The sequence below is a fragment of the Taudactylus pleione genome, unplaced genomic scaffold (genome assembly GCF_031769625.1).
Source record: "Taudactylus pleione unplaced genomic scaffold, aTauple2 ptg000559l, whole genome shotgun sequence".
NCBI lineage: Eukaryota > Metazoa > Chordata > Amphibia > Anura > Myobatrachidae > Taudactylus > Taudactylus pleione.
In genome coordinates this window covers 2,936,405-3,080,583 of record NW_028284961.1, presented here as the reverse complement: position 1 = coordinate 3,080,583, position 144,179 = coordinate 2,936,405, and the positions used below count along the sequence as shown (strand labels likewise).

General features: G+C 44.9%; 2 protein-coding genes across 2 annotated transcripts; one reads left to right on the top strand and one right to left on the bottom strand.

Moving 5' to 3' along the window:
- Positions 1 to 60,275: 60,275 nt before the first annotated feature.
- LOC148481852 (zinc finger MYM-type protein 1-like) lies at positions 60,276 to 61,713 on the bottom strand. Its single transcript, XM_088452928.1, has 2 exons — positions 60,987 to 61,713; positions 60,276 to 60,406 (listed from the first exon to the last, which is right to left on the bottom strand). Exons 1-2 carry the CDS (start codon positions 61,711 to 61,713, stop codon positions 60,276 to 60,278), a joined length of 858 nt encoding a protein of 285 aa, XP_088309054.1.
- Positions 61,714 to 78,949: 17,236 nt separating this feature from the next.
- Positions 78,950 to 142,361, top strand: LOC148481851 (uncharacterized). The gene is made up of 4 exons (XM_088452927.1): positions 78,950 to 79,268; positions 91,181 to 91,304; positions 111,837 to 111,910; positions 141,937 to 142,361. Exons 1-4 carry the CDS (start codon positions 78,950 to 78,952, stop codon positions 142,359 to 142,361), a joined length of 942 nt encoding a protein of 313 aa, XP_088309053.1.
- The last annotated feature ends 1,818 nt before the right edge of the window (positions 142,362 to 144,179 follow it).

The following is a 144,179-nucleotide window of genomic DNA, read 5'->3' as shown; positions in this document are numbered from 1 at the left end:
TTGTGCCATCAACTTGATTCCAGATGCCAAGTTACCCAAAGGCCGGTTGTATTCCCTTTCTATACCGGAGGACAAAGCTATGAGAGAGTACATTGAGGATGCCTTGGCTAAAGGATTCATCCGTCCCTCAAAATCACCATTGGGAGCTGGTTTTTTCTTCGTAGGTAAGAAGGATGGATCTCTTTGTCCCTGTATTGACTACAGAGGACTCAACAACATTACGGTAAAACATTCATATCCGTTACCTCTCATTCCGGTACTGTTTGATCAACTGCGTCAGGGTAATATCTTCTCCAAGATTGACCTCCGAGGGGCATACAACCTGATTCAAATCAAGAGTGGACGAGTGGAAAACGGCTTGTATTTTTGGCCTAGGACATTTTGGGGTGCTGGGTTTTATCCGTGTAATGTTTTTTTTGGCCACAAGCTTTTAAGTTTTGGTTTGCTTGTTTTGTGTTTTTTTTTTAATGTTGCTTCATTATTGATTTATTAATCCCCAAACTTTTGTCACCCACAGAGGAACAGAGGCGTCGGGCAGAAATCTGTCAGTGTGTGGCACGTATGCGGGAGCAAGTCACCGGGCTTCAGCAGGGCCTTGACCATCTGGCGGTCCTCCTTAGGAATTAGTTTAAAAAAAAAAAAAATTCTAATTGTTTACAAATAAATCAGTTTTAATTCACGCTCTGTCTCATGCGTTTTTAGTAAATCCAAGATTCTTTACACTGACATAAGTAGACTCTTCAAGCAAGGATTGCCAAAGAATCTCACTACAGATTGTGTGTTGTATTTTGAAGGCAAACAGGCACAAGAAACCCCTCCCAGTACCAATGTCATTTTCCTTTTTTGGGGTGGACAACATGATAGTTTACAACATTTTACAGGTTCCTATTTGGTGGCCAATCTGCTTAGGACAATCTTACGAAGGCAACTGATTGTACAGGATTCCTTGGTGTGTTGGTTAGTACCCCGAAAACATATTACATTTTAGCTCCACTTGCTTCATTACTGAGTTACCCCTTAGGTAAAATTAACGTTTGGGAGTTTGTTTACACTTGCTTCTAACGTGTCCAAAAAGGAAACAAATTACACTCTCCAAATATTTATTAACAACAGAAATCAAAAAACAAAGTGGTCACTCACAAACAAAACACACAGTGATAATCAGAAATACACCACATACCAAAAACAGGAAACAAACACACAACAAATCAAGAACTGGTTGACGAAGGTCCATGCCCACATGATTTCAAAAATATGGCGATGCAATATGGGTGTCATAATATATTCCAGAAGTATCCACATAAAGGTTTTTGAAGGGTAGCAGGAAGTAGTCATCATGGGAGTGGCAAAGATTATGCAAACAAACAGAAGATGGTGCAAGAATTAATATAAAAAAAGATGAATACTAAAAAACCGTAACACATTGGGTATACACACTGTTGTTTGGTCAATAATTACCTAAAATATCGGGCCACCACATCATCGCGTATGGCCCCCCCACATACTGACCTCCGACCAACCTCGGGGGGGCCATCCTCAGGTAAGGCATCCTCTGGCTGCATTGGAACACCACTCCTTATGGCGATGTTGTGAAAGATCCCACACAGGACCACAATTTTCGAAACCATATCCGGCAAATACATGAGCTCGCCACCAGAGCGGTGGAGGCATCTGAATCGGCCTTTTAAAAGGCCGATACAGCGCTCCACCACTTGCCTGATGGCTGTAAGTGCGGTATTAAACTCACTTTGTGGGCCTGGTGTGGGAGCCAAATAAGGAGTTAGCAGCCAGGGCATGCAAGGGTATCCACTGTCTCCTGTGAAAAAGAATAGACAACATCAGGATCACTGTGTATCAAGCTTAACATTGTTATGTACTAAAGGTCTCCACTTACCCAGAAGCCACGCATCACCAGCTTGGAGGTTGTTTAATTTGTGCCATATCCCTGATTGCCGGATGACGAAGGAGTCATGTGCACTTCCTGGTAATTTTGCATTCAGGGACAGGATCTGGAGGGAGGCATCACATACCACCATTACATTCAGGGAGTGATAGTGTTTACGGTTGCGAAATATTGCCTCCAGCCGTGCTGGAGGCTGAAGTGGTATGTGAGTACCATCCACAACCCCTATGATGTGTGTGAAGCCAGCTATTTGGTAAAAATTGGTCTTGGCCACACTAAGGGCACCCATATCCAAAGGCATTTTAATAAAATGATGGAGGTGCTTGAAAAGTGCCTCCATCACTGCCCTCAGGATCCTGGAAAAGGAGGATTGTGAGATGCCCGCCACTATTCCCACCGTTGTTTGAAACGATCCTGATGCACAGAAATGTAACACCGCCATAAATTGCGTAAGTGGTGGTATTGCTGTTGGACTGTCAATTTGCCGCTCAAGATCACTCTCTATTAATGAGAGAGTGTCTATGATGATTTTGGGAGGAAGACAGTAGCGTCTTAAAACCTCATCATCGGGCATTCCAAAAAGGGTGACACGTGTTCGAAATATCTGGGGCCTTGCACGCCTACGATGCCTACGCCTGGGACGAGATTGAGGTTGGTCGGCTTCCGGGAGCATGGCCAGAACAATCCGCCCAAGATCAACCTGAAATGGCAAGATTTGAATGTAAGGCTTTGGACCCACCCCAAAAGAAAATTAAGAACAACTTAGCTTGATGATACCATCCATTGCTGCTTACATGCCGGGGTATTGTCATGATACGTCCAAACTGAAAATAATCCCAATATTAATTTGTAAAAGTTTAGTCTGTGCATTTATGTTTCTAAATTTTGTGCTAGACAAAACATAAAATAGGCGAAACACACATTTGGGCAAAGAGCAAAACGACATTGCACACAGTACATCAAAATGGGGTGAAATGAAAGCCAAAAATGCTAAAGGGCAACCACAAACAATTTTACAGGATTAATAAGCATTTAAAAATGCGCTAATTAGTTCGCCAATACAAGTTAAAAAACAAACAGAGAAAAATGCGCTAATTAGTTCGCAAATACAAGTTAATAAACAAACAGAGAAAAATGCGCTAATTAGTTCTCAAATACAAGTCACTATACAAACAGAGAAAAATGCGCTAATTAGTTCGCAAATACAAGTTAATAAACAAACAGAGAAAAATGCGCTAATTAGTTCGCAAATACAAGTTAAAAAATGGACTTACCAAGAGCAAATATATAAGATTCCCAATCAAAAGGTCTTTGGGTCCGAAATAAAAAAAACCTTAAAAGTGATGAAATTATGGATCAAAAAATTAAAAACAAGAAGAAACAAAATGAGACACCAATTGAACCAAAGTTAGACTTCACAAAACTTACCAAATCAAGAAACGAGGCCAAAAAAAATTTACAAAAAAAGCGAACGGAAAATAAAAACGCAAATCTAGCAAACAAAATAAACTCCAAACGCCAACTCCTTAATCCGCAAACAAGAAACTCCAACCAAGGTAACCTCCAACAATCCAAAAACGCCACCTCGACTCGAGACACACCAAGCCATAAATAGTGTTTCGTTTCCCGCACAAATTAAGGAGGGATCATAGGAACGCACAATCAATGATGCGGCCACAAAATAAATACGTCACGCATGTATAAATACGTCACGAAAACACATTTAAATTCTTGTGTATTTCTTGTTTGGACCTCAGACATGGCTACAGATTAGGGAAAAATGGACAAGAGTCAGGCGGTAAGTCTTTCATGCATTTTGTCTCAATGATTAATTTGAAACATAAGATTGGGCAAGTTGTGAATTTGAGAAATCTGCATATTTACACAAATAGGTGAGGAGGATGACATGGAAGAGGCTGCTGGGCCCAGTATTCCGGCCAAAGCTGGCAAAAAGAAAAGGCAGCCACATTTCACAAGAAAGGAGATGGAGGTTTTGATTCAGAAGTGTGTGGACATCCTGCCACAGGCAGACAGGAATATGAGTACAAGCCAGAAGTGGAGAATGTGGGAAGAGGTAGCCGTTGCTGTCAATAGGGTGGGTGATTATGTCCGTCTAGCCCGGGATGTTAAACGGCGGTAAGTAAACACTTGCCCCCCCTAAAAACAAACCCCATTTTAAACAAAGGGATAATGGTTCCCATTTTATCCCACAGATGGGGCGACTTCAAATATCGCCTAAAGCAAAAACTCGTGGACAGGGCTATGCATGCAAGGGGGACAGGTGGGGGTCCCACCCCTGTGTCATTGGAGTTGACGGATTTAGAAGAGCTGGCACATGGGTGTGTGCAGCCTGTGGAGGTGTTTGGCGTGTCCAACATGTTGTCCCAGGTAAATCTTGTGATGTCACCAACTCTGAAATGTTAGTGGGCCAATATGTAGATTCTAATGTGAGTCTTTTCTCATTTTTCCTAACAGAGACACAGGCGGATGAGTCTGCTCCAGAGGGGAGCCTTGGCCGCCGAATTTTTGCTGGCTCTGCAGGGGAGGAACCAGTACATCCGGCTGAGGACCCTGCAGAAGCCAGGCCAGGGCAATCCCCCTCGCAGGCAGTGGCCCTCCTCACAGAACTCAATTTCAAATCGGATTTCCATACAGAGATTCTGCAGAGGATGGACGCCAGTCTGCTATGGGTGGCTGAGGCCCTGGAGCAAAATGCTGCGGCCAATGTGACCATTGGTCAGGCCCTGGCGGAAAATACCAGGGCCAACATCCGCATCGCCAATGCCCTGGAGCAGGTCGTTCGCCAGCACATGGTGGAGCCGACCTCCCTTCCTGCCGGAACATCAGGATCCTCCACCTCTGGCACAACATCAGCCAATCCTCCAAATGTGCCTAGCCCTGTGCCTAGTCCAGAGGCCACAACATCTGCCTCTGGACAGGCAAGCCCGATGACATCCCGGACCCGGTCTGGTGCCCTCCCTACCCCAGCCAAACGGGTGAAAAAACGGTGACAGCAATGGCGACTTTTCCCACACTCCTTCTGTGCTTGGCTCATATTCCTTTCTGGTCAAAACTTCCCTCTCCTTTCTTGTGAATTGTTTTTAATTTTGTGTTCTACATTTCATAAATCTTTTATGTTGGCCCAATTATTGTAACTTTGGGAATGAACCCTGCAAAAAAACTTTGCCACAAATTGTTTTTTTTTTTTTTTTTTTGTTTGAGCAATAAAAAAAATGTAAAAAATTTACATTGTATTCTCACATTATTGTCAAAATGGATTACATTTAATCCTGGGCCTAAAGGCACAAACTGGCACAAACCACATTTTACATGCCCCCCCAAAAAAGGGCTCTTTAAGGAACGTTTCAAATTTAACATAACAATGCAAATTCAACAGGCCAAAAGAAAAAGGTAAAAACCAAAAAAACATGATGACATTATTGTTACAATAGGCCCTAACCAACAAATTGAGCCCAAAAGAAACTACCACAAATGTACGTAAATTGATTGTGTAATCATCACATTAGCAGCTATGATTTCCACCTGCGTACGCTTTTGTGCTAACACAAAAAACTGCTTTCAAAACACATACCAAGCCGGTTTTCAATCCACCACTAATTGCTGTTCAGACCACCCGCGATTAATCGCAGCAACATCGTGGAGTGCCGGGATGGAGGAGAAGGCCATCGCCAATGTGGTCGAGTAATCCAGACCCTAAGTTGTGCGAGCATTTTGAAGGGAAAGAGGATCATCCAGTGATGTATGAGTCGGTCCGTACACATTTTACGCTCGCATCTGCTAATGTATGTACGCCCCAAAAATGCCTCACCACGCCTGCGTTTTTCCATCTCCACCCCCGTCAACACCCAAAAACGCCCTGTTTTGTCAATCACATTTGACATGTCACTTCCTGTACGCTATTTGACGAACGAGACCAAAACAACTTGCAATCTGCCGTACGCACATGCGCAGTGTTACACCGACGCGGGCGCGGTTAGTCAACATCGGAACGCAACGAGCGTACTGCTGTTTGCGTACGGCTCTGAATGAGGGCCTTAGTCTCTTCCTCAAAGCCCGATCGTGTCATACACACAGAGGAATCTGAGCAGGTTTTCCTTAATCTTAAGGATAGTCTGACAAAAGCACCTGCATTGGGAATATTAATTACGAAAAACCTTTTGATTTGTATTGTACGGAAGCTGATGGTTGTGCAGCATGTGTCCTCACACAAAAACATGGTGATGCCAGTAGGCCCATAGCATACTACAGTGCACAATTGGACACTGAGGCAAGATCACTCCCAACATGTTTAAGAAGTGTAGCAGCAACTGCTCTATTGGTCAGTAAGAGTGAGGCCATGATATGAATGTTTATACTTCCCATGCTGTATCTGCTTTGCTGAACTCTGCCCAAACCAGACATGTCTCCTTAGCTAGATTCACAAAATGGGAACTAGCCTTACTAGCACCTGCAAACATCACCATCAAAAGGTGCAGTATGTTAAATTCAGCTACATATTTATCATTTGTGCCTCAGGATGCACAAAGGGTGGAGAGAACTGAGTCGCTGGCGGAAGGTGAGTTCTGCAGGTATATTGATGCACATGATTGTATGGAATATCTGAATCAGACCTTTACTGCAAGACCTGACATACGGGATACACCTTTAGAAAATCTAGATGTGACATTTTACATGGATGGGAGTTGTCATAGACAAACTGACACTGGAGAGTTATGTACAGGTTATGCTGTGGTAAATGACGAGGATGTTATAGAAGCTGAACCTTTAGGCCCACCACACTCGGCCCAAGTGGCGGAACTGGTGGCACTAAAGAGAGCGTGTGAGTTAGCAGAAGGTAAATCCGCTAATATCTACACTGACTCTAGGTATGCCTTTGGGGTAGTACACGATTTTGGCGCTCTATGGCATCTGAGAAAGTTTATGACAGCAGCAGGCACACCAATCGCACATTCCAGACATATAAAAGGACTATTGACAGCAATCCAATTGCCTAAGACAGTGGTGGTAATTAAGTGTAAAGCCCATACATGTGAGGATGATCCAGTGTCACTGGACAACAACAGGGCAGACGAAGCTGCAAAATGGACAGCAGGGTTAAAAATGAATTATACCAACTGAACAAATGAAGACTTTTCAAATGATTGACATGCTGAAATTAATTGAGTTGCAAAATTTGTGTTCTATCCAAGAAAAGGCAGTCTGGAGGTCCAAGGGATGTGGGCAAGAGTCTTCTGGACTCTGGAGATATGGACAAGGTAAGCCAGTGGCTCCCAAGGCATACTACCCAAGCCTGGCTGAGGCAGCGCACGGTCTGACTCATTTGGGAAAGCAAGGTATGTGCAAATTGGTGAGAGCATACTGTTGTGCCCAAGGTTTTTCTTCTCAAGCGGAAAAGAGAGCAATGTCCTGTCTGACCTGCTTGAGGAAAAACATTGGGAAAATGATCCCTACCAAACCATCCCACATTCCTCCGACTTATGGACCTTTCCAGGTAATACAAATTGATTACATCCAATTACCATCCTGCAGGAAACTCATGTATGTATTAGTGTGCACTGATGTGTTTTCTGATTGGGTTGAGGCATACCCAGCTGCCACTAATACTGCTGCGTTTACTGCCAAGAAAATTGTTCGGGAGTTTGTATGCAGATACGGTATCCCTAAAATTATTGAGAGTGATAAGGGTACTCATTTCACAGGCGATGTGTAAATTGATGGGTATTAACAGTAAACTTGACACCCCCTACTGACCACAAGCCAGTGCCAAGGTGGAGAGGATGAACGGGACTATTCAAAACAAATTAAGTAAAATCATGGTGGAAACTGGACTAGGTTGGCCAGAAGCACTACCACTTGTCCTTCATAGTATCAGGACAACTCCTAGATCCCCTCTCAATCTGTCCCCCTTTGAAATACTGTTTGGTAAACAACCTCATTTGATTATAAGTCTGCAGGAGGATTTGAAAGGTAACAATGAGGTAACTGTAAGGTATCTTATAACAATGAGTAAACAGTTAATGCAGCAACAGAAGAAACTGAAATTGTTGTCACATGAGATGCCTGAAACAAACTGTCATGATGTTGAACCTGGAGAATTTGTTATGATCAGAAATTTCTTGCATTCAGGTTGTCTAACAGATCGGTGGGAAGGTCCATATCAGGTGTTGCTGACAAGTACAACTTCATTGGAGGTGGCGGAGAGAGATACCTTGGTCCATTCCACTCACTGTAAGAAGGTCAACTAACTGGTAGAGAAACAAGGCGGAATTGAGGCAGATAATGTAGACGTGTCAATTGTGAGTTTGTTCCGGGAAGGTTAAAGGTTACAGTGAGATACCTGAACTAAAAGAAATTTGTAGATCCTTGTTTTCAGCAATGGATTGGCCTGCTGTGGTTATCTTTGTGTTTTCTCCCAGAGTCCTCATTATCTTGGGTTGTTTCGGGATCTCTGGTTTCTGTGATGGGGGACCGAGGACAGAGAGGGGAGCTGATGGTGATACCAATGAAATGGAGTGCTAAACATACAAGGGTGGTATCTGACCAAACACAGTACAGTAATTGTTAAGAGATCTGCTATTCAGGATACTCGGAGACAGTGTGAAGGTCTATCATCTGAGGATTACTGTATGTGTGAGTTCTGTGGGTCTGTAGTCAATGAGAGATGCATCCAACAGTGCCTACCCAAGTATAACCAGTATTGGGGTGGATATCCTTTAGAGGATTATCATACCATGGTGGGCAACATTCTAAACCAAACCGACTGTTGTGTGCACTCTAACATGCCCCAAGCACAACATAATGTAGGGTTAGTGCTGTTCCCATTGAATGTCTCTGAAATTTTAGAATCGCAAATAGGGCATGCACTGGATGGAAAATTCCTTAAGTCCAACCCACCTCAATTTAAACTACACCAGTACCAAGTAGATAAATCACTTTTATGTTTAAACATCACCAACTCCAATGACCCAGGAAGTTGGAAGGTGACTGGGAATAACCAGATGATGACCTTCTCACAAAGAACTGATCATGAGCCTATGAATTATGAACTGTTATGCACAATTAGGTCAGGTGGAAGACATTTTCGGTATAATTATACACTAAGTAATATCAAAGAAATGATTGGTAGGGTACCAGAAGGATATTGTGCCAAGATATTACAACGAAAAACATGTACGTGTCAAATGGGAGAACCGGAAGTAGGATCACTTGCAAGGGAAATTTGTGGGTTACTGATGTTTACTATTCCTTATTTTCTCCCCAATGATGTGTATTTTATATGTGGTAGAAAAGCATATAAGTGGCTCTCTCCGAGTTCAGAAGGTTTGTGTTAGCTGGGAAGAGTAGTCCCAGAGGTTATGACCCTTACACATGGTGAAATGCTTGGTATTCATAAAAACACACCATCACCATATCTTCACACACAGTATGAACACAGAGACAAAACAAATATGATACCTGGTGACGTGCATAAAATCACACAGTTAATTAGTGAGACAACTGGCTTACAAGTTTTGGTAGCATTGGATCCCACCAGAATCGCTCGGGGTACATTCAATTTTAGATATATCCAAGACCTTGCTAATTTAATAGATAATGTCACCGAGATGTATGATGACACATTTAGATATACAAGTAGTGAGATGCAAGCTTACAAGAAAGAACTGGTGCAACATAGACTAGTGTTAAATTATTTAACAGCTGTCACTGGAGGGCTTTGCGTAACTTTGGCCACCCAATTTGGAGAAAAGTGTTGCACTTACATTACAAATGATACAAGTGACCCCAAGGAGGTGATAGACCAGAAGATGGATGAAATTCTGCAGCTGAAATGGGAATTTCGGAAGAACCATAATGCTTCAGTGGCTGAAGTAGAAGAGAAGGTAGAGGAATGGGTTTCATGGTTGAACCCAGTGAAATGGTTTTCAAGCCTAGGAGGGTGGGTCCAGAAAATGATTGTGAGTATAGGTAAACTCCTGATCCTTATACTGGTTGTCATCATAGTTATTGGCTTATGTGTCAGGTGTGTTCCTACTGTGTTGAAATGTGGAAAATGTAAAAATAAGGTAAATCGAAGGAATGAGATTATGATGGTGGTTAGAAGTAGCAATATGAATACTGAGGTAAATGTAGGACTGCATTACAACCCTGAACTAGAAGGTACCATCATATGATGTATAAGATTTAGACATGCATGAAATGTGTTATTAAAATGTTATTTTATAATATCTTAAATAATGTAAGTCCCTATTCCCCTTCAAGACTTCCTTTATAGGATTGGTGCATCCCCACATCATTCCCATTATCTTCCAGATCCACAGTGTGCGTATAAGGGTAGTTTTATGTCCCCTCCCAGAGACACATTATTGATGGTTTAAGAACCACCTTGTGCCATCCCATAAATATAACATTAAATAATATCCCATAATGTAAGCCTAAATGAATTTTAAAATCATAGTATGATAGCATGTTGTTTGATATCAAAGGGTGGACTGTCGCAGCTGGATAATTGGCAGGATCGGTTTAAAATTAAATCTGCACAACACCATTTTGCGAATGGCAATGAGATGCCATTTTGCGATTGGCCGCCCAGCGCCATTTTAGTGAATCTTGCCCATTATAAGTACATACTGCGATGCTATTATTTAGCATCGTGCGATTCCCACGCAATAGAAAGAAGTTAAAAGTCCTCACCATATAAATACAGACAGTCACTAAAACATATAAAATGATCAACCCTGCAAAACACGTACCATAATGTACTCCACAAACACGTAGTCGCACAGCGCAACTAGCATCTTTTCCCAATTCCCCAACACTGACACACTGCACACTTACGTAAAAGGTTCCCTAATATTAAAGTGTAATATTCAAGCTTAATCAGTATTATTAATGTTGTGAAAAAAATTTAATTTGATATCTAATGTTTAGTACATGGTAAGCAGACCGTGTTTGGTGTTGTACTGATCCACTGTGTCTTTGCAGATTTCTGGTACCATCGGTAAAAAGATCGCAACATGTGTCTGCAAACTATGGACTATAGAGAGTTAAACATTAAAATATACTCTGTAATCTAGCCATCTTAGATTTATTCTGCAGCTGGAAAAAGGACACAAAGAGCTGTCGGAGGCTGGATTGTGTCCATATGAATTGACCTATGAACTATACTGTAACAGAAGAAGCAGGAAGAAGAACCAATGGAATCATGCCAAACTATTCTATTGTATTGCCTCTCTCTGTAAGAGTATATATATGTGGGCTCTCTAAACCAGGATGCTCTGCTGTTTGACAGAGGTTTCTACTTGATGCCGGTTATCTGGGTCCAGAGTGCATGCGTATGTAACAACTGTACCTTGGGTCTGTATGATTTATTTGTGCTAATTGTATTTAGATCACAGCATGTAACCATCTGTTTTTATATTGAATAATAACTTTTTGTGCTTTGGAACCACATTCAAAGTCTGAAAGCATTTATTTCTTGTGCAACTCATAATGCTAAATAGCGACAATTTAGAAGGTATAGACAGGCAGGAATCGATGGTTAGAAGGTATAGACAGGCAGGTCCGATTGTCTCCTCTCCACTCTGCCTCCTCCCCAGGCTGTAAAATTAAACCTTAACATCACACTTCACAGCCTGGGGAGGGGACAGTGTGGGGAGGAGACAATCAGGCTGGCTGCTTGGGCTGCCCTGTAACTTACCCCATGACCACAGACCCACGCGTCTGAGCGCTCTTCCTCCAAGGTGCTGGCGTGCGGGCCGATGCGGCATCTGACTGACATAGCTGTTCTCAGAAAGCCTCTTCTCACGATAGAGGTGGACCGTGCAGGGATAGCAACAGAAATCTTGGGGCCCATTACACAGAAGCCTTTGGGGCCCCCCTCTCAACCCTTGATCCGCACAACCTACTCAGAGATTGAATATATATATATATATATATATTACACACACACACACACACACATATATATATACACATACATGCATTATCATTCATATATATATATATATATATATATATTATATACACTGTATAATTATACATTATATATATATATATATATATATATATATATATATATATATATACACACATACACACACACACATTCAGACATTTATACATATATACACACACACATATATATATCAAAAGAAAACCAGAGCTACAGGTAAATATAAAAGTAAGATAAGGGGCACTTTGTCAATGTCAATCATAAATAATATAAAGAATACTGTCTGTCAAGGGTGTCACTTATCTCCATAAGCATCTGCTGGGACAGACAGTGGCTTGAAGTAGTGTGCTGGAATGTCTGTGTGCTCGGCTGCAGACGACTCCACTTCCTACTGGCCTCACTGCTCCTCAGTAGATGGACCAGGCATCGCAGTGGCAGGGCAGTGCGGTAAGGAGGGCTGGCGCAGCATCATTATGACGCAATACGCGCTAGTGCCGTGGTCACACTCAGTAAGTAGGGATAACGTGGCCACGGCCCGTGGGGTTGCGTTGGAGGGCTGGGAGGACGCGGGGCCCGGCACGGGTGTACTCCCCTATCTTCGGACCTGGGGCCGCAGCAGCTGACAGCTCAAGGTGTAACAGGCACGGGCTGCCTGTGATGCTAAAAAAGTGGTCTGATCTTGGAAGCTAAGCATGGTTGGGCCTGGTTAGTACTGGGATGTGAGACCCCCTGAAAATATTAGGTGTTGTAGTCATGCCCTTCAAAACCACCATCTGAAGACATGGTGCCATTCAAGTAAGAAGAATTAAGTATATCATTATGGAAAACATAGTAAAAATTAAAATAGAAATTTGTGAACTTTTTAATTTTTGTTCTGGAATCGGGTTATACTCAGGGGTGTTTGAAGAGTGGAGGGGGCCCGTGTGCAGCCTCTTTTGGGCCCCCTCCTCTCTATCGGCGGAACTAGTCACTGTAGATTCTGGCTTCATGCCAGAATCTACTGCGCATGTGCAGGTCTCTGTGGAAATGGTGCCCGCGCCTACTTTCCAAGGGTCCTCTATTCTGCACATGCGCAGATCAATGGGAAAATGTCCGCCACCATTTTCCCAGTGAGTGTTTGCTGATCTGCAGCACCGATCCGGCGCTGTTTATCAGCACTTAGGGAATCAGAGAGGTAAGTATAATTTCCTATGGGTACAGGGTGTGGGCCCCCCTAGACCCAGGGGCCCATGTGCACCGCATGCCTTGCACCCATTATAACCATTGCACCCTTGCACGCCTATGGTTATACTGCTATCAAACTCTGATATATACCGCATGTTCCTACTATATTATTATGCCCTTCTAAGAGACTTAATATTGAAATAAGAGATCCAGACATAGAATGCCTGTCTCACTGACACTTTAGTGTTAATATGTCATATGAATTTGTTTCTACTATATTAATTCTGTATTTGAATACTACAGTTTGTATGTTAAGTGGACATTGGTCTAGATTGTATAATTTTATATCAATATTGTACTGAACAGAAGATACATTTCTTATATCCGATTGAAATGGCCTATCCTCAGAGAGTTGTACGATCCTTTCACTCACGATGTAATTTATTTAGTTCCAGAATAGACAATAGAGGGCGCGCTAGAAGAACTGCAAGCCCATAGGGAGAAGCTACATGTGAACCGGGAAGAAATGACGTTGTAATCCTATCCACGCTGAGAGCAGAGGTAGACTACAGTGGAAAGTCCTGGCTTCTCACCAGTGACGCATTTGGGCGGATGTGTCGTCCCCACCGTGAACGTACATGACACTCAGAGCCAAGTGGAGGGAAGAGCATCCTAGTTCCTGAGGCAGGAAATGACATGACCAAACACCAGTGCAGGCAGAAGTATCGCTGTGACATTTGGCACCGGGAGTATGGGCGGAAGTGCCGCTGGACATCTCATGGCCGAAGTGACTCCAACTACATACAGTACAAAAATAAAGCAGTGATTAGCGTTATGTATGTTTTTATTTATCTACGTATTTACTGACTATTTAACGGATATCATTAGTACAACGTGACTTACCTGTTATGTTGATTGAAATTTGACCATGCAGGAAACGGGAAAGGTAAGTGAACTGTGATTGGAACTGTGATTGATCCTTAATGAGTCCCTATGTGGGTATAAAAGGATGGACACCCCGCTGGAGCATTATCCCCTTGATTAAGTCCCTGCTGGATGAAACGCATCCTGTTTCTTTTCACATGAACTATAGAATTCCTATGCTGATCTCAGATAAAATGACTTTTATTATCTATTGTCCACTTTTGTTGTTTTTAAACTGTGTATTTATGTATTTTTCGTGATCTGTGTGATATGGTTGCTTTATGAATTATCCTTCTTTGTCTAGAAGAACTTAGGGTACTTCATCTCTGATTTAGAAATAAAATGTATATGTTTTTATATAATTCATAACACATGCACTTTGTTCTAACACTAAGGGGTAAATTTACTAAGATGGGAGTTCTATTAAGAAGTGATGTTGCCCATAGCAACCAATCAGATTTTAGTTCTCATTTATCTAACACCTTCTAGAAGATAATATCTGGAATCTGATTGGTTGCTATGGGCAACATCACTTCTTAATAGATCTCCCATCTTAGTAAATTTACCCCTAAAATTCTATATATATGAATTTCTCTTGAAATTATACTCAGCTATTGAATGTATAGTTTTTAGATTGTGGGTTTAATTTATGGCACATTAGCACTTTTTCAGGTTGAAACTAACGCTACAAGAGTTATGACATTCGCATCTTGTATCCTCACATTGTAATTAATTTTTTTTATGTAATTTATAGCAAGTGCACCTTGTTTTAATACCAGATTATACTAATCCATTTGGAGAGATTATCTAAATACATAGTGTTACACTGACACTGATTGTTTAGTTGTTGGCATTTTGCACATCAGTACTATTACACAGTATTATGAGTCGCTCTACGGTCAATTACATATTTTATCATATACATACATATATATATATATTTATTTAAACACATTGGATCCAGCACCCGATTTTTTGATACATGTATGAGTGTGCAGATTTGAAACATTACATACATGTCATATATATATATAAAAGTGTCCAGAAAGAAGTGCAGTCACCAGTCTAAATAATGTCTACTTTAAATGCAATAAGATCAAACACAGTCAGCCATCAATGTTTCGATCCTGACTGTGTTTGATCTTATTGCATTATATATATATATATATATATGTTAGGGGTGAGCGGGTTTGGATTTCTGAAATCCAAACCCCCCCAAGCCCCCCCGATCTGAGGCCAATCCGAGTCAGGCTCAACTTTTCCCGCCTGACTCGGATCTGAAATCAAGGCAAAACGTCATCATCCCGCCTTCCGGGTCTCGCGGGTTTTGGATCCTATATAAGGTACCCGCATCAGCACCATTTTCTCACTCGGCTGTGGACAGTGAAGAGGGAGGGTGGGAGTTAGGGCTGGCTGGGCTGTGTAGTGTAGTGTAGTGTATTGTAGTGCAGTGTAGTGTTGTGCTATGCTGTGCTGCTGTTGTCCATAGGGGCTGTGTCCACTCCTCCAAAGTTCATAGGGGCTGGCTGGACTGTGTTGTGCAGTCAGTTGTCCATAGGGACAGTGTCCACTCCAAAGTCATGTGCAGTGTCCCAGTCCTAAAGGGGTGCTGTAGTGTTGTCCAGGGGGTGCTCTATCCATCAGGGGTGCTCCCCCCAAGTGCAAAAAAAATAAATATTTTTTCTGTGTTTGTGAATTGTGTGCACTGTGGCTGCACGTGCATCAACAAAGGAGCAGCACCAAGCGTGCGCCTGTGTCCCATTAGTAAAGGGCTGGCTGGCTTGTCCATTAAAGGGTGCAGTAACCCCCGAAGTACACTCCAAACAAAAAAAAAAATATTTTCTGTGTTTGTGAATTGTGTTAACTGTGGCTGTACGTGCATCAACAAAGAAGCAGCGGCAAGCGTGCGCCTGTGTCCCATTAATAAAGGGCCGGCTGGCTTGTCCGTTAAAGGGTGTATGAGTGTGCAGATTTGAAACATTACATACATATATATATATAAAAGTGTCCAGAAAGAAGTGCAGTCACCAGTCTAAATAATGTCTACTTTAAATGCAATAAGATCAAACACAGTCAGCCATCAATGTTTCGAAATGTTTCCAAAGTTCATAGGGGCTGGCTGGACTGTGTTGTGCAGTCAGTTGTCCATAGGGACTGTGTCCACTCCAAAGTCATGTGCAGTGTCCCAGTCCTAAAGGGGTGCTGTAGTGTTGTCCAGGGGGTGCTCTATCCATCAGGGGTGCTCCCCCCAAGTGCAAAAAAAATAAATATTTTTTCTGTGTTTGTGAATTGTGTGCACTGTGGCTGCACGTGCATCAACAAAGGAGCATCACCAAGCGTGCGCCTGTGTCCCATTAGTAAAGGGCCGGCTGGCTTGTCCATTAAAGGGTGCAGTAACCCCCAAAGTACACTCCAAACCAAAAAAAAAATATTTTCTGTGTTTGTGAATTGTGTGCACTGTGGCTGCACGTGCATCAACAAAGAAGCAGCGGCAAGCGTGCGCCTGTGTCCCATTAATAAAGGGCCGGCTGGCTTGTCCGTTAAAGGGTGCTGTAACCCCCAAAGTACAATCCAAACAAAAAAAAATTTTTTCTGTGTTTGTGAATTGTGTGCACTGTGGCTGCACGTGCAACAACAAAGGAGCAGCGCCAAGCGTGCACCTGTGTCCCATAAGTAAAAGGCCAGCTGGCTTGTCCATTAAAGGGTGCTGTAACCCCCAAAGTACACTCCAAACAAAATAAAAAAATATTTTCTGTGTTCGTGAATTGTGTGCACTGTGGCTGCACGTGCATCAACAAAGGAGCAGCGCCAAGCGTGCGCCTGTGTCCCATTAGTAAAGAGCCGGCTGGCTTGTCCTTTAAAGGGTGCAGTAAACCCCAAAGTACAATCCAAACATAAAAAATATATATTTTCTGTGTTTGTGAATTGTGTGCACTGTGGGCTGCACGTGCAACAACAAAGGAGCAGCGCCAAGCGTGCACCTGTGTCCCATAAGTAAAAGGCCGGCTGGCTTGTCCATTAAAGGGTGCTGTAACCCCCAAAGTACACTCCAAACAAAATAAAAAAATATTTTCTGTGTTTGTGAATTGTGTGCACTGTGGCTGCACGTGCATCAACAAAGGAGCAGCGCCAAGCGTGCGCCTGTGTCCCATTAGTAAAATGGCTGGCTGGCTTGTCCATTAAAGGGTGCAGTAAACCCCTAAGGGCACTCCAAACAAAATAAAAAAATATTTTCTATGTTTGTGAATTGTGTGCACTGTGGCTGCACGTGCATCAACAAAGGAGCAGTGCCAAGCGTGCGCCTGTGTCCCATAAGTAAAGGGCCAGCTGGCTTGTCCGTTACAGGGTGCTGTAACCCCCAAAGTACACTCCAAACAAAATAAAAAAATATTTTCTGTGTTTGTGAATTGTGTGCACTGTGGCTGCACGTGCATCAACAAAGGAGCAGCGCCAAGCGTGCGCCTGTGTCCCATAAGTAAAGAGCCGGCTGGCTTGTCCATTAAAGGGTGCAGTAACCCCAAAAGTACAATCCAAACATAAAAAATATATATTTTCTGTGTTTGTGAATTGTGTGCACTGTGGGCTGCACGTGCAACAACAAAGGAGCAGCGCCAAGCGTGCACCTGTGTCCCATAAGTAAAAGGCCAGCTGGCTTGTCCATTAAAGGGTGCTGTAACCCCCAAAGTACACTCCAAACAAAATAAAAAAATATTTTCTGTGTTTGTGAATTGTGTGCACTGTGGCTGCACGTGCATCAACAAAGGAGCAGCGCCAAGCGTGCGCCTGTGTCCCATTAGTGAAATGGCTGGCTGGCTTGTCCGTTAAAGGGTGCAGTAACCCCCTAAGGGCACTCCAAACAAAATATAAAAATATTTTCTGTGTTTGTGAATTGTGTGCACTGTGGCTGCACGTGCATCAACAAAGGAGCAGTGCCAAGCGTGCGCCTGTGTCCCATAAGTAAAGAGCTAGCTGGCTTGTCCATTAAAGGGTGCAGTAACCCCCAAAGTACAATCCAAACAAAAAAAATATATATTTTCTGTGTTTGTGAATTGTGTGCACTGTGGCTGCACGTGCATCAACAAAGGAGCAGTGCCAAGCGTGCGCCTGTGTCCCATAAGTAAAGGGCCGGCTGGCTTGTCCATTACAGGGTGCTGTAACCCCCAAAGTACACTCCAAACAAAATAAAAAAATATTTTCTGTGTTTGTGAATTGTGTGCACTGTGGCTGCACGTGCATCAACAAAGGAGCAGCGCCAAGCGTGCGCCTGTGTCCCATAAGTAAAGAGCTAGCTGGCTTGTCCATTAAAGGGTGCAGTAACCCCCAAAGTACAATCCAAACAAAAAAAATATATATTTTCTGTGTTTGTGAATTGTGTGCACTGTGGGCTGCACGTGCAACAACAAAGGAGCAGCGCCAAGCGTGCACCTGTGTCCCATAAGTAAAAGGCCAGCTGGCTTGTCCATTAAAGGGTGCTGTAACCCCCAAAGTACACTCCAAACAAAATAAAAAAATATTTTCTATGTTTGTGAATTGTGTGCACTGTGGCTGCACGTGCATCAACAAAGGAGCAGTGCCAAGCGTGCGCCTGTGTCCCATAAGTAAAGGGCCGGCTGGCTTGTCCATTACAGGGTGCTGTAACCCCCAAAGTACACTCCAAACAAAATAAAAAAATATTTTCTGTGTTTGTGAATTGTGTGCACTGTGGCTGCACGTGCATCAACAAAGGAGCAGCGCCAAGCGTGCGCCTGTGTCCCATAAGTAAAGAGCTAGCTGGCTTGTCCATTAAAGGGTGCAGTAACCCCCAAAGTACAATCCAAACAAAAAAAATATATATTTTCTGTGTTTGTGAATTGTGTGCACTGTGGCTGCACGTGCATCAACAAAAGAGCAGTGCCAAGCGTGCGCCTGTGTCCCATAAGTAAAGGGCCGGCTGGCTTGTCCGTTACAGGGTGCTGTAACCCCCAAAGTACACTCCAAACAAAATAAAAAAATATTTTCTGTGTTTGTGAATGGTGTGCACTGTGGCTGCACGTGCATCAACAAAGGAGCAGCGCCAAGCGTGCGCCTGTGTGCCATTAGTAAAATGGCTGGCTGGCTTGTCCGTTAAAGGGTGCAGTAACCCCCTAAGGGCACTCCAAACAAAATAAAAAAATATTTTCTGTGTTTGTGAATTGTGTGCACTGTGGCTGCACGTGCATCAACAAAGGAGCAGTGCCAAGCGTGCGCCTGTGTCCCATAAGTAAAGGGCCGGCTGGCTTGTCCGTTACAGGGTGCTGTAACCCCCAAAGTACACTCCAAACAAAATAAAAAAATATTTTCTGTGTTTGTGAATTGTGTGCACTGTGGCTGCACGTGCATCAACAAAGGAGCAGCGCCAAGCGTGCGCCTGTGTCCCTTAAGTAAAGGGCCAGCTGGCTCATTTCTTAAAGGGTGGTGTAACCCACAAAGTGCACTAGTCTCCAACAAAAATATAAAATTATTGTCTGTGTTTGTGTGCACCTTAGCCGCACGTATATATCAATATAACATAAATGGAGGACCAAACTTTCTCCAATAAAAATAAAATAGGGAAAGATCAAGAACCACTTCCTCCTAGTGCTGTTGCTGCTGCTGGGAGTTGTTCATCATCCCAGAGAGGAAGTAGGAACACCACTATTTTTACTAAACAATTGACCCTTCAACAGTCCTTAGCGAGGAGGATGAAGTATGACAGCAGTCATCCTGAAGCAAAACATATAACTGAGGCCTTGACTGCTATGTTGGTGTTAGACGTGCATTCGGTGTCCACCATTAGTGCAGTGGGATTTAGACAATTGATGGAGGTAGTGTGTCCCCGGTTCCAAATCCCGTCTAGATTCCACTTTACTAGGCAGGCGATACCGAGACTGTACAGAAACGTCAGAAAAAGTTTCCTCAGTGTCCTGAAAAATGTGGTTGTACCCAATGTCCACTTAACCACGGACATGTGGACAAGTGGAACAGGGCAGACTAAGGACTATATGACTGTGACAGCCCACTGGGTAGATGTATCACCTTATGAAGCAACAACAGCAGCGTCACCAGTAGCAGCATCTCAGAAACGCCAGCTTGTTCCAAGGCAGGCTACGCTGTGTATCACCGGTTTCAGTAAGAGGAACACCGCCGACAACCTCTTAGAGAAACTGAGGGAAATCATCGCCCAGTGGCTTACCCCACGTAGACTCTCCTGGGGATTTGTGATATCTGACAATGCCACCAATATTGTGCGGGCATTACATCTGGGCAAATTCCAGCACGTCCCATGTTTTGCTCACACAATAAACTTGGTGGTGCAGAATTTTCTGTAAAGCGACAGGGGCGTGCAGGAGATGCTTTGGGTGGCCCGAAAAATTTCTGGCCACTTTTGCCATTCAGCGACTGCGTACGCCTGTGTCATAAGTAAAGGGCCAGCTGGCATGTCCGTTAAAGGGTGCTGTAACCCCCAAAGTGCACTCCAAACAAAATAAAAAAATCTATCTCTCTGATGGGTTTGTTTTGATTTTTCAGCCTAATGATGGCTTGCTTCACTGATAGTGACAGCTCTTTGGATCTCATATTGAGAGTCCACAGCAACTGATTCCAAACTCAAATGTCACACCTAGAAACAACACCAGACCTTTTACCTGCTTACTTGATAATGAAATAATGAGGGAATAGCCCACACCTGTCCATGAAATAGATTTTGAGTTGATAGTCCCAATACCTTTGGCCCCTTAAAAAGTGGGAGGCACATATAGAAACCGATGTAATTCCTACACCGTTCACCTGATTTGGATGTAATTACCCTCAAATTAAATATGAAAGTCTGCAGGTAAAGCACATCTTGTTTGTTTCATTTCAAAGCCATTGTGGTGGTGAATAGAGGCCAAAATATATAAATTCTGTCAATGTCCCAATATTTATGCACCTGTATATATATATATATATATATGCAGGGGTGCCAAGAGGGAGGGAGCGGGTACAGATTAAGCAGGCCCAGGGCATGGCAGGGGGCCCGGGCCGCTGGAACCACACTGCAAATTTTTTTTTTCAACATTTTTTTTTATTAGCCACTTCTCAGCCATCGCTGGCAGCGGGCGGCGCGGGTGGGGTGGGGGGATGTTGATCGGGTCTCTGTCACTGCATGATCGTACACTGTCTGTGTGTCAATTGTACACAGACAGTGTGTCACTACTTAAAGCCGCGCCGCTGCGGAGCACTTGTGAGATGATGATGTCATCATCTCGCGAGGCTTTCATCACCAGAAGGCAGCATCGGGGGTGGGACCTGAGGGATCGCCAACAGAAGAGGTGACCGTAGGTGTGGTGCAGGCATTCATGTTGTTTGTGTGGCGCAGGCACCACTCAGCAGACAAGGGTGACTGATGAGACTGGCTGCGCTGAAGGTAAGAGCCTGAGCGTGCCACTGGCTTTCTCTGCTGTGCTGTGTGTGAGTCTCAGAGTCACTATATGTGACTGTCCATCAAGTGTATGTATATATGTATCTATATATATTAGGGGTGTGCACCGGCCACTTTTCGTGTTTTGTGTTTTGGTTTTGGATCTGGATCTTTCTTCGTGTTTTGGATCTGGATTGGTTTTGCCAAAACCACCCTTCCGTGTTTTGGGTTCTGGGTTTTGTGTTTTGGATCTGTATTTTTTTTTAAAAAAGCATAAAAACAGCTAAAATCACAGAATTTGTTGGTTTCTCTGCTCCTATGCTATTATTAACCTCAATAACCTTAATTTCCACTCATTTCCAGTCTATTCTGAACACCTCACACCTCACAATAGTGTTTTCATGTCCAAAAGGTTGCACCGAGGTAGCTGGATGACTATGCTAAGCGACACGAGTGGGCGGCACAAACACGTGACCCATCTAGGAGTGACACTGCAGTGGCAGACAGGATGGCAGTTAGAAAAACTAGGCCCCAAACTGTACATAATGCAAAGAAAAAAAAGAAGTGCAAGATGGAATTGTCCTTGGGCCCTCCCACCCACCCTTATGTTGTATAAACAGGACATGCACACTTTAACAAATCAATCATTTCAGCGCCAGGGTCTGCCACACAACTGTGGCTGAAATGATTGGTTCGTTTGGGCCCCCACAAAACAAGCTGGCAATTAATGTGTCCCTGCACAAACTGGCTCTACGGAGGCAAGATGTCATCCTCATCCTCCTCATCCACCGATTCCTCACCCTCTTCAGTGTGTACATCCTCATCCTCACAAAGTATTAACTCGTCCCCACTTGAATCCACCACCACAGGTCCCTCTGTACCTTCTGGAGGCTGGTCTGCCTGGAAGAGCTGATAATTCATTTTGATGAACATCATCTTCTCCACATTCTGTGGAAGCAACCTCCTACGCCTTTCGCTGACAAGGTTCCCGGCTGCACTAAACACTCTTTCGGAGTACACACTGGAGGGGGGGCAACTCAGGTAAAATAGAGCCAGCTTGTACAGGGGCCTCCAAATTGCCTCTTTTTCCTGCCAGTACAGGTATGGACTGTCTGACATGCCTACTTGGATGCTGTCACCGATGTAATCCTCCACCATTCTGTCAATGGTGACAGTATCAAATGCAGTGACAGTAGACATGTCAGAAATTGTTGCCAGGTCCTTCAGTCCAGACCAGATGTCCAAACTTGGTCCTGCCTGCCCTGCATCACCGCCAGCGGGTTGCTTAGGATACCTAAGTTTTTTCCTGGCAGCCCCAGTTGCGGGAGAAAATGAAGAAGGAGCCGTTGACGTGTCACGTTCCGCTTCAGCTGACAGTGTGTTCACCAGCAGGTCTTTGCACCTCTGCAGGCTTGTGTCGGCCGGAAAGAGAGACACCACATAGGCTTTAAACCTAGGATCAAGCACGGTGGCCAAAATGTAGTGGTCTGATTTCAACAGATTGACCACCCTGGAATCCTGGCAAAGCGAATGAAGGGCTTCATCCACAAGTCCCACATGCCGAGCGGAATCGCTCCGTCTTAGCTCCTCCTTCACTTTCTCCAGCTGCTTCTGCAAAAGCCTGATGAGGGGAATGACCTGACTCAAGCTGGCTGTGTCTGAACTGACTTCATGTGTGGCAAGTTCGAAGGGCTGGAGAACCTTGCACAACACGGAAATCATTCTCCACTGCGCTTGAGTCAGGTGCATACCCCCTCCTTTGCCTATGTCATAGGTGGATGTATAGGCTTGTATGGCCTTTTGCTGCTCCTCCATCCTCTGAAGCATATAGAGGGTTGAGTTCCACCGCGTCACAACCTCTTGCTTCAGGTGATGGCGGGGCAGGTTCAAGAGTGTTTGCTGGCGCTCCAGTCTTCGGCACGCAGTCGCTGAATGGCGAAAGTGGCCAGAAATTTTTCGGGCCACCCAAAGCGTCTCCTGCACGCCCCTGTCGCTTTTCAGAAAATTCTGCACCACCAAGTTTATTGTGTGAGCAAAACATGGGACGTGCTGGAATTTGCCCAGATGTAATGCCCGCACAATATTGGTGGCGTTGTCAGATATCACAAATCCCCAGGAGAGTCTAAGTGGGGTAAGCCACTGGGCGATGATTTCCCTCAGTTTCTCTAAGAGGTTGTCGGCGGTGTGCCTCTTACTGAAACCGGTGATACACAGCGTAGCCTGCCTTGTAACGAGCTGGCGTTTCTGAGATGCTGCTACTGGTGACGCTGCTGCTGTTGCTGCGTAAGGTGATACATCTACCCAGTGGGCTGTCACAGTCATATAGTCCTTAGTCTGCCCTGTTCCACTTGTCCACATGTCCGTGGTTAAGTGGACATTGTGTACAACGGCATTTTTCAGGACACTGAGGACACTTTTTCTGACGTTTCTGTACAGTCTCGGTATCGCCTGCCTAGTGAAGTGGAATCTAGACGGGATTTGGAACCGGGGACACACTACCTCCATCAATTGTCTAAATCCCACTGCACTAATGGCGGATACCGGACGCACGTCTAACACCAACATAGCAGTCAAGGCCTCAGTTATACGTTTTGCTTCAGGATGACTGCTGTCGTACTTCATCCTCCTCGCTAAGGACTGTTGGAGGGTCAATTGTTTAGTAAAAGTAGTGGTGTTCCTACTTCCTCTCTGGGATGATGAACGACTCCCAGCAGCAGCAATAGCAGCAGCGGCAGCAGTAGGCGTAGCAATGCAGGATCCTCCAGAGGAATCCCGGATAGGAGAGTCAGTCATGCCAGTGAGATGGCCTGCAGGACTACTTCCGATCCTGACTAAGGAGGAAATTGACGAGGAAGGGAGTTGACGGTGTGGTTTGCAGGCGCTTGGATACAACAGGACAACGGGATTTAGGTGTCCCTGGACTGCTTACGGTCTTAGCCAAAGTTTCTGAACTTGACAGTAACTTTTTATGAACGCGCTGCAGGTGCCGTATAAGGGAGGATGTTCCTAGGTGGTTGACATCCCTACCCCTACTTATTTCACCTTTACATATGGTACATATGGCAAGACAGTTGTTGTCCGGATTTGGATAGAAATATTGCCAGACCAAAGAGGTGGAATGTTTGGTCTTCTGCCCAGGCATGACCGTGATGGGCTTTTTCATCCCACGGACAACAACTGTCTCCCCCGGAGCCTGATTTAAACAAACCACATCACCATCAGAATCCTCCTCGCCAACTTCCTCCTCAGCGCCAGCTACACCAGTATCCTCATCCTGTTGTACTTCAACAGTGACATCTTCAATTTGCATATCAGCAAGTGGACTGTGGGTGCTCCTTTCAGCACTTGCAGGGGGCGTGCAAATGGTGGAAAGAGCCACCTCTTCACGTCCAGTGCTGGGAAGGTCAGGCATCGCAACCACCACCACACTTGGACTCTCCTTGGGGATTTGTGATATCTTCTTAGAAAGCACAGTTCTTCGCTGTGCTTTTGCCAGCTTAACTCTTTTGATTTTTTTAGTGGGAGGAGGGCTTCCATCGTCATGTGAAGCTGAACCACTAGTCATGAACATACTAGGGATCGACCTTAGCCGTTCCTTGCCACTCCGTGTCGTAAATGGCATATTGGCAAGTTTACGTTTCTCTTCAGCTGATTTAAATGTCTTTTTCAAGGTCATTTTCCTGAACTTTGCCATTTGGGATTGTATGTGCCCTCTACTATGACATTGGGCATCGGCCTTGGCAGACGACGTTGATGGCATGTTATCGTCTATGTCATGACTAGTGGCAGCAGCTTCAGCACTAGGAGGAAGTGGTTCTTGATCTTTCTCTATTTTATTTTTATCGGAGAAAGTTTGGTCCTCCATTTATGTTATATCGATTTGATATATACGTGCGGCTAAACACAGAAAATAATTTTTTTTTTGGTTTGGACTGGAGTGTACTTTGTGGGTTACAGCACCCTTTAACGGTCAAGCCAGCCGGCCCTTTACTTATGACACAGGCGCACTCTTGGCACTACTTTGTTGATGCACGTGCGGCTACTGCGCACACAATTCACAAACACAGAAAATAATTTTTTTTTGGTTTGGACTGGAGTGTACTTTCAGGGGTTACAGCACCCTTAACGGTCAAGCCAGCCGGCCCTTTACTTATGACACAGGCGCACGCTTGGCACTACTTTGTTGATGCACGTGCGGCTACTGCGCACACAATTCACAAACACAGAAAATTATTTTTTTTTTGGTTTGGACTGGAGTGTACTTTGGGGGTTACAGCACCCTTTAACGGTCAAGCCAGCCGGCCCTTTACTTATGACACAGGCGCACGCTTGGCACTACTTTGTTGATGCACGTGCGGCTACTGCGCACACAATTCACAAACACAGAAAATAATTTTTTTTTTGGTTTGGACTGGAGTGTACTTTGGGGGTTACAGCACCCTTTAACGGTCAAGCCAGCCGGCCCTTTACTTATGACAGAGGCGCACGCTTGGCACTACTTTGTTGATGCACGTGTGGCTACTGCGCACACAATTCACAAACACAGAAAATAATTTTTTTTTTGGTTTGGACTTGAGTGTACTTTGGGGGTTACAGCACCCTTTAACGGTCAAGCCAGCCGGCCCTTTACTTATGACACAGGCGCACGCTTGGCACTACTTTGTTGATGCACGTGCGGCTACTGCGCACACAATTCACAAACACAGAAAATAATTTTTTTTTGGTTTGGACTGGAGTGTACTTTCGGGGGTTACAGCACCCTTTAATGGTCAAGCCAGCCGGCCCTTTACTTATGACACAGGCGCACGCTTGGCACTACTTTGTTGATGCACGTGCGGCTACTGCGCACACAATTCACAAACGCAGAAAATAATTTTTTTTTTGGTTTGGACTGGAGTGTACTTTGGGGGTTACAGCACCCTTTAACGGTCAAGCCAGCCGGCCCTTTACTTATGACACAGGCGCACGCTTGGCACTACTTTGTTGATGCACGTGCGGCTACTGCGCACACAATTCACAAACACAGAAAATAATTTTTTTTTTGGTTTGGACTGGAGTGTACTTTCGGGGGTTACAGCACCCTTAACGGTCAAGCCAGCCGGCCCTTTACTTATGACACAGGTGCACGCTTGGCACTACTTTGTTGATGCACGTGCGGCTACTGCGCACACAATTCACAAACACAGAAAATAATTTTTTTTTTGGTTTGGACTGGAGTGTACTTTCAGGGGTTACAGCACCCTTAACGGTCAAGCCAGCCGGCCCTTTACTTATGACACAGGCGCACGCTTGGCACTACTTTGTTGATGCACGTGCGGCTACTGCGCACACAATTCACAAACACAGAAAATATTTTTTTTTTGGTTTGGACTGGAGTGTACTTTCGGGGGTTACAGCACCCTTAACGGTCAAGCCAGCCGGCCCTTTACTTATGACACAGGCGCACGCTTGGCACTACTTTGTTGATGCACGTGCGGCTACTGCACACACAATTCACAAACACAGAAAATAATTTTTTTTTGGTTTGGACTGGAGTGTACTTTCGGGGGTTACAGCACCCTTTAACGGTCAAGCCAGCCGGCCCTTTACTTATGACACAGGCGCACGCTTGGCACTACTTTGTTGATGCACGTGCGGCTACTGCGCACACAATTCACAAACACAGAAAATATATTATTTTTTTAGCACTTGGGGGGAGCGCCCCTGATGGACAGAGCACCCCCTGGACAACACTACAGCTCTCCTTTAGGACTGGGACACTGCACAGGACTTTGGAGTGGACACAGCCCCTATGGAGAACTGACTGCACAACACAGTCCAGCCAGCCCCTATGGACTTTGAAGTAGTGGACACAGCCCCTATTAACAACAGCAGCACAGCACAACACAGCCAGCCCCTATGGACTTTGAAGTAGTGGACAACAGCAGCACTACACTACACTACACTACACAGCCCTAACTCCCACCCTCCCTCTTCACTGTCCACAGCCGAGTGAGAAAATGGCGCCGACGCGGGTACCTTATATAGGATCCAAAACCCGCGAGACTCGGAAGGCGGGATGATGACGTTTTGCCTCGATTTCAGATCCGAGTCAGGCGGGAAAAGTCGAGCCTGACTCGGATCGGACTCGGATCGGGGGGGCTCGGGGGGGTTCGGATTTTAGAAATCCGAACCCGCTCACCCCTAATATATATATATATATATATATATATATATATATATATAAAAAAAAACAAAAGCAGGAGCACTCGGAGGCAAATAAATCACACTGACAGGGTCATAGACCCGTTAGAGTGTCTTCAACATTTCAAACTGGTAAGATTTTCATCAGGAATATATATATATATATATATATATATATAGAGAGAGAGAGAGAGAGAGAGAGAGAGAGAGAGAGAGGAGATAGTATCCTAGGCACCTGGAGCTTCCTGATAAATATAACGGAGGTTAGGAATAGAGCCGACGGCACATAAACTTCTAGTCAGGGATAGAGGGGTTAATAAAGTTAAAAATGTTTGTTGACAGTAGTAGGCAGATGTGATAGGACGTTAGGTTAGGGGCGGGGTGAGTGAGAGGGTGTAGTGAATCTACTGTGGAAAATCTGCCTCTTTGAATTGATCTGCGACCAGGAAAGTACAGTTCCTTCTTAGCAGATCTGTTTGTTGGGATAATCGTTTGTACTCATCCCTACTTTCTCTTTCCCTACTTTATATCTTTCCCTACTCTCTTCTCACTTTCCCTATATCTACACTCTTTTTTCTTAGCTAACTTTTCTTTCTCTTTCTTTGCTCTACCTATCTTGCTAACCTGCATTAGCACTATGAGCCGCCCCCAGCGCGCGCGCTCGGTACCCGCCCGTCTGTCAGACGGTGTCGGGCCCGGTGCTCTTTATTCCCCGCAGGTCCTGCCCTCCCGGCGTTTGGGAGGGTCAGGTACAGCGGGCCCCTTATTAGGCAACGCTGCGGTCCCATGCACGCGGCCGCGGCGGTCCCGTGAGGCGCCACAGTTGCTGCCTCCGCCTGCCACTGGTTCCCCGCTGGTCGCCAGTACTAGTGCGACTGGGGACCAGGGCAGGCGGGGATCGGGGGTGGCTGGGCATAATACAGCGCCCGCGCGAGTAGCGGGCGCGCACTCCGGCCGTTCCCGCGGCCAGCAGCGCTCAGTTACACCGCCCGTCCCTTCTCCCCCAATTGCCGCTCAGAGTGAGCCGGCTGAAGTCCGGGGGGAAGGGCGGCGGAAGCGGCCACATAAGCGTGCAGGCCGGATGCCTGTCATGGCGCCGGCTTGCACGCAGGCCAATATTTCTTCAGGTGGGGGGCGGAGACGAAGGGGGCGGAGCCAACGCCTGCATAGTGAAACGCAGGTTAATCCGCCCCCTCTTCTGCTGCCCTCTGTTTATAATGATGCAGACATGGGGTTCCCCATGTCTGCAGTAGCCAGCTCCTCCAGGCCTGCGGGGGTGGCAGCTGCTCCGGCGTCTGCTATGCCCGCAGGGCCTGCGGCACCAGGGAGCGCTCCGTTGCTGGATGCTGGTGCCATAGCCGGACTGCTGGTGTCTGTGGTGGGTGCACTGACACCGCTTTTGACCCAGCAGCCCGAAAACGCTGACACTGGAGGCCCTTCTGCGTCGGCGGTGTCCGCCGTGCAGACGCAGCTTGGCCCTCTGGTGCAGCAATTAGGCAGGATTTGCGGTCTTTCCCTCGCTCCCATGCCCGCAGCTCCTTCCGTTTCTTTCTCTCCCTCTGCCATCTCCCTTCCACAGCCCAATCAGGCTACGGACACAGACAATGCGCACGATGCCGCCTCAGTCTCTTCTTTTACAGACGACAGTCTGGAGGAGTTAACAGTGGTCGCAGCCCCGACCAGAAGCGCGACGGCGGAAGTCGGAGCTAACGCAGGCGCTGGAGTTACCAATGCCCTTGCCAGTGCTTCTGGTGAGTGTGACAGTACATCTGACTGCGGGTCTACTTCCATTTCCTCCTCCTCTTCAAGCGATAGTTCGCGGAAGGCTAGGCGTAAAAGGGCAAGGAGGTCTCGCAGACGTCGCTCACGTCGTCACAGGCATTCTAGCGAACGGTCCTCTGGCAGTAGTACCAGTGTAGATCGCGGAGCGGGTCCGGAGGATGTTGTACACTGTGCTAATACAGCTGTCACTCGAGGTATGCGTACCAGGGTTAAGCAGCGGATCAAAAAAGGGTGCTACGTAGATATGTTCACCCTTACAGCTACGGCGAAGAAAGCTGCTGGGACCGCAAAGGCAAAAGGGGGTATTGGTCTGGAGGCCTTTAAGTCTTACACGAATTGGTTATCTGGGTTCTGCGTGTTCTCAACTTGCTATCTCAAAACCAGGCCTTCCGAGTACCTTAATGTGATAAGATATTTACACCTGATACATGGCCTATTCAAGGCCTCACGCAGTACGGCGTGGCGCCAATACGACGAAGAGTTTCGTCGAAAGCAAGATCGGGTTAAGGTCATGGAATTGGGTTGTAAAGAAGTGTGGATGGAGGTGACTCAGCCTACACACGTCCTTGTTGATCAGTCCCCTGGGCGGCCAGTTCAACCCTCGTCCCCCTCGGCACCAAGGACAGTCAATGGATGGCAAAACAAGCGGAAGTGTTACGCATACAACAATGGGAATTGTACCCTTGGTAACAGGTGTCGCTTTCGACACCAGTGCCTCCGCTGCGGCGCGGCACACCCCAGTAAGGACTGCTCCCGCGGTCCAGGAGGAGCTCAGGCCTCCTCTGCAGCACCCTCTGCCAAACGGTCGGGGGCTGGGACTTCGAAGTAAAGCGTCGACTCCCATTCGTCTGGATGCCATGGCAAAATGGTTAGACTGGTATCCTGTGCAGGACAACGCCGCCTTTTTGCGTAAGGGTTTTGCAGAGGGATTTTCGCTTCCAATAATACGGCCTGTCGGTTCCGGGTCCCCTAGGAATTTACGCTCGGCCTGCGATTTACCTCACGTGCTAAAGGATAAGGTTATGAAGGAGGTTGGGCTGGGTCGCATGATTGGACCTTTCCCGCAGCCTCCGATACCCGATCTGGTCCTTTCCCCGGTGGGTGTTGTCCCCAAGAAGGCCCCCGGGAGTTACCGTTTAATTCAGCAGCTGTCACATCCGTCAGGCACGTCGGTTAACGACGCCATAGATGTTGAGGTCTGCCGCGTACAGTACCAGTCATTCAAATCTGCGTTAGCATTGGTTCGCGCAGCGGGTCCGGGTTCTTTCATGGCGAAAGTGGACATTGAGTCCGCCTTCAGATTGTTGCCCCTGCATCCTGAATCATTTCGCTTCATGGGGTTTCGGTTGACGGATGGCTATTACCTGGACAAATGTCTTCCGATGGGCTGTTGTATTTCCTGCGCGTTCTTCGAGCGTTTCAGTTCCTTTCTCCATTGGTGTGTCGCGGTGGGGTCTGGGGAGACGAGCATAGCCCATTACTTGGATGACTTCTTGTGCGTAGGTCCAGCTGGTTCGCGTCGCTGCAATCGTCTCCTTTTTTCATTGCAAGCACTCTTCTCGGAATTTGGAGTACCTATCGCGCACAATAAAACTGAGGGCCCAGTCACTAAGCTGGTTTTCTTGGGTATTGAAATTGATACCTTGGAGGGTCTTTGCCGGCTGCCGCCGGACAAGATTCGTCATTTGCAGGATACTATACTCCTAGCGTTGGCAGGAGGAAAGGTAACTCTTCGTCAAGGTCAATCCCTGCTCGGGCTGTTTAACTTCGCGTGTCGAGTTATCCCGATGGGGAAGATTTTCTGTCGGAAGCTACAGAGGGCTTTGGTAGGGATGCGTCACCCGCACCATTTTCTGCGACTGTCGTCTGAACTAAAGCTGGACCTGGCGGTTTGGGACGCATTTTTGGTCGATTTTAATGGAGTGCGTGTCTGGCCTGCGGATCCTCAGCCTAATGCTTGCCTGCAGCTCTTCACGGATGCTGCTGGATCATCAGGTTTCGGATCCTTTTTGGGAGGAGATTGGTGTTTTTCAGTTTGGCCGGCTGAATGGGTACAGGCAGGATTGACCAAGAACTTGCTCCTACTGGAGCTGTTTCCCATAGTGGTGGCATTAGAGCTATGGTGTCAGCGGTTGCGCGACCGTTCCATAGTTTTTTGGTGCGATAACCTGGGGGTAGTACATGCGATCAATAACCAAAGATCGTCATCGCTGCTAGTGTTGCGGCTGCTTGCTTGGCTGGTTCTGCGCGCTTTGCAGTTTAACATATTGTTCACAGCTCGTCATGTGCCGGGTACTGATAATTCCATTGCTGATGCGCTCTCCAGACAGGATTGGCGAAGGTTCCGCGAATTGGCCCCGTACGCGGCATTAAAAGGTGAACTTTGTCCATTTCATTGTTGGCAGATCATCAAACCAGAATGGAAGATCTCGCACGCCGGTCCGTGGCCCCACGGACGTTGACGGCCTACCAGACATCTTGGCAACAGTGGGAGAAGTTTTTGCAAGGACGGAGTTCGTCAGGTAACTCTCGTGATACTAATATGGTTGCTTTTGTTTGTTTCTTGTTCGATTCCGGCAGGTCGCGGGCTTATGTTGCCCAGAGGCTTGCTGGGATTTCGTTCTTTTTGCGCCTAGCGGGCGGAGGGACATAACTAGGGGGTTTTTTTTAATACAAAGGGCCCTTAGGGGTTGGTCTCGCGCCAGGCCTGCCACGGATGACCAGCGTCGTCCTATTGGTCCTGATTTGTTAGCGCGTCTAGGTGAAAGTTTGACGGGCATTTGTTCTTCGCAATTCGAGGTTCTGTTATTCCGCCTCGCTTTTGCGATGGCCTTTCATGGCTTTTCGCATCAGCGAACTGGTAGCGTCTTCACGCCGCGCTCAGCCCCCTCTGCTTCGTTGTCACATTTTGCTGCATGATACGCTGTTGTGCCGTGTTCGGCGTTCCAAGACCGATCAGTTGGGTAGAGGTCGCTGGGTTTTCCTGAAGTCCTGTCCTGATGACGGGATTTGTCCGGTTCACTTGGCCTCCCAATATACTCTTTGCAGGCCAATGCGGCCGGGGGCTTGGCTTATGCACGAGGACGGAAGTCCTTTGACTAAATTCCAATTTAGATCGGTCTTCCATCGCTGCATACGGCACCTTGGGCTTTCCCCTTCGGATTACGGCACCCATTCTTTTAGAATAGGTGCCGCCACTTTTGCGGCCTCCTCGGGTCTTTCTTCACAGGAGATCCAGGCTCTCGGAAGATGGAAGTCCAATGCCTACAGAAATTATGTTCGTCTGGAATCATAAATTGTTATACTTTATTCGTTTGGACTTGAGTGCCTTGGCCAACTCGCTGCCTTTCCGGTGGGGGTCCCGAGAGATTTTGCCCTGTTTTTTGCCCTGCTCTGGACATTGATCGTTTAGCTTAATATAATATTAATGTGAACGAATGAAATATAGAAAAGATCCAGCAGGTTTTTTGTAGGTTTTCACCTCGGGTCAAGTCTTCCTCCCCCCCTCCCATCCTCCCACTCCACCTTTGTGATTTACATGCTGCATATATGCTTATCTATTTTATTTCTGTATATTTGCAGGTGTCCAGTACGCTAGGCCCATTTGGCTCATTGGTCACTCTTTTATTTTTTTTGGGCTGAGCAGTCACGCTTTGCTGTAGATGCCTCCGTGTTCCCATGTTGGGAGAGTGTTAGGTGGTTGGGGCAGAGGGGCATGCTTTGGGAAGCTTTGTTGCGCAACTTGCACAGGTCAGTGGCTGAATTTGGTTCCCCTTTAGTGTTAATTATACATCTCGGGGGCAATGATTTGGGCCAGCAAACTTCCTTAGAGTTGCGCCATGCGATTGTTCGTGACTTGAGAAAGGTGGTTCGGTTATTGCCTAACTGCCTTTTGGTGTGGTCCCCTATCATCGCCAGGCTTTCATGGCGATATTGCTATAATAGTGTGGCTTGGGACAGGCAAATGGGTGGCTAGGCACGTGCTGGAAGTGGGAGGGTTGGTGGTGCACCATCCTTTAATTCGGATTCAGGATGCCCACCTTTTCCGCAGGGATGGAGTTCATCTTACTGAGGAGGGTAATTTTTTGTTTCTAGAAGATATTTTTGCAGTTTTTAAGGGTTTGGTTTGTTAGCATGGTGGCGGGCTGCTTCTCTCCTGAGAGCCGCTGTGGCGGGAAAGACCGGCAATATTGAAGTGTCCATCTTGCAGCAGTAATAGCGGTGCGCACCCCTTCAATGCACTGATAGGCTGATTTCACCCTATTGGGGTCAGCGGCACCTCTCGACCGAGCAGGATGTATGGTGCATTGGCATGGGTGTTGGGGCCGCATCACTTGCTCTGAAAGGGATAGTTGGCCCTTGCAAGTTTTAAGATCACCCTACCCTTGTCTGGGATAGTTGGCCCTCACAAGTTGTGATCTACTTCCGGCCTAAGACAAGTGGACGCTGGTTAGTTGCCGTTCTTTCTCCTGCCACCATGTCTACCTTGTAACCAAATAAAGCTGACCAATTAATTTAAAGGCATAACTTGGTCTCCTGTGTTTATTTTAGTTAAGTTTAGTTTAAGTTTATGGGTCACATCTATCATCTGACGATAGAAAGTTTAATATAACGGAGGTTAGGAATAGAGCCGACGGCACATAAACTTCTAGTCAGGGATAGAGGGGTTAATAAAGTTAAAAATGTTTGTTGACAGTAGTAGGCAGATGTGATAGGACGTTAGGTTAGGGGCGGGGTGAGTGAGAGGGTGTAGTGAATCTACTGTGGAAAATCTGCCTCTTTGAATTGATCTCCCACCCTCCCTACCCTCTTGTGTCTTGTGTCGGCTTTATTTCATTAGCAGGGAAAGACCGGCAATATTGAAGTGTCCATCTTGCAGCAGTAATAGCGGTGCGCACCCCTTCAATGCACTGATAGGCTGATTTCACCCTATTGGGGTCAGCGGCACCTCTCGACCGAGCAGGATGTATGGTGCATTGGCATGGGTGTTGGGGCCGCATCACTTGCTCTGAAAGGGATAGTTGGCCCTTGCAAGTTTTAAGATCACCCTACCCTTGTCTGGGATAGTTGGCCCTCACAAGTTGTGATCTACTTCCGGCCTAAGACAAGTGGACGCTGGTTAGTTGCCGTTCTTTCTCCTGCCACCATGTCTACCTTGTAACCAAATAAAGCTGACCAATTAATTTAAAGGCATAACTTGGTCTCCTGTGTTTATTTTAGTTAAGTTTAGTTTAAGTTTATGGGTCACATCTATCATCTGACGATAGAAAGTTTATTGAATTAGTGAGCAAAAATGTCCGTCAACATAGTTCAATACACTTCTCCATAAATAAGAGATGACAGCTCCCTCCTCAAAGTGCTGGTATGGGCGAAACCGCAAAGTGAATCTGGAATGTGGGGGAGAGGAAAAAGCGCCTAATAGTGTAGTATATTAAATAAAATATGGGTAGGCATACAACAGGTAATCCTTTGCGCATGCATACCAGATACTTTCTTTGACAGGTTTTTTCGTGAATATATTCCTGGTTCGTCCATTCTGGACTTCTTCAAAGGGAACATAAGCTTATAACTCCTGTTCCCTTTGAAGAAGTCCAGAACAGACAAAACGCTTCAGGACCTCCTCCACTTACCAATATATGGACTCAAACAGACTATCTTATTGAGAGACTGCACTATTATGCACTTTATGTGCTTTTTTTTACCAAGCTAAGTCTTATTCCTTTTTAATAAGTTTTTTATGTTGTATTTATGCATAATGTATTTTTTGCTTTTCTTGATAGTCTTGTATTTCCTATTTTTTGTCCCATTATCCCCCCCTTTTTTTCCACATTTCCATATTTAATAAATTAGTTTTAACATCATATCAATTTTTCAGCTTTTTACCATTATTTATTGCCAATAGAGGACCAAATATCAATTTCACCTACCCAATATCAATATATTTTATATTTATTATGTAATTTTTATTTTCATTTATTTATGACATTTTTTTTGCACACCGGGACACCACACACTGGAACCAGGAATATATTCACGAAAAAAACTGTCAAAGAAAGTATCTGGTATGCATGCACAAAGGATTACCTGTTGAATGTCTACCCATATTTTATTTAATATACTACACTATTAGGCGCTTTTTCCTCTCCCCCACATTCCATATATGTATATATATATATATATATATATATATATATATATATATATATATATATACACACAGTATATATATATATATAATTTACACATATAATGCAGATATATACTTATATAAATATATATATATATATACATATATATATATATATATCTATATCTAGAATATATCATATTTATATAATATGTATTAATCTAAATGTGTGTAAAATATGTGTATTATATATATTGCGCACACACATATATATATATATATATATATATATATACTGTGTATATATATATATATATATATATATTTATATATATATATATATATATAGACCATGCAGGTGGCACTCCCATGAAATAAACAAGGTCCTGGTGCCCTCCGTGGAAACATCGCAGCAGGTCTCCCACATATAGTACAGAGCAGCGGCACTCAGTAACAAATGAGACAAACAGCAGGATATGCTTCAAAGCACATCTTGCTGTTTGTTTCATTTTTTACCGAGTGTCGCCAGTCAGTACTATATAAACAAGGTCCGGTGCATGCTGCTGAAATAGTTGAATAAAGTGGGATAGCGACACAGATTAGTAATGCTGGTCCTCATAAAGGAGCAGCATTACTAATCTGTGCCGCTATCCCACTGAAATATATATTGTAATGTTGCAATGAGTCTTTATTTCTAATCTGGAGCGCCGCCATCCTACTTTCATTATATATATATACTGTATACATATATATATATATATATATATATATATATACAAAATAATGGGGTCTTGGGAGATGTGCTCTGCAACCACTGGATGAGATTCAATTCAGCACAAAGTTAAATAGTCTCGAGGGAGCTATTCAATGAGCATCCTAAGTCAGAGAATGCCGTTTCTCGCAACTTAACCTGGGTGTTTAGTCACAAGAACTGATATTCTCCAACTAAAGTGCTATTCACAAGGCTGTTACCACCGCGCTAAGTCAGCAAACAGTTGTGTGGCCAGCCCTTTTGTTGGATATCTCCTAACATCCCCAGGGGGGGTGCAAGACGAAATCTTTTAGTCGGAAAAAACATTGCGCTGAATTGAATAGCTCCGGGAGCTCCCTCTCGGGGCTATTAATCATCACTTTGAATTGAATCATGGCCAATGACAGCTGAGATGCACTGTAGACAATATAGCATCCAGCTGCTATGCACTGCGGGCAAATAAATCCTGTCCTGTCTCCCTCTCCACTAGCCAGTGAAAATGTTGTGTGCTCATATGGCTGCCAGAGAATCATCTCACTGTAGGATCAGCCACTACAAAACTGCAGCCAGAGACTGCTGATCCGAGAAAGAGGAGAAACAAAGAGTAAGCCCCCCCAATTCTAGCTGCATTCTTCCAGCAGCCTCCTATTTTTTCCCATGCTGGGTCAGTGGCTGTCTCTTTGTGTAGTGTGCTGCTGCTGCTGCCGCCTGTGTATGTGTGTCCAAGTACACACATGAAATATATATTTATACTGCAGAATATATGTGCACTTTTTAAATAACTGGTAGCGTTCCCGATAGGCTGTTTTAGCGGGGCACGGTACCCTGCTCTACTTCTGGGCGGCAAAAAGCAACCTGCCATCCTTCAGGAGCCTGCAGGTGCCATCTTAACCCACAGGTCACAGTGTCCCACAGGTAGGGAAGTGTGCAGTGACCCGGTCACCGCCGGTGAATAGATGCGCGCGGCATATATTCTCCCTGTCAGCAGCGCTTGGGGGTTGCCCGGCGTGTCCGTAAGTGCCGGACATGCCCCCAATATTGACGAAAAGGGTGACACATCTTACAGACATGCCCCCTTTTCAATGGCCACACACCCCATTTTCAGGTGCGCGTGCGCACCTTCGGAATGCACGGCAGTGCCTTCTCTAGCTCTGGTGCCCTGCCTGCCACCAGAGCTAGAGTGAACACTAAACTGGTAGTAATAATATATTGCACCACTGCAATGATTATTAACAGTCTGTATCGCAACGGATATTCTCATTTTGAGTGAAAATGTCCCCGCTATGTATTAAGTGTGTATATATATATATATATATATATATATATATCTGGCCTCCCTGACTCCTTCCCTTCTCCACTACAATCTGTTTGTCACAAACCGTGCATCTTCCCATACATCTGTGCCATCGCAGCCTGCTAAGCCGGCCTGCTCTCCAAGTGATTTCCCATGTGGGGCCTCTGCCTGAGGATCATCTGCAGCATCCCCGCTGTTGCCCATGTCTCTCTGCTGCAGATCCATGCACGCACAGCATGCTAGCGTGCAAGTCCTCCGGATCATGGGCACGGCCATCTTGGATCAGGTCAGGTGGTGTTTGCGCATCCTGTCAGCAGCAGTCTTTGCTAGCTTCAGCCAATCTGCTTCAGCCTGACAGTATAAAGGGCCTTCCGGTGACACAGGCTAGTTGCCAGTGCAACAACGTCCATTGCCGCAGCATGACCTATGTTCCTGTGCTCCATGTGTGAACCTTTGATTCCAGCATTTCTTCAATTCCAAGTTCCAAGTTCTCAGTTCTTTTCATCATACTCCAGTCCAGAGTCATACTCCAAATTCTCAAGTTCATTTCATCATACTCCAGCCTGGAGTCATACTCCAAATTCTCAAGTTCATTCCATCATACTCAAGTCTGGAGTCATACTCCAAGTTCTCAATTTCCTTTTACAATACTCCAGTCTAGAGTCCAACTACAAGTTCTCAAGTTCTTTCTACAATACTCCAGTCCCACGTCTATTCTACTCTTCAAGTTCAACTACTCCAAGTCAACAGTTCCTGCCTACAGTCCGTCTCCCAAGTCCAGAGACTGTTCAGAGACTTTTGATTTACAATTTAATTCAGTGTCTTCTAGTTGTGTTATCTCTGCACAAGAGGACTATATTTAAACACCTCATATCATAGTCTCCTCTTTACCTGTATGAGCAGAAACTATATTAAACCATCCAGTTTCCAACTACCCACTGGTTCAAGTGTCTCTGTCTTACAACCCAGCTCGGGTATACAACTTCATGTTCCTCAGTCCATGACAATTTGCACTGGCCAAATGGATCCATCTGGTACTCAGAGCCCTGGACCTGGTTCTACCCAGGACTTGTTGAATCGTCTGGGAAGACAGGAGTCTGCTCAGGTGCAGTTGATGCAATACATCCAAGATATCTCTACTGGTCTAGACAATGTCCAAGCTCTTCTCTCTGGAACTACTAGGGCGGACCTCCAGTCCAGCAATCCTCCTTCAGCAACCACTCCTTCAGTAGTGTCTCCACCAGTATCCCATCTTCAGCTTCCTCCTACTAACAGGTTCGATAGAAATCCAATATTTTGCCGAGGTTTTCTGAACCAATGCGATATTCACTTTGAATTACAGGCAGCAAGCTTTCCCACTTCCAGAACTCAAATAGCATATATAATATTGCTATTAACTGGTCAAGCCCTGGACTGGGTTTCCCCTCTCTGGGAGAAGGCTGACCCAGTTCTCTCCAAATACACTGAGTTCGTATAACCTTTCGAAAAATCTTCGATGAACCTCGTAGAATGACCTCAGCCTCCAATGATGTGTTATGTCTTTTTCAAGGCAGCAAGACTGTCAATCAATACGTGATTCTATTCTGCACTCTAGCCTTTGAACTAAGCTGGAATGAAGATGCCTTAACAGCAGCCTTTTGGAATGGATTATCTGAGAGCAGTAAAGAACAAGTGAAACACTGCTCACTGGAGATACAACTGTGAGGTGGGATGTGCTGCTGAATGAGGGGGGTGTCTATCCTCCCTCAGTAATAGGTAAACACAAAACACAATGTATCCAGCGCACTAACCCTCCCGGTGAATGAATGAGAATCAGGTGTATGTAAAGGATAAAAAATAGATACTTTATTGTGTAGGACACTTCTAAATCGCATGCATGAAAATATGGAGCTTGACTATTGGCCTCCCCCTGAGTGGGTAAGGGGTGTATGGCCCGTGGCTGGGCTTACTGACTACAAGGAAAACGGTAGGTGGGTGTGGATGGGACTGTCTTGGGTGGACAATGCGGCGTCCTGCTATTGTCTAAGTCAAATAAAGTCACTTGGTGGCTCGATGGATCGGTGCTCGGGTGGTCTTCAGTGCAGGTGGGAGACCACTGGGGCCGTGGAGCTTGGCGTCTGGACCAGTAGGTCAGATCTAGATCCGGACTCAGGCGTCCTCTGGTGAGAGAGGAAACGCTGGAGTCACAGTGTGTAGCCTGTCACTGCCATCTGTGGGGAGGAGAAGGCCGGTCCCGACCAAGCCGACCCCTCCACTTCAAACGCCTTACCTCTCACTTCCGCCTGGTGTGGCTGGATCCCTCCTGAACCTGTCCTCTTTGTCCGCAGTTCCTGCTGAATGTTCTCTGGCTGTATGGCTGGCGTCTCCGTCCTCGTGCTGTTACCTCTGCATCAGGTGGTGTTGACATGTGACTGGTTCCGTCTGAGGCAGGCTGGTGGGAGATTAGCGCTGCGATGTATCCACTCAGGGGTGGAATACAAAGTTCAATGGGTGTAAGGATGAATAGGATCTGGATAGGATTGTGTGCTCCAATGCGTTTCTACCCCTTGGGGTCTTCCTCTTGGAGATGAGTATGTTTGTATGTCACTCCTGCAGAGTTAAATAGGCTGGTGTTTGTGATAGGTGGCTGCAAATGAGCCTGATTGGCTGGTGTGCCTGTCAATCTGTAATTAAAAGGAAGTAGTCATAATCGAGACCAACTATAATTGTAAACATGTAGTAAATTAATGTATCTGGTTCGAGCTCTGTTGTAACAGTTTTTGGAACATAATGCCGCTTGGTATATATATATATATATATATATATATGCACATGTGAAGATAATAAGTAGTCCACTTATTATTGGGTTTGTGTATCTATGTATAATTGGATCTAGTCCAAAATCGGCTAGATTGTTTGGCAGAGATCATGTTGGGATTATATGATATGGAATATACATATCTGTTGTTATCAGATAGATATCTATGTCATTCTAGTCACAAATGATGGATTTGACTGCATTGTCAATGTTTAATCCCTGCGGAATCAGCTTGTCCAAGGTTATTATTAGTTTTAATTCTTCTTTATTTATCTGTGCGATGTAGTTCCCCCCTCTCCAATTGGGTTTGACCAATTTGAGGGCACAGAATGTAATTTTGGCAGGGTCAGACTGGTGCAATTGTTTGTAGTGTATGGAAATGGGATGATCTTCGTTCCCTTTCCTTATGTTACGGATGTGCTCCCCTACTCTTTGTTTAAACGGGCAAATGGTCCTGCCTATATATTGTTTCCTGCAAGGACACTGCAATATATATACCACTCCCTTTGTATGGCAAGTATTATGGTCTGTGATCTTCCATTCTAGTTGATTCGAGGTAGATGTTATAGATGTAATGGGTTGGGTGGTTTTGACCCCGGTGGTGGTGCAGGCTAGACATTGGCCACAATGGAAGAACCCCCCTTTAGGTCTGTTTGTTGTGGTAGTCCATATGTTAGTCAGAGTAGTTTGTTTGTGATCCATGGCGGCTATGTGATTTTTAATTAGCTTGGTGCTAATGTCAGGTGCTTTTCTGAATACAACCTTGGGAGCATCTGGTAGCGAGGTTGCCAAGGCATTGTCCTGTAGTAGTATAGGTCAGTGTTTCATGATTATGTTTTTGATTTGTCTGGCTTGGCTGTTGTAGTTAGTGACAAAGTAGATGTCCTTAGACTCCTTTGTTGTGCTGGTCTTGTCTCTATACTGTAATAGTGGTTCCCTATCTGTAACATAGAATTTGTGGTATGCTGCTTCGATTTTCTGTGGTGGATATTGTTTCTCAAGAAGTTGATTTTTCAAGAGGTTGCCTTGTGTGATGTAGTCGCTATGTCTGGTGCAATTACGTCGGATTCTCTGGAATTGGCTTATCGGAATGCTGTCCAACCAGTGTTGGTGATGTCCACTGGAGGCCAGAATAAAACTATTGACATCAACCGTCTTGTGGTATGTGTTGGTGTGGATGCGGTTGTCTGATATGAAAATGTTCAGATCCAGAAATTCTACCTGTGTCTTGCTAAATTTGGTAGTAAAGTCTAAATTGAAATTGTTGATGTTCATATATTCTGCAAATTTGATAAGTGATTGTTTATCCCCTCTCCAGATGAAAAAAATGTCATCTATATAGCGCGACAAGAGGACGAGGTTTGCATCGAGATTGGCCCATATGCGCAGATCTTCCCAATGGCTCATAACCAGATTCGCATAACTCGGTGCAAACCTCGTCCCCATCGCAGTACCAGCATACCACAAATTCAATGTTACAGATAGGGAACCACTATTACAGTATAGGGACAAGACCAGCACAACAAAGGAGTCTAAGGACATCTACTTTGTCACTAACTACAACAGCCAAGCCAGACAAATCAAAAACATAATCATGAAACACTGGCCTATACTACTACAGGACGATGCCTTGGCAGCCTCGCTACCAGATGCTCCCAAGGTTGTATTCAGAAAAGCACCTGACATTAGCACCAAGCTAATTAAAAATCACATAGCCCCCATGGATCACAAACAAACTACTCTGACTAACATATGGACTACCACAACAAACAGACCTAAAGGGGGGTTCTACCATTGTGGCCAATGTCTAGCCTGCACCACCACCGGGGTCAAAACCACCCAACCCATTACGTCTATAACATCTACCTCGAATTAACTAGAATGGAAGATCACAGACCATAATACTTGCCATACAAAGGGAGTGGTATATATATTGCAGTGTCCTTGCAGGAAACAATATATAGGCAGGACTATTCGCCCGTTTAAACAAAGAGTAGGGGAGCACATCCGTAACATAAGGAAAGTGAACAAAGATCATCCCATTTCCATACACTACAAACAATTTCACCAGTCTGACCCTGCCAAAATTACATTCTGTGCCCTCAAATTTGTCAAACCCAATTGGAGAGGGGGGAACTACATCGCACAGATAAATAAAGAAGAATTAAAACTAATAATAACCTTGGACACGCTGACTCCGCAGGGATTAAACATTGACAATGCAGGAAAAATCCATCATTTGTGACTAGAATAACATAGATATCTATCTGATAACAACAGATATGTATATTCCTTATCATATAATCCCAACATGATCTCTGCCAAACAACCTAGCCGATTTTGGACTAGATCCAATTATATATAGATACACAAACCCAATAATAAGTGGACTACTTATTATCTTAACATGTGCATATATATATATATATATATATACCAAGCGGCATTATGTTCCAAAAACTGTTACAACAGAGCTCGAACCAGATACATTAATTTACTACATGTTTACAATTATAGTTGGTCTCGATTATGACAACTTCCTTTTAATTACAGATTGACAGGCACACCAGCCAATCAGGCTCATTTGCAGCCACCTATCACAAACAGAGGCGGAGACCTACCAGCCTATTTAACTCCGCAGGAGTGACATACAAACCTACTCATCCCCCAGAGGAAGACCCCAAAGGGTAGAAACGCGTTGGAGCACACAATCCTATCCAGATCCTATTCATCCCTACACTCATTGAACTTGTTATTCCACCCCTGAGTGGTTACATCGCAGCGCTAATCTCCCACCAGCCTGCCTCAGATGGAACCAGTCATGTGTCAACAACACCTGATGCGGAGGTAACAGCACGAGGACGGAGACACCAGCCATACAGCCAGAGAACATTCAGCAGGAACTGCGGACAAAGAGTACTGGTTCGGGAGGGATCCAGCCACACCAGGCGGCAAGTGAGAGGTAAGGCGTTTGAAGTGGAGGGGTCGGCTTGGTCGGGACCGGCCTTCTCCTCCCCACAGACGGCAGTGACAGGCTACACACTGTTACCCCGGCATTTCCTCTCTCACCAGAGGACGCCTGAGTCCGGATCTAGCTCTGACCTACTGGTCCAGACGCCTAGCTCCACAGCCCCAGTGGTCCCCCACCTGCACTGAAGACCACCCGGGCACCAATCCATCGAGCCACCCAGTGACTTTATTTGACTTAGACAATAGCGGGATGCCGCATTGTCCACCCAAGACAGTCCCATCCACACCCACCTACCGTTTTCCTTGTGGTCAGTAAGCCCAGCCACGGGCCATACACCCCTTACCCACTCAGGGGGAGGCCAATAGTCAAGCTCCATATTTTCATGCATGCGATTTAGAATTTTCCTACACAATAAAGTATCTATTTTTTATCCTTTACATACACCTGATTCTCATTCATTCACCGGGAGGGTTAGTGCGCTGGATACATTGTGTTTTGTGTTTATCTGAGACAATCAAAAATGATCTAGCTTCCTGTGAGTTGCCCTTGTTGTTGGACGGTCTGATTTCTCTGTGCAATAAAGTCGACCTGCGACATAGAGAGTGAATTAAAGAGAGTAGTCAGTTCGACCGAGCCAAGGGTCATTCTGTTCCCCGAGTTATTTCTTCTTCTCCTGATGAGCCTATGCAAATGAATCGCTCTCGGTTGTCTACTGAAGAACGTCAGAGAAGACATCTTGAGAACCTCTGTCTGTATTGTGCTTCTCCGCAGCATTATCTCAAGTCTTGTCCTACCCATCCATTAAACGCCCCCTCCTAAACTATGATAGAGGGGTTAGGTTAGGAGTTTCCATGGAATCACATAAGAAAACTGATCCTACCCTCATTGCCTTGTTAGAGGTGAACTAAGTCTATCTAAGTGTTCCTGCTCTGCTCAACTCAGGAGCTGCCGGGAATTTCCTCATTTCGGACTTCATTCACAGACATCACATACCCACCGAGTGGCTGCGACATCCAGTATCCTTAATGGCCATAGATGGTAGTCGAATTGTCGGTGGGGAGATTTATGCATTGCACCCAACCTCTGAAGCTCAAAGTAGTGGCGCTCTGTGTAGAAAGTTTGTCTTACCTTGTGATTCCTAAAGCCTCTCATGAATTAATCTTGGGCCTCCCATGGCTTCAAAGACATAATCCCCATATCGATTGTGCTTCATTGCAGATTATCTCCTGGAGTCCATTTTGTTTCCGTAATTGTCTCCCTCAAGTAGTCCCTATACGAAACTCTCAAGTGAAACCCTTAGAAGGTCTCCCTGAAGCTTACCAGGACTTTTGTGATGTGTTTAGTAATCAGGGAGCCGACACTCTTCCTCCTCATCATGAATGGGACTGTCCCATCGATTTAGTTCCAGGGAAAACTCCACCTCATGGACAAATCTACCCACTTTCATTGCCCAAGACCAATCCATGTCAGAGTATATGAAAGAAAACTTGTAGAAAGGGTTTATTCGTCCTTCCAGCTCGCCTGCTGGTGTGGGGTTCTTTTTTGTAAAAAAAAAAGACGGTGGACTTCGCCCCTGCATCAACTACCACGGACTTAATGATATCACCATCAAGAATTGATATCCACTCCCGCTCATAACTGAGCTCTTTGACAGAGTGAAAGGTGCCTCCATTTACCAAGCTCGATCTAAGGGGAGCATATAACTTGATCTGCATATGTGAAATAGATGAATGGAAGACTGCCTTTAACACCAGAGACAGGCACTATGAATATCTGGTTATGCCCTTCAGCCTCAGCAATGCCCCGGAGGTCTTCCGGTTTTTTGTTAACAAGATTTTCAGAGATCTCCTGTACAAGTAAGTCGTAGTCTACTTAGATGACATTTTAATATTCTCACAAGATCTCCAGTCACATCACTCCCAAGTCAAGGAAGTGCTGCTCCGGTTAAGAAGAAATTTGCTTTTCTGCAAGCTAGAGAAAAGTACGTTTGAGACCCGACCATTCTATTCCTTGGATACATCATCTCCAGAACTGGACTTCAAATGGATCCACAGAATCTACAGGCCATTCTTGACTGGTCACTGCCCACCATTTCTACCTGCAGAGAGGAATTATTCCATCAGAGACCAAGAACTTCTGGTGATTGAGCTGGCTCTAAAGGAATGGCGTTATCTATTGGAAGGGGCCCAGTACCCTATTTCAGTCTTCACTGATCATAAAAATTTGCTCTATTTGCAAACAGCTCACTGCTTGAATTCCAGACAGGCCAGATGGGTGCTGTTTTTCTCTCGCTTTGATTTTAATCTTTCCTATTGTCCTGGTCCTCAGAATACTAAGGCTGTCACCTTATCTCGCTCTTTGAACATTGAACAAGAACAAGTGTGGGAACTCTCTCCTCCAATCTTAGGGCCTAATTCAGACCCACTCGCGAGCAAAGGATGCTCGCAAGCGGGTCGATGGTGCCATAATCCGCATGCGCACGACGGAGGGAGCTCCGTCGTGCGCATGCGTGAGACCCACATAGCGACAGCCAAGCTGTCACTCCAGGTCTCGCACCAAAGGGGGTGTGCTGTCAATGGTGACTGACAGCACGCCCCCTTTGGTGGGCGTGCCGGGGACGTGGCTGCCAGATGGAGGTGTTCCCATGGGAATGCCTACCATCTGAGTCTGGCCCCACTGACATCAGTAGTGATATCAGTGGGAGTGATTTTTGCTCTGATAGAGCCAAAATCACTCCAGGGTTTGCGGCAGCGAGACCCTACCGCAGGGTCTCATCACAAGTCCGATGGTCGTGATGGTCTTGACCATAGCGACCATCATCATGGATGCTCACTATAGCTGTGGGTGGTAACCCACAGCTATGCGAGCATCCATGAGGCCGCTCCATTTTTAGGTAGGAGGGCTCTGGTCAGAGCATCCGGCTCTGAATCAGGCCCTCTGATCCTACGTCATTTGCTTCCACTAAGCTAACTCTTGACCCTCCTTGGGGAAAGACCTTCGTGGCATCAGATCATCGTAAGAAGTTACTGCATTGGGCTCATGCTTCATGATTTTCTGGACATACTGGGGTTAAGAAGACTGTCAAGTTTATCCAGTGGCCCTATTGGTGGCCTACTCTGAAGGACAATATTCAAGACTTTGTTGCTTCCTGCATCAAATGTGTCCAACACAAAATTTCTAGACGTACATCCCCTGGTTTGCTGCATCCATTGGCTGTTCCTCAACAGCCCTGGTCCCACTTGTCTATGGACTTCATCACGGAATTACTTCCATCTCAGGGTCACAATACTATTTGAGTGATCATTGACAGGTTCTCTAAAATGGCTCACTTCGTGCCCCTAACAGGTTGCCATCAGCATCCCAGCTTGCACAACTCTTCATTAAAGAGATTTTCCATTTACACAGCCACCCCACAAAATTATCTCTGACAGAGGAGTTCAATTTGTGGCTAAGTTCTGGAGTTCCTTATGTTCAGCCCTTCAGGTGAAACTCAAATATTCCACGGCCTACCACCCTCAGACTAATGGGCAAACGGAGAGGGTGAACCAAGATCTCGAACAGTTCCTTCGCTTATTCATCTTATCTTCTCAAGATGATTGGTTGGAATTTCTGCCCTGGGCTGAGTTTGCCCATAATGACCATTATCACTCTTCCAGTGAGAATACCCCTTTCTATACTGTGTACAGTTGACATCCTCGATTGCCTGGGTTCCCATTGTTACCAGCTATTGATGTACCCGCTGTAAAAGATACTCTCCAACATCTCACAGCTATATGGGGAAAGGTGCATTCTTCACTGCTAAAGGCTTCTGTACGCTACAAGAAATTTGCAGATCGTAAGAGATGAGCCGCTCCAAAGTTCCAATATGGGGACAGGGTATGGTTATACACTCGGAACCTCAGACTTCAGATTCCGTCCATAAAATTTGCTCCACGATTTATTGGCCCGTTTCCAGTGGAAAGAATTATCAATTCGGTGGCTGTCAAATTGAAACTACCTTCTGTGTTATGAATTCCAAACTCTTTTCAAGTGTCACTTTTAAAGCCATTGATCTTGAATAAATTCCAAAAACTTCTTCCCAAGACACCGAGTGTCTGTACTCAACGTGGAAATGAATTTGAAATTCAAAGGATTCTGGATTCCTGCTGCCGTTACGGACGAATCCAATATCTCATCAATTGGAAGGGCTATGGAGCTCATTCAGAGTAGGTCGTGAGTGCTGAGCGCTCCTAACTGACTCGATGTTGCCCCACAGCGCATACGCACGATGGAACAGGCTCCGTCATGTGCATGCACGAGACCCGGCTAATGATGGACACTCCGTTGTTAGGGGTATCGTAGCAGATGGGGCGAGCTATCGATATTGACTGACAGCTCGCCCCGTTTTCTGGGCAGCCGGGGGCGTGCCCGGCCAAACGGAAGTGGTCCAGTGGGAACACTTGCCGTTTGGGGGCAGTCCCATTGACATCATTGCTGATGTCAGTTGGGAACTTCCTGCTCAAACAGAGCAGGAAGCTCCCTGGGGCTTACGAGTGCCTAGACCCTACCCTAGGGTCTTGTCGTAAGCCCCGATGATCGCGATGGTCTTGACTATCGCGCCTATCACCCATGTCGGTCGTTAGAGCTGTGGGTGGTAACCCACAGATTAATGATTGACAAGGAGGCGGCCGTTCAGGATGCAAGCAGCCACCCTGATTCAGAGCGACCACTTGCATCTAACAACCGCCTCTGAATGAGGCCCTATGTTCCAGAAGAGAGGACTTGGATTTTCACCACAGATGTTAATGCTCCTCATCTCGTTAATATCTTCCATTCCAAATTTCCTATTAAGCCCAGGAAGTGTCAGGAGCACACTTTTAAAAAGGGGTTACTGTCGCAAACCATGCTAGAGACCTCTGTCTCAGACCCCTGCATCTTCCCATACATCTGTACCATCGCTGCCTGCTGAGCTTCTGGCCTGCTCTCCCAGTGATTTCTCGTGTGGGCCCTCTGCCTGAGGATCATGTGCTGCATTCTCTCTGCTGCAGATCCATGTGCGCACAGTGTGCTAGCGTGCAAGTCCTCCGGATCATGGGCGCAGCCATGTTGGATCAGGTCAGGTGGTGTTCATGCATCCAGTCAGCAGCAGTCTTCACTAGCTTCAGCCAATCCACTTCAGTCTGACAGTATAAAGGGCCTTCTGGTGACACAGGCTAGTTGCCAGTGCAACAACGTCCATTGCCGCAGCATGACCTATGTTCCTGTGCTCCGTGTGTGAACCTTTGCTTCCAGCAATTCTTCAATTCAAAGTTCCAAGTTCTCAGTTCATTTCATCATGCTCCAGCCCGGAGTCATACTCCAAATTCTCAAATTCATTCCATCATACTCCAGTCCGGAGTCATACTCCAAGTTCTCAAATTCTTTTTACAATACTCCAGTCCGGAGTCCATACTCCAAGTTCTCAAGTTCTTTCTTCAATACTCCAGTCTGGAGTCCAACTCCAAGTTCTCAAATTCCTTTTACAATACTCCAGTCCGGAGTCCAAACTCCAAGTTCTCAAGTTCTTTCTACAATACTCCAGTCCCATGTCTATTCTACTTTTCAAGTTCAACTACTCCAAGTCTACAGTTCCTGCCTACAGTCCATCTCCCAAGTCCAGAAACTGTTCAGAGACTTTTGACTTACAATTTAATTCAGTATCTTCTAGTTGCGTTATCTCTGCACAAGAGGACTATATTTAAACACCTCATATCATAGTCTCCTCTTTACCTGTATGAGCAGAAACTACATTAAACCATCCAGTTTCCAATTACCCATTGGTTCAGGTGTCTCTGTCTTACAACCCAGCTCGGGTACACAACTTCTAGATCCTCAATCTGTGACACTTTTCTCAATGCTGCTACTTTGCTCATCATCTTTCAGAGAGTCATTCATTTTTCATTTTAAAGAAGCAGCCATAAAGGTAGTAGGATACTGTCATGACCAGAGTTTCTCGACATGGTGGTTGCCGGGTGTTACATGTGAGGATGCTGTGGCGGGGGGCATCTGGTGGTGGTGCTGGTGCCTGGTGGGGAGCATTGGCTGTGTGTGGTGCTGTTTGGGCATATTGTCACTCTATGCTGGGCAGGCCTGGAAGTGCTTCTGTTCTACTCTGGCATGGGTGCTGCCATCTTGCTTTCAGCCATGTGACCTAGTCGGCCTATCCTGGCGTGTCACATGATCACTCTCTGGCCAGTCACAGTTTAGCACTGGGTATTTAGGGGAGCTCAGAGCTCCTTTGCATTGCCAGTGCAACATGTTTCTGAGCTTGTCCGCCTGCCTGTTGGATTTCATTTTAGCCTGCTTACCTGACCTGTTCCTTACCCTTCTGGAATCCCCTGCCTCCTCCTATTGCCTCTCCCTTGCCTGAGTACCTGCGTCAGCTGTTACCTTGCACCCTGCCTCCACTTGCAAATCTCCTGGACATTATTCACTTCAGCCTGCCATTCACGTCCATCTGCAATTCACTTCAGCCTCACATGATCTGGAATACTGGACTACCTTCTGTTTCACTACCTGGACTTTTTCCCATTGCATCACTACAGTTCCCAAGTGTACTTAGTGCTAAACCCGGACTTTCTATTTTCCCACATTCATGTCTGTTAAGCCACTCATTAAAAACTCCACATTTATTTGTAAATCAGCTTCAGTGTCTGCTCCTTTTAACACATCGGGACCACAACAAAACCAGAACCTCACAGTTTGCACTGGTCTAATGGACTCATCCACTGTACAGGAAACTGGAGCGGATTTATTCCGTTGCATCACAGGCCGTTTGGAAAACCTGGAAGTTATGCAGCACCAAATGGCTCAGTTCCTGCAAGATATGACTAAGCGACAGGATGACTTACAAACCTCTCTACCTATCCCTAATGTAACAGTATTTACTCCTGCTCCTGTGTCTGAAAATATGGGGTACAGGGTATCCCCCAGGTTACACCTTCCTATGCCAAGTAAATTTGATGGTAACCCCAGGTTGTGTTGGGTCTTCCTGAATCAGTGTGATATACATTTCACCTTACAGCCTGATAAATTTCCCACTTTAAGAACTAAAGTGGCCTACATTATGTCACTGTTGTCTGGCTCAGCCTTGGATTGGGCTTCCCCACTCGTGGAGCGTTCAGATTCTGGATAACTATACCAACTTTGTGTCATCATTCAGGAGGATTTTTGATGAGCCTGGGTGTACCGTATCGGCCTCATCTAGTATCATGTCACTGAAACAAGGAACCCGTCCTGTCAGCCAGTATGCTGTACAGTTTCAGATTTTAGCATCAGAGCTCAAGTGGAATACGGAAGCCCTCACCGCAGCTTTTTGGCATGGGCTTTCCGATCAACTGAAGGATGATCTAGTCACCCGTGAGCTACCCACTAATCTGGATGATATGATCTCTCTCTGTAATAAGATCGATCTATGCTTCAGAGAACGTTAAGCTGAAAAGCATAGAACTGATCGGCAAAGGTAATTTACTCCTCCCTATACTACACGTCCATCTCCTCCTTCTACAGATGAAGAGCATATGCAGGTGAATCACACCCATCTCTCCAAAGAGGAACGCCAGTGAAGAATATTAAAAAACCTCTGCCTATACTGTGGAGATGCGGGTCACCTGGTGGCCTCCTGTTCCCATAAATTGGGAAATGCCCATTCCTAACTGACCCTGGGGACATCAAGTTAGGAGTAATGAGTCCGTCCCCAACCTGTAAAGATTTTGTGTTAAACCTAGCCTTAGATTTCAAGTTGAAGCCTGTCTTTGTTGCTGCTTTGTTAGATTCAGGAGCAGCCAGAAATTTCATGACTTCCAGTCTAGTTGACAAACTACGGATTCCTTGTTTTTCTCTCAAGCATTCGATTTCCTTGACCACTGTAGATGGGCGCCCCCTGACTAATGGATGTGTTACCAAAGAAACTCTGCCAGTACTGGTTTGTATTGGAGCATTACATTCTGAGTCTCTGAAATTCCTGGTGATTCCTGAAGCCTCTCAATACATCATTTTAGGGCTACCCTGGTTACACCAGCACAATCCCATGATAGATTGATGCTCAATGCAGGTCCTTTCATGGGGGGCTGACTATCAAAAATCCTGTATTCCCAAGATACGACCTGTAAGGAAAATAGTCTCATTAACACCACCAGCAATTCCCAAAGAGTATCACATGTTTACTGATGTTTTCTCTGAACAGCAGGCAAATATCTTACCTACTCACAGAGAATGGGATTCTCCAATATATTTATTTCCCAACAAGATGCCTCCTCATGGTCGTACCTATCCTCTGTCCTTGCCTGAGACCAAAGCTATGTAGGAATACATCCAGGAGAATTTGGAGAAGGGGTTCATCCATCCTTCCACCTCTCCTGCCGTAGCTGGGTTCCTTTTGTTGCTAAGAAGGATGGAGGCCTAAGACCATGTATAGACTATCGGGGTCTTAATGATATAATGGTCAAGAATCGGTACCCACTTCCTTTAATCACAGAGTTATTCGACAGAGTCAAAGGCTCTGTCATATTTTCAAAACTAGATTTCCGAGGGGCTTATAATCTCATTCGTATCCGCGCAGGCAACGAATGGAAAACCGCTTTTAATACCAGGGATGGTCATTTCGAATACCTTGTGAGGCCCTTCAGATTATGTAATGCCCAGCTGTCTTTCAGGGATTTGTAAATGACATTTTTTGAGATTTACTATATATCTCAGTAGTTCTCTATTTGGACGATATATTGATTTTCTCGTCTTCTCCTGAAGAACATCATAGACATTTGAGGGAAATGTTATCTCGATTAAGAAAGAATCATTTTTACTGCAAACTGGAAAATTGTGTCTTCAGTGTACCCAGTGTGCCATTCCTTGGCTATGTCATCTCTGGTTCCAGTCTAGAAATGGACCCCAAGAAGGTACAGACAATCCTGGATTGGTCCTGACCTCAAACTCTGAAGGCCATTCAGAGATTGCTTGAGTTTGCCAACTATTAGAGACATTTTATCAAGGGATTCTCCTCTTTGTTGGCTCCCATCATGGCCTGACTCATAAAGGCGCTAACCCTGCTCTAAGGTCCCCTGAGGCAGAGACAGCTAGTTGAAGCAAGTGTTTATTACAGACCCAGTTCTAAGACAACCAGATCTGGATAGACCCTTCTTGTTGGAGGTCAATGCATCATCAGAGGCAGTGGGTGCCATCCTATCCCAGCGCTACGAGGATAACCAAGTCCACCCTTGTGGTATCTTCTCCAAAAAATTTTCTACTGCAGAGAAAAACTACACCATAGGGAAACAGGAGCTCTTGGCAGTAAAGTTGGCAATAAAAGAATGGAGATACCAGTTAGAAGGGGCTAAGTTTCCCTTTACTGTCTTCACCGACCATAGGAACCTTCTTTTCCTCAAGAATATCCAGTGTGTAAGCCCTCGCTTGGCTCGGTGGGCAATATTTATTGCCCGCTTCCAGTTTATTCCGTTCAGGAGCTCTCAATCAAAAAGCAGATGCTTTAATAAGGTCTCTCTCCTGCAATAATAACTCTGAAATTCTGAGCAGTAACCTCGTGCTGGAATCAAGGGTGTTTGCCACCATACAAATGCAACCACCTACTGGGAAAACTTTAGTGGCCCCAGAGTTAAGGAAGCAGCTTCTCACCTTGGCTCACTCCTCATGCTTTTATGGCCATTATGGTACCCAGAAGACTCTGGAGCTCTTAAAGAGAGCCTATTTGTGGCCATCGATGAAAGCTGAGGTCCTGGAATTCCTCTCATCATGTACCTCATGTGCCCAGCACAAATCCTCACTTCAAGCCCCAGCTGGTGAGTTGTTACCCCTGCCTATCCCATCGTGTCTGTGGACACATCTCTCCATGGACTTTGTGACTGATTTGCCAAGTTCCCTGGGCTATACTACAATCTGGGTCATGGTAGACCGATTTTCGAAGATGGTCCATTATGTTCCCCTAAAGAAACTTCCTACTGCTTCACATTTGGCTCATCTGTTCATCCAGCATATATTCCGTCTCCACGGACTTCCTACAGAAATAGTCTCTGATCGTGGAGCTCAATTCGTGGCAAGGTTTTGGAGGGCTCTGTGTTCCATTCTGCAAGTAAAACTAAACTTCTCTACATCTTACCATCCACAAAGTAATGGATCCACAGTGAGGGTTAATCAGGACCTTGAAACCTTCCTAAGGATCTTCATGTCATCCTCTCAAGACAACTGGTCTGAATTATTGCCTTGGGCCAAATTTGCACATAATGCTTCATATCATTCCTCCACAAACCAAACCCCGTTCCAGATTGTGTATGATCTCAATCCCCGAGTTCCCGAGTTCCAAAGCCTTCCTGCCTTTGATGTTCCAGCTGTGGACGATACTGTACAAAGGTTTGAGTCAAATTAGGCTCAGGTACGTACTGATTTGGAGAAGGTGTCCTCTCGCTACAAACGTCAGGCAGATAAGAAATGGAGAAAGGTGCCCTGTATGCAAGTTGGAGATCAGGGTTGGTTGTCTACCCGGAACCAACAGCTCAGAGTACCCTCAATGAAGTTTGCTCCACATTTTATGGCATATCGCCTTCAGCTACCTTCATATTTGAAAGTCCCAAATTCCTTCCACATTTCACTACTCAAAGCTCTGATCCTGAACAAGTTCTGTAAGGTTCTTCCTGTTCCTCCTCATGGTCAGACAGTAAGAGGCGTGGAATTTGAAGTCTCCCAGGTCCTGGATTCCCGTATCCGCAGGGGTCATAACAGTATCACCTGGATTGGAGGGGTTATGGCCTGGAAGAACGCTGCTGGACCAATGCCCGAGACATCCATGCTCCCGCACTCATCAGGAAATTTCATACTGCCTATCCTGAAAAGCCTGTTAAGTGTCTTGAGGCCACCCATAAAGGAGGGGGTACTGCCACGACCAGGGTTTCTCGGCATGGTGGTCACCAGGTGTTACCTGTGAGGATGCTGTGGCGGGGGGTGTCTGGTGGTGGTGCTGGTGCCTGATGGGGAGCATTGGCTGTGCGTGGTCCTGTTTGGGCATATTGTCACTCTGTGCTGGGTAGGCCTGGCTGTGCTTCCATTCCACTCTGGCATGGGCACCGCCATCTTGCTTTCAGCCATGTGATCTAGTCGGCCAATCCTGGCATGTCACATGCTCACTCACTGAACAGTCACGGCTTAGCACTGGGTATTTAGGTGAGTTCAGAGCTCCTTTGCATTGCCAGTGCAACGTGTTTCTCAGCGCTAGCTGAGAGAGAATTCCTGAGCTTGTCCATCTGCCTGTTGGATCTTGTCTTAGCCTGCTTACCTGACCTGCTCCATACCCTGCTGGAATCCCCTGCCTCCTCCTATTGCCTCTCCCTTGCCTGAGTACCTGTGTTAGCTGTTACCCTGCACCCTGCCTCTACTTGCAAATATTCTGGACATTATTCACTTCAGCCTGCCATTCACTTCAGTCTGCAATTCACCTCAGTCTGCCATTCACTTCAACTGCTATTCACCTCAGTCTGCAATTCACTTCAGCCTCACGAGATCTGGAATACTGGACTACCTTCTGTTTCACAACCTGGACTTTTTCCCATTGCATCACTACAATTCCCAAGTGCACTTAGTGCTAAACCCGGACTTTCTGTTTTGCCACATTCATGTCTGTTAAGCCACTCATTAAAAACTCCACGTTTATTTGTAAATCAGCTTCAGTGTCTGCTCCTTTTACCTCCCCGGGTCCACAACAAAACCAGAACCTCACAGATACAATGCCATTCAAGACGTCAATTTCCCAGAATTGCCACGGCACCAGAAGATGTCATATTTCCTTGGAAAATACTAAAATAATACCAGGAAGATGCAAAAGACAAAAGATTTATCAGAACAGAGGGCCAGATTCAGCAAGGAATGCAAACATCGACTGGCGGTGCATGCGAATTTGATGCTGCATTCCTTCCTGAATTAGGCCCAGAGTGTGCAAGTTCCAATCAGGGACCCAATGAAAGCTTTGAAAAGTCAGGTCGGAGAACTAACAGTGGGCATGGAGGAGATGCATCATCTGTCATGACAGAAAAGTCAAGATGGTGAACTGAAAGGAGATGGGCCTCATATAATTAGTGGGAGTCAAAGAAGATTGATGGATCAATTCGATTCACAGGGCTGACCTATTTGTAGACAGTGCAATAGGAGTAGACATATAGAATGAGATTGCAACTATATGAAGCCTTTAAACTTCAATGTCCTGAGGATGGAGATGAACTCTCAGGGAGAACATCAAGAGTATGACCCACCTTTGAAGAATGGCTGCCCTGCTATGGCAGACAATTCCACATAGGTGAAGATAAGCTGACTCCCCTCCCTATGAATGTCAATAGGAATTGACTGACCCTCCAGAAGGATGTCAATTGAATAGCAGGTGAAAAAATGATAAGCACCTGTTAGTTCTGTGTCACTGTGGGGAGTCAGCTTATCTTTAAGAAATAAGCTCTCCGTATGTTCTTTGCTTATTGCTTATAACATATGAACCCCTGGAGCAGTCTCCATTTTTACACCTGCTATTCAATTGACATCTTTCTGGAGGGTCAGTCAATTCCTATTGACATTCATAGGGATCATTCAGCACGGAATATTTGAGTTTGTTTATGAATAAATACATTTTATACTAGCCTTTTGCATTATATTTTTTTCCATAATAAGATACAAACAATCAGGTTGAGTATTTGAGCACATTTTTCTCTTTATAATCAATTTATATTTAAGAAGGTGGACCCCTTTACTTATTCAAGTGCTGCCATACACCAACCTATTCAGATTATCAGAGCGCAGCAGATCTTATCTAAAATCAGCATGTAAGATACTTGAATGTTTGCTCTAATGATTCACAAACTTTATCTCATGGCTTTGAAGGCTATTTGCCAGTTCAATAAGGCATATATATATATATATATATTGGATTTTCTTGTGCATCTGCTTTTAGGGACTTGAAAATATGATGAGCAACTTCCACATGCTCCACCAGCACATATTGAAGTTCACTCTCAACAGAGGTCTTTATTTTCAAATTCTGTTTAGCAGGACTCAAGCTTTATCATGTGAGACCACTCCACTTCCCCACAGACAAATTCAGCAGCCTTGCAAATTCCATCCTTGTCACATACACGAGTATTACTCTTCACAAGACAGTCAGTATTAACTTTCTATAAGGTTCTGCTTTTCCTCAGTCAAATGGTTAGATTGAATTGCACGCTTGGTAGCCATCAACATCTCTATAGACTTCTGTACATCCTGCACCTTTGCTTACGTCAGTTCTTTATCATCAACCTCAGACACAGTTTTTGCAATCAGGATCTGTGCTCCTTTGGGAGCACTTCACTTCCTCAGCTATCACTGTAAGCTGAAAGACACTGCAAGGTACTGCCCCCCTTTGCAAGACAGTTTTTCAGAAAATTTCCCAACTTTGATACTTCTGTTCCATTTTGGACACTGTGACATTTAATAAGGACATCTTCATTGTCAAATTGCTGCTAACAAACATCATCATTCTGGAACATCTTGCTGAGTTCCCACAATTTACTGTTTGTCTGCTGTCCACTACGCAAGACACTTGGCACCGGTAGCATATCACTCTTCATGCCAGTCTTTTCAGGATCAACCTACAATAATTGCTGCTTGATTTGACACATTCTTTTAATTCTTCCACTTTCTGCTAAAGCACCAAACACTTTTGATGCAATTCAACAAGGTCTTGCTCTAATACTTCATGCTTTGCAAGCAGCACATCATTCTCATACTTGTAAGACATTTGAATACTTAAGCCTCCTCAAAGCATTCAGACACAGCTGCCAAGTTGAGGTCTCTCTCTTTAAGAGTCTCAAATCTCTCATCTTGCTCTTGTTTAAGTGACATTTTCAAAGAGGACAATTCACTGAGCAACTTTTCTTCAACTTGCTTATGTACAAACATTTCTTCAGCTAACACTTATTTGTACATAATAATGTCAGTCTATTATGCATACAGTAACATTGTTCATATGGTCAAACTCTTCCATGCTGACATAATCTGGTAGACCAAGCCTTTTCTCTGAGCTTGCTTCTGTTTCCCCATATTTATCTCCACTCAGCATAAACAGGAAAAGATTTTGTTTTCAATATATCACACTTTGCCTTCAAAAGTATTTTTAATACTGCTAACTATTTTTCTTCATATGACACTATAATTACCAGCATGTATCAAGTACTGTCTCTTTAACAGCCTATCAAAAGGAATCTCTGCTCTCAGTACCACACATTTGCCCATATTCAATTTGGAGTGAAAATCCGGAATCGGTGAAAAAGTTTCGCCTATGACGTCATTCCGCCAGGCGGAAAAGTATCGCCATATTCAATTTGAAAGACTTTCCGCCTAGGTGGAAAGTCAATGCGATGTAATAGGCAGAAAAGTGTCGCCTATGAATAGCAGACGGAAAAAAATGCAGAATTGGGGTTTTGGGGTGTAACATTGCGGGAACCCCCGTGCAGCCTTCAGACAGTCCCTCAAAGGTAAACTGTGTCAAAAAATAAATAAAACACACTTAAGAATACCCCAAAAAAATCACTTTCATTTTGGGGGAAAAAAAAAAAATGTTGGCGGACAAAGTTAAAAACTAATGAACTACACACTAGGGAGGTCCCCAAGTATACCCCATGTGTTTTTTCATTGCAGGTGCTTGCGGCAGGTGGATTTTTGATGACATTTTAAACTTAACCTTAGCAGCTTTAAAATATGCTCGCCCCCATTTTCAAGTACCCCAAATTTGCTGGGATAAGTAATTTTCTGCAAAAGAAAACCCAGAATACTATTCTTCACCACTTATCCAAAACCGCTATTTAGCAGCTATTGAGCCTGTTTAAAAACACCAAATACCTTCAGCAAGCCAAATCGGTGATAACCATAGCTAACCCCCATGTCAGAGCATCTTTTGGGGAGTGTCAGGTTGATTTCCCCAAATCTGACAGGACTTTCCGCTTGTTTCAGTTTCGCCGGGTCCCGTTTTCGCGTACTTTCAAATTGAATAAGGGGATACTCAGGCACGTGCGCAATACTTTTCTGCCTGCAAAACAGGCGAAGTAGGAGAAAAGTCCGGGAGGCAGAAAAGTATTGCGGGTCTGCTCAAATTGAATACGGCTACTTGACTTAATGAGACAGAGAAAACAACACTTCTGGTACTTTCAGCAAGATAAACACAGTTTTTATTTGTAACCCTTCAAATGATACAGCAGGAAATTTCAATATTTGAGCAAATTTCTCTTCACAGACAATATATGTATGTTTCACATTTGCACGTTATAATGGTTTCCACATATGCAAATAATATTCCAGCTACTTGTGTAACACTTATTGCTCTTCAAGGATAAAAGTGTACACGGCAGCACTAGCGCATCTCATCTATGCAGATAATTCTCTTCAACAGTTCAACATGCTTTGCTTCCACTCACCACCTTGACGAGCATTCCACCATGCAGGTACAGTGAGAGTCCATATTTCCATTAAGGCTGCTGTAGCCCACCTTCTGCGTAGATCAATTGCCAGCATTCTCCACAATATTGTGAGGACTAGGGGCAGGGGCGTAACTAGAACTCTGTGGGCCCCATAGCAAACTTTCTAATGGGCCCCCCCAAGTCAGGTATCCACCACAGTGGTAATGCCTAGTGCCGCACTAGAGGCAAGTTTACCGTTGATCATCATTTTAACGCATTACCATGCTCTATATTTTTCACATATTGTCATAATTTCCCTTCTCATCGTCATTAACCCATATTATCATATCAAGCAACCTTTTTCAATTAAAGTTTCCAAATTAATAACCAAAAATTTTATTTTGAAAAGGATGTAATTGTTAACAAAATGTAAATAAAATGTTTGAATGTAGATGTTGGATGTAGAATCAACTGCCGATTCTGCAAAATATAAATAAACAGATATTAAAGTAACTGTAATTCATGGAATGTATATTTATTACTATATTTAGGAGGGAGGAGGCGGCACTTGTAGGACTTACCACTGCAGATCAGCCCAATGTTTCAGTGTATTCAACTTTTATCATGGACAAATAAACTGAAAAGTTGGCCTGATCTGCAATGTTAGCCCTACTAGGTGTGTTTATGTAAAAAAAAAAATACTTGGAACTCACCTAAAACTGTAACGACGAGATCAGCACTACTCCAAACATTTTGATGAAAGGTTTTGAAACTTTGCTTTCAATCTTGCACTTCAGACAACCTAAAGACAAAAAAAAATACTGCTCTGGCATTTGGTTCAAATTAAGCTTTTCTTAATTACACATTACAATGTTAGTTTCGGGTAAGTTTTTAAAACTATGAGCAGTGGTATATCCTTAAAACAAGGGGGTCTGACAATAACAATGAACCTGAAAAAAAAATGCAACCATTAATTCACTTTACATTGGTATTGACTCCTATTATATGTAAAGCATGTACATTCCCTTAAAAACAAAACAAAAGCCGAGATGAAGTTGAATACAGTACAAACTTACTGTTTAACAAAAACTGGCAACAAACTGGAAGGTCGTGTAACCTAAAGAAGAGAAGGCAGAATTAGAAATGCTCTTGGCCTTATCTTTGCTTTTTCACCCATTTCTGTATGCAGCTGGCTCTGTACAAATGAATATAACATTTAGCAGTCAGCGTTATGCTTGTAGATAGAAAGGCCCCACACAGAACATCTCAGGGACTAATTGCTATAAAGAATATAGGAGAACATATCACTCACTATCAATTTAAGAGGAGGACATTTGTTAAACAGTAAGCAGTTACCTCTATATAAATTTAAATATTACTTGTACCAGCTATAAACAGGCCTGGGGTAAAAGGAATATAAATACATAAAATCAGTATATTAAATCAGTATATTAACTTAGTTTTAGTAAAACTGTGTTAGTTTAACTTAAAATGGCTGATTACTTCAACTGAAAACTTTCCCAAATGTATAACTTTCCAAACTCCCAATTAACTGTTTACTCACATACAAGACCATAAATCAGAAAACACGTCGGCGTGCTTTTACTTCAGCAAAACGGTTCACGATCTCGTCAAGGTTTAGTTTTCTAGCCCTTTCATTTTCAATGCTTAGTACTGCAAGTCCAGAAAGTCTTTCTTCTGACATTGGGCCTGATTCAGAGCCGTTCGCTATTTGCGGTCGTTCGTTCAAAAACAAGGGGTGGCTATTCAAATGATCCGTTCGCAAATTGCAGTCTGTTCACACCTCTAAGTCTGAATGAGCGAGCAAAACATACGCTCGTTTATTTGTTAAAAACGCACCCTGGCCGCTCGCACCATACGTCATGTCCGCTATTTATTAGATTAATCGAGTACATCGACCAGCGTATGAACTGCTCGCTATTCTTGTGGTTGGTTTTTGCTACCACAATCTTGCGAGCAGTTCTGGCTATAAAATAACCCAGTGACGTGGTCGATGACGCTGCTGTATTAATTATGCACACCCATAAAACGCCCGTTTTGACCTTTAAGCACGCCTGCGTTCTGATCTCCACTCCCCGTTTACAAGCACCTTCCCCTGTTACCACCCACATACGCCTCATTCTGTCACTCAAAATAGCAGGCATTCGCTATATTGCGAGCACATGAATTTCGGCCGCACTGACTGGTTCGCGCATGCGCAGATGTGCGAACATCGCTCGGAACGAGCGTACTGCCGCTAGCGAGTGGCACTGAATGAGGGCCATTGTACTTCGCAAATAATTCTTAATGAATTTTAGCTTTGAAAATGATCTTTCTGCACTTGCTACGGTCACAGGAAGGGTTAGAAAAAGTAGCAATGCTACACACACTTCTGGCAGTGTTGATGAAAGAGCACTGTTTTCAACCAACAGAAGATGTGCAAGTTCTTTCACAGAGGAACATATATAAATGTCCTCCTGAAGTGCATATCTGAAACTTAGGAGCTGTGCAGGAAAGTCAGAAGACAGATCATTGCGATAATTCTCCTGAAGAGCTGATGCAGCACTGAATAGGTCGTCATCTGATGCCAATGCTAGCGTTGCAGGCTGGATTATCTCAAAATTTTGGAGAACCTGGTTTAGTCCACTAAATCTGTTTGACAGCTGTTGTATTATTATGTCTAAACAGCGATTAAAAACTGTAACTTTAAAGTGTTGCTCGGGATCTGATAGTCTCTCATCCACACACAGCTCATCAAAATGACGCTTAACATTGTGAATTCTCTTTCTTTGAAAATGTGTTGGAATCGTCCACTTTTCGGCAAGAGAAACTGAGGTCTGCTTGGCACTGTCAAAATTGTTTCGATAAGTGGAAAGTGCCTCAGTAGCATTCTTTATTAGCTGTGCTGCTTTGGACAAATCCATGTCCTTTGCCTGAATCATTTTGGATACAGAGTTCACATTGTTCAAAATTGTGGTTTGCAGAACAATGAGGAATACAAAGTGGAATGACTCCATTTTTTTTTAATAGTCATGGCCTCATCTCTCTCTTTTGTTTTCTTGGATAATAAAATAATTTTGGACAATGCCTGCATAATGTCTACAAACCGGAAACGTAAAGCAAGCAGAGAGTCGTAACGTGATGACCAGCGTGTAGGACATAATGTTTTCAATGTAAGGGAGGATTCGCTAGTAAATGTGGACAGAATTTCCCATCTCTGTATGCTGTCACCAAAAAATGTATATGCATTCTGTACAACATCAAAAAAACTTGATACTTCTTTAATTCCAGCAACAGAATCTTGCAATACCAAATTGAGGTTATGTGATGCACAATGAACATAGAGGGCATTTTGTTCTTTCTTTAAAATTCGTGACTGAACTCCAGAATAGATGCCACTCATTGTAGCTGCACCATCATACCCTTGTCCACGACATCTATCCAAGGCGAGGCCTTTGTTTTCTATACAAGTAATTATATCCTTTTCTAGACCTGCAGCACTCTGGTCTTTGACAGCATGGAAACCTAGAAATACTTCATTAATGTTTACAGAGGTTGCTCTCAGGCTTGCATCTCTGGCAATGGAAACATATCGGATTATCTGGCTCAACTGGTCAACTTTAGCTATATCCTGAGTAGTATCCATGAATATCGAATAAAACTGGGCCTGTTTTATTTCTGTTATGATTTCATTCTGCACTTGTTTTGCCAGAATATCTATAATTTCATTTTGAATTTTTGGGCTTAGGTACTTGACAGATCCTTGGGGCAATTGTATTAGTTCCTTTAGAATAGGATCATAATCTGCAAGTAATTCTATAATGGAAAGAAAATTCCCATTATTAATAGAGCCTAATCTCTCTCTGTGACCCCTAAAAGCTAAATTAGCCATTGACATAGTTAGTGTCACATTGATAATTCTTTGAAGAACCTTACGCCAAAAATTTTGTTCTTGTCTAATTTGATTTTCAGTTTGTTCATCCAGTGTTCCCTTCTTTCTCCATTGGTCATAGACCACACAGGCATCCATGTGAGCTCTCGAGCTTTCATGAGCCTGTATTTTTGATGTTAGGCTGCGCCATTTACGAATACTTCTGGCCCAAGTAGGTTCAAAACCTTGCTTTTTACGATGCCCAAACAACCAGCATGGTTCACAGTAAACTGCATTTAATTTTGGGGAGTAGCACAGCCAGGTAACGGGAAGCTTAAGTCCAGTTTTTGTTATTCTTTCATAAAAGTGTGCCGAGAAGCATCTTCTGTTTTTGCTATCTCTTGGAAATGGTCCTAGAGGGTCTACAAGGACCATGGGCAATTATGAAACGTTTAACATTTGGGTCAGTGATTGTAACTAGGTAATTAGTCCTATCAGTTATATAAGGCACAGCAATTGTATCGCAATCTATAATATCAGGGGTTGATTTGCTAGTTGGCTCCCTAGTGACCATTAGTTCAGATGTTCCTGATGTAGTGGCTGTGGCTTCACTTTCTGCTAGATTTGCAACACTGCTACATCCACTGACTCCTTCGTCTGATATGTCCTGAATATGCAAAGGAGATGGGCTGGAATGAGTGTACTCATGTTCTTTTCCACTGACACTGGGGCTAACAGTATCCATGCTAACCACTTCTAAGTGAGTTTCAGGAGAAATGACTACTGAACTTTCAACAGTAACTTTAGCAGCAGAATAGAAAGAGCTTATTTTAGGCATTTTTTGAATTTTTAGATTGTCTTCCCTTTTCTTTTTACGTTTCTGTGCACCACTCTGATGTTGATAATTTGACATTATTAAAAGTGATTATTTCTACAGAAAAGTGAAAAAGAAAGTATAATATCACAGAGGGTCACCACAACGACCATGTTTATAAGTGAGTTGAATGTTAAGTTCTATAAAGCCCCTATGCATTCTAGGTATTGTACAGCACTAGGAAATAAATTATAACTGGCGATTACTTTTAACCAATGTAAAACAATATACTGTATAAGAGCTTCTAATATCCAAGAAATTTGTGTCTGAAGCCACAATTCAACCACAGTCCAATGTATCCCACAAAATTACTTATTTTGAGCTAAAAAATTCTAAACAACAAGCTGTGAAATTTCTAAATAAATAATTGGAGAAGCAGCCTCAGATGCTTGTTTCGATAAATGAGTATTCATTGATCTAGGCATTGACAATTATAACTAGGCCAGGTATTTGGAATTCATACTTGATGCATGTGCGAAAAGCACATACAAGCTGTCCACTTTTGTATCAGTTTATTTAGAGATTATTAACCTATAAAACCTCTCACTCCCCACCCTCACCATATAGCACCTCACTCCCCCTGTAGCACCGCACTGACTCCCTTCAGGCACAAGCCATTGGCTGCATCTTCCGACGCATATTTACTGGCCGCCCTCTACACAGTTGCTGTGGACATTGGCCCTCATTCAGAGGCGGTCGCAAGAAGTGATTGCTCTCTCTGAATGAGGGCTGCCGCTTAAGTTTTTTAGTGCGGCCTCCTGGTCGATCGGTAAGCTGTGGGTTACCACCCACAGCTCTAGCGAGCAACCAGGTTGATGGACGCAATGGTCAAGACCATCGTGACCATTGGGACTTGCGACGAGACCCTAAGGTTGGGTCTCGGCAACCGCAAGCCCCAGGGAGCTTACTGCTCGCAGTGCGGCTGCCAACAAACAGCATGCGTTCCTAAAGGAACGCCTCCGTTTGTTCAGCCACCCCCCCACCCCGTCTACCAAATGGGGCGAGCTATCGATCAACATCGACAGCCGCCCCTTTGGTAGCGAGCCCCTGAGCGAGAGAATTTCTCTCTAGCTCCGGGGCTTGCGCACACGCAGTGCGGCCACTGCGCGTGCGCAGGCCCTAAACATCGACCCGCTTCCGTGCGGGTCTGAATGTGGGCCATTGTATGCAACCTATGGATAGGCCATCTGGTGGTTGCAATGTAGATCCGATACTGCATCTTTAGACCTAGGCAGCAGATCTGAGAAGCTGGCAGTGGGCACCTTTTTACAAAAGGCAGCTTCTGCAGTATAAAAATTATCAGATCTGTTCCTACCAAAGACTCAGCAGCGATCTGGACTGCATCAGGCCCATAGTAATTGTAAAGCTGCGTACAGACACGATTTTTTGAACGATTATCATTAAACGATATCGTTTAACGATGATCGTTTGTAAAAATCGTTCACTTTCTGAGTCAAACGATGAACGGTTATCGTTCATGCGCATTCACGTTTGTAGTTCAGTCAGACTAGTCAACTGAACGATTTTCATTAAGGGAATATGCAAAAATCGTTTGTAGTTCAAAAAAACACTTTAAAAAATCTGACAGATAATCTGTCAGAAAATCGTTCATAAAATAGTCCATAAATCATTGGTAACAAAATCATTGTGTGTGTATGCAGCTTAAGCTTTATGGTGTGTAGGAAGGCTCATGAAGAGATTAAATCATAAACTCTCTATTATGGAGGTATTTATTGGTGGGTAACTTATACTATAAGATCCTAATAGTTTGTTATCGGCTGCTTAAGATACTACAGGGATAAGAGGGCAATAGTTTTTTCATTTTATGGGAGAAGCAGATTTGTTCATTTGTAGTATCCACAAGAAACAAACAGTCATTGCAGGTGGACATCAGGGAACCTTTCTGAAGTCAGGCGACTAAAGGTGAATGGGTACTTACTGCAAAGATACAAATGATGTGTCCTCATACATCTAGCCACCTTACATGCTAAACAGTCCTTCTAGTAGTGATCCAGTAGTGCCAAACGTCTTTACATGCAAGTGCAACTTTTTTTCCTTCTAAGTTGTCTTATTCGCACAGCGATGCGACTATTCAGCACAAGCAGCTTCTACTGATTAAAATGATATGCATCATGCCAGTGTTCTAAGAGTGACTGTGGGCGTATCTGCATGTGAAATGCTACATTACAGTCTCAGCGGCTGTGACACTGTAACGTAGCGTTTCACATGCATATACATCTGCAATTGCATAGGCATGCTGCATATCATTTTAATCAGCAGAGCTGCTGTGGCTAAGACGCATTTGCAGCTCTGTAGTGTGCTCATGATGTACTAAGCTCTGGAAAGCATTATTGATAAACTATTTACCCCCAAAAGTGAGCAGGTGTCTCTGAGCTCAGGCATGCCTTACACTTTGATGTAGCAGTCAGTCAGGACTCAGGAGGGGGGTGACACTTGTCTAATGCTAGGGCTAAGAAGGTGACAGAATAATCTGTCCTCAATGCTGCTGCTCGACTCATCTTCCTCTCCAAACATTCTACATCTGCCTCCCCTCTCCTTCTAGCCCTACACTGGCTCCCCTTCCCTTCCATAACCCAATTCAAGGTTCTTACACTCACCTACAAAGACCTCTCTCAGGGGGTCTATTTACTAAGCAGTGTTAGGAGACAGAGTGAAAAGTGATAAGGTGCCAGCCGATCAGCTCCTGTCATTTTTCAAACACAGCCTGTGAGATGGCAGTTAGGAGCTGATTGGCTGGCACCTTATCACTTTTCACACTGTCTTCTAGCACTGCTTAATCTATAGACCCCTCAATCATTTCCCATTTACATATCTGACCTCATCACCTTCACACTACTGCCCGTCCACTTTGCTCTACAAATACATGCCATGTCTCCTGCCAACTGATAATTTCCTCCCACTTCTAAGATTTTGCCCGTGCTGTTCCCTACCTCTGGAACTCTTTACCTCTCCCCATCACACTCTCCACCTCTCTACAAATCTTCAAACGGGCTCTCAAGACCCACTACTTCATCAAAGCCTTCCAGCTCTCATCCTAACTTACTGCACCATGCTCCTTCCTCCCGATATACCCCTATGTGTCATGCCTGTTTGTCTACGCCTTCCTTTTAGATTGTAAGCTCTCACAAAATTATCTTCTACTCCTTACTCCCCACAAGGGCATCTTGATTGCTGACTCCCTGCTGCTTAATTTGAGTGTTATTATCTCCAATGCCATTATCCTTGTCCTGTATTGTAAGTCACTGGTTTCTTGTTCACTTATGTACTATGTAAGGCACTGTGGAGCATTTTTGGCGCCATATAAAGAAAAATAATAACAACACATGAATGGGCAGTGTGTGATGTCACAGGGGGCTGAGCAGCCTGCCTGCGGCTAGGGCAGAGAGAGTTGGTTGTTGTGATACTGGCCAGTCAATCACGCTGCTCCACCTCACCATTAGCACCATATAAGCGAGGGAACTAACTTCTGGATATACCTTTTGCTTCTGTGTCAGATGCAGATTTTCATAGGAATGATTGATGGCAGATTGTGCATTGCTGAACTGTGGAAGAGGAGGGGTGTATGGTGGGTGGGAGGTGTGGTTGCAAATTGTATTTTCCCTTATCTTACCCCCACATCCCAGGAGCTCCTCTTGCACATGCTACAATCGGAACATGCAGGGACAATGAATTTTAGATTTCTGATTAGGATAAATGCACATTCTCATTTTCAATATTTTTTTAAATGGGTTTATGGATCTACATAAAGATTAGGGGTGTGCACCGGCCACTTTTCGTGTTTTGTGTTTTGGTTTTGGATCTGGATCTTTCTTCGTGTTTTGGATCTGGATTGGTTTTGCCAAAACCACCCTTCCGTGTTTTGGGTTCTGGGTTTTGTGTTTTGGATCTGTATTTTTTTTTAAAAAAGCATAAAAACAGCTAAAATCACAGAATTTGTAGGTTTTTCTGCTCCTATGCTATTATTAACCTCAATAACCTTAATTTCCACTCATTTCCAGTCTATTCTGAACACCTCACACCTCACAATAGTGTTTTTATGTCCAAAACGTTGCACCGAGGTAGCTGGATGACTATGCTAAGCGACACGAGTGGGCGGCACAAACACGTGACCCATCTAGGCGTGAAACTGCAGTGGCAGACAGGATGGCAGTTTGAAAAACTAGGCCCCAAACTGTACATAATGCAAAGAAAAAAAAGAGGTGCAAGATGGAATTGTCCTTGGGCCCTCCCACCCACCCTTATGTTGTATAAACAGGACATGCACACTTTAACAAACCAATCATTTCAGCGCCAGGGTCTGCCACACAACTGTGGCTGAAATGATTGGTTCGTTTGGGCCCCCACAAAACAAGCTGGCAATTAATGTGTCCCTGCACAAACTGGCTCTATGGAGGCAAGATGTCATCCTCATCCTCCTCATCCACCGATTCCTCACCCTCTTCAGTGTGTACATCCTCATCCTCACAAAGTATTAACTCGTCCCCACTTGAATCCACCACCACAGGTCCTTCTGTACCTTCTGGAGGCTGGTCTCCCTGGAAGAGCTGATAATTCATTTTGATGAACATCATCTTCTCCACATTCTGTGGAAGCAACCTCCTACGCCTTTCGCTGACAAGGTTCCCGGCTGCACTAAACACTCTTTCGGAGTACACACTGGAGGGGGGGCAACTCAGGTAAAATAGAGCCAGTTTGTACAGGGGCCTCCAAATTGCCTCTTTTTCCTGCCAGTACAGGTATGGACTGTCTGCCATGCCTACTTGGATGCTGTCACCGATGTAATCCTCCAACATTCTGTCAATGGTGACAGTATCATATGCAGTGACAGTAGACATGTCAGAAATTGTTGCCAGGTCCTTCAGTCCGGACCAGATGTCCAAACTTGGTCCTGCCTGCCCTGCATCACCGCCAGCGGGTTGCTTAGGATACCTAAGTTTTTTCCTGGCAGCCCCAGTTGCAGGAGAAAATGAAGAAGGAGCCGTTGACGTGTCACGTTCCGCTTCAGCTGACAGTGTGTTCACCAGCAGGTCTTTGCACCTCTGCAGGCTTGTGTCGGCCGGAAAGAGAGACACCACATAGGCTTTAAACCTAGGATCGAGCACGGTGGCCAAAACGTAGTGGTCTGATTTCAACAGATTGACCACCCTGGAATCCTGGCAAAGCGAATGAAGGGCTTCATCCACAAGTCCCACATGCCGAGCGGAATCGCTCCGTCTTAGCTCCTCCTTCACTTTCTCCAGCTGCTTCTGCAAAAGCCTGATGAGGGGAATGACCTGACTCAAGCTGGCAGTGTCTGAACTGACTTCACGTGTGGCAAGTTCGAAGGGCTGGAGAACCTTGCACAACACGGAAATCATTCTCCACTGCGCTTGAGTCAGGTGCATACCCCCTCCTTTGCCTATGTCATAGGTGGATGTATAGGCTTGTATGGCCTTTTGCTGCTCCTCCATCCTCTGAAGCATATAGAGGGTTGAGTTCCACCGCGTCACAACCTCTTGCTTCAGGTGATGGCGGGGCAGGTTCAAGAGTGTTTGCTGGCGCTCCAGTCTTCGGCACGCAGTCGCTGAATGGCGAAAGTGGCCAGAAATTTTTCGGGCCACCCAAAGCGTCTCCTGCACGCCCCTGTCGCTTTTCAGAAAATTCTGCACCACCAAGTTTATTGTGTGAGCAAAACATGGGACGTGCTGGAATTTGCCCAGATGTAATGCCCGCACAATATTGGTGGCGTTGTCAGATATCACAAATCCCCAGGAGAGTCTAAGTGGGGTAAGCCACTGGGCGATGATTTCCCTCAGTTTCTCTAAGAGGTTGTCGGCGGTGTGCCTCTTACTGAAACTGGTGATACACAGCGTAGCCTGCCTTGTAACGAGCTGGCATTTCTGAGATGCTGCTACTGGTGACGCTGCTGCTGTTGCTGCGTAAGGTGATACATCTACCCAGTGGGCTGTCACAGTCATATAGTCCTTAGTCTGCCCTGTTCCACTTGTCCACATGTCCGTGGTTAAGTGGACATTGTGTACAACGGCATTTTTCAGGACACTGAGGACACTTTTTCTGACGTTTCTGTACAGTCTCGGTATCGCCTGCCTAGTGAAGTGGAATCTAGACGGGATTTGGAACCGGGGACACACTACCTCCATCAATTGTCTAAATCCCACTGCACTAATGGCGGATACCGGACGCACGTCTAACACCAACATAGCAGTCAAGGCCTCAGATATACGTTTTGCTTCAGGATGACTGCTGTCGTACTTCATCCTCCTCGCTAAGGACTGTTGGAGGGTCAATTGTTTAGTAAAAGTAGTGATGTTCCTACTTCCTCTCTGGGATGATTAACGACTCCCAGCAGCAGCAACAGCAGCAGCGGCAGCAGTAGGCGTAGCAATGCAGGATCCTCCAGAGGAATCCCGGATAGGAGAGTCAGTCATGCCAGTGACATGGCCTGCAGGACTACTTCCGATCCTGACTAAGGAGGAAATTGACGAGGAGGGAGTTGACGGTGTGGTTTGCAGGCGCTTGGATACAACAGGACAACGGGATTTAGGTGTCCCTGGACTGCTTACGGTCTTAGCCAAAGTTTCTGAACTTGACAGTAACTTTTTATGAACGCGCTGCAGGTGCCGTATAAGGGAGGATGTTCCTAGGTGGTTGACGTCCCTACCCCTACTTATTTCACCTTTACATATGGTACATATGGCAAGACAGTTGTTGTCCGGATTTGGATAGAAATATTGCCAGACCAAAGAGGTGGAATGTTTGGTCTTCTGCCCAGGCATGACCGTGATGGGCTTTTTCATCCCACGGACAACAACTGTCTCCCCCGGAGCCTGATTTAAACAAACCACATCACCATCAGAATCCTCCTCGCCAACTTCCTCCTCAGCGCCAGCTACACCAGTATCCTCATCCTGTTGTACTTCAACAGTGACATCTTCAATTTGCATATCAGCAAGTGGACTGTGGGTGCTCCTTTCAGCACTTGCAGGGGGCGTGCAAATGGTGGAAAGAGCCACCTCTTCCCGTCCAGTGCTGGGAAGGTCAGGCATCGCAACCACCACCACACTTGGACTCTCCTTGGGGATTTGTGATATCTTCTTAGAAAGCACAGTTCTTCGCTGTGCTTTTGCCAGCTTAACTCTTTTGATTTTTTTAGTGGGAGGAGGGCTTCCATCGTCATGTGAAGCTGAACCACTAGTCATGAACATACTAGGGATCGACCTTAGCCATTCCTTGCCACTCCGTGTCGTAAATGGCATATTGGCAAGTTTACGTTTCTCTTCAGCTGATTTAAATGTCTTTTTCAAGGTCATTTTCCTGAACTTTGCCATTTGGGATTGTATGTGCCCTCTACTATGACATTGGGCATCGGCCTTGGCAGACGACGTTGATGGCATGTTATCGTCTATGTCATGACTAGTGGCAGCAGCTTCAGCACTAGGAGGAAGTGGTTCTTGATCTTTCTCTATTTTATTTTTATCGGAGAAAGTTTGGTCCTCCATTTATGTTATATCGATTTGATATATACGTGCGGCTAAACACAGAAAATAATTTTTTTTTTGGTTTGGACTGGAGTGTACTTTGGGGGTTACAGCACCCTTTAACGGTCAAGCCAGCCGGCCCTTTACTTATGACACAGGCGCACTCTTGGAACTACTTTGTTGATGCACGTGCGGCTACTGCGCACACAATTCACAAACACAGAAAATAATTTTTTTTTGGTTTGGACTGGAGTGTACTTTCGGGGGTTACAGCACCCTTAACGGTCAAGCCAGCCGGCCCTTTACTTATGACACAGGCGCACGCTTGGCACTACTTTGTTGATGCACGTGCGGCTACTGCGCACACAATTCACAAACACAGAAAATAATTTTTTTTTGGTTTGGACTGGAGTGTACTTTCGGGGGTTACAGCACCCTTAACGGTCAAGCCAGCCGGCCCTTTACTTATGACACAGGCGCACGCTTGGCACTACTTTGTTGATGCACGTGCGGCTACTGCGCACACAATTCACAAACACAGAAAATAATTTTTTTTTGGTTTGGACTGGAGTGTACTTTCGGGGGTTACAGCACCCTTTAACGGTCAAGCCAGCCGGCCCTTTACTTATGACACAGGCGCACGCTTGGCACTACTTTGTTGATGCACGTGCGGCTACTGCGCACACAATTCACAAACACAGAAAATAATTTTTTTTTGGTTTGGACTGGAGTGTACTTTCGGGGGTTACAGCACCCTTTAACGGTCAAGCCAGCCGGCCCTTTACTTATGACACAGGCGCACGCTTGGCACTTCTTTGTTGATGCACGTGCGGCTACTGCGCACACAATTCACAAACACAGAAAATAATTTTTTTTTTGGTTTGGACTGGAGTGTACTTTGGGGGTTACAGCACCCTTTAAAGGTCAAGCCAGCCGGCCCTTTACTTATGACACAGGCGCACGCTTGGCACTACTTTGTTGATGCACGTGCGGCTACTGCGCACACAATTCACAAACACAGAAAATAATTTTTTTTTGGTTTGGACTGGAGTGTACTTTCGGGGGTTACAGCACCCTTTAACGGTCAAGCCAGCCGGCCCTTTACTTATGACACAGGCGCACGCTTGGCACTACTTTGTTGATGCACGTGCGGCTACTGCGCACACAATTCACAAACACAGAAAATAATTTTTTTTTTGGTTTGGACTGGAGTGTACTTTGGGGGTTACAGCACCCTTTAACGGTCAAGCCAGCCGGCCCTTTACTTATGACACAGGCGCACGCTTGGCACTACTTTGTTGATGCACGTGCGGCTACTGCGCACACAATTCACACAGAAAATAATATTTTTTTTGGTTTGGACTGGAGTGTACTTTGGGGGTTACAGCACCCTTTAACGGTCAAGCCAGCCGGCCCTTTACTTATGACACAGGCGCACGCTTGGCACTACTTTGTTGATGCACGTGCGGCTACTGCGCACACAATTCACAAACACAGAAAATAATTTTTTTTTGGTTTGGACTGGAGTGTACTTTCGGGGGTTACAGCACCCTTTAACGGTCAAGCCAGCCGGCCCTTTACTTATGACACAGGCGCACGCTTGGCACTACTTTGTTGATGCACGTGCGGCTACTGCGCACACAATTCACAAACACAGAAAATTATTTTTTTTTTGGTTTGGACTGGAGTGTACTTTGGGGGTTACAGCACCCTTTAACGGTCAAGCCAGCCGGCCCTTTACTTATGACACAGGCGCACGCTTGGCACTACTTTGTTGATGTATGTGCGGCTACTGCGCACACAATTCACAAACACAGAAAATAATTTTTTTTTGGTTTGGACTGGAGTGTACTTTCGGGGGTTACAGCACCCTTTAACGGTCAAGCCAGCCGGCCCTTTACTTATGACACAGCGCACGCTTGGCACTACTTTGTTGATGCACGTGCGGCTACTGCGCACACAATTCACAAACACAGAAAATAATTTTTTTTTGGTTTGGACTGGAGTGTACTTTCGGGGGTTACAGCACCCTTTAACGGTCAAGCCAGCCGGCCCTTTACTTATGACACAGGCGCACGCTTGGCACTACTTTGTTGATGCACGTGCGGCTACTGCGCACACAATTCACAAACACAGAAAATAATTTTTTTTTTGGTTTGGACTGGAGTGTACTTTCGGGGGTTACAGCACCCTTAACGGTCAAGCCAGCCGGCCCTTTACTTATGACACAGGCGCACGCTTGGCACTACTTTGTTGATGCACGTGCGGCTACTGCGCACACAATTCACAAACACAGAAAATAATTTTTTTTTTGGTTTGGACTGGAGTGTACTTTCGGGGGTTACAGCACCCTTAACGGTCAAGCCAGCCGGCCCTTTACTTATGACACAGGCGCACGCTTGGCACTACTTTGTTGATGCACGTGCGGCTACTGCGCACACAATTCACAAACACAGAAAATAATTTTTTTTTGGTTTGGACTGGAGTGTACTTTCGGGGGTTACAGCACCCTTTAACGGTCAAGCCAGCCGGCCCTTTACTTATGACACAGGCGCACGCTTGGCACTACTTTGTTGATGCACGTGCGGCTACTGCGCACACAATTCACAAACACAGAAAATATATTATTTTTTTAGCACTTGGGGGGAGCGCCCCTGATGGACAGAGCACCCCCTGGACAACACTACAGCTCTCCTTTAGGACTGGGACACTGCACAGGACTTTGGAGTGGACACAGCCCCTATGGAGAACTGACTGCACAACACAGTCCAGCCAGCCCCTATGGACTTTGAAGTAGTGGACACAGCCCCTATTAACAACAGCAGCACAGCACAACACAGCCAGCCCCTATGGACTTTGAAGTAGTGGACAACAGCAGCACTACACTACACTACACTACACAGCCCTAACTCCCACCCTCCCTCTACAACGTCCACAGCCGAGTGAGAAAATGGCGCCGACACGGGTACCTTATATAGGATCCAAAACCCGCGAGACTCGGAAGGCGGGATGATGACGTTTTGCCTCGATTTCAGATCCGAGTCAGGCGGGAAAAGTCGAGCCTGACTCGGATCGGACTCGGATCGGGGGGGCTCGGGGGGGTTCGGATTTTAGAAATCCGAACCCGCTCACCCCTAATAAAGATGAATACAATTTTGTATTGGCAAAAATAGAGAGGTATTGCAGAAAGCTGGGATGAAAAGGTGCGAGGAATGCAAGCATGAAGGGAAAAAGCAGAGGTGCCTTGCAATAGATATTCGCCTTTAATGTATCCTAGTCCTACAACGCAATGTACAGACCTCCTGCAGGCTGCACACATCCTATTAAGGCAACCAATGTCCCTGGTATGCCTGTATACTGTGCTGCTTTTACATATGGCAACAGCTATTACCGCTGCTGACCGCGGGCCTGGACACCATCATCTGCAGTGAATATTAATTTCTTGCTGCAGATGGTGGTGTCCCGGCCCGGGGTCAGCAGCGGTAATAGCCGGGTGTTGTGATGAGGAGCACTTTCCGGACCCAGCCGCGTCTTGACCCAATAGACTAATGTGGCTGCGGCCTGCGGGTCAGCAGCGGTAATAGTCGGGGCCCCTAGGTGGTGTGGGGGGAGAGCGGTTTCCATGCTCTAACCTTCCCACGCGCGCGCACCGTCTCCTCTCCTTCCTGGACGTTACTCGCGAGATGATGACGTCATTGTCATTATCTCGCGAGTCTTCTAGCAGGCAGCTGCGGGCGGCTCACCATTCACTGCTGGACTGCTTCTCCTTGCCGGGCCTGCCTCCAGTGCGGTTAACACCTACAGAGTAGCTGGCGCATAACTACAGAGGGTTTGGGGGGTCCGTCTACACCAGATTGAATAAACTTTAAGTTTGCTTGCACTCGGGCCCCCCCAGGCCACGGGCCCCATAGCAACTGCACCCCCTGCACCCTCTGTAGTTACGCCAATGACTAGGGGTAATTAGCTTGGTAGATGGGTGTCAGTGGTGCAGTGTTTAGTGCTCAAATGAGGGTCCAAGCAACCTTTCCAGGTAAAATAAATGAAAAGTGCTTTAATATTAGCTAATCAGGAAACAAACATAACTGACTCACTTCTTGAGCCCTGACTAACCATGGGCTGATAATCTGCAAACAAAGCCATTGTCAGCTCAGTACTGCTTCCTGCAGGTTAACACAGGCTCTGGCCTGATCTTTAGCTGGCTGGTTGTGACAGCCTTACAGTCTGGCCTGCTTTCTTTCTCATGTTTATATACAGATGTGCCCAGCTGGTTTGTTGCTCCATACCCCATGAAGCACGTCATGCATCTCGCACCACACACTACGCCATGAGCCACACCAAACAGAAAGTTTCATAATGGAACATAGTGTAGCACTGAAAAAAAAGTCATAACGTGTAATAGAACTTTTTGTCCACCAGGTGTCACTTTTCCTAAACTACACAGTGCATGCGTCAGATTTCCAATGCATTTTTTATATCACTGCCCGATGATAGGCTGACAGAAGCAGTGATTCTGTACAATATACTGTAGTACAGTATTTTCCTCATGGAATCAGGGCTGTAGAATAATGTCTAATAACATTTTAAATCATTAAGTGTGTGAGTCCTGTACTTTTATATAAAAATATTTCACAGGCACGCACAGTACTGTATTACACACTGACTGTGTATTTGAAGCAGCACACTTGAATCAATGTTGGCGCTGTCCCAGACTAGTGATTTCATGACTTTAGTAGCGGGTTCTTTTTAAAAGTGAGGTCTCTATATTACAAACTGATTGTGCATTTTAAAACACACACTTGCTTCACTGTCGGCTCTTTGGTGGCTGTCAGATCTGGGGGTTACAATGGGATCTAAGGCGCATGCCCACTGGAGCCACTACATACGCAAGTCACGCTATGCCATGGCATATGGAGGATCATAGCACTGCGCATGACTAGTGGGTCAGAAGTCACACACAGTGAAAGTGGGATCTCTGTATTAGAAACTGCGGTTGAAGTTGCACACTTGCAGCAATGTCTGCGCTCATTCCCAGAGTTTGGTGGTTTTCCCTGTCTCCCACAGGTCTAGGCTCAGGTCTCCTGGCCCTCAATGGCTTGCTAGTACAGTGAGCTCTGTCTGACTGGTCTGCCTCAGTCCTCCCTGTACTGAATCTATTGGGAAGCCTCTTGGTGTGGCAAACTTACTATTTCTGCCCTGTGTGGGTGGGTCTCTCTGCTGCTCACCAGTGCCATCTCTGGTGATACTGTCACACATCCCACTCCCCAGGTCAAAACCCCTGGGTTGAAGAATTTTCATGACAAAGTCCATCTTCACTATCCTTATGATGGCAGTCCACAGCATCCACGGTCATACAGACTCTTGTGATCTTTGGGGGTCTCAACCACCAGAATCATCCTCATCCTCATCCTCCAGATTGTTCCATAAAAATTGCTATTTTTACAGTACACAGTACTGTGTTTAAAAAAATATAAATAATAAAATTGTGTTGGATAAGTTTTAAAAAGATGTTCTTGTCTTAATTCAATCATACAAAAACCCGACAATTGCTGAGTGGATTTTGGGAAAAAATATTAGCCAGCTACAATAAGTGGTTAATTCAGCACAGTTTATCAAACACAGGGCCTGATTCAGCATGGATTGCAAGTACTAATACACATGCAGATGGCCAATTGTAGCAAACTGTGCATGTGTGTTCACCGGCATGCCAGTGCATTTGGATGACATTACAGGGGCGTGCATAAATTAGCCACAGCGATGGCATACACAGCCTGAGCTTTCACTGCAAGCAGGAAGGTTAGCAATTTCTGAGTAAGTCTGACCTGGTGTAAGTGTGCATGAGGCTTCGATGTTACTTGATGGTACCAATGTTTTTGCAGACTTGCAAAGTATTACGGATGTGAGTAGGGGAAGTTGGCGTCTTTATATTGGGCTGCGATGGCATTGTGATCACAGACATTAGCATATTTTGGCAGCAGAACTACGTATGCGATTGCTACCACGATTGCATTAGCGATCCGTGCTGAATGAGGCCCACAGTACCTGCTGTGAAACATACATTCTGGTAAGAGCAACACTGAGCTCCATCGTATTTAACTGAGTTATCTTACTCTATGGGGCCCCAAGGTTAAAGTTAATACATGTAACTGCCTTTTTCCATGTAAAATATTGTTGACACTGTGAAATGTTATTGTATAATGGTTTAAATTGGTCATAAGTATAATAAATTTGTTCTGCTATAGAAGTGCTTTATTTTAGGGGATTGTAGTGCTGAATCAGGTGACTGGGTAATGCAGTGCCATTGGGACAGGGTTGGCCATTGGTGGTATTACCATCGATGGTAATATAGTAAGTTGCCATTGATAGTTACCAACTATGCAATGGATAACCAGTGATAGTTTCACCCAAGGCTATTTAAAAATAAAACTTATCTTATGAAAAATAAATTTTGGCCTGTCATAGTTTATAAGAGGTTCAGGAACTGAGTTTCTGCTTGTTCTTGCTGAAAAATAGCCTTGGTTTCACCAACCAATGGTAATTTATATTCTTTGACTGACTGGCCCGCAGGCCAATCAGAACATGGGGCGTGGCTTAACAGGTGCCAGGGTCGGAGCTATGTCCTGTGTCCCAGCAGCTTGTATAAAAAAAAAACATTATGTTATGCTGTACCATTGATCGAGAGAAATCATCTGGTTCACACCCATTGATGGTAAAAAACATTCAACATGGCCATCCGTACATTGGGAAAGTTGTGGTCAGCTGACCTGATCATAGATGATAGCACCCATCAGGTGGAGCCACAGGAGTGCTGGCACCTGCATGGGAGGAAGGATGACCACATGACACAATACAAATTACCTGGGTATCATACATACCCAGGTACAAATTTACACATAGGGCTTGACTTAGAGCCACACGCAGTGCCAAAGTTCAGGTACATGATTATTGCCGGCTTCCTGCTGGAACATGTAATTCCACAAGTGCCAAAGGGCAGGCACGCTGACACCTGTAGTTCCACTGTAAAAAAACAATAGATATATCTATTATCAACACTATTTCCCCCACACCTACCACTCCATGAGTGCTGGGAAGAGCCCTGGGCGTCAGCATAAGCCTGGAATGCTCAGGAGAGGAGGGATCCCTTTATTGAAGGGTCCCCACCTCCCCTGAGGTCCACAGATTGGGCTGACTGGCTTGGGGAGTTAATACTTTGGCCTGGGAGACCCGGTAATAGGGTCCCATGGCTGTGGCATTACACCCCGGATGGATATGAGTCTGGTGCTGGTTTTAAAAAAATAGGATGACCTCCTATGCAATTTTTTCCCCCTGTTTTAAAATCTGGACTGGTCAGCAAGCCAGTGCTGGTTCATACAGGGGAACCCTACTCATTTTTTTCCCAATATTTTTAGTAACCGGGACTGGCTGAGCAGCCTGGGGCAGGTTATGCATTTTTTTTTCAATGTTTAACTCTTTTTTCACCGGTATAACACACAAGCAGCCTTCTCAATACTCACTGATATGTGCAGGTGGGAGAGTTTTGCAGAGAGACTACACTGCAAACTCATGTGAGAAATCTTTTTCTAAACTTGCAACTCGGGTGAGAAATCTCGATCTATTTCACCATCGGCCAACTCAATCTTAGCTCAACATGCTTCTCAGTAAATTTGAGAGTTTTGGAAGCCTCAAATCACCCGAGTTTCAGTGATGCAAATCGAGTAAAAAAAACAAATTCAAATCTGAGTAAATGTACCCCTAACTGTCAAACTACACTGGACTTTATCAAACCTGCACATATTTAACTCTTAACACACACCAAACTGGCTAACCACTCCAAAGACCCAGCCTCAGGGTTTAACTTGCTCAATTTCAATTATTCAGCTACTCATAACAGACAAAATAACTGGTTTCACTTTTGGAGCCTATATAAGGAGTGCAGCTGTTCTCAACTTCTCATTGCCTGTAAGCACTGATGGAGATACGCAGCACACCATACAATATTCAAAGTTTCAAACATGCAGACAATTGAGGAGATGACACAGTATATTACTAACTTCAGCCTGGATGATTGTCCCAACGGTAATCAGGGTTTTACCCGTGTTCTCCTCCAACTGTTTGGATTTCTAGGTCATGGGAAGTCATCATTCATCAACTCCTGCAAATATATCCTAGAAGATGGAGAGTATAAGGAGTATGCAGATGTGACAAAAACAAGAGGAGGTAACACCACAGCAAGGATCTCATATCCACTGACACATACACTTACTTTAGTGGACAACCGAGGCTGCTCCGTCATGAACAGAAATGAACTTGGAGAAATCTATGCACAGTTAGGTATTATTTTTAAAACTATTTATTTTATTTTGAATCACCAATGTTATTTTTTTATATCTATCTATTTTTCTATCTATCTATCTATCTATCTATCTATCTATCTATCTATCTATCTATCTATCTCATAGCTATCTATCTCCTATCTATCTGTCTATGTGCAATAGTTCATGTAAAGATAAGCTGTAGCAGTTTCTGTTTTACACGGTTTAATGTAAATTAAAATTTGCTCCTGCGCCAAGTCAACTAATTTTTTTTGTCATGACCATACTTTTGTAGTTATTTTGTTAGTCCTCAAACTGAAAGCTTCCAGAAACTCTTACGTGTATATTTGCATTCACAGTGTATAATATATTTTTATTGTATAATGGGAATCATCTGCACTTACTCATTCAGGATATACTGAACCGACAGAGGTATAAAGCTTCACATGTTCTCTTACAATTTGAGAGCGATATAGTGATCACTTTAAATTAGGGATGTGCATCGGACCATTTTTGCTGGATTTGGATTTGGTTATAATTCGTCATCCGGCTTTGGATTTGGATTTTCCAAACTGCGGTGACTGGATTTCGATTTGGATTTTTTACAAAAATTGACAAAAAAAGCTAAAATCACATACATTGGGCTTTTATTTTCTTCCAAGTGTGTTATTAACCTCGATAACATTAATTTCCAGTCATTTACAGTTAATTTAAACCACCTCACAGCTTATAATATTGTTTTTACCATTAATGAACAAAGGTTGCAGTGAGCTGACTGGTTACTAAGCATGAGAGCAGCAGCGCAGACACCACAAAGTCACGATGCTTGCATTTTTCATACACAGAGGGCTATCGCCCACAAAGTCAAGGTGCTTGTATTTTTACGCAGAGGTCTATCACCCACAAAAAGAGATAGAGAGTAACTGCACACTGAGGCCCTGATTCAGAGCCGGACGCTCTGAATCAGGGCTGGTTTTTTTTTTTTAGAATGGCTTCCTGGTTGCTCGCATAGCTGTGGGTGACCAACCACATCTATAGCGAGCGGCCAGGAAGATGGTCGCGATGGTTAAGACTAGGGGTGTGCACCGGCCACTTTTCGTGTTTTGTGTTTTGGTTTTGGATCTGGATCTTTCTTCGTGTTTTGGATCTGGATTGGTTTTGCCAAAACCACCCTTCCGTGTTTTGGGTTCTGGGTTTTGTGTTTTGGATCTGTATTTTTTTTTTAAAAAGCATAAAAACAGCTAAAATCACAGAATTTGTTGGTTTCTCTGCTCCTATGCTATTATTAACCTCAATAACCTTAATTTCCACTCATTTCCAGTCTATTCTGAACACCTCACACCTCACAATAGTGTTTTCATGTCCAAAAGGTTGCACCGAGGTAGCTGGATGACTATGCTAAGCGACACGAGTGGGCGGCACAAACACGTGACCCATCTAGGAGTGACACTGCAGTGGCAGACAGGATGGCAGTTAGAAAAACTAGGCCCCAAACTGTACATAATGCAAAGAAAAAAAAGAAGTGCAAGATGGAATTGTCCTTGGGCCCTCCCACCCACCCTTATGTTGTATAAACAGGACATGCACACTTTAACAAATCAATCATTTCAGCGCCAGGGTCTGCCACACAACTGTGGCTGAAATGATTGGTTCGTTTGGGCCCCCACAAAACAAGCTGGCAATTAATGTGTCCCTGCACAAACTGGCTCTACGGAGGCAAGATGTCATCCTCATCCTCCTCATCCACCGATTCCTCACCCTCTTCAGTGTGTACATCCTCATCCTCACAAAGTATTAACTCGTCCCCACTTGAATCCACCACCACAGGTCCCTCTGTACCTTCTGGAGGCTGGTCTCCCTGGAAGAGCTGATAATTCATTTTGATGAACATCATCTTCTCCACATTCTGTGGAAGCAACCTCCTACGCCTTTCACTGACAAGGTTCCCGGCTGCACTAAACACTCTTTCGGAGTACACACTGGAGGGGGGGAAACTCAGGTAAAATAGAGCCAGCTTGTACAGGGGCCTCCAAATTGCCTCTTTTTCCTGCCAGTACAGGTATGGACTGTCTGACATGCCTACTTGGATGCTGTCACCGATGTAATCCTCCACCATTCTGTCAATGGTGACAGTATCATATGCAGTGACAGTAGAGATGTCAGAAATTGTTGCCAGGTCCTTCAGTCCGGACCAGATGTCCAAACTTGGTCCTGCCTGCCCTGCATCACCGCCAGCGGGTTGCTTAGGATACCTAAGTTTTTTCCTGGCAGCCCCAGTTGCGGGAGAAAATGAAGAAGGAGCCGTTGACGTGTCACGTTCCGCTTCAGCTGACAGTGTGTTCACCAGCAGGTCTTTGCACCTCTGCAGGCTTGTGTCGGCCGGAAAGAGAGACACCACATAGGCTTTAAACCTAGGATCAAGCACGGTGGCCAAAATGTAGTGGTCTGATTTCAACAGATTGACCACCCTGGAATCCTGGCAAAGCGAATGAAGGGCTTCATCCACAAGTCCCACATGCCGAGCGGAATCGCTCCATCTTAGCTCCTCCTTCACTTTCTCCAGCTGCTTCTGCAAAAGCCTGATGAGGGGAATGACCTGACTCAAGCTGGCTGTGTCTGAACTGACTTCACGTGTGGCAAGTTCGAAGGGCTGGAGAACCTTGCACAACACGGAAATCATTCTCCACTGCGCTTGAGTCAGGTGCATACCCCCTCCTTTGCCTATGTCATAGGTGGATGTATAGGCTTGTATGGCCTTTTGCTGCTCCTCCATCCTCTGAAGCATATAGAGGGTTGAGTTCCACCGCGTCACAACCTCTTGCTTCAGGTGATGGCGGGGCAGGTTCAAGAGTGTTTGCTGGCGCTCCAGTCTTCGGCACGCAGTCGCTGAATGGCGAAAATGGCCAGAAATTTTTCGGGCCACCCAAAGCGTCTCCTGCACGCCCCTGTCGCTTTTCAGAAAATTCTGCACCACCAAGTTTATTGTGTGAGCAAAACATGGGACGTGCTGGAATTTGCCCAGATGTAATGCCCGCACAATATTGGTGGCGTTGTCAGATATCACAAATCCCCAGGAGAGTCTAAGTGGGGTAAGCCACTGGGCGATGATTTCCCTCAGTTTCTCTAAGAGGTTGTCGGCGGTGTGCCTCTTACTGAAACCGGTGATACACAGCGTAGCCTGCCTTGTAACGAGCTGGTGTTTCTGAGATGCTGCTACTGGTGACGCTGCTGCTGTTGCTGCGTAAGGTGATACATCTACCCAGTGGGCTGTCACAGTCATATAGTCCTTAGTCTGCCCTGTTCCACTTGTCCACATGTCCGTGGTTAAGTGGACATTGTGTACAACGGCATTTTTCAGGACACTGAGGACATTTTTTCTGACGTTTCTGTACAGTCTCGGTATCGCCTGCCTAGTGAAGTGGAATCTAGACGGGATTTGGAACCGGGGACACACTACCTCCATCAATTGTCTAAATCCCACTGCACTAATGGCGGATACCGGATGCACGTCTAACACCAACATAGCAGTCACGGCCTCAGTTATACGTTTTGCTTCAGGATGACTGCTGTCGTACTTCATCCTCCTCGCTAAGGACTGTTGGAGGGTCAATTGTTTAGTAAAAGTAGTGGTGTTCCTACTTCCTCTCTGGGATGATGAACGACTCCCAGCAGCAGCAACAGCAGCAGCGGCAGCAGTAGGTGTAGCAATGCAGGATCCTCCAGAGGAATCCCGGATAGGAGAGTCAGTCATGCCAGTGACATGGCCTGCAGGACTACTTCCGATCCTGACTAAGGAGGAAATTGACGAGGAGGGAGTTGACGGTGTGGTTTGCAGGCGCTTGGATACAACAGGACAACGGGATTTAGGTGTCCCTGGACTGCTTACGGTCTTAGCCAAAGTTTCTGAACTTGACAGTAACTTTTTATGAACGCGCTGCAGGTGCCGTATAAGGGAGGATGTTCCTAGGTGGTTGACGTCCCTACCCCTACTTATTTCACCTTTACATATGGTACATATGGCAAGACAGTTGTTGTCCGGATTTGGATAGAAATATTGCCAGACCAAAGAGGTGGAATGTTTGGTCTTCTGCCCAGGCATGACCGTGATGGGCTTTTTCATCCCACGGACAACAACTGTCTCCCCCGGAGCCTGATTTAAACAAACCACATCACCATCAGAATTCTCCTCGCCAACTTCCTCCTCAGCGCCAGCTACACCAGTATCCTCATCCTGTTGTACTTCAACAGTGACATCTTCAATTTGCATATCAGCAAGTGGACTGTGGGTGCTCCTTTCAGCACTTTCAGGGGGCGTGCAAATGGTGGAAAGAGCCATCTCTTCCCGTCCAGTGCTGGGAAGGTCAGGCATCGCAACCACCACCACACTTGGACTCTCCTTGGGGATTAGTGATATCTTCTTAGAAAGCACAGTTCTTCGCTGTGCTTTTGCCAGCTTAACTCTTTTGATTTTTTTAGTGGGAGGAGGGCTTCCATCGTCATGTGAAGCTGAACCACTAGTCATGAACATACTAGGGATCGACCTTAGCCGTTCCTTGCCACTCCGTGTCGTAAATGGCATATTGGCAAGTTTACGTTTCTCTTCAGCTGATTTAAATGTCTTTTTCAAGGTCATTTTCCTGAACTTTGCCATTTGGGATTGTATGTGCCCTCTACTATGACATTGGGCATCGGCCTTGGCAGACGACGTTGATGGCATGTTATCGTCTATGTCATGACTAGTGGCAGCAGCTTCAGCACTAGGAGGAAGTGGTTCTTGATCTTTCTCTATTTTATTTTTATCGGAGAAAGTTTGGTCCTCCATTTATGTTATATCGATTTGATATATACGTGCGGCTAAACACAGAAAATAATTTTTTTTTTGGTTTGGACTGGAGTGTACTTTGGGGGTTACAGCACCCTTTAACGGTCAAGCCAGCCGGCCCTTTACTTATGACACAGGCGCACTCTTGGCACTACTTTGTTGATGCACGTGCGGCTACTGCGCACACAATTCACAAACACAGAAAGTAATTTTTTTTTGGTTTGGACTGGAGTGTACTTTCGGGGGTTACAGCAACCTTTAACGGTCAAGCCAGCCGGCCCTTTACTTATGACACAGGCGCACGCTTGGCACTACTTTGTTGATGCACGTGCGGCTACTGCGCACACAATTCACAAACACAGAAAATAATTTTTTTTTTGGTTTGGACTGGAGTGTACTTTGGGGGTTACAGCACCTTTTAACGGTCAAGCCAGCCGGCCCTTTACTTATGACACAGGCGCACTCTTGGCACTACTTTGTTGATGCACGTGCGGCTACTGCGCACACAATTCACAAACACAGAAAATAATTTTTTTTTGGTTTGGACTGGAGTGTACTTTCGGGGGTTACAGCACCCTTTAACGGTCAAGCCAGCCGGCCCTTTACTTATGACACAGGCGCACGCTTGGCACTACTTTGTTGATGCACGTGCGGCTACTGCGCACACAATTCACAAACACAGAAAATATTTTTTTTTTTGGTTTGGACTGGAGTGTACTTTCGGGGGTTACAGCACCCTTAACGGTCAAGCCAGCCGGCCCTTTACTTATGACACAGGCGCACGCTTGGCACTACTTTGTTGATGCACGTGCGGCTACTGCGCACACAATTCACAAACACAGAAAATAATTTTTTTTTGGTTTGGACTGGAGTGTACTTTCGGGGGTTACAGCACCCTTTAACGGTCAAGCCAGCCGGCCCTTTACTTATGACACAGGCGCACTCTTGGAACTACTTTGTTGATGCACGTGCGGCTACTGCGCACACAATTCACAAACACAGAAAATATATTATTTTTTTAGCACTTGGGGGGAGCACCCCTGATGGACAGAGCACCCCCTGGACAACACTACAGCACTCCTTTAGGACTGGGACACTGCACAGGACTTTGGAGTGGACACAGCCCCTATGGAGAACTGACTGCACAACACAGTCCAGCCAGCCCCTATGGACTTTGAAGTAGTGGACACAGCCCCTATTAACAACAGCAGCACAGCACAACACAGCCAGCCCCTATGGACTTTGAAGTAGTGGACAACAGCAGCACTACACTACACTACACTACACAGCCCTAACTCCCACCCTCCCTCTTCACTGTCCACAGCCGAGTGAGAAAATGGCGCCGACGTGGGTACCTTATATAGGATCCAAAACCCGCAAGATTCGGAAGGCGGGATGATGACGTTTTGCCTCGATTTCAGATCCGAGTCAGGCGGGAAAAGTCGAGCCTGACTCGGATCGGACTCGGATCGGGGGGGCTCGGGGGGGTTCGGATTTCAGAAATCCGAACCCGCTCACCCCTAGTTAAGACCATCGCAACCATCGGGCTTGCGACGAGACTCTTGTGGTAGGGTCTCGTTGCCGCAAGCCCCAGAGAGATCTCGGCTCTAACAGAGCCGAAATCTCTCCCACTGACATCACTCGTGATGTTAGTGGGGCCGCCCCCAAATGGAGGCGTTCACATGGGAACGCCTCTGTTTGGGCAGCCACTCCCCCCACCCACCCACCAAAGGGGGCATGCTGTCACTCAACATCGACAGCAGGCCCCCTTTGGTACGATACCCGGAGCAACGGAGTGCCCGTCGCTATCCGGGTCTCACGCATGCGCACAACGGAGCCGGCTCCGTCGTGCGCATGCGCACTGGCCCACCATTTACCCGGTTGCGAGCGCACAGCGCTTGCGACCGGGTCTGAATCAGGCCCTGAGTATAGATGGTGACACTTGGGGTTAGCAAGCTGCTGTGTAAGATAGCTGACTCTATCAACATAAATACAAAATAGATATACACTGCGCTCAGCTCAAATAATGTAAGTTCAATGTGAAAATTAAATTAATATCAAACTTTACTAAACCTCTGATTGAGTACAAATACATATAGAAATACAAATAAAATTAAATGCAGATTCAATGTATGCAGTTGTTATCCTGCATGCACATGTGTTACCAATATGGTGATGGTAAACATAAAGGTCAATTCTAATCAATGGTTGATAGACATATGTCAAACTGTAAGACCATGAGTGAGTTAAAGGATATATGGATCAAAACCTAAGAGTCAATTTGGCACCAGGAGATGAGACCGCGGCGTCCCGCTAGTCTCAGTGGCTGTCAGGTTGTAATAGTGTAGTTGCAGTTGTAACTCTGGTGAATCTTCCCGGAGTTGGAGTGCGGTGTGCCTGCTGACCGGAGGGGGACTCTCAAAGGCTGAGTACAACCACCAGTATGGAGCAACGGCCGTCCGCCCGAGTGACCGGATGAACAACCCGCCCCCACACCGCAGAGGAGACACAAAGCCTGCGGCGGGGGTGTGCGGTTGTGGCTGGCCAAGCCAGACACCGCACGTCCCCTTCAGCATGAGATGTCACTTACCTCCTTGGATCTGTCAGCTCACCGTTCCATCTCCTCACTGGTGTGTGTCTTCCTGGAGTCTGCTGCTGGTCGCATCTTCTGGGTGCAGTCACGTGGTCGCACCTGTAAAGTTTTTCTGTTGATGCAGTAAACAGTGCAGGTCTCCTGGAGCCAAAGTAACAAATGGTATTGAATGTTTTCCAACACATTTCAGCTTTTGACAAGCCTTCTTCTGGGAGTGGTGTATAGTCCTGTGTACCTCATACCAAGTTTATGACCACAAAGTTGCAGTGCTTGAATTTTTATACACAGGGGGCTATGGCCCACAAAGTCATGGTGCTTGTATTTTTATACACAGAGGACTATGGCCGAAAAAGTCACGGTGCTTGTATTTTTATACACAGAGGGCTATGGCCCACAAAGTCACGGTGCTTGTATTTGTTATACACATAAGGCTATCACCCACAAAGTCACGGTGCTTGTTTTTTTATACACATAAGGCTATCACCCACAAAGTCACGGTGCTTGTTTTTTTATACACATAAGGCTATCACCCACAAAGTCACGGTGCTTGTTTTTTTATACACAGAGGGCTATCGCCCACAAAGTCACGGTGCTAGTATTTTTATACACAGAGGGCTATGGCCCACAAAGTCACGGTTCTTGTTTTTTAATACACAGAGGGCTATCACCCACAAAGTCACAGTGGTATTATTTTATACACAGAGCGCTATGGCCCACAAAGTCACGGTCCTTGTATTTTTATACACAGAGGGCTATTGACCACAATGTCTTGGTGCTTGTATTTGTTATACACAGAGAACTATTGCCCACAAAATCACGGTTCTTGTTTTTTAATGCACAGAGGGCTATCGCCCACAAAGTTATGGTGCTTGTATTTTATACACAGAGGGATATGTATAACAAAGTCAAGGTGCTTGTATTTTTACACAGAGGGCTATCGCTCACAAAGTCGCAGTGCTTGTATTTTTATACACAGATGGCTATGGCCCAAAAAGTCATGGTGCTAGTATTTGTTGTACACAGAGGGCTATCGCCCACAAAGTCACGGTGCTTGTATTTTTATACACAGAGGGCTATCACCCACAAAGTCACGGTGCATGTATTTTTATACACAGAGGGCTATGGCCCACAAAGTCACAGTGCTTGTATTTTTATACACAGAGGGCTATCGCCCGCAAAGTCATGGTGCTTGTATTTTTATACACAGAGGGCTATTGCCCACAAAGTCATGGTGCTTGTATTTTATACACAGAGGGCTATCGCCCACAAAGTCATGGTGCTTGTATTTTATACAGAGAGCTATCGCCCACAAAGTCACAGTGCTTCTGTTTTTACACAGAGGGCTATGGCCCACAAAGTCACAGTGCTTGTATTTTATACACAGAGGGCTATCGCCCACAATGTCATGGTGCTTGTATTTGTTATACACAGAGGGCCTGATTCAGAGCCGGATGCTCTGACAGAGTGCTCGCTCTGAATTAAGGCTTTTTTTTTTTTTTTTAAGGAGCGGCCTCCTGGCAGCTCGCATAGCTGTGGGTGACCACCCACAGCTGTTGCGAGCGACCACGATGATGGTAGCGATGGTCAAGATGGTTCCTAAAATATGGTGGAACCCTACACATTTTGTTCCTCATATTTTTAAAACCAGGACTGGCTGGCAAGCCTGGGGCTGGTTTGGCTTTTGGGGGGGGACCTCATGTATTTTTTTTTTTACTTTTATCCCGTTTTTTTACAGGTAAAAAACAACGGTAATTTTGCGAAATATACCAGGGACCCCCCTAACAATGTGTACACATAGGGGATCACTATGGGTACCCCCATTTTTATCTCCAGTAGGAAGTCAGGGTTTCAAAAAGCCGCTGCATGTGCATAAATGCGTCTTTGGAGAAAGTGATGCAGAAGAGCATTTAGAAATTTTTTTTAGGGAAAAATAAGTATGATCACCAAATTTTGGGTACTTGAAAATGGGGGTCAACATATTTTAAAGTTGCTAAAGTGAGTTGAAAAAATCATGAAAAATTCACCTGCCGCAAGCAGCTGCAATGAAAAAAACACCTGGGGCATACTTGGGGACCACCCCAGAGTCAAGTTCGCTAGTTTTTAACTTTGTCCCCCAACTTTTTTTTTTTCACCCCCAAAATGGAAGTGATTTTTTCTTGGGGTTGCCAAAAGTGTTTTTTTTTTGGACACAGTTTACCTTTGGGGGACTGTCTGAAGGCTGCACAGGGTTCCCGCAACATTGCACCCCAAAACCCCAATTCTGCACTTTTTTCCGCCTGCTATTCATGGGCGATACTTTTCCGCCTATTACATTGCATTGACTTTGTGCCTAGGCGGAAAGTCTTTCAAATTGAATACGGGGTAAAAGCAAAACAGGCGATAATGATATCATCGGTGGAAAAGTAACGTGGATCCGGACTTAATGCCTCAAATTGATTACGGCCCATAGAATCATCTATACTATCATCGATTTTCAAAAAAATATATTTTTTTCTTTTTATATAAATTAATATATTGGAAAATCATAGCACATGAGGAGCGGTGGAGAAAGGAGAGGGGAGGGGAAAGGGGTGGAGGGTGGGTGGGGGGATAGGGGAGTGGGGGGAGGAAAATAAAGGCACTGCTATGTTTATACAGGGGGGGAAAGGAGGGGCTGATTACTGATTACAATGGGATGGCCATCGGTGGGTTAACCATTGATGGTCTCAATCGATCGCTGGTTGACACCAATGACATGAACCAATCAGCTGGAAACCATTGATTGTTTCATCCAGAGATGGTCATCCCTGCAAAAACATCACATTGCTGTACCATCGATGGTGGAGAACAGTTGTATATCCACCATCGATTTCAAAACCATCGACCATCAGTTGTTAACTATCATGGTCGATGGCCATTCCTACAATGCATACCACCAGGTATGCACTGTGACTGGCGTAGAGCCAGCCCATCTGTCTTCATGGCTTCTCCCCCAATGTGTGCCAATCACTGCTTGTAGCAGTGATTGGTCAGCCCAGTGGCAGCCCCATCGCTGCCACTTTGTCCCCAGTAACAGTGCATACTTTACTCCCTGCAGCCGCTGGGTAATCACCAGGGAGAGGGGCGGGGGGCAGTGGTGAGTTTTACATCTCCCCAGCGTTTAGTATCTGCAGCCACTGGGCTTTCACTGGGGGAGGCTGTCCCTGGAGGCTGTCCCCGGCAGGTGCAGGTAGAAGCTTTCACTGAATCAGGGCTGATAATGTATGTGTGCCTTCAATGACTGCTTCTCTCTCTGCAACAGACGGGTATTCACTGGGGACAGCAATGATTTTACATGTCCCCGGTGGCTAAAGAGAGGAGCATCTGCAGGGACATGTAAGATTACCTCTACTCCCCAGTGATTACCTGCTGGATGTACTGAGAAGAAGCTGCCGCGGACATACTAGTAGGGTTGAAAGTTACATTCCTCCATTGGCTGCAGAGAGGAGAAGCCACTGGGTGGGTAGGAGGATCAAGCAGGTCCCCCTGAGCCTGTGAGCTGATTATCTTCCAGAAGCCGCCCACTGCCCATTTCTGACTGGTTGCATCAAATGCAACCATGTCAGGGAAAGCCCAGGCTTGTGTGGTTGCATCTGATGTGATCGTGCCAGGCAAGTGGTTAATTGAAATACATTCTTCATATCTCCTAGGGAACTGTATAGCCCTGATAGAAATAATCATGTGGCAATCCTCCAATGTGATCAAGAAAGTTGTATTTAATAGGTGCCATAGGGCCTGATTTAGCGCGGATCGCAATCTTGCACAAGCAAGCACCCAGCCACGGCGAAATTATGCTATTGATATGGGGTCACAATGCTGCCGCAGCAAACTAAACTGGCGCCCAGCACTACATAACGTTGCTCCCTTACCATTACTCACATCCTCAATAGTTAGCAAGACAGCGAAAACATCGGTAACATCGAGAACCATCGGACCCATATGTCCGATAATGGTTGACCTCACCTCACCCACAAACTGCTAAACAGCCTGTGTGCATATAGGCTGCGTATACTGACACAGGGGATTAATTATGCATGTCCCTGTAATACCATCCAAACGCACTGGCACATCTGCGTTTCTCTGACCACCCTCCATCGCCACCCACAAATGGCACTTCCTGTCAATCACTGTATGAGGACACTGTGTGTTCACTTCGATTGCTTCCCGATCGCAACGGCTGGTTTGCGCACGTGTACTGTGGTACATACGCAAGTGAAGAATGCAACAATCCGCCAGGTGCGTGAAAATTTTCATCTGCGTTCCTTGCTGGATCAGGCCAACAATGTAGGATGTGCATATATATATATATATATATTATCAAATTTCAGTTTAAATATAGTTGACAGGAGAGTTGAGGAGATGCAAGCAGACAAATTACATTCTCTCTCTCTCTCTGTATATACCGTGTGTATATATATATATATATATATATATATATATATAAAACATTTTGTTGAATACAAACATAATATATTTAACAATACTGTATGTCTCCCAGGAAATCTGTTACCACTTGATGACAAGGTTGAATTCAGTAAAGATGATACACTTACAGACAGAATTGTAGAGGCAGAAAGTACAGTGAGAACCTCTGACTTCATCTACCCAATATTTGTGTACAGGTAAGATGCTAATATCCCACCTTCTCACCACCAAGCATTTGTATGTGTACAGTTATTACACTGTGTAAAGTTGAGAGATATTAGAAGCTTGTACGTCATACATTTACAGTACATAACACAAGTGGGGTTAAATAAAACAAAAAATACATATTTTGTTTCCTGTAAAGTATTCAGAGAATATTTATATTAACCAGAATTTAAGGTGTGTAAGCTCCCTGAGAAGAGTGGCCCTGATTCAGAGCCGGATGCTCTTTCAGAGCGCTCGCTCTGAATCAGGGTGGCCTCTTCTGGTTTTTTTGTGCGACCTCCTGGCTGCTCGCTAAGCTGTGTGTAACCACCCACAGCTTTAGCGGGCGGCCAGGTGATGGTCGCGATGGTCGCGGCCATCGCGACCATCAGGCTTGCGACGAGACCCTTGTGGTAGGGTCTCATTCGTTGCAAGCCCCAGTAAGCTTCCGGCTAATAGAGCCAGAAGCTCACTACTGATATCACTCATGATGTCAGTAGTGCCGCCCCCAAATGGCAGGTGTTCCTTTGGGAACACCTCCGTTTGGCCATACCTCCCCCCCCCCCCCGACCTGCCTTCCAAATGGGGCGAGCTGTCGATCAATATCGACAGCCGCCCCTTTTGGATGCGAGCACCAGAGCGATTGATTTCTCGCTCCGAGGTTCACGCATGCGCACTGCCCGGCCATCGAACCGCTTGCTAGCGCTAAGCGCTCGCGAGTGGGTCTGAATCAGAACCAGTGTGCAGTCCACTCAGCTACCGTACACAGTAACAATTGCTACCTCTCTTCATTTGTAAACCAGTCAGAAAGGTCATGGATATTAGCCTTCATTTGCTGACTATGTTACACACTTCTGTCATATGTGAAATACAACAAAGTAATAACTTCATGAGCTGGAAATATCTACAGCTCTCAATATATTATATATTTAATGATCTCATCATATGGTATATTTTCTATAATTTGGCATTTCAATGTGATTTGCATGGGATAATACTGCCACAAATCCCATTGCAGGATATGAAAATGTCTTGGAAGAGAGCTGTCCCAGCGATTGCAACGTAGCAATTTTGCAATCCCAATGTGCAAGCCCTGTTTGAATACCTGGCATGTGCAGCACCAGCATACTATTGATGTGTAATAAGCTGCACGCATAAGAAAAAATAAAAAGGAATGCTATATAATATATAAAGTAATTATAATATGATATACTGTACATGTAGGGGATTGTATAAATAAATCAATACATAACTAAAAGAGTCATATAAAATAGAGATGCCTCAGATCTCTGGGACTGATTCAGACCCGCTTGCGAGTGCTATGCGCTTGCGAGTGGGGCGATGGTGGCCCAGTGTGCATGCGCACGATGGAGCCGGCTCCGTTGTGCGCATGCTCGAGACCCAGATAGCGACGGGCAAACCAGGTCTCGCTACAAAGGGGGCGTGCTGTCGATGTTGAGTGACAGCACGCCCCCTTTGGTGGGTGGGCCGGGGAAGTGGCTGCCCAAACGGAGGCGTTCCCATGTGAATGCCTCCATTTGGGGGTGGCCCCACTTTCATCACAAGTGGGAGAGATTTTGGCTCTATTAGAGCCGAAATCTCTCTGGGGCTTGCGGCCATGAGACCCTACCACAAGTGTCTCGTCACAAGCCCGATGGTCGCGATGGTCTTGACCATCACGACCATCTTCCTGGTCGCTCACTATAGCTGTGGGTGGTCGTTCTAACAAGAAAAAAGAACAGCCCTGATTCAGAGCGAGCGCTCTGTCAGACCATCCGGCTCTGAATCAGGCCCTCTGTCTTTGATGGATGAGCAGCTTGCAGGTTAGTTTAGTGCAGCTACTGGTGTCAGCAGTGCTGGGGGAGGCATGGCAATGATGGAGCATGGGGGGGATCTGCAAATATCCAACTAAACAAAATAGAACATTAGCGCAATCCAAGAAATATTAAAAAGTATATATTTTTATCCTAATCAACATTAGCGCAACATAACTTAGTATAATAAATCTTGTGATTATGTAACACTGACTTCTATTAACACAGCACTTGTCCTGATATGTGTCGTATTCTCTGGGTTGTCAATCTTCTCTGAAGGATCTCTTTATTACAGGTAAATTGTAAATATTACATAGATATAAAGTGATCTTCAATAAGCTAATTAATTATTCACATTGCTAGATGTTTATAGTGTTTCCTACTGAAATATGTAGGAAATAAATACTGATCACTCAGCTTATATTCCTAATTACTATGTGTACCTAATGCCTGTAAAAAATAATATTCTAAGTTTGTATGACATTTAATATTTAGAAATATAGCCTTCTGTTATTAGTATTGCCAGTTACAACCACATATAGTCATAAACTGATATTAACTGTCGATCCCTAATGGAATAGGATCTCTTTAGAAGCTCCACTACATCACTATATAGTCTCTGTTCAGGTTTTGAGCTAACACAATATAAGCAACAGCGTATGCCTTAAATAGTTTCTAGGCGGGATGTAATAGAGTTCGAGTTTTGCAAAATTGCGAGTTTGCTGCAAAACTCGCACATTTTGTAATTTTGACCAATGTAATAGCGTGCAAGATCATGCAAACTCACATTTTTCTACATCGCATCCAGATGTTTTCACTTTTCACCAGTGTGTACATACAACTCGTGCAATGTAATAGGATGCGAGTTTGAAACTCGCACATAAAACATTACCATTATCTCTCCAAAAAATAGACCAAGGTGAGAATGGAGATTTGTATGTGACTTTTTTTTTTTTTTTTTTTTAAAGGTTAAAAAGGAATATGTCAATCCATAAACATATAAACATGCATATAAGTGTATAAAGGCCCTCATTCAGAGCCGCACGTTAACAATAGTACGCTCGTTGCGTTCCGATGTCGACTAACCGCGCATGCGTCGGTGTTACACTGCGCATGTGCGTACGGCAGTTTGCGAGCTTTTTTTCTCTCGTTCCTAAAATAGCGTACAGGAAGTGACATGTCAAATGTGATTGACAGAACAGGGCGTTTTTGGGTGTTGACGGGGGTGGAGATGGAAAAACGCAGGCGTGGCGAGGCGTTTTTGGGGCGTACATACATTAGCAGATGCGAACGTCAAATGTGTTCGGACCGTCTCATACGTCACTGGAACATCCGCTTTCCCTTCAAAATGCTCGCACAGCTTAGGGTCAGGATTACTCGACCACATTGGCGATTGCCTTCTCCTCCGTCCCGGGACTCCACGATGGTGCAGCGATTAATCGCGGGGGGTCAGTAAAGTAATTAGTGTTGGATTGAAAACCGGCTTGGTATGTGTTTGGAAAGCAGTTTATTGGGATAGCACAAAAGCGTACGCAGGTGGTAATCAGAGCTGCTAATGTCATGATTACACAATCAATTTGCGTACATTTTTGGTGTTTTATTTTGGCCACAATTTTTTGATTATGGCCTATTGTAACAATAATGTCATCATGTTTTAATTAGCTCCCCTTTTTTTTTGGTTTACTGTGGAATTTGCATCGTTATGTGATTTTTTTAAATGTTCCTTAAAGAGGCCTTTTTTTTTTTTTTTTTTTTTTTAGAGGGACAGTTTTTGCCTTTAGGGCCAGGATTAAATGTAACCCATTTGTACAATAATGTCACAATACAATGTCATTTTTTTGTTTTAAATTTATTGTTTAAACACAAACAAATTGGCATAATATTTTGTTGCCTTTTTTTGTGGCAAAGATAATTGTTCACCAAAATAAATAAGCCATAACTGGTAACATAAATGTAAATAAAAAAATTAAAAACATTTCACAAGAAAGGAGAGGGAAGTTTTGACCAGAAAGGAATATGAGCCAAGCACAGAAGGAGTGTGGGAAAAGTCGCCATTGCTGTCACCGTTTTTTCGCCCGTTTGGATGGGGGAGGGTGGGCGCCAGACCGGGTCCGGGATGCCATCGGGCTGGCCTGTCCAGAGGCAGATGTTGTGGCCTCTGGACTAGGCACAGGGCTAGGCACATTTGGAGGATTGGCTGATGTTGTGCCAGAGGTGGAGGATCCGGATGTTCCGGCAGGAAGGGAGGTCGGCTCCACCATGTGCTGGCGAACGAGCTGCTCCAGGGCATCGGCGATGCGGATGTTGGCCCTGGTATTTTCCGCCAGGGCCTGACCAATGGTCACGTTGGCCGCAGCATTTTGCTCCAGGGCCTCAGCCACCCGTATCAGACTGGCGTCCATCCTCTGCAGAATCTCCGTATGGAAATCCGATTTAAAATTGAGTTCTGTGAGGAGGCCCACTGCCTGCGAGGGGGCACGCCCTGGACTGGCTTCTGCAGGGTCCTCAGCCGGATGTACTGGTTCCTCCCCTGCAGAGCCAGCAGAAATTCTGCGGCCAAGGCTCCCCTGTGGAATGAAATTGGAACCATTATCCTTTTGTTTACAATGGGGTTTGTTTATAGGGTGGGAAAGTGTTTACTTACCGCCGTTTGACATCCCGGGCTAGACGGACATAATCACCCACCCTATTGACAGCAACGGCGACCTCCTCCCACATTCTCCACTTCTGGCTTTGGCTCATATTCCTGTCTGCCTGGGGCAGGATGTCAACACACTTCTGGATCAAAACCTCCATCTCCTTTCTTGTGAAATGTGGCTGCCTTTTTTTTTTTGCAGCTTTGGCGGGTTGACTGGGGCCAGCAGTCTCTTCCATGTCATCCTCCTCACCTATTTGGGTAAATATGCAGATTTAGCCACTTCACAACTTGCACAATATTATGTTTGAAAATAATCATTGAGACAAAATGCATGAAGGCCTTACCGCCGGAATTTTGGCCATTGTTTCCCTGGTCTGAAGCCATGTCTCTGCTTCCAGCATGAAATCAACCAGAAATTCAATGTGATTTCGTGACGTATTTATACATGCGTCCTTAGTTTGCGGCCGCATCATTGATTGTGCGTCCCTATGATTCATCCTTAATTTGTGCGGGAAAATAAACACTATTTATGGCTTGGTGTTTGTGGATTCGAGGTGGCGTGGTTGGATTATTGGCGGTTAAGTGTTTTGGATGTTTTGGTTTACGGTTGGTGGCTTTGGCGGATTTTGGCTTTTTTGTTGTTTGATACAGTTTTTTTTTGTTCCGTTCGCATTTTTGTACTTTTTTTTGGTCCTCGTTTCCTGATTTGGTAAGTTTGGTGAAGGCTAACTTGTGGCCAATTGCTGTCTACTTGTTGTTTTTTATTTAATATTTTCAGCTTAACACTAATTTCATCTCTTTTAGTGTTTTGTGGCTTGCGGACCCAAAGACCTTTTTGAGGGAAATCTTATATATTCGTTTTTGGTAAGTCCATTATTTTTCTTGCATTTGCGAACTAATTAACGCATTTTTGACTGTTGGTGTAGTGACTTGCATTTGCGAACTAATTAACGCATTTTTGACTGTTGGTGTAGTGACTTGCATTTGCGAACTAATTAACGCATTTTTGACTGTTGGTGTAGAGACTTGCATTTGTGAACTAATTAGCGCATTTTTCACTGTTGGTCTAGTGACTTGCATTTGCGAACTAATTAGCGCATTTTTGACTGTTGGTGTAGTGACTTGCATTTGCGAACTAATTAGCGCATTTTTCGAGGCTTATTCATCATGTAAACCAGTTTTGGTTTTCCCTTTTCCATTTTTGGGGTCCATTTGACCCCTATTTGACGTACGGTGTGCAATGTCGTTTTCATCGATGCCCAAATGTGTGTTTCGCCTATTTTATGTGTTGGCTTGCACCAATTTGACAAACATAAAATCACCCTCTAAATTTTTGATGTCTCATTTTGGGCTTTTTTACAGTTTAGACGTATCATGACAATACCCCGGCATGTAAGCAGCTATGGATGGTATCATAAAGCTAAGTTGTTTTATGTTACTTTTGGGGTGGCTCAAAAGCCTTACATTGTAAACTTTGAATTTCAGGTAGATCTGGGTCGAATTGTTCTGGCCCTGCTCCCGGAAGCCGACCAACCTCAAACTCGTCCCAGGCGTAGGCATCGTAGGCATGCAAGGCCCCAGATATTTCGAACACGTGTCACCCTTTTTGGAATGCCCGATGATGAGGTTTTAAGATGCTACCGTCTACCTCCCAAAATCAATAGACACTCTCTCATTAATAGAAAGTGATCTTGAGCGGCAAATTGACAGTCCAACAGCAATACCACCACTTACGCAATTTATGGCGGTGTTACATTTCTGTGCCTCAGGATCGTTTCAAACAACGGTGGGAATAGTGGCGGGCATCTCCCAATCCTCCTTTTCCCGGATCCTGAGGGCAGTGATGGAGGCACTTTTCAAGCACCTCCATCATTTTATTAAAATGCCTTTGGATATGGGTGCCCTTAGTGTGGCCAAGGCCAATTTTTACCAAATAGCTGGCTTCCCACACATCATAGGGGTTGTGGATGGTACTCACATACCACTTCAGCCTCCAGCACGGCTGGAGGCAATATTTAGAAACTGTAAACACTATCACTCCCTGAATGTAATGGTGGTATGTGATGCCTCCCTCCAGATCCTGTCCCTGAATGCTAAATTACCAGGAAGTGCACATGACTCCTTCGTCATCCGGCAATCAGGGATATGGCAGAAATTAACCAACCTACAAGCTGGTGATGCGTGGCTTCTGGGTAAGTGGAGACCTTTAGTACATAACAATGTTAAGCTTGATACACAGTGTTCCTGATGTTGTCTATTATTTTTCACAGGAGACAGTGGATACCCTTGCATGTCCTGGCTGCTCACTCCTTATTTGGCTCCCACACCAGGGCCACAAAGTGCGTATAATTCCGCACTTACAGCCACCAGGCAAGTGGTGGAGCGCTGTATCGGCCTTTTAAAAGGCCGATTCCGATGCATCCACCGCTCTGGTGGCGAGCTCATGTATGTGCCGGATATGGTGTCGAAAATTGTGGTCCTGTGTGGGATATTTCACAACATTGCCATAAGGAGTGGTGTCCCAATGCAGCCAGAGGATGCCTTACCTGAGGATGGCCCCCCCGAGGTTGGTCGGAGGTCAGTATGTGGGGGGGCCATACGCGATGATGTGGTGGCCAGATTTTTTAGGTAAGTTGTAACAAAACTACAGTGTTTATACCTAATGTGTTTGTGTTTGTTTGCGAACATCTAATTTTGTGTTTTTTTATCACCATCTTCTGTTTGTTCACATAATCTTTGGCACTCCAACGCTCACTACTTCCTGCTACCCTTACCAAACCTGGATCTGGTCCTTTTGGGCATATATTCTGGAACCCATATCGCAACTCCATGTTTGTGGAATCATGTTGGCATGGTCCTTCGTCAACCAGTTCTTGATTGTTTTTTTTTTTTTAATTAGTTCTTGGTATGTGTTGTATTTGAATTTATCACTGTGTTCTTTTTTTGGGAGTGACCACTTTGTTTTCTCTGTTATGTTGTGAATAAATGTTTGGAGAGTGAAATGGTCTTCCTTTTTTGGGACGTTAACAGCAAGTGTAACCAGGTTAACACAAGTTACATTTGACTAAGGGGTAATCCAGTACTGACGCCAGTTGAGCTAAACTGAAATATGTTTTCAGCTTCCCAACCCACACCAAAAGGAAGCCTGTCCCAACCTTTGGATTTGTAAGATTGGCCTAAGCAGCTTGCGCACCAACTAGGAACCTGTAAAATATAGAAATATCTAATTGACACTACACCCAAAAAGGGAAATGACATTGTTACTGTTATGTGTTTCTTGTGTCTGTTTTACATACAAAGACAAAACTCAATCTAACTTTTAAAAAAGGGAAATCCTTGCAGGAACAGTCTACTTATGTCAGGCTAAACTATCTTTGTTTTGGATTTAAAAAATGAGCCAGAACGTATATTTGTAAGAAAATATTTATTTGGAAAATGTAACAAAAATAAAAAAACTACTGGCGAAGGAGGCCAGACAGCCGGTCGAGGGCCACAAGAATGCCAATGACATGTTGGCGCATCTGGCCAACACAATCTGCCACCTCTTGCCGACGCCTCTGTTCCTCTGTGGGTGAGAAAAGTGTGTGGATTAATACAACAATAGGGAATCCACATTAAAAAAACAAAAACACAACGAAATCAATCCTAAACCTAAAAAAAAAAAAAAAAAAAAAAGGGGGTGCTGCCAAAAATACAAGGCCTATGTACAAATTCCCACAGGTGTGATATGTGTATGTTGAAATCAGCAGGAAGAGGTAAAGGCAAACTGCTAAATCACCAAAAGTCAAGCCACAAAAACACGAATAAAGGCACGACACATGATTACATACAAACAGTTTGTGCTTTAAAAAAAAAAAAAATAAAAACATACCGGGAGCCAAAACGAGAGCTCCGGAAATCCCTCCATGATCCTCCTCGGAGGATCCGTCATTCCCCAAAGAACGGGGAGGAGTTATGATGGACTCCGGGGAGGGGGTAATTGGAAGAGGGGTGGGTGGAGGAGAGGGGGAAGTGGGACGGAGGGGAAGGAGGCCCGACAGTTCCGGGAGAGGGTCTGGGAAGGATGGGGAGGAGTGGGGAATAGGGGAAAGATTTGGGGTGGAGTGTTGGCTGGGGGTTGGGGATAGTGGCCGGGAACGGCGTCTGGACGGACGGTGACGGCGGAGTCTTGGCTGTCCCCCTAAAATATGTAAAAGAAATTGCGGTTAGTTTCTGGACAAATCCGGGGACCAAAACTAAATAAAAAACACAACCAAAAAAAAAAGCCAAATAGGAGTAGAATGAATAAATCAGAAATAGAGGGAAAACATGGCCATGCAGATATGAGTACAAATAATAAATAGGACAGACAGGAAAACATGCAGACGCAGATATGAGTACAAATAATAAATAGGACAGACAGGAAAACATGCAGACGCAGATATGAGTACAAATAATAAATAGGATAGACAGGAAAACATGCAGACGCAGATATGAGTACAAATAATAAATAGGACAGACAGGAAAACATGCAGATGCAGATATGAGTACAAATAATAAATAGGACAGACAGGAAAACATGCACACGCAGATATGAGTACAAATAATAAATAGGACAGACAGGAAAACATGCACACGCAGTTTGCCCCACAAACACAAACATGAAAACCACAATACATAACACTTACTTTCCTCTATCTGCATGCGAAAGCATGCCAGCAAGCGGGGCGTTCGCAGTTGCAGGTCGTACCACCTGCGCTCCAGCTGCCCTATGTTGCGGCGTGACCCAAAGGACCGCAGGCGGGCCCGTGCCTCCGCATACACGGAGCGCTTCTGCCGGTTGGTGATGGGTGGAGGCTGGCTGGTGATCCGGCGATCCATCACCTCCGTAAGCACCAGCAGCTCGCGCCTGGTGAATGCGGAGGCTCTCATGATGGCAATGGTGTTTTTCTTAAAAATCATTTTTGATAAAGTGGGCAAAAAATTTCTGATTGGCTAATGTATTTTGGAAATTAACAGGAGCAATTTTATTGGTTAGTGTATGAGTCATGTGTTCGACAGGGCCAGAAATCTCTGGAGAGTTATGATAGGCTTGATGCAGTGACATGCGTAAGCAAATTTAAATAAAGAAATTAACCCCGGGAAATATGCGGGGATCCACAGCAATAGAACAATTGTTTAATTGTGGTTCACATGTTTTTTGAACAATAAAAGCGAATGTTTCATCCGTACGTATTCTGCGGGTAAACACAAACACGGACAAGAGTAAAGTTTCTTGCCTTGTGTTGAAAAAAAAAAAACAATTAAGCTAATTGATACATTGATTGGCATGATACGATTGATGGAGGTAGGCAGAATAAAGGAGCAGGTAATCGACATCTGACAAGGCCACTTCCTGTTTATACTTGTGCGTGCGTTCCCTTCAAGCCATTTCGGGGATGTACGCTCGCTATTTCGTACGCTCGTTAGTTAGAGGAGGGGTCGTCAGAGTTTAGGGAGGACTTTTAGATGCGAACGAAAAAACGAGCGAGCCATTGAATTTAAATATTTTTGTACGTACGCCTAACGTACGTGCGCCCGCTTGCGAGTGGGTCTGAATCAGGGCCAAAGTTATAAACACATTTTTAAGTGTGTAAATACTCTTATTTATGTTTTTTTTTCAAAGTGTATAAATACCATTACCCAAACCCAAAATGTAATGTTTTTCAGAAGGGGGTCTATTTACTAAGCAGTGTTATTGTAGACAAAGTGTGTGCCCCCTTTTCGCCATATTCAAATCCAAAAGGCATGAAAACACAACCGTGAACCATGCAAAAAGTGCTGTCAGAATGGGTGAAATCAGCCTGACACCCCCAACTAGATGCACTAACATTGGGGATCAATGTAGATGCCCCCGAATAGGCCTAATCAAGCTATTTGGGGTACTTAAGTACTGGCAATTGCCTCTAATTAGCGCTTTTAAAGAAGTGCTGAAGAATCGCATTAAGCAGTTTTTTTTTGTAAAAATAAGTTGTCCTATCAAATTTGTGGTACTTGAAACTATGTGCAAACATGTGGTAAAGTCGCTAAAGTGACGTTTTATAAAGTGATAAAAACGTACCTCAAGCAGACATCTGCAATCCAAAAAACACCTTAGCCATACTTGCAGACCACCCAAAAGTCTATTTTGTTAGTTTTCAAGTTTGTACCCCCACTTTGCACTTTGTCGCCCCCATTTTCAAAGTACTTTTTTGGGGTATTAATATTATTTTTTAGGGTTTTTTGATGCAGTTATCCTTTTGGGGGCTGTTCCAAGGGTGCTGAGTGAATTCCCCACCCTTGCACCCCAAATTAGCAATTTTGCACTTTTTCTCTCAAACTATTCCGATGCAAATCATTTTTGCCTATTACATTGCCTTGCGTTTTCGCGTACGCAAAAACTATTTTGTTTTGAATATGGAGATGTTTCCGCATGGAGAAAAGTCACAATCGGCGATACTTTTTCGTGGATTCCAACTTTTCGCCGCTAGTTAAAACGGAGTGCATTTTATATGCAGGAGGTAAAATTAAACATGAGCTCACCTGGAGCGATGGTACCGCTGACCCCAGTAGGGAAGAATCAGCCTAAGCCATGTATTGGGGAGGGAAAGCACCTGAAGCTCCATAGACAGATGGTGACTGCAACCGTTCTTTCCCACCAATCGCCAAAGCTGACTCCACTTAGAAATCGAAAAAACAGGGAGGGTGGCCGGGGAACAAACCAAAGGAAGATGACCTAAAATGGCTGCTAGAACAATCTTCCTGAAATGTCCCTGAAATGTCCCTGAAGGGAAGTCTTAGGGGTTGCTATGATATAGTTAAGTCTACTTAAATAGAGGCTGCACTTTGAACTGCTGAATAGTCTTTACGCAGTGTGCCAGTTGCTGTCTGTCACCCATCCGTGCCCCCAGGTCTGCTACCAGACCGGCTATTACCTCTGCTCCTGTCACTCACAGAGAACTTCCTCCACAGATACTACGGCTCCAGACTGTCTGAGGTCTAGGGGGCTGTTCAGGGGTTAATAGGATATGACATTCTCTGCATATCAGAGGTGTCCAGCGGCTTTTCCAAAGCACATATACTGCCTCTGGACCATAACCTCAGGACTCCCTGGAATGGCCGCCCTCAGAACGCATCCTGACAGCATGTATCTGCCCTGACCAACCACTGCCTCCAACTGTCACATCTCTGACCACCTGACACTGCTCATGTGACCTCCCCCTGACCTGCTGCAGAGACTGCTGGGAATTGTGGGCAGTCTGTGAAATGACAAATTCATGCAATGTCTTACATAATACCTCACATAGCAGAGTATTACACCATCAGTCGCCCCATGCTGGGTACAGAATCTCCTTCAGAGTATGGCCTCCAAAATGAGTGATTAAGCTTCTGAGTTTGCAATTATTTCTGTGAGACTCCAATAATACTCCCATGGATGGCACTACTCCATATGTCTAAATAGCTACAGTACCTCACAGTCACTGCCCAGGAACACTCAATACATTTTCAATACATTTCAGACTCCATGCATCTGGGTAAGAAACTCTAGACAGCGGGAAGACGATGAGTTCTGTTTTGGCCATGTTAACTTTGAGACACTGTGAGGATATCCAGGAGAAGATAGGGGAGAGGCAACTGGACAGAGGAAGAAGAGGGGGGAAGGGGAGATATTAGGAGAGGATAGGTGATCCTGGAGGCTGAAGAAACTGATAAGTTCATCCAGGGAGGAGGTGCACAGAGAAATAAGCAGAGGGGCAAAGAAAAATTGATGGGGGAAAGAGGAGCAAGATGTATGCGTAGTAGGAGAGGATGATGAACATTGTCAAAGGCTGCAAAGAGGTCCAGGATTTGGTCAAGTAAAGATCATTGGTGACTTTGTTTAAGGCACTTTCAGGGGAGTGGGGGAGACGAAAGCCAGATTAGAGAAGGTTGAGGTGGGTGTTGTCAGAAAGGTAGCTGGTGAGATGATTGTAGACAAGCTGCTCAAGTATTTTGGAGGTAAAGGGAAGAAGACAAATCAGGTTGTAGTTTGAGAGTGAATTGGGGTAAAGATTGGATTTTTTAAGAATGGGAGAGATAAGAGCATGTTAAAGGATGAAGAGAAGATGCCAGTGGAAAAGGATAGATTAGGTGGAGGTGAGGGTGTGGTGGTAGATAGAAGCTGCCTGGTTTGGGCAGGCCATGCAGGGGGCTCAAACTCACAGTCTCATGTACTGTATTCAAACACTTAAAACTTAAGCAATTTGCTACTTGGCAGCAAGACAAGTATTTATGTTGGCCTGCAATGGCTCTGCATTGCAGGCTTTAGCATATTTTCACAGCATTTCTGCATTCATATTTGCAGCCGTGAGCGCAATAGTTATCTGTGCTGAATCAGACCCAAAATTAGGTGGTCTTACACTCTTCCGAACATTGCTATTCTGATTCGGATCCGAGTCCGGCTATGGTTTTCCCGCCTTACAAGGATTCAAAAACGAGGCAAAAAGTCCTCAATCCTGTGTCAGTTTCTCTCAGGTTTTGGATTGTATATAAGCCCCTCTCTGTGGTGATTGGTGCCATTTCCTTGCTGAGTCCCGGGCAGTGCTATGCTGTGTTTTCCAATCCAGGGGTGTGCAGAGTTGTCCTGTGCTCTGTCCAGCAGGGGGATGTGTTGCCCATCCAGGAGTGTGCAGTGGTGTGCTGTGCTCCGTCAAAGGGTTTTTTTTCAGCAGGACAGCAGAGCTCAGGGCGTAGGCCACTACCCGGACACTGCTCTGACAGTCAGTCAAAGCAGGACAGCCCCTAATACAAACCCTACCTAAAGCCAGCCGCAGTGAGTGTTTGAGCAGCTGGCTCAGTCTGCACTAACGCAGCAGGGGTGGGTTGAGCAGAGGGGGAGGGGCAGAGTCAGGTTACACAGCTTTTGGTCCCGGCTGATTTTAATCACCAGGGACATTCTGCTTTGTGTAGCAGAACAGCTGCTGCTTAATTACACTAAGGGGGTTTGCTATCTTATGATCCTGTGTAAGCCCCATTGTAACATAGGACTCTGCTGCACAAGCACACTCGAGGCCACTTTGTAGTTTGTTAATGTGCTCTACACGCATATACCTGACAGCCGGGAAGGTTCCTCTCCACATGACTTCCGGCTGTCAGGTACAGTCAGTGCTGTCACAGCACAGATAAAATTTATCTGGCCACTGCAGCTCCACCTCCGCCTCCACCCATGTCCCAAACCCGCCAGCCTGCAGGCACACCTCTTAACCCTACCCGACCTGTTATGAACCTCTTCCATCCAGAATGTTCCTGATTGACTACAAGCCCCTCCATCTACTGTGGGGCCCAGAGCTAACTCTTGGCAATTAGCTGACTGGCGGCATGCACTGGTGTGTATCATCAAATGACACACAATGCCCCCCTACAAATAGCTAAAACAAGATTAATGAGGAGTATGAGGACTCAAGCGACAAGTACCTCATTCCCAGAGCCCTCCGTTGGTATCCATGCACATACTTGCCGCCACTGCACATGAGGAAACAGGCAGGTGTGCTGATTGGAGCACCTCCCCCTCATACAGAACCACTTTTGAAAAGCTGATGAGAGGAGCTCCTCACCGTCTGAGCAAGAGATCCCTCTGATGTCCACTGTCAAGGTCAGTAGCATCACTGAGTAAGTTTTAATCAAAAACATACTGCTGGGTCTGCTTACAATTCAGCTAAAGGGTCAATTCATTGAATAATCATATCTTGATCTGTGACACAGCTTATATTTGTACAATTGCATTGGTGGATTTCATATGCTGCGCATAAAGGGCCTGATTCAGATATGGACAGAGTTGCACTACCACAATGAAGCGGCTGTGCAATACCGTCCAGGTAAAATACAAATGAAGTAGCAGGAATCTGTAGGAAATGGACTTCTTCTGCAAGCAGTTGCCATCCCAGTGCAGCATCCGTAGATGCTGCCTCAGATCACCATCGTGACTATCCATTGCGATGGCCACTGCCCCTGACCAGGTTGCGTAAGCTGAAGCTTATGCAGCATGACCATTGGAACAGGATAGTCGGATCTAGGAAGTTTGCTTCTGATGACACAGACCCTGGGGTTGACATAGCTACAAAATGGGGCAACACGCTCCCAATATGTAGAAAGGTCCTGGTGTTCTCCAAATTGCCACAGCAGATCCAAAACATCTCATTTGTACATAAACCATCAGATTTACATACTAAAGGCAGTGTATGACCTGTCTATAGCGTTCATTGACAGTCTATAGGTAGTGAGAAGTGCAGGGAGTGAGAGAGGGAAGGAGAGAGTAAGAGGTGCAAGGGATGAAAAAAGGAAGCAAGCAGAGAAAGAGATGCAGGAGGTTACAAAGAGAGGGGAGGAAGTGAGATGCAGAGGCGAGAAAGGAAAGGACATAGTGAGAGGTGCAAAGTGTGAGAGATAGATGAATGACACATCCCCATTTTGAGTGGCCACACCCCTCACAAAATGTAGCAACACCCATCATGACACATGACAATGCCCATTTTCCATTACACACACAGTGTATCTCCATAACCTCACTTCAAAATTCCCACTTCAACCACTGGCAGGTGCGACACTGGCATCACTCCCGTCGGTGGAAAGGCCCAAGGACAGTTCCATCTTGCACCACTTTTCTTTGCATGATGTGCTGTTTGGGGCATTGCTGAGTGTATTTTTGTGTAGATGATAAACATTATTGCTATAGTTTATAAAAATGCCATCCTGTCAGCCACTGCAGTGCCATTCTCTTTCCTACTTCCACAGCTGCCAACATTTTTGACATGTGGTTGCTGAATGCCAAAAAGGCCATAAATGTTTATGGCCACAGACAGCATCTCCTGCATGCCCCTTTCATTTAAAAAAAAAATGTGGAACCACCAAAGAGCTTAACTGACTGATGTAAATGATTAAAATATTTTTTGTAAATGCCTCCCATTTTCCCTCATAAATTTGCTTTGGAATCTAAGAAAATTAAACTTACAGTACTACGAATCAAACCTTCCTTTTCCTGCCTTCAATTACATAGATACTCCAACTTCCTCAGGCCTCCTCGTTAATAAAAACATTTGTTTCCTGATGTGCCACATTGAAAGTTGAACTGCCACAGCCGCTGAAATCTTCAACATGCAGTTGCTGAATGCCGAAAATGTCCAGAAATGTTTATGGAAACAGACAGCATCTCCTGAATGTTCCTTTAATTGTAAAAAATATTCTGAACCACCAAGTTGATTTTGTGTGCAAAACATGGGACATATTGTTCACCCATGCTTTCCCCTTCTCCCTCATAAATTTGCTTTGGAAACAAAAAAATAAAGGATATTTACTACGAATCAACCCTTCCTTTCCATGCCTTCAACTACATACATACTCCATCTCCCTCAGGCCTCTTGATTAATAAAAACATTTAAACCTGATGTGCCATGTTGGAAGTCACACTGCCAAAACCGCTTACATCTTCATGTGGTTGATGAATCCCAAAAATGTCCAGAGATTTTTTATGGCCATAGACAGCATCCCCTTTATGGCCCTTTCATATTTTAAAAAAAATCTGAACCACCAAGTTGATGGGGTGGGCAAAACATGGTAGATCTTCAAATTGACCTCATTTTTTTATTTGTCCCTTTCCCCCCAAAACCCAAATGGTTGCCCTAGGAAGCTGGTGGATTGATAGGTTGTTGTAAATAATGGTTAAGTTCAAAAAATGCCTGCCTCCTTTATATGCAGGTCACTCTAGGTGGAATAACTGGATAATGTAGAATGATGGTGGGTGTCATGCGAAAGACCAGAAATATGAGCAGCAGCACAGAACATCTTCCTGTCAGGATGTCTGCAATAAAGTTCAAATATGTTTATTACAAAAATTAGTTGTGTATATTGGTCACATACATACATATTTACATGTTACATACAGAGCATAAAGCAGGCTGAGGTAATCTGAGGCATACCAGCTGTTGTTGACAAACTTCCAGTAGGCCTGGCAAACAGCATGAATGCTTAGATTTGTAGTTTAGCTGGAGAACTACAGGCTGCTTTCCTCTAATGTAAACAGCAAGTCTTGGTCCCATTATCCCCAACAAATTCTGTGAGCACAATGTAAGTGTCTGTTTACAGTGTGTACTATTAGCAGCACCTCCACAACCAAGGCCACCGCATTTTTATTAGATGTATAAAAAACCTCCTCCAGATCAAAAATGTCTTTCAGGAACTGAAGAACTTGATCCTACATTGATCCTCTCTCATAAATTTTCTTCAGAATCAAAACATTAAAATGAATACATTTGCAAACTAATCAATCCTTCCGTCCCTTCCCTGTCTTCAACTAAAAAATATACTTCATATCCCTCAGTCCTCTGTCCTAGTTCTTGATTAATGAAAACATTATTGGTTTTTAAACTTCCTATGAGGTCGTATATTTTATTAATCTGTCATCCTGTTTACCACTGCAGTGCCACTCTGTGCCATGTTGTAAGCTGAACTGCCACATATTTTTGACACCCTCTGCTGTCGCTTAGCTTAGTCAGCCAGCTAGCTGGATGCAACTTGTTGACCTAAACTGGATGAAATCAATATTGTGAACTGTGAGGTGTTTAAAATTGACTGGAAATGACTGGAAATAAATGTTATTGATGTTAATAATACTATAGGAACAAAAACAGGCCCAAATGATGTGATTTCAGCTGTTTTTATGATTTTTTTAGAAAAATAATACAGATCCAAAACCAAAAACAAAACACAGAAGGGCAGTTTTGGCAAATCCAGATCAAAAACACGAAGGAGATACAGATCCAAAATCAAAACCAAAACATGGTGTTGACACACATCTCTAATCAGAACAGATTGGGAATCAAAATGAGGCACTGAAGCTGTGAATGATCCTGCCCTGCAATAGATGCAGGCACTTGCTGGAGGAGATTGCAATCAGATGTTACATGAGCATGCATTGCTAGAGAAATAACTGAACACATTGATAAATTTTGGGTTGACACCCTGCAGGTGATGGGTGGTATACACAGTATAGGTTGCATACTCTGCAGGTTAAGAGTGGTAGTGATGGATATGCAAATAATTAGCAGCCTGCGATCAGCACAGGACAGCAGTGGATATCTGTACAGGTTTTGCAAACTGGAGATCAATAGCAGTTTGGAAACTACACAGGACACCAGTCGTTATCTGCACAGGCTTAACAAGCTGGAGGTAATTAACTATCTAGGAACTGTTAAACAGCCTGGAGATGATTAGCAGTATGGAATCTGCAATGGTTTGCCAACAGATAGGAGCTAGGAAAAGCTGTAGCTGGAAACAGGAAACGATGAGCTCAGAACTCACAACATGGTAGATACAGCAAACAACCAGGAATCAGAAAACAAAGCTGCTACTGGAACCAGAAATTGGTAATGCCAATGAGCGGATGCGGATAGGATGCTCTGATCAGTCATTAGTGACTCTGATCAGGTGGAAACTAATCTCTTTGTGATTGGGAATAACTGGAGTTAGGTGATTAGTCCAACATGGTGACACCTATGCAACTCAAAAATCAGAAATAGGTGCCAAGTCATCAACAGCTTACCAGTGTCATGACCAGGGTTGTCCAGCATAGGGGACAACAGGTATTACCTGTGAGGGCACTGTGGCATGGTCCTTCCGGCGGAGGAGCTGGTGTCTAGTGGCAGGCGTTGACTGTGCGAGGTGTTCCGCAGGCACTGTGTCATTCTGGTTGAGGTAAGTCTGGTGGTATTTCCATTTTGTTCTGGCATGGGCGCCACCATCTTTTTTCTGATCATGTGACTTAGTTGCTCCAATCCTGGCATGTCACATGCACTCTCCGACCATTCACGACCCTGCACTGATACTTAAGGGAGTTCAGAACTCCCCATAGTTGCCAGTGCAACATGTTTCACAGCGCATGCTGTGAGAGAGTTCCTGTGCTCCTGAGACCTGTCTGTTCCATGCTCGCCTGTGCTCTTGCTGGATCCCAGCTTACAAGCAGCATGCATCACTCTGCCTGCTCCCAGTCTCCTGCTGGAACCACCCTTCACCTTCTATTAACCCTCTCCCTGCCAAAAGACGTGAGAGTGCAGTTAACCCTGTACCCACACTGCCTCCACTTACCTAGCTCTCTGCAGCTAATCCAGTTTGTACACTGAGCCATCTCAGTGCTACTCATCAGTTATTCAACTACTCCATAACCTCTCTGGATTTCATCACACCAGTATCAATTTGTAACCTGATATCCTGTCTGCAGCCTCGCAGTAACCATTTGGATTACAAAGACTTTTTATTATTTCTGTCACTACCTGGACGTTACCCACTTTGCTTCACTTCAGTTTCTAGTCATCACCTCCCCATTTATATTCAGGACTTTATATTATCAGTGTACATGTCTTCAAGTTCACCCATTAAAAAAAACACTTTTCAGTTTAAGGGGTCTATGTACTAAGCAGTGATAAGTGACAGAGTGAAAAGTGATAAGTCTGTGATAAGTGCCAGCCAATCAGCTCCCAACTGTCATCTCACAGGCTGTGTTTGAAAAATCACAGTTGGGAACTGATTGGCTGGCACTTATCACAGACTTATCACTTTTCACTCTGTCACTTATCACTGCTTAATACATAGACCCCTAAGTCTGTTCAGGTGTCTGCTCCTGTTACTACCCGGGTCCACAACGAACTCAGATCCTAACAACCAGGCTCAATTACTATAGTGGTGACCAGTGACGGTTCTAGGGGTGGGCTAACAGGGCAGTCGCCCATAGTGCCGGCCCCTAGAGGGCGCCACTGAGTCCCCAAGTGAAAAAAATATCCCACAAAAAAAAAACACGCTGGTCCCCCCCGCTAGCCACCGCAGGGAGGCTCCATTTGCTGGGCGACTGCTGATATTTGTTATCAGAGGGCACACGGCTCCCTCCCTGCAGTGGCAGCTGAAAGCTAGAGCTCTGGCTTCTGGCAGAGAGCACTATGGGAAGGACGTGATGACGTCTCTCCCATAGATGCGAGGAGCCAGAGCTCACTCCTGAGCTCTGGCTCCAGCAGAGAGCACGATGGGAGGGACATCATGACATCATGACGTCTCTCCCATAGATCCGTGGAGCCGCGGTCGGACGGGACAGCAGCGGAAGCAGGAACGGGGTTAAAGCTAAGTATTGTTTTTTTTTCTCCAGATGTACCAGCACTGTGGGCACGACTAATGGGGCATTACTACTGGGGGCATGATTATAGGGGCATTACTACTAGGGGGCATAACTATATGGGGCATTACTACTGGGGGGTACTACCACTGGGGGTACTAGTAATGTGGGCATTACTACTGGGAGCACTACTATAGGGGGCATTACTACTGGGGCATTACTACAGTGGGCACTACTATAGGGGGCAATACTAATGGGAGCATTACTAATGGGGGCACTATTATAGGGGGCATTACTAATGGGAGCATTACTAATGGGGGCATCACTACTGTGGGCACTACTATAGGGGGCATTACTGATAGGGGATTACTACTGTGGAGCATTACTAATGGGGCATTACTACTGTGGGCACTACTATAGGGGGCATTACTAATTTGGGGGATTACTACTTGGGAGCATCACTAATGGGGCATTACTACTGTGGGCACTACTATAGGGGGCAATACTAATGGGGGGATTACTACTGGGGAGAATTACTACTGGGGGAACTACTATAGGGGGCATTAATACTCGGGGAGTGCAGAGGAACGTCATCTAAAAAAGTTATTTCTTTCTTTCTTTCTTTTTTTTTTTTGGGGGGGGCGCAACTGGGAACTTTCGTCCTGAGCTCCACAATGTCTAGAACCGACCCTGGTGGTGACACTGGCGAGATGCAGGGGTCAGGAGTGAGAAGAATTACGCTGTTGTGAGATGGTGAGGATGGTGGTGACATGGCGCACATTGTTATCAGGTGCAGGGGGGCTGTGGTGAGATGAAATTGCTACTGTGCAAAGCCGGGGCAGGTCACTAGTATAAAATATTTTACATCATTGTTTAAGTGACTGGTGTTTTCTATTTCATGATTGTGATGATGTAATAGTATAATAATGTTGTGACCCTTTTCTAGTGTGAAGAAAGGACTCTCTAATCCAGATGCAGAGGAATTAAAGGACCTGCTCTACGAGGCCAAAGAGCTGACAGGTAAGCACATGATTAGACTAGTAAATATATTATTATTATTAATATTATTATTGTTATTATATTATTCAGCTCAAACTAAAAGTAAAATATTAAAAAAAGTATATACATATATGACATAGGGCCTGATTCATTACAGATCACAACTGCGATTGTAGCTGCGATTATGCACACAGTCTCACTTAGAAAATATGCTAATATCTGCGATCGCTATGCCGTCACAGCCTAACATAAGGATGCCCACTTCCCTCTACTCACATCTGTAATACTTTGCAAGTCTGCAAGACCATCGGTAACATCGGAGCCTCACGCACACCTGCACAAGGACAGACCTTATTCAGAGATTGCTAACCTTCCAGTACACAGTGAGAGCTCAGGTTGCTTATGCCATCGCAATGGCTAATTTATGTACGCCCCTGTAACAGCGTTCAAATGCACTGACACACCAGCATTTCACTGACCACCCCCTTGTCAACACCCCCAAATGCTCACTTCCTGTCAATCGCTCTGTGATTGGTCTGCAATTGGTCAGCGTGAATACTGCGATCGCAGTGCAGCATGAGCAGAACGCAAAAATCAGCCATCTGCTAGTGCAAACGGATTGATCTATCCATTATCAGACCACACTATCCATGAAATGAGCATTTCAAGGTGGTAACTCTCTACCATGCAATCACATGGAATTTTTTCGTCTCATGCCATTGGGTGTATTATCATTGTGTCACCTGGCTTCCATGCAGACACAACATTGGATGCCTGTTTCAAATGAATCCTTTACACCCATCATGGAATGGGTACAAGTCCAGATAGAAATTATGACAGCTCTGGACATAAGTACAGGACTGAATTAACAATATGGTGGTTGGAGCTACAGCTCCAGGCCTCCGAATGAAAATAAGCCCACAGGACCCACTGCAGTGCAGACAGGAAAATAAAACTTTTTACTGTCACCACCAGTCTGAAGCCTCATCCTTTCTATTGGCTGCCGGAATCAATGCCCAATCTGCCCTGTCCGCCTAATGCCCTGTCTGAAATGTCCATCCTGTGTTGCATCCCCAACTAATGCTCAGCTCCGCCCCCAACATTGTATACCAGATATATGTTGCCTGAATCTCCGTCCACAGGTCTTCTGAAGGACTGCCCAGTGTGTGGACAGTCCTATATATTGTGACAAAAATCACATATACCGGGCAAAATCCAACAGAAGCTTTATTTCCTCACCACAGGCAGCTATACAGGACATTGCAGTTTCGCAGGCAAGATGTTAGAAGCTGGTGCACATATTCTTCCAAACAGTAATAAAATTATTTTAGTGGACTCACAGGTCCAGGATCCCTAACACTAGTCACCCCCCAGGGCCTATAACCTGGGCGTCTACTTAACCATCAGGATCAGTTTTACAGTGTCTCTGCAGCTCTTTTACCAGCCTGAAACAGGTGTCTGTAATCAGCTGCCTTCCCAGACTCTGATTGAGGCAATACCTGAACTGGATCCTTCAGTCCTACTGCCTTTGCTCTGCCAAACCTGGGATATCTGGACATTCCACATTCACTTCATGTGGAATTATGCTGACCCTGTCACACTCCTAACTCCTTAGCTTCAACCACCCTCGTGAAGCTAAGAAACTTATAGGCGAGCTACCTGCCTCGCCCACATCTATTTGTGCCATCCGATCAGGCACACAACTCTCTATCTTTTTCCAAAGTTCGCCATTGCACCCTCTTCCTCTTCCTTCTCTAGCTTCACCATAGGGTTGTTTGGAGGATTGGGCCCAACAAATTTTCTGGAAAGGGCATCAGCATTGAGGTGCTGTTTCCCCCGAACGATGCTGCACCTCAAAGTTAAATTGCTGCAAAGACAAAAACCAGCGGGTTACACTTCTTTGTTTGTGTGCATCCACTGTAAGGGGCATGATCTGAGGTAGAGGATGGGTTTCTCTTCCCCTTCTACCACTTGGTAAAGGACTGCCCCCAATCCTGTACCTGAGGCATCTGTCTGCAATATATATTGGTTCTTGAAATCAGGAGCGCTGCAAAAAAGGTTCTGCACAAAAGGTATGCCTCAAATCCTTCCATGCAGCTAGAGCAGGCTGTTTTTGCTTTAGCAGCTTCAGTCAAAGTTATCTGCCAATACCCTTTTGTCAAATCATGAGTGGTGAGATACTAGCTTTTTGCTAGATTCTCCACCAACTGCAAACATCAAATAAGGCAGGAGAAGATCCCAATCTCGCTTTTCTTGTGACACCGTCCTCTTTATCATTTGTTTAAGTGTCTGATTAAAGTGTTCCACTAGGCCAGTGGTTGTCAGTGGCCAGTGGCCAGTGGTGGTGAACCCTGGCACTCCAGCTGCTGTGGAACTACATATCCCAACTGCCATGGTTTTGCTATTAGGAAGTGCTAAAACTGTGGCAGGGCATGCTGGGATATGTAGACCCACAGCAGCTGGAGTGCCAGGATTTGCCACCACTGCATTAGGCCATCCATTTGTTGTGATAGATGGAGGTGGTAATACTATTTACCCTTTACAGTCGACACAAATCTTTAATCAATTTAGATACAAAAGGGGTACCTTTATCTGTCAGCAGGTGTGTATCTTCCTATTGGCCAGGATGGCACTCACCAGGGGCACCCGGCCAAGGGGGGTGGGGGCGCCGGTGGGCCACCTGAACCCGATACTGCCTGTCAAAAGTCTATGCTGCTGATGAGTTAACAAGATGATGAGGGAGGGGAGAGAAGTGGAGGGGGGCGATTACCGCCCGCCCAGTCACCTGTTTAATAACAGTAGTGTCTGTATTAGGTAGGACCGGACAAATCAAAACTGCAGAGTGGCCTCATTTCCAATCCTGCTCCTCACCTCTCAGCAGTCACCTCCAACCCCCCCCACCCACCCCTGCAGTGTGGGCTGCCGCTGTAGCCAGCCCCCTCCACTCCACAGCAGTGTATGCTGCAGCATGCTCGTAGCCCCCAAGCCCCCCCTCCAGTGTGGGTTGTTGTAGCCAGCTCCATCCACTCCACAGCTGCTTCACTGTCGTAGAAGGGGAGGGGGGCACCAGTCCCTTATTTTGCCAGGGGAGCACAGGCCTCTAGATACACCCCTGTCTGTCAGAACCTCTTTTGGTAATCCCAGATGGGTATATAGCATCAATAACTCCTGGGCAATAGTGGTAGATTCATGTTATGTAGCGGGATGGCCACGGGTACCTTGTGGCATAATTTACTACCACTAATATGTATTGATGCCCATGAGCAGATTTTTCCACTAGCACCATCAATCCATATCCAATTCTCTCAAATGGTACAGAAATGACAGGAATGGGAACCAAGAGTGCCCGAAACCCTGGCCAGGGTGCTGTCCATTGACACACTGGACATTCCTGACAATACTTTTTTACTGCTGCATGAATGCTGGGCCAGAAGAATCTTAACTGAATATGCTTTAGAGTTTTCTCCTCCCCCACATGGCCACCCCACAGGTATGTTAGAGCTGCCCTCAACACCAACTGATCGTGTTTCCGGGGAACCAACAATTGGTCTACTCTCTTACCCTGCAAATATGTTACACAATATTACAAATCATTTTTCAATGCAAGGTATGATACACCTTCTGCTGGTAAAGCTGTGATTACTCTACCATTTATCTCTACAACATTTTTAAATGCATTTATCAAGTTCCCATCATTCTGTTGGTCTTGGCCAAACACCTGCTTCTCACTGGCAAAGGAGGGTGTTACAGCCACCAAAATTTGGGACACAGCAGAGCTTGGCTCCAGGGACACCTCTGACATGAACCTTCTGCTATCATCATGTCACGTAACCACCTCTTGTAATAATGGAAAGTCCCAACCTAAGATCAATGGGTAGGGTGTTCCGGTGGCTATTACGGCTACCACCTTCAAAGATCACCCTTTTATCACTATCGGGAGGTGCACTCGGAGGCATTCTTCTACATCCCCATGTACACATATAATTTTTACTGGGGGTAGCACCTGATCAGCCCCAGGTGGAACCAGGTTGGCAGAGATGATGGTCAATTTGTTGCCAGTATCCACTAAGGCCCAGACCTCCTTGCCTTCAAATCACGCTATAAAATGAAACTAGGTGGTTTGCGCTGGGGAAGTGCTTCCAGCACCCAAGCTGACCACTGGTCGAGTTGTTTTTCCAGTAGTGCAGTCCATCGGCTCGCCCTGCTTTGGGCAGTCGCGACGTAAATGACCAGGCTTGGTGCAGTCAAAACACACAGCTGGAGCTGGGTTGTTGGCTTTAACAGCTGAGACCTGGATTCTAGGCTTGGGTACTGGCTGGAACCCTTGCATGGCTTTGTTCAACTTCCCAAAAGTCATGTACCATTCAATCACCACCATTAACTTCTCAAACATTTGAGGATCAGTCTGCAGGGCCCACTGTTGCACTACATGGCTAGTACTCTCAAAGCATGGTCCAAAGCCACCAGCTCTACTATACGCTGAGCACAGTTTTTATCTGGCTGCAACCATGTCTTAGCCTGGCTAATTTAGCCAGCTGGACCCTTCGCAGCTCAGATGAGTTCAGCCACCATTCCTGAAGCCCCTGAGCTTTGCTAGGGCCATTCACTCCAACTCTGCTGAGTATGGCCTTTTTCAGGCATGGATAGGAGTTTGCTTCAGTCACGTTTAAATCAACATATGCTCTCTGAGGTACCCCTGTGAGACAGGGAGCAAGTCTGGCAGCCCACTTCTCCTCAAGCCATATTAAACATGCAGCAGAATGCTCAAAGGTGCACAGAAAAGCTTCAATGTCATCAGATGGGATAAGCTTCTGTAACACCTCTTGCTCATGCCCACCTTTCCTCATTTCAGTTAACTCTGCATGTAATAACTGAATTTCAGTTTGTTGCCCAGCAGCTAGAGCCTGCTGCCCTGCAACCAATTCAGCAAACACTTTCATCATTTCCTCCATATTACTCTGCTTTTCCACTTTGTGGAAAGAAATAGCAGGCTTAATTAACTCTCTCTTGCAAGACAGATTCTCAGCAATCTATACAGGGCCGGCTCCAGGGGTGGGAGCACCCTGTGCCGGCCCTTAGCAAAGTGCCCTATACATCGCACACAAATTTTGGGGTGTAGCCTAATTACCATATCATGCCTTCAAACAACATCAGGCTGGTGGTAAAGCTCAGCACTCCATCACTGGCTGGGCTTCCCCCAGCCCTCTCCGATCAGTGAATGGATGCCACACGCATGCGCGCTGCATCCATTCACACTTTGGGGGTCCGGCACCTCCACACAACTATGGTGGTGGGGGTCCCCAAACTCCTCATTTGACCACCCACGGGCCACTTCAGCCCATGAGTGTAACAGCGGGACAGTACTGTCCCGCTGAAATCGGGATGCTAGGGAGGGGTGCACCCTCTACGGGTGGTGCCCCTGTGTGACCGCACTGGTCGAACACGCCCTGAATCTATATCAGTTGGCTTCCATTAAAACTGCACTACATTCCCTGGGCTCCCAGCCCCATACACTTTTTGCATACACACATGGACAGACTGTGACTGTGAATAACTGGTGCTTTATGGCTGGCGTGCCACACTCACCTACCCAGCTGCTAGTAATGTGACTCACCAAGCCGCTGCACAGCAGGTAGTGTACTTCAATGCATTTCTCTGCCGCTGTGGGTGGATCCGGTCACTGTATCCAGGCTTTTTCTGCATAGTAGTGTGAGGTTCTGGTTTTGTTGTGGACCCGGGGTGGTAATAGGAGCAGACACTGAAGCAGATTTGAAAATAAATGTGGAGTTTTTAATGAGTGGTTTAACAGACATGAATGTGGCAAAACAGAAAGTCTTGGTTAAGTCCAGGTAGTGATAACAGAAGGCAGTCCAGTATTCCAGGTCTTGTGAGGCTGAAATGAATTACAGGCTGAAGTGAATTAAGGCTGAAATGGATTGCAGGCTGAAGTAAATGGCAGGCTGAAGTGAATTGCAGGCTGAAGTGAATGGCAGGCTGAAGTGAATAATAATGTCCAGGGGATTTGCAAGTGGAGGCAGGGTGCAGGGTAACAGCTGACACAGGTACTCAGGCAAGGAAGAGACAATAGGAGGAGGCAGGGGATTCCAGCAGGGTATGGAGCAGGAAACACATTGCACTGGCAATGCAAAGGAGCACTGAACTCCCCTAAATACCCAGTGCTAAGCCGTGACTGATCAGAGAGTGAGCATGTGACAAACCAGGAGTGGCCGACTAGGTCACATGGCTGAAAGCAAGAAGGCGGCGCCTATGCCAGAGTGGAACGGAAGCACTGCCAGGTCTACCCAGCACAGAGTGACAATATGCCCAAACAGGACCACGCACAGCCAATGCTCCCCGCCAGGCACCAGCACCACTGCCAGATGCCCCCGCCACAGCATCCTCACAGGTATCACCTGGCGACCACCATTCCGAGAAACCCTGGCTATGACAGTACCCCCCTCCCCTTATGGGTGGCCTCAGGACACTCACCAGGCTTTTCAGAATGGGCAGTATGAAACTTCCTGATGAGTGCGGGAGCAAGGATGTCTCGGGCATCGGTCCAGCAGCATTCCTCTGGGCTGTAACCCTTCCAATCCAGGAGATACTGTAAACGACCTCTGCGGACATGGGAATTCAGGACCTGGGAGAAGTCAAATTCCACACCTCTTTCTGTCTGAACACGAGGAGGAACAGGATGAACCTTGCGGAATTTGTTCAGGATCAGATGTTTGAGAAGAGAAGTAGTGGAAGGAATTTGGGACTTTCAAATATGAAGGTAGCTGAAGGCGATATGCCACAGGATTAATTATTTCGATGTTGGAGAAGGGTCCGATAAAACGTGGAGCAAACTTCATTGAGGGTACTCTGAACCTCATTCAGAGGCGGTCGTTGCGGCCGCTCGGTCGTACGCCTAACGATCGAGAAACTCTAAAAAAAAGTAATCGCACGGCCGGTCGGTCGTATCCAAAGTGACGCCCATACATGAACTAAGCACCTCCTCTAGCTAACGAGTGATAGCAGCTAATGATCGAGTCGATCGTTGTCAGTCGTTGCCTATCGATGTATGTTAATTTTCTTCTGATGTTTGCTGCCGCTTGATGCCCACATGTCATTTTTGCATACGCTATCGATCAGCTTGTTAATAGCTTGTTGTCAATTATGTAATTAGTGTTCTAAAGTGTTTTTTTTTTATTTATTTGTCTTTAAAAAATTTTAATTCATTTTGGCATGCTGACAAAAAAACTTATAAAAAGCCATCACCATGACATTAATTTATTCTTATTTTTTGCAAATGCAAACGCAACAGAATCAATTGCAAGCCAATTAGCAGTGTTAATAGCTACAACAATCGAGTAGTAGGCGTTTGCATTGTGTGGCACAAAATAGAAACATCAAACATATCATCAGTCACATTCGATATTATCGATTGTAATCTGGGGCTTGACCCAACCTTAAGCTGCACGATCAGCCAGGCCTCTAACCTGCTCGCAGAGTGACGTTTTACTACTTCCGGCCTTCTATGTCGGTCGTAGCAGGGAATTTGTGTATGCCCCTAAAATGCCCTGAAAACGGTGAGGAACGCCTGCGTTTTTAGACCACCACCCCCGTCAACACCCACAAACGGCCTTTCATGCCAATCAACTCCCGGAAGCCTCTTCATGCTCGTAAGCCATACGCTCGACAGCATTTTGGATCGTAAGAGCTCGTACGCACATGCGCACAACTAAACGTGCGCATGCGTGGTTTAGATAACATCAGAGGAGTATGACCGAGCGCCCGCAACGTCCGCCTCTGAATGAGGTCCTCTGAGCCATAGGTTCCGGGTAGACAACCAAACCTGATCTCCAACTTGCATGCAGGGAACTTTCCCCATTTCTTATCTGCCTGAAATTTGTAGCGAGAGGACGCCTTCTCCAAATCAGCATGTACCTGAGCCCAATTTGACACAAACCTCCGTACAGTATCATCCACAGCTGGAAAATCAAAGGCAGGAAGGCTTTGGAACTTGGGGACTCGGGGCTGGAGACCATATACAATCTGGAACGGGGTTTGATTTGTGGAGAAATGATAGGAAGCATTATGTGCAAATTCGGTCGAAAGCAATAATTCAGAGCAATTGTCTTGAGAGGATGACATGAAGATCCTTAGGAAGGTTTCAAGGTCCTGGTTAACCCTCTCTGTGGATCCATTACATTGTGGATGGTAAGCTGTAGAAAAGTTTAATTTTACTTGCAGAACGGAACATAGAGTCCTCCAAAACCTTGCCACGAATTGAGCTCCACGATCAGAGACTATTTCTGTAGGATGTCCGTGGAGACTAAATATATGTTGGACGAACAGATGAGCCAAATCCGAAGCAGTAGGAAGTTTCATTAGGGGAACATAATGGACCATCTTCGAAAATCAGTCTACCACGACCCAGATGGTAGTATAACCCTGGGAACTTGGCAAATCAGTCACAAAGTCCATGGAGCAATGCGTCCATGGATGCAATGGGATAGGCAGGGGCAACAACTCACCAGCTGGGGTTTGATGCAAGGATTTGTGCTGGGCACATGAGGTACATGACATCAGCTTTCATCGATGGCCACCAATAGGCTCTCTTCAAGAGCTCCAGAGTCTTCCGAGTACCAGAATGGCCAGCAAAGCATGAGGAGTGTGCCCAGGTGAGAAGCTGCTTCCTTAACTCCGGAGCCACAAAGGTTTTCCCAGAAGGTGGTTGCATTTGTATGGTGACGAACACCCTTGACTCCAGCACGAGAGTACTGCACAGAATTTCAGAGTCATTGTTGCAGGAGAGAGACCTTGATAAAGCATTTGCTTTTTGATTGAAAGCTCCAGAATGGAAGGTCAGAGTAAACTGGAAGCGGGCAAAGAATATTGCCCACCGGGCCAAGCGAGGACTTACACACTGGATATTATTGAGGAAGAGGAGGTTCCTATGGTCGGTGAAGACAGTAAAGGGAAACTTAGCCCCTTCTAACAGGTATCTCCATTCTTTACTGCCAACTGTACTGCCAAGAGCTTGTGTTCCCCTATGGCATAGTTTTTCTCTGTAGGAGAAAATTTTTTGGAGAAGAATCCACAAGGGTGAACTCGGTTGTCTTTGTAGCGTTGGGATAGGATGGCACCCACTGCCTCTGATGATGCATCGACCTCCAACAAGAAGGGTCTATCCAGATCTGGTTGGCTTAGAACTGGGGCTGAAATAAACGCTTGCTTCAACAGGTGGATGGCTGTCTCTGCCACAGGGGACCATAGAGTAGGGCTAGCGCCTTTATGCTTCAGGGCCATGATGGGAGCCAACAAAGAGGAAAATCCCTTTATAAAACATCTGTAATAGTTGGCAACTCCAAGCAATCTCTGCATGGCTTTCAGTGTTTGAGGTCGGGGCCAATCCAGGATTGCCTGAACCTTCTTGGGGTCCATTTCTAGACTGTAACCAGAGATGACATAGCCAAGAAATGGCACACTGGGAATGCTGAAGACACATTTCTCCAGTTTGCAGTAAAGATGATTCTTTCTTAATCTAGATAACACTTCCTTTACATGTTTATGATGTTCTTCAGGAGAAGACGAGAAAATCAATATATCGTCCAAATAGACAACTACTGAGATATATAGTAAATCCCAAAAAATTTCATTTACAAATCCCTGAAAGACAGCAGGGGCATTACATAATCCGAAGGGCATCACAAGGTATTCAAAATGACCATCCCTGGTATTAAAAGCGGTTTTCCATTTGTCGCCTGCGCGGATAAGGATGAGATTATAGGCCCCTCGGAAATCTAGTTTTGAGAATATGATGGATCCTTTGACTCTGTCGAAAACTCTGTGATTAAAGGAAGTGGGTATCAATTCTTGACCATTATATCATTAAGACCCTGTTAGTCTATACGTGGTCTTAGGCCTCCATCCTTCTTAGCAACAAAAAAGAACCTAGCTCCAGCAGGAGAGGTGGAAGGATGGATGAACCCCTTCTTCAAATTCTCCTGGATGTATTCGGACATAGCTTTGGTCTCTGGCAAGGATAGAGGATAGGTACGACCACAAGGAGGCATTTTGTCTGGCAATAAATCGATTGGACAATCCCATTCTCTGTGAGGAGGTAAGATATTTGCCTGCTGTTGAGAAAAAAAATTGGTAAACATGTGATACTCTTTGGGAATTGCTGGTGGTGTTAATGAGACTGTTTTCCTTACAGATTGTATCTTGGAAGACAGGATTTTTGACAGTCAGCTCCCCATGAAAAGATTTGCATTGAGCACCAATCTATTCTGGGATTGTGCTGGCATAACCAGGGTAGACCTAAAATGATGTCTTGAGAGGCTTCAGGAATCACCAGGAATTTCAGAGACTCAGAATGCAATGCTCCAATACGAACCAGAACTGGCAGAGTTTCTTTGGTAACAACTCCATTAGTCAGGCGGCGCTGATCTACAGTGGTCAAGGAAATCGAATGCTTGAGAGAAGAACAAGGAATCCTTAGTTTGTCAACTAGACTGGAAGTCATGAAATTTCCAGCTGCTCCAAAATCTAACAAAGCAGCAACAAAGACAGGCTTCGACTTGAAATCTAAGGCTAGGTTTAACACAAACTCTTTACAGTTTGGGGACGGACTCATTACTCCTAACTTGGTGTCCCCGGGGTCAGTTAGGAGCGGGAATTTTACGATTTACGGTAACAGGAGGCCACCAGGTGACCCGCATCTCCACAGTATAGGCAGAGGTTTTTTAATATTCTTCTCTGGCGTTCCTCTTTGGAGAGATGGGTGTGATTCACCTGCATAGGCTCTTCATCTGTAGAAGGAGGAGATGGACAGGTAGTAGAGGGAGGAGTAAATGACCTTTGCCAATCAGTTCTATGCTTTTCAGCTTGACGTTCTCTGAAGCGTACATCGATCTTATTACAGAGAGATATCATATCGTCCAGATTAGAGGGTAGCTCATGGGTGACTAGACCATCCTTCAGTCGATCAGAAAGCCCATGCCAAAATTCTGAGGTGAGGACTTCCACATTCCACTTGAGCTCTGATGCTAAATTCTGAAACTGTATGGCATACTGGCTGACAGGACGGGTTCCTTGTTTCAGTGACATAATACTAGATGAGGCCGATACAGTACGCCCAGGCTCATCAAAAATCCTCCTGAATGAAGACACAAAGTTGGTATAGTTATCTAGCAAAGAATCTGAATGCTCCCAGAGTTGGGAAGCCAAATCCAGGGCTGAGCCAGACAACAGTGACATAATGTAGGCCACTTTAGTTCTTGCAGTGGGAAAATTATCAGGCTGTAAGGTGAAATGTATATCACACTGATTCAGGAACCCCCGAAGCAACTTGTGTTTACCATCAAATTTACTTGGCATAGGAAGGTGTAACCGGGGGGATACCCTATACCCCATATTTTCAGACACAGAAGTGGGTGTAACTGCTGTTATATTAGGGGTAGACAGCGAGGTTTGTAAGTTATCCTGTCATTTAGTCATTTCTTGCAGGAACTGGGCCATTTGGTGCTGCATAGCTTCCAGGTTCTCCAAACGGCCTGCAATGCACCGGAAAAAATCCACTCCAGACTCCTGTCCAGTGGCCGATTCCATTAGGCCAGTGCAAACTGTGATGTTCTGGTTTTGTTTTGGGCCTGGGGTGGTAATAGGAGCAGACACTGAAGCTGATTTGAAAATAAATGTGGAGTTTTTAATGAGTGGTTAACAGACATGAATGTGGCAAAACAGAAAGTCCGGGTATAGCACTAAAGTGCACTTGGGAACTGTAGTGATGCAATGGGAAAAAGTCCATGTAGTGATAACAGAAGGCAGTCCAGTATTCCAGATCTTGTGAGGCTGAAATTAATTACAGGCTTAAGTGAATTGCAGGCTGAAATGGATTGCAGGCTGAAGTGAATTGCAGGCTGAAGTTAATGGCAGGCTGAAGTGAATGGCTGGCTGAAGTGAATAATAATTTCCAGGGGATTTTCAAGTGGAGGCAGGGTGCAGGGTAACAGCTGACTCAGGTACTCAGACAAGGAAGAGACAATAGGAGGAGGCAGGGGATTCCAGAAGGGTATGGAGCAGGTCAGGTAAGCAGGCTACGCCAAGATCCAACAGGCAGGTGGACAAGCTGAGGAACTCATTGCATTTGCAAATGCAAAGGAGCTCTGAACTCCCCTAAATACCCAGTGCTAAGCCGTGACTGGTCAGAGAGTGAGCATGTGACACGCCAGGAGTGGCCAACTAGGTCACATGGCTGAAAGCAAGATGGTGGCGCCCATGCCAGAGCGGAATGGAAGCACCGCCAGGCCTACCCAGCACAGAGTGACAATATGCCCAAACAGGACCACGCACAGCCAATGCTCCCCGCCAGGCACCAGCACCACCGCCATACGCCCCCTGCCATAACATCCTCACAGGTAACACCCGCTGACCGCCATGCCAAGAAACCCTGGTCGTGACAAGTAGTATCCAGCAAGGTCCCGGTTTGGGCACTAAATGTGACAAGAATCACATAGTCTGGGTAAAATCCAACAGAAGTTTATTTCCTCACCACAGGCAGGTACACAGGATATTGAAGTTTCACAGATAAGATGTTACAGGCTGGTACACATAATCTTCCAAAGAGTAATACAGTTCTTTTAGTGGACTCACTGGTCCAGGATCGCTAACACTAGTAACCCCCCCAGGCCTGTAACCTGGGCGACTACTTTAGCGTCAGGATCAGTTTCCACAGTGTCTCTGCAGCTCTTTTACCAGCCTCACACAGGTGTCTGTAATCAACTGCCTTTCCAGACTCTGATTGAGGCAACACCCGAACTGGACACTTCAGTCCTACTGCCTTTGCTCTTTCAAGCCTGGGATATCTGGACAATCCACATTCACTTCATGTGGAGTTATGCTGACCCTGTCACACAAAAAAAAAAAATAAAAAAATAAAATATATATATATATATATATATATATATATATATAGATGGATTGAGGCAACAAAAATATTATTAACTAACAATATACACTACCAGGGCCCTGATTGTACATTTTTCTTGATCTACTAAAATTTACACTGTTTATAATGACTTTATATTTGATGGTAGATACTATCTTCAGTCCCTTGGTTGTGCCATTGGTTCTTGCGTTGCACCGGCTTATGCCAATGCTTTCATGTTTGGTGTAGAGAAAGATTTATTTTTTTCTAACAGTGTATATGTTACCCAAATACAATTTTTTACATGCTACATCGACAATGTATTTATAATATGGACAGGGTCGAAATAACAGTTCATAGATATGATGCAAGACATCAACCAACAAGATGAGAACATTAAATTCACTTATGATATTAGTAATAGTGAAGTACATTTCTTGGATATAGCAGTCAAAGTGAGTGAGGGGAACTTCAATGTTACAGAAACCGACTGATTGCAACAATCCATTGTCTGCTTCTAGTCACATTCCGGCCCCCCTAAAAAGAGGTTTACCCTTTTCCCAGTTTTTGCAGGTTCATAGGATCTGCAATGACCCTACTGTTGAACAAAAGCAGATGCAGATGATGACGGATAAATTCTTACAGAGGGGATACCCTCTACATCTGTTGAAAGAAGCTAGGATGAAAGTGTTAGCTATTCCTAGATAAACTCTTCTAATACCCGAAAAAAACATGAAAATAAAGTAGTTTGGGCTACCAACTTTAGTACTTCTAGTAAGAAAATAACTCAGACTGCCAAACAATTTTGTTCACTAATAAATACAGACTCTGATTTACCTCTGTTAAAAAACTCCTATTTACTTCCTTGTTATTAACGTGGGAAAAATATATGGGATTGGCTTGTGCATACAGATATTTAAGAAGAAGCCAGGGAACTATAGATGTTTTGGGTGCACAACATGCATTTTCTTGGAAACTGCTGAGACATTTGTGCACCCTCGATCAGGTAAAAGGTACAAATTCAAACACATTCTGACTTGTACCAGTCAGTACGTTGTCTACATTGCGGATTCTTATATGTAGGCAAAACCAAGAATTAATTTCAGGAGCAGATGGCAAACCATCGCTCTTCGATTAGGGCAGCAATAGAGGGTAAGTGTAGTGAACAACCTGTCGCTAGGCACTTTAGGGAGCCTAGGCACAATCTCAATACACTAAGGTATAAAATGATTGATGACATCACTGAGTATATCAGGGGTGGTGATAGATCTAATGTCTACAACCCTATGGGCTCAATGAGAATTTGACACTTACCTGTTTTCTTTAAAAATCCTGATTATGTGACATTACTCTTTATGTAAGAATTAGTATCCCATATCAAGTGTTGAATTAGCATGCTTTATACTTATTATTTAAGTTTGTTCCTCAATGAGTACAGATATATTAACTAGGGAACGTGATTCACTAGTGATATAAAAATTATGTATATTAGCATGTTATTTTTCCTTTAAGAGATGATTCTCAGATCCAGGCTTTATATACCATATAGTGTATTTGCTGATTTTATTGTATACCTGTTCTTTATTGTGTCTACATTGTTTCTGTTCTGCATGGGTTTTGGGTTTCACTTATATACAGATCACTATGGTATCAGGCCCGAGGCCACTGACGTCACGCCCGCTGCGACGTGTGGGGTGATGACGTTGGACGCTGCCGGGACCGACAGCTTCATCAGCACAACAGGTGATATTTTGTCTGTATAGGTAGGCATTTTTGTATATTATATTTATGCTCCTGATGGAAGTTGAAATATACTGAGACGTTGAGTTATCAAGTAGGTCTCTTGACCCGTTTTATTACATGATATTTTTTGAGAGTGCTGCCATCCTCTGCCTATTTACACACAAACGCACACACTATCGATTTCTGCCTATCTGTACACTCTAAAAATTGTCGCTATGTAGCCATATGATTTGCACAAGAAATACTTGCTTTCAGACTTTGATTGTGGTTCCAAAGCACAAAAAGTTATTATCAAATATAAAAGCAGATAGTTACACGCTGTGATCTAAATACAATTAGCGCAAACAAATTATACAGACACAAGGTACAGTTGTTACATACGCACGCGCTCTGGATCCAGATCCCGGCATCAAAGATGAAACCTCCGTCAACAGCAAAGCAAGAAGACTGAGATCTAGCTTCAGAGAGCCCACATATATACTCTTACAAAGATAGGCAATACAATAGAACAGGTTGGCATGATTCCATTGGTTCTTCTTCCTGGTTCTTCTGTTACAGTACAGTTCATAGGTCAGTTCATAGGATCACAATCCAGCCTCCAACAGCTCTTTGTGTCCATTTTCCCGCTGCAAAACAAATCTAGGCTGGCTACATTACAGAGTACATTTTAATGCCTAACTCTGTATGATTCATAATTTGCAGACTCACCAATAGAACCAGAAATTTGCAAAGACACAATGGATTAGAATGACACCAAACACGGTCTGCTTATCATGTACTAAACCTTAGATATCAAATAACATGTATTCAACAACATTGCTAATAATGAATAAAACCTTAAGTATTAACCTTAATGCTAGGGAACCTTTTTATGTAAGTGTGCAGTGTATAAGTATTCGGATATTTAGGAAAAGATGCTAGTTAGAGTTGTGCGACTACGTGTTTATGGAGTACACTGTGGTACGTGTTTTGCAGAGTTGATCATATTATATGTTTAAGTAACTGTCTGTATTTATATAATGAGGACATTTAACATCTTTCTATTGCATGGGAATCGCACAACGCTAAATAGTAGCATCGCCTTATGTACTTATAATGTGTGAGGTTTGCTAAAATGCCGCTGGGCGGCCAGTCGCAAAATGGTGTTTTGTTGCCATTCGCAAAATGGCATCGTGCAGATTTAATTTTAAACAGATTCTGTCTCAGCCAATTATCCAGCTTCGACAACACACACACACACAAACACACAGACACACACACACACACATATATATATATATATATATATATATATCAAGAAAAATGTACAATCAGGGCCCTGGTAGTGTATATTGTTAGTTATTAATATTTTTGTTGACTCAATCCATCTATCATTAGCAGTGGCGTTTGTTCTTCCTAGATGCCCGGAGGCAAGTTATAATTTAGTGTCCCCTCATAACAAAAAAGGAAAATAAATATGGTGCACATCTATCTATCTATCTATCTATCTATCTATCTATCTATCTATCTATCTATCTATCTATCTCTCTATCTGTCTGTCTGTCTGTCTGTCTGTCTGTCTGTCCATCCATCTATCTATCTATACATACGCACAAAAACACTAATATAGACTATGTGAATTTGTTTCTATTAAGCGTATCTATTAAAGTAAGGTTGCAGGATATCCCCTAAAAACACAATTTTTGGGGTATATACAGCTATGCATTTGTCACAGATAAGATAACGACCTGTATAGTGCAATTAGCATAAGGCTCAGAGGGTCTCATTCAGACCCGGTCGCAAGCACCGATGCGCTCGCAACCGGGTCAATGGTCCCCACAGAGCATGCGCACGACGGAGCCGGCTAGGGGTCTCGTTGCAGACAGGGCGAGCGGTCGATGTTGAGTGACAGATCGTCCCGTTTGCTGGGCGGGCCGGGGGCGTGCCCGGCCAAACGGAGGCATTCCAGTAGGAACGCTTGCCGTTTGGCGGCAGCCCCACTGACATCATTGATGATGTCAGTGGGGAACTTCCTGCTCAAACAGAGCAGGAAGTTCCCTGGGGCTTACGAGAGCCCAGACCCAACCTTAGGGTCTGGTCGTAAGCCCCGATGGTCGCGATGGTGATGACCATCACGACCATCACCCAGGTCGGTTGCTAGAGCTGTGGGTGGTAACCCACAGCCTAGCGATCGACCAGAAGGTTGCACTTAAAAAAGTAAGTGTCCTCCCTCATTCAGAGCGATCGCTTGCAGCAAGCGATCGACTCTGAATGAGGTCCAGAGTCCCCCTGATCGAGGCAAAAGCCATCTGATGTGGGGTGGGGAGCCCTTCTGATACCCTTGATAGAGGGGAAATCCACCTGATGTAGGGGCTTTGAGGACTGAGTTTGAGTCAAGATACTGCATGATGGCTATTGTCATGGAACTGCAAATAAAAAAATGACCAGTCTACTGCCAACTGCTTCACATGCTGGAAAGTTTCTCCACTCGGGATCTGCTCCCATACTCAGTCACTGGTGCCCCATGCCCCCGCCTTCCATACCCTCTTACCCGGAGCTCTGTCTGGTGCATTCTTGTTGACATCCACAGGTCCACAGCTAGAGCTGCCACCAAGGAGGAGTGGGATGGGGAGTTGTGGCGAGGGGGGCACCAAAGTCATACTGGCATGAGAAGCTGCAGAGCAGTGACATCAGTGCTCGGGGACAGGCTATAGATAGACAGAAGCGGCATCTGAAGGTCGGCCATGGAGCACTCCACTAGTATATGGTTATGGTGGCTTTGCAGGTGCCAGGAAGAGGTGCCATGTATTGGGCGACAGTGACAGTACACTCCAGGAACATATTTACAGCCCTAAGTGGGGTGAATATACTGTGGCCAATGGAGGAGGTGCCCTTTCAGTGCAGGCGTCTGGCGCCTCAATTGTCTCCTATAGTTCTGCCCCTGATCGTGAGGTATATTAGTATAGAGGCAAACGATGTCAATGGTACACAGCCAGGACACAGATGGTATCCTGCCAAAATTCTCCAACTTTAGAAGGTTGTTGTATGCTTTAAATAAATGTCTCCTGCTTGGACAACCGGTTGTAAATAGTAGTCCAAATAGCGAGAAATTTCACAGAAGAGTGAGTCATGGGAGAATATTATAGGCCTACCTGGAGGATTTAATTTGTCCTTTATGTAATTTCGGCAACGTGTAGAATGCCGGAATGTTTAGAAAATCAGGTAAAAGAGTTGCATATACTTCTTTGTTATAATGTTCCCCTCTACAGCAGTAGTGAGTAGAGTTTTCAACTCCTCTTTAAAGGTTAAAGTCAGAATCCAATTTTTTTATACACATTAGTGTCTGACAATTGTCGAAAGGCATTTGCCTTATAGTCACGGATGTTCTGCAGAACAAATATGTCCCCTTTATCAGCGGGGGCAGACTATAATTGATTTATCTGCACCCAGATTTTTTAATGCAGCCATTTCTTTACTGGATAAATTAAGATATATCTTATTACAAAGAGCTGAACTTTGATCAATGGTGGTATCTACAATCTTAGTGAAACTCTTAATGGCTACAATTTGTGAACCTGGATCAAATGTCAATTTTGGTGTGAAAGTTAGGGATATGTGGGTTCGGAATTTCGAAATCTGAACCAGACCCCCCCCTCCCCCCCGAGTCCCCCCGATTAGAGCCGGGAACTGAGTCTGGCTCGGGTTTTTCCCGCCAGACTCAGTTCTCGGAATGAGGCAAAACTTCATCATCCCGCTTTTGGCTTCTCACGGGTTTTGGATTCTATAAAGGTCCCGTGATCACCGCCATTTTTCATTCCTGCTGTGGAGCGTGCAGAAGGAGGGAGCTGGGAGCTGATGGCTACTGTTGTGTGTTACACTTATAATAAAGTATTTATAGTATATACATTACATACTGGGCTGGCTGGCTACTGTGAAGAGGGAGGGAGCTGGGAGCTGTTGCTGACGCTGACCATAGGGTCTGGCTGGCTAGCTACTATTGTCCATATACAAAGGGGCTAGCTGGCTTCTGTTGTACTGTCCATAAGGGCTGGCTGGCTGTAGTGCTGTGTTGTCCAGGGGGTGCTCTGTCCATCAGGGGTGCTCTCTTCACCCACCCCCTTGTGAAAAAAAAAAATTCTGTTTGTGTGTTAGCCACACCTGTCATTGGTTAGGTGAGCAGGGGTGCTGTGCTCCTGTCTGTCAAGGGGCTGCTGCCCAAAAATATAAAATATTTTGACAGGGCCTGCCCTGTGTGGTGTAGGGGTATGCTGACCTTCATCCAAATATTTTTTACAGGGGCTGTCCTGTGTGATGTAAGCTGCCCTTCATTCAAATAATTTTTACAGGTGCTGACCTGTGTGGTGTATGCTGCCCTTCATCCAAATAATTTTTACTGGGGCTTCCCTGTGTGGTGTAGGGGTACACTGTCCTTCAAACAAATATTTTTTACAAGGGCTGCCCTGTGTGGTGTAGAAGTATGCTGCCCTTCTTCAAACAAATAATTTTTACAGGGGTTATTCAATCCATAAAAATAATGCACTCCATAAAAATAATGGAGGACAAAAATTTGGATGTTAAAATAGGGAAAGATCAAGAACCACTTCTTCCTAGTGCTGAAGCTGTTGCCACTAGTCATGACATAGATGATGAAATGCCATCAACGTCGTCTGCCAAGGTCGATGCCCAATATCATAGTAGAGGTTATGTAAAATCCAAAAAGACAAAGTTCAGGAAAATGACCCAAAAACATTTTTTTAAATCATCTGAGGAGAAATGTAAACTTGCAAGTATGCCATTTACGACATGGAGAGGCAAGGAATGGCTAAGGTCCTGGCCTATGTTCATGACTAGTGGTTCAGCTTCACATGACGATGGAAGCCCTCCTCCTACTAGAAAAATGAAAAGAGATAAGCTGGCAAAAGCACAGCAAAGAACTGTGCGTTCTAAGAAAATATTACAAATTCCCAAGGAGAGACCAAGTGTGTCGGCAGTTGCAATGCCTGACCTTCCCAAGACTGGATGGGAAGTGGTGGCTCCTTTCACCATCTGCAAGTGCTGGAAGGAGCACCCACATTCCAGTTGCTGATATTGAAATTGAAGATGTCACTGTTGAAGTACAACCGGATGAGAATATTGGTGTAGCTGGCGCTGAGGAGGAAGTTGACGAGGAGAATTCTGATGGTGATGTTGTTTGTTTAAATCAGGCACCAAGGGAAAGAGTTGTTGTCCGTGGGATGAAAAAGCCCATCATGGTCATGCCTGGACAGGAGACCAAAAATTCCACCTCTTTGGTCTGAAAATATTTCTATCCAAATCCGGACAACAACTGTCTTGCCATATGTAGCTTATGTAAAGTTGTAATAAGTAGGGGTAAGGATGTTTACCACCTAGGAACATCCTCCCTTATACATCACCTGCAGTGTGTTCAAAAAAACTGTCAAGTTCAGAAACTGTGGCTAAGACCGTAAGCAGTCCAGGGACACCTAAATCCCTTTGTCCTGTTGTGTCCAAGCGCCTGCAAACCACACCATCAACTCACCTCATCAATTTCCTCCTCAATCAGGATCAGAAATAGTCCTGCAGGCCATGTCACTGGCATGACTGACTCCTCTCCTTTCCGAGAATCCTCCGGAGGATCCTCATTGCTACGCCTACTGCTTCTGCTGCTGCTGTTGCTGCTGGGAGTCATTCATCATCACAGAGAGGAAGTTGGAACACCACTACTTCTTTTACTAAGCAATTGACCCTCCAACAGTCCTTAGCGAGGAGGATGAAGTATGACAGCAGTCATCCTGAAGCAAAGCGGATAACTGAGGCCTTGAAGCTATGTTGGTGTTAATACATGCGTCCAGTATCCACCATTAGTGCAGTGGGATTTAGACAATTGATAGAGGTAGTGTGTCCCCGGTACCAAATCCTGTTTAGATTCCACATCACTAGGCAGGCGATACCGAGAATGTACAGAGATATCAGAAAAAGCGTCCTCAGTGTCCTAAAAATGCAGTTGTTCCCAATGTCCACTTAACCACGGACATGTGAACAAGTGGAACAGGGCAGACTAATAACTATATGACTGTGACAGCCCACTGGGTAGATGTATCACCTTATGCAGCAACAACAGCAGCATCACCAGTAGCAGCATCACAGAAATGCCAGCTCGTTCCAAGGCAGGCTACGCTGTGTATCACCTGTTTCATTAAGAGGCACACCGCCGACAACCTCTTAAAGAAACTGAGGGAAATCATCGCCCAATGGCTTACCCAACTTAGACTCTCCTGGGGATTTGTGATATTTGATAATGCCACCAATATTGTGCGGGCATTACATCTGTGCAAATTCCAGCACGTCCCATGGTTTGCACACACAATACATTTTTGTGGTGCAGAATTTTTTTTAAAATGACAGGGGCGTGCAGAAGATGCTTTGGGTGGCCCGAAGAAACTTTGGGCCACTTTCGCCATTCAGCAACTGCGTACCGAAGACTGGAGCTCCAGCAAACACTCTTGAACCTGCCCTGCCATCACCTGAAGCAACAGGTTGTAACGCGGTGGAACTCAACCGTCTATATGCTTCAGAGGATGGAGGAGCAGCAAAAGGCCATTCAAGCTTATACATCCACCATATACATAAGCAAAGGAGGGGGTATGTACCTGACTCAAGTGCAGTGGAGTATGATTTCCTTGTTTTGCAAGGTTCTCCAGCCCTTTGAACTTGCCACACGTAAAGTCAGTTTAGACACTGCCAGCTTGAGTCAGGTCATTCCCTTCATCAAGCTTTTGCAGAAGCAGCTGGAGAAAGTGAGGGAAGAGCTAAGATGGAGCAATTCTGCTCAGTATGTGGGACTTGTGGATGAAGCCCTTCATTCGCTTTGCCAGGAATCGAGGGTGGTCAATCTGTTGAAATCAGACCACTACATTTTGGCCACCGTGCTTGAACCTAGGTTTAAAGCCTACATGGTGTCTCTCTTTCTGGTAGACACAAGCCTGCAGTGGTGCAAAGCCCTGCTGGTGACAACACTGTCAGCTGAAGCGGAACGTGACACGGCAACAGCTCCTTCTTCATTTTCTCCCAAAACTGGGGCTGCAAGGAAACAACTAAGATATCCTAAGCAACCCACTTGTGGTGATGCAGGGCAGGCAGGACCAAGTTTGGACATCTGGTCCGGACTGAAGGACCTGCCAACAATTTCTGACATGTCTACTGTCACTGCATATGATGCTGTCATCATTGACAGAATGGTGGAGGATTACATTGGTGACAGCATCCAAGCAGGCATGTCAGACAGTCCATACCTGTACTGGCAGGAAAAAGAGGCAATTTGGAGGCCCCTGTACAAACTGGCTCTATTTTACCTAAGTTGCCCCACCTCCAGTGTGTACTCCGAAAGAGTTTTTAGTGCAACCTGGAACCTTGTCAGCGAAAGGTGTAGGAGGTTGCTTCCACAAAATGTGGAGCAGATGACGTTCATCAAAGTGAATTATCAATTCTTCCGAGAAGACCAGCCTCCAGAAAGTACAGAGGGAGCTGTGGTGGTGGATTCCAGCGGGGATGAATTAATACTCTGTGAGGATGAGGATGCACACAACACTGAAGAGGGTGAGGAATCGGTGGATGAGGATGAGGATGACATCTTGCCTCTGTAGAGCCAGTTTGTGCAAGGACAGATTAATTGCCAGATAGTTTTGTGGGGGCCCAAATGAACCAATCATTTCAGCCACAGTCGTGTAGCAGACCCTGGCACTGAAATGATTGGTTTGTTAAAGTGTGCATGTCCTGTTTATACAACATAAGGGTGGGTGGGAGAGCCCAAGGACAATTCCATCTTGCACCTCTTTTTTTTCTTTGCATTATGTACTGTTTGGGGCCTAGTTTTTCAAACTGCCATCCTGTCTGCTACTGCAGTGCCACTCCTAGATGGGCCACATGTTTGTGCCACCCACTTGTGTCACTTAGCATAGTCATCCAGCTACCTTGGTGCAACCTTTTGGCCTAAAAACAATATTGTGAGGTGTTCAGAATAAACTGGAAATGAGTGGAAATTAATATTGTTGAGGTTAATAATAGCATAGTAACAAAAAAAAACTAATTCTGTGATTATAGCTGTTTTTATGGATTTTTAAAAAAAAATACAGATCCAAAACCAAAACCTGGAAGGGTAGTTTTGGCAAAACTAATCCAGATCCAAAACGCGAAGATAGATCCAGATCCAAAACCAAAACAGAAAATACGAAAAGTGGCCGGTGCACACCACTTGTAAAAGGGCATTTTGGGATATTTTCTCTTATAGTAGGAGGTTGTAATCCAAAGAATTATTTAAGACATAGCTGACAGTTAAGACTACAAAGGTCTATCATGCTGGCCAAACTGTTGTGCTGATTCGTCAGTACAAAGCTCAAACCTTTTCTGAGCACATTAATCTCATCAGTTGTCAATATTTTAGATGATAGGTTATGGATTATTTCCCCTTTTTGAAGGCCTGTTTTCCTCTGTGTTTCACATTGGCCCCCTCGCCTTGTGTAGGATCTCTAGTCGGGTATTTGCATGCCCTTGTTGTTACCCGTAAAGGGGGTCTGCTAGAGAATATGTTGCCACTTGTTCCAACACATTCCAAATCACTAGTGTCCCCACCACTCAATGTATCTGTTTCTAGAGGAAAACATTTAAATCTCCTGCCCTAAGTATTAGAGAGAACCTTATTTCTGCCCATTGGGTTATTTACCCAGTGATAGACTTTTTTCTCATCATAGGCCCGGTTCACAATAGCCAATTTGTTTTGTGTGAATTTAATGAGTTCCTTCCTATACTTTTCCACCTGAATGTTCAACTTAGATATCCAATCACAGGAATCATCAGCAACCAAATTTGATAGATTAGTAGTATCAAATACTTTAATTTTTAATTTACCAAATTGAGCTCTCAAACCGATTCTTCAATAACGATGAGTTATAAGTTAAAAGATGCTCGATTTAAGATTCCCACCCATTTCTGGCAGAATTCAGGGTTGTTTCTTCCTATGGTAGGGACGTTCCAGATCCTAAATCTTCTTATCTCTAAAATAATAGGAAAAAGTGACCCTGTGCAAGTAACAGTAAATTTTGAATTAAGTTTCAAAATTTGTGTAAAATGATTATTACTGGATTCCTCACCAGCAGCAGAAATTAAATTATCTTTAAATTGAATCTATTCCTCGTCAGGATCAGAAAAGAGTTGTATTTCTCCTAATGGTAAGTCTATGTCACTAAATGCCAAAGCATCATTTTGTTCCTGTTGTGTGGACATGCCCTTGTTCTGTGATAGTGAACACACAAATAATTTCTAAATCTGAACAGCTTCACACCAACAAAGGATGAAAGAAGAAAAATGATTGTGGTGCCTCAGCAATCATGTAATACATGTTAAATAGCAATCCACCGGCTTGGTACTCACTAATATATAAATTTAAATAAAAAATATATATAAATCCTGCGCACACAAAAATAAAAGAGCTACTCAAAATTATGTCGTCCCACCACAGTGTTACACAAAAAACAAAACAATAAATCAAGCGCTCCTTTTTCTAAGATATATGAATAAACTTCAAATGGCAGTCATTATACACGAATTTTCCTTTCTTCCAATATAATCCTTAGTCCGGTAATGCCTCAAAAGAAAACAGACGAATATACCGTTGGTGGCAAATTCAATATATATGCTACAAATTTCTTACTCCTACTTACATGTAGGATTAGATGATCCGTCTCCTCCCAAATTCAATTGTACTTTATCCTTCATTATATGGATGCCTGGTATACACTACACATGATCTAATGTGGATCAAGGCCTCAAAGGAAAGTTTGAAACAACAAGAACAACCATAGTGTAATCCTGTAACAATTTATTGAAGACTACATGCAACCACACAACAAATGCACTGATAAAAATGGCCGCGTACCATATGGAGCCTTACAGCCAAGGCGAACATGTACACATGAGTCAGTGAATGAGATGCCCGGGTTCAATCACCTCCCAATAGCAGTTCTTAACATGGTGTATTTACCCAACAGCCACGGTCCTTCCAGTCACACACAGACGCGTTTTGAGAACGTTTTGGGGACTTTAGGCCTCCTCTCCCGATAGAGGCAGGCAGCGGGCTGCTCTACTAGTTGTTACAGGAGCCGGTGGGCTGCCTGTCATGCAAAAATACTGACAGCTAGGTGACGCAATTCAGGAGTCGAGGCCACAGATGACAAGCAGCCCCACAGTCCAACCGGCCAATCGGAAATCTTCCCACTTAAAGTAATGACCAATCCGCACCTGGTTCTAAGTGTGTTCTATTCACTCTTAATAGAACCAAAAATTTACCCAAAATAGACACAAAATTACACAAAAACCTCCCTATTAACCAAAGTATGTCACATGCACTGTGCTACCCACAAACACCTTCATCCCAGTGCTAATTTGCATATCCACGATTTTAAAAAATCATTGCTATGGCTTTAAATGCCTGACTTACACAGCCAGAGTGAACCACATGCCTCTCTACCATGTTCTTTCCATCATACAGTATTATGTTGTCAGACAATTCTACATGATTTAAAATCAAATAGAACTGTTTGTTATGGTTCTATTGAAAATGGTGATTTTAGGTCTATTTTTGGTCTATTTTTAAATCAAATGTTAGTAAATAAGATTGTTCTTCTGATGACTATGGTTTATTTGAAGTTCTATTTGTATGTGAAGTCGAATTTTTGGGGATTTTGGTTTTGCCTTTAGTATTGTCAAAATCACCACCAAATTCACCTAAAAATCACCAAAAAATAGACTGGAACTGAAAACTGACCGTTACCACATTTATCAACATGACAGCTATGCTTAACGTGTACTGATGAATCAGTAAGACCTTTTGGATCCAACTTCCATCTGTCACACCAGGAAAACTGGACAAATTTGATCCATTAACAGCAAGTATATTTTATACACAACAGGGATGGACTGGGGCTGTACATCTGCTCGCAGAGAGTGTATGATTTTGTTTCAAGGGAGGCATGCCATGAGTCACGGGGGCTGGCCTTGCAGAACATCTCCCTCTCTTCCTGGCCCACTATCTCCACCCCTTCCCTCCCCTGGAACTAATTGCCTGTATCTGGTGGCGTGGGGTGGAAGGCGGGGGTACTTCCACTCTCCTCAAACCGGCACTGACAGCATCGGCCCTTCCGTTTTCCAGTCCAGCCCTGATACACAATATACTTCAGTTTTCTCAGAGCCCTCAAAAGTTTCCCTGAATATTGATCTATCTACTGTACTGTACTTGTGTATAGTGGTTGACTCAAAGAGATATATGATATATGCATTTTTTTAAAGCAAGGAGAATTTTAAAGTTTTACTTTTATTTTCCAACCAGCACAAGGCAGATAGTTCAAAGCTAATCACTTATGTTAACTACAGTATCCCTCATTGAACTATAACTTTCCAAGTGTCATGTCTATATTTGTTTTTGTAACCAGACTGGAGTCTTTGGCTGTACTAGGGTCTGGGGCAAACAGTTGAAAGCTGAGAGGCCTTGAATAGTATCTGCACATGGATTGGGTCAAGAATGTGAAGTGTATGAGATGCACTTTTGTGTATTAGAAAGCAAGATATGGCTGCTGGCGACTGAAGGCCCTGGTGGAATAGTTGGAATCTTTACAGGACCAGATGAAAGGTGCTTGAGGCACACAGGTGCAGAAAGACTGGAATAGTAAGAGTTTTGTTATATCATCCTGGCTATAACCAGTAGGATACTGGATTACCAGAATGGGATGTGAATCCTGGATCACCGGAATGGGATGTGAATGCTGGATCACCAGATTTGGACCAGATGCTGGAATCACCAGAATGGGACCAGATGCTGGATAACCAATATGGGACCAGAATGCTGGAGTCACCGGAATGGGACGGGAATACTGGAGTTACCGGAATGGGGCCAGAATACTGGAGTCACCGGAATGGGACCAGAGCTAATAGTTTAGCAAGGTGGTAATTGCACTAAGAGTCTCAAGGCAAGATAGGAATCTGCAGGACCTCACGGGGAAGTCACACAGCTAGGCTGTGTACAACATTGCACTAGCAAGTGCTTGGTTCAGGGATAATCCTTATATATCCCTGGGAGAGCAGAGACTGTCTGCAGGCATTAAGTGAGGAAGTACTGGTTCCCAGTTGGAGAAGATCCGATCACCTGATCTGAACTATTATGGCGGCGCCCAGCAGCAGGAGGAGATGCTACACATGGAAACGGAGGAGTCTGCTGGGGGCCACTGAGATGAGGAGTAGCCACCGCCACTGGAAATGTCACCTGGACACACCGGAGCGATACCATCAAGCGGTGAGTTAGGTGTGTAAACCAGTGACAGCATATAGAGGAGCAACTGATGCCTACTCATCTGAGCATTTTACCCAAACAATGTTAGACAGGCAAATAAACCACCACTTTTTTTTTAGGGGCATCTATACTCCAGCCCCAGTTACCGGGTAAATTTGGGAGAAAAATGTTGCACCCATTAGTCTGTGCCTCAACCTGCCATTGTGCAATCTTTTCTGTTTGTCCACAGTTTTTTTCTAACACTAAAGTTTCTTTAATTAATAAATGGCTGACCTTCACTGACACCTTGACATACAAGAAAGCTGCTGGAGCATAATGTGGATACCTGTTATATAGCTCGAAGTCTCTTTCTGTTAATTGTACACTGTCATGCCAGGACAATCTGTGTGACTACGTACAGAACTCCCTGTGAAGCAATGGATTTTGTTGAGTGCTAAATCAGAGAAGTCACCAATTAATGCCATCTTTTCCTATGAACCACTTCAAACCAGTTTATTAACAGCCCATGCAGTTGGTCCCTGAAGGCAAATTTCATGTTAGATACTGTAATATTTGTCTGGATATAAATGTTTTAAAAATATTGTTAAATTGGAATTTATGGGCTTTCTTATTACATTTCTATGTTCTTTAAACCAGGGCTCGAGAAATCCCAGGGACCAGGTCGCCATGGCTACCAGATTTTGTTGCCTGGCTACTAGATTTTGTAGTGAGGTAGGAAGCAGATCCTCAACAGCTCCGGCGGAGATTTGTGCCTATAGTATTGCGGTGTTTATATCATGCACAAGAGTGCATGTGCTGAGTGTTGCCTGTGGTGACTGCTGTGCCTCTGTCCATCCTGGCCTACATTGACGACTCCTCTCCATCCTGCCTGCTCTGATCCCTGCTTGTGTCCCAGTCTACGCTGATCCTCCTGTACGTCCTGGCTGTCTACTGTCTCCTATCTCCGGCTGCATAGAGCTCTACGGTAGTAGGGTCTATGGTGTGACCACAAGGGGAGGGGGGTTTTGTTGTAATTTCTGGCACTATTATTTTATGTGAAATGTTGTCCGTTATTACTGGAGGGTGGGGGGTGGAGCAGGGGAGCTGTGCAGAGTGGTGAAAGGGCCTCCATTTTACTGTATCCATTCAACTGTGACCATTTTGTGGACTAGTATAGTGTATATAACAGTTGCACAACACACAGAGCTCTGCTCCTCACTCCTGTAATTTTTTTGAAGGGGACGGTGGTCTGGCTCTTACACTTTCATCCTGGCTCCTAGATTTTAGAAAAATTTGTCAAGCCCTGCTTTAAACCATTGGATCCTCACTTTTATAGCCAGAATTACTAGCTTAAATTTCCTGTGTATCACACAGACCAGCATTAATGTTATGGAAAGCTCTTCCAGGATGTTGATAAATGTCAACAAAATGCACGAGATTGGGACTTGAATGATTTCTCCCTGATTAGACAGTGATCAATACATCTAGCAGCCACAAATTTCATTTGCAGTTGAAGGAGTTTTTGTAGAATCTCTTTCTATCTCCATCAACAACAGACTGTATTTTTTTTAGTAATGCTTATCAGTATCTGATGATGGAGCAGAACACAGCTTCCCTATCACTACTGTACAGGAGAATAGAGATGTATGTTTCCAAAGTTCATTAATCTGTTGCACCAGTCCCGAATCCCTAATATTCATTGAAACCTGAAAAATTACAAATGACAAAACATTTTATTTATTTGTTTAGACTCTTCACTTATGAGTCTGATTTATTAATTCCATTAATTATTACACAAATGGAAATATGGTATTTACATCTTTTTAGGTCAAAGTAGAAAAAGGAGGGGGATTTAACCCCCTATTGTTCCTCAGCACACTGAATAGTACTTGCAACAATATAAGAAGACTATATGGTAATAGAAATCAGAGATATTGGTTGCATGCATTTGCAAATACATGGGAGGCTGCTAGGCCTCGTCACGGCTTCTCTGTTACCAGCAGTCCCTAACACTAAGGGGTTCACGTCCGGGGCTTAGTGCACCCCGAAAAACATCCAGTCCAGGACCCCCCCAGGGCATCACCCGAAAATTGGAAAAAGAGTGACAGTGCAGTGTAAAGTATAGATGTGTAAGACTAATTAATGAGTGTTGAAAAAAGGGGTTAAAATATATGTGAAATATTACATGAAAAAAATACAAACATAATATGTGATGTAAAAAGCAACTATGTGTATTAAGTGGTGATCCCTTTCATGCACCTGATTAGTTCTGCCAGATTGATTGATCAGCTGCCATTTTTGTTTATCTTTTTAGATCAATCAGTATTTTTGGGATATGTTAATTTACAACCACAAGCAACAAATAATATACAAATGGTCAGCAGCATAGACCTCAGAACAAGTGAACACTGGGCCTGATTCAGACCCGGACACTATTTGCGGCCGCTCGCTCTCAAAAAGGGTCCGGATATTTAAATTGAGTGCTCGCTCTTTGCAGTGTGTGCACGCCTCTATGTCTGAGCGAGCGGCCGCTAAATGCGCTCGTTATTTTTTGAAGACGCCCCTTTGCCGTTCACAACACACGTCATCTCCTGTATTTATTAGATTAATCGGGAACATCAAAAGGCATCTGAACTGCTCGCAGCACTTGAGGTAGGATTTACTTCGCGCTACCTCTGCGAGCAGTTCAGGCTAAAAGACAACCAAGTGACGTGGTGATGACGCTCCTTTGTTAATTATGCACTCCCATTAAACGCCGTTTTGACCATTAGGTACACCTGCGTTCGGATCTCCACTCCCCCGTTTTCAAGCACCTTCCCCTGTTACCACCCACAAACGGCACATTCTGTCACTCAAAATAGCAGCCCCTCGGTGTATTACGAGTGCACGATTTCCGACCGCAATGACTGGTTTGCGCATGCGCATTACGACCCATACGCATGCGCAGTTGTGCGACCATCGCTCAGAGCGAGCGTGCAGACGCTTACGAGAGGGTCTGAATCAGGCCCACTGTATACTGTAAATGTGTCATAATTGAGTCATACTGTAACTGTACAAGAAGAGTAACACTTTTTCTGTACGATGTCTCTGCAGGAATATTTCCCATGGTCATTCTTACCCACAGGACAGACAAAAATTTCAGCAAAGTGAAGGAAATATTTGAGAACATGGAAGTGGAACATATTATACCCATTAAAAATTTCACCCCAGAAGATAGCGAAAAGACAAGAGGAAGACATGAGAAAATGCTTAATATTTTTATTCAAGTGATTAATGATGTTAAATACACAGTAGAGCGATTCAAGGATCCGGAGGAGAAGAGACAAAAACGGAAGAAATTTGTTCTTAAATATGAACGTGAAAAAATACAAAAGAAAATGGAGGATGAGAGGAGTTCAATTCTGTTTAGAGAAAGTGGTCGCTATCAAAAAATAGGGAATAGAGGAGAAAATGGAGGAGGGAACGAAGGAGGGAATGGAGGACAAAGTGGAGGAGGCTATGGATGTGTTTTACTGTAGGTTCCAGTTGAAGTTTTGTTTTAAAGCTTTAAATCCGATGTAATTAAGATGAATTAACACATGATGTTAAGAATCATATCCAAATATTTCTTACCAGCTCAATATAATCATTTGTTTAGTTATTCTGTAAAATTGATGATAAATGGCATTTCCACAGAATTTGTTCATTTCCCCTATCTAGCTTGACTGCAGCATGAGCCTCCCGCATGGGGACTGAGAGCCAGATTCAGACCCGCTCGCAAGCGGCCACTTGCTCGCTCTGAGCGATGGTCGCATAACTGCGCATGCATATGTCACAGTGCGCGAGCGCAAACTAGCGGCTGCGATGTGCAAGTGAGCACTCGTAGTACACAGACAGGGCGCTACTTTGAGTGATAGATAGCGCCATTTGTGGGTGGTAACAAGGGAAGATGCTTGTGAACGGGGGAGTGGATGTGCTAACGCAGGCGTGTCTGACCGTCAGAACGGAGTTTAATTGGTGTGCATAATTAGCAAAGTAGCGTCATTGAACATGTGACTAGGGTGTATTTTAGCCTGAACTGCTCGCAATGTTGCTGTGGGCTAGAGTGTACCTTAAGTGCTGCGTGCAGTTCCGATGGTTCCCGATGTTCCAATTAATCCTACATTTCCCGGAGATGATGTGTGCTGCGAGAGAAAAGGGGGCGTCTTTAAACACTTCCGAGCGCAATATAGCGGTCGCTCGCTAAGCCTTTGAGCCGTCCTTACACCGCAAAGATCGAGTGCATGATTTGCATAGACGGCCCCTTTTTGACAGCGAGTGGCAGCAAATAGCGAGCTGGTCTGAATCAGGCCCTGAGCCTTTTGATTGCATCAATAATCATATGGTTTTCCCAGCAGAATCCAATTAACCTATGTATAAGGATAGCACCTCGGTATCTTTGTGTATGAGGATGGCACATTGGTGTCTGTGTGTATGAGGATGGCACCTTGGTATCTGTGTGTATGAGGATGGCACATTGGTGTCTGTGTGTATGAGGATGGCACCTTGGTATCTGTGTGTATGAGGATGGCACATTGGTATCTGTGTGTATGAGGAAGGCACCTTGGTATCTGTGTGTATGAGGATGGCACTTGGTATCTGTGTGTATGAGGATGACACCTTGGTATCTGTGGTGTATAAGGATGGCACATTGGAATCTGTGTGTATGAGGATGACACCTTTGTATCTGTGTGTATGAGGATGGAACCTTGGTATCTTTGTGTATGAAGATGGCACCTACCTTGGTATCTGTGTGTATGAGGATGGCACCTTCGTGTCTGTGTGTATGAGGATGGCACATTGGTATCTGTGTGTATGAGGATGGCACCTTGGTATCTGTGTGTATGAGGATGGCACCTTGGTATCTGTGTGTATGAGGATGGCACCATGGTATCTGTGTGTATGAGGATGGCACCATGGTATCTGTGTGTATGAGGACGGCACCTTGGTATCTGTGTGCATGAGGATGGCACCTTGGTATTTGTGTGTATGAGGATGGCACCTTGGTATCTATGTGTATGAGGATTGCACCTTGGTATCTGTGTGTATGATGGTGGCACATTGGTATCTGTGTGTATGAGGTTGGCACCTTGGTATCTGTATGTATGAGGATGGCACATTGGTATCTGTGTGTATGAGGATGGCACATTGGTATCTGTGTGTATGAGGATGGCACCTTGGTATCTGTGTGTATGAGGATGGCACATTGGTATCTGTGTGTATGAGGATGGCACATTGGTATCTGTGTGTATGAGGATGGCACCTTGGTATCTGTGTGTATGAGGATGGCACATTGGTATCTGTGTGTATGAGAATGG

Coding starts and splice junctions, on each gene's coding strand:
- LOC148481852 (XM_088452928.1), bottom strand. CDS start 61,713: ATGGAGTCATTCCACTTTGTATTCCTCATTGTTCTGCAAACCACAATT. Junction 60,407..60,986: donor CATTAAGAATTATTTGCGAA/GTACAATGGCCC, acceptor GCTCTGAATCAG/GCCCAATGTCAGAAGAAAGA.
- LOC148481851 (XM_088452927.1), top strand. CDS start 78,950: ATGCAGACAATTGAGGAGATGACACAGTATATTACTAACTTCAGCCTG. Junction 79,269..91,180: donor AGAAATCTATGCACAGTTAG/GTATTATTTTTA, acceptor TATGTCTCCCAG/GAAATCTGTTACCACTTGAT. Junction 111,911..141,936: donor CGAGGCCAAAGAGCTGACAG/GTAAGCACATGA, acceptor ATGTCTCTGCAG/GAATATTTCCCATGGTCATT.